This window comes from Chiloscyllium plagiosum, unplaced genomic scaffold (genome assembly GCF_037043375.1).
Source record: "Chiloscyllium plagiosum isolate Xiang-an unplaced genomic scaffold, Cpla_swu_hap1 HiC_scaffold_11, whole genome shotgun sequence".
Taxonomy (NCBI): domain Eukaryota; kingdom Metazoa; phylum Chordata; class Chondrichthyes; order Orectolobiformes; family Hemiscylliidae; genus Chiloscyllium; species Chiloscyllium plagiosum.
Window position 1 is genome coordinate 81,226,240 of NW_028270149.1, and position 110,838 is coordinate 81,337,077.

The 110,838-nt window shown below is 42.6% G+C and overlaps 2 protein-coding genes across 2 annotated transcripts in view; both read left to right on the forward strand.

The window, feature by feature from the left end:
* Nucleotides 1-9,395: 9,395 nt before the first annotated feature.
* LOC148148854 (sodium- and chloride-dependent neutral and basic amino acid transporter B(0+)-like) lies at nt 9,396-60,711 on the forward strand. Its single transcript, XM_087992241.1, has 14 exons — nt 9,396-9,568; nt 9,810-9,963; nt 20,901-21,032; nt 28,259-28,426; nt 32,015-32,153; nt 36,571-36,703; nt 37,600-37,740; nt 39,340-39,568; nt 46,674-46,799; nt 49,173-49,291; nt 54,105-54,204; nt 56,518-56,627; nt 56,734-56,904; nt 58,318-60,711. The coding sequence occupies exons 1-14, from the start codon at nt 9,497-9,499 to the stop codon at nt 58,453-58,455; spliced, it is 1,932 nt and encodes a 643-aa protein (XP_087848367.1). The 5' UTR covers nt 9,396-9,496; the 3' UTR covers nt 58,456-60,711.
* Nucleotides 60,712-70,581: 9,870 nt separating this feature from the next.
* Nucleotides 70,582-110,838, forward strand: part of LOC122557091 (sodium- and chloride-dependent neutral and basic amino acid transporter B(0+)-like) — a 93,174-nt gene continuing 52,917 nt past the window's right edge. The window contains 7 exon segments of the mRNA XM_087992230.1: nt 70,582-70,703; nt 70,962-71,141; nt 71,810-71,941; nt 85,720-85,873; nt 90,258-90,389; nt 107,386-107,534; nt 107,536-107,554. Coding sequence (XP_087848356.1) covers nt 71,046-71,141; nt 71,810-71,941; nt 85,720-85,873; nt 90,258-90,389; nt 107,386-107,534; nt 107,536-107,554 — 682 coding nt within the window. The 5' untranslated portion in view covers nt 70,582-70,703; nt 70,962-71,045.

Below are 110,838 nucleotides of genomic sequence, written 5' to 3' on the forward strand. Positions count from 1 at the left end.
AAAATGTGCAAACTCCTCAGAGACAGTCACCCGAGGCTGGAATCAAACCTGGGTTCCTGGTGAGTGAGGCAGCAGTGCTAACCACTGAACCACCGTGGTGCCCACATCTCCATATTTCATCACAATGGTTTGTGAGGTTTCCATGTGATTAATAGAATCTGGAATTGAATGATGCCATAAAACAACCATCAGTTATTGCAGACACCTACCTGCTTCACCAGAGTCATTGTCAAACAATATTTCTCATGATTGCCAGGTCTGGCCTACATGTGACTGCACAGCGTTGCGATTAACTGTTAACTATCTCCTGTTGGTTAACAGGTCCTCCTGGGTCAACAGGTCACTCATTATCAGCGTAATACAGAATGGGCAACAAATGCAGGGCACCAGACATGGGAACCCAGATTGTAGCTTCAGGGTGCAGGGCCTGGAGTGTAGGGAGGTTAGGAACATGGCATCAATTTCCAAGGAGGGTGCCTGTAAACAGGAAAGTGGCTTGAAGTGTGTATACTTCAATGCAAGAAGTATACGAAATAAGGTAGGTGAACTTGCAGCGTGCGTTGGTACCTGGGACTTCGATGTTGTGGCTATTACAGAGACATGGCTAGAACAGGGACAGGATTGGCTGTTGCAGGTTCCAGGATTTAAATGTTTTAGTAGGGTCAGAGGTGGGGGTAAAAGAGGGGGAGGTGTGGCATTGCTTGTCAAAGATAGTATTACAGTGGTGGAAAGGACGATGGATGAGGACTTGCCATCTGAGGTAGTTTGGGCTGAGGTTAGGAATAGGAAAGGTGAGGTCACCCTGTTAGGAGTCTTTTACAGGCCTCCTAATAGTCCTAGAATCATTGAAGAAAGGATAGGGAAGGTGATTCAGGAGATGAGTGACAGTCAGAGGGTGGTTGTTATGGGGGACTTTAACTTTCCTGATATTGATTGGGAAAGCTATAGCTCAAGTTCGTTAGATGGGTCAGTGTTTGTTCAATGTGTGCAGGAGAGTTTCCTGACACAATATGTAGACAGGCCAACAAGAGGTGAGGCCATACTGGATTTGGTTCTGGGTAACGAACCAGGCCAGGTGTTAGAATTAGAGGTAGGTGAGCACTTTGGGGATAGTGACCATAATTCGGTGAGTTTTACTCTCGTGATGGAGAGGGATAAGTGTGTACTACAGGGCAAGAGTTATAGCTGGGGGCAGGGAAATTATGATGCGGTGAGGCATGACTTAGGATGTGTGGCTTGGAAAAGTAGACTCCAAGGCAAGAGTGTAAATGATATGTGGAGCTTATTCAAGGAGCAACTATTGAGTGTCCTTGATAATTATGTACCTGTCAGGCAGGGAGGAAAGGGTCGTGCGAGGGAGCCGTGGTTTAATAAGGAATTGGAATCCCTTGTTAAATGGAAGAGGGCGGCCTATCTCAAGATGAGACGTGAAGGTTCAATTGGGGCGATTGAGAGTTATAGGGTAGCCAGGAAGGACCTGAAGAGAGAGCTAAGAGCAGCAAGGAGGGGACATGAAAGGTCCTTAGTCGGTAGGATTAGGGAAAACCCTAAGGCTTTCTATAGGTATGTCAGGAATAAAAGAATGACTAGGGTAGGAATAGGTCCAGTCAAGGATAGTAGTGGGAAGTTGCGTGTGGAGGCGGAAGAGATTGGGGAGACACTGAATGAATACTTTTCTTCAGTATTTACTCAGGAACAGGGCATTGTCGTCGATGTGAATACTGAGACACAAATAAGTAGAATGGATGGCTTTGAGGTATGTAGAGAAGAGGTTTTGGAAATCCTGGAAAAGGTGAAAATAGATAAGTCCCCTGGGCCTGATGGCATTTATCCTAGGATTCTCTGGGAAGCAAGGGAGGAGATTGCAGAGCCATTGGCCTTGATTTTTATGTCCTCTTTGTCTACAGGAGTAGTGCCAGAAGACTGGAGGATAGCAAATGTGGTTCCCTTGTTCAAGAAGGGGAGTAGGGATAACCCTAGTAACTATAGGCCAGTGAGTCTCACTTCTGTTGTGGGCAAAGTCTTAGAGAGAATTGTAAGGGATAGGATTTATGCACATCCGGATAGGAATAATGTGATCAAGGATAGTCAGCATGGATTTGTGAAGGGCAGGTCATGCCTCACAAACCTTATTGAATTCTTTGAAAAGGTGACGAAGGAGGTTGATGAGGGGAAAGCGGTAGATGTGGTATATATGGATTTTAGTAAGGCGTTTGATAAGGTTCCCCATGGTAGGCTACTGCAGAAAATACGGAGATATGGCATTGAGGGTGAGCTGGAGGTTTGGATTAGGAATTGGCTGGATGGAAGAAGACAGAGGGTAGTAGTTGATGGCAAAGTTTCTTCATGGAGTGCCGTCACTAGCGGTGTTCCGCAAGGATCTGTTTTGGGACCATTGGTAGTGTGTAGTGGGATACTTGGTAGTGTGGATGAGCAGAGGGATCTTGGTGTCCATGTACACAGATCTCTGAAAGTTGCCACCCAGGTAAATAGTGCGTTGAGGAAGGCATATGGCGTACTGGCTTTTATTGGCAGAGGAATTGAGTTGAGGAGTCCTGAGGTCATGATGCTTTTATTGGCAGAGGAATTGAGTTCCGGAGTCCTGAGGTCATGATGCAATTGTATAAGACTCTGGTGCGGCCGCATCTGGAATATTGTGTGCAGTTTTGGTCGCCATACTATAGGAAGGATGTGGAGGCACTGGAACGGGTGCAGAGGAGGTTTACCAGGATGTTGCCTGGTATGGAAGGAAGATCGTATGAGGAAAGGCTGAGGCACTTGGGGCTGTTTTCATTAGAGAAAAGAAGATTTAGGGGTGACTTGATTGAGGTGTACAAGATGATTAGGGGGTTAGATAGGGTTGACAGTGTGAACCTTTTCCCGCGTATGGAGTCGGGTATTACAAGGGGGCATAGCTTTAAATTAAGGGGGGGTAGATATAGGACAGAAGTTAGGGGTAGGTTCTTCACTCAGCGAGTCGTAAGTTCATGGAATGCCCTGTCAGTAGCAGTGGTGGACTCTCCCTCTTTATGGGCATTTAAGCGGGCATTGGATAGGTATATGGAGGATAGTGGGTTAGTATAGGTTAGGTGGGCTTGGATCGGCGCAACATCGAGGGCCAAAGGGCCTGTACTGCGCTGTATTCTTCTATGTTCTATGTTCTATGTTCTAATGTGAAGATGCTAACATCTTGTGAAATGATTTTAAAATCGAGAGTAACCTCACTGAGCTTGGAGCGGATGCATCTAGATACAGGTTGTTTTGCTGTAATGCAGCCGTTGCATTCCTCTGCAACCCCGCACTACAGAAAATCGTGCTATTGAAATTGTTACAGAGAATTCTGTTGTAGATTGCTGTAGAGAATCTGCTCAAGAGAAACTTCGCATTATCCAAACATCACCCATAATTAATTAATCACATTGTAGCCAAACCGCATTGACAAAATGCACATTATAGCAGAAACACCGAGAGTCATTGAGTCATAGAGATGTACATCATGGAAACAGAACCTGCAGTCCAAACCATCCATGCCAACCAGATGTCCCAACCCAATCTAGTCCCACCTGCTAGCGCCCGATCCTCCAAACCCTTCCTATTCATACACCCATCCAAATGCCTTTTAAATGTTGTACCAGCCTCCATCACTTCCTCTGGCAGCTCATTCCATACATGTACCACTCTCTGTGTGAAAAAGTTGCCCCTTAGGTCTCTTTTATATCTTTCCCCTCTCACCCTAAACCCTCTAGTTCTGGACTCCCATACCCCAGGGAAAAGACTTTGTCTATTTATCTTATCCATGCCCCTCATAATTTTGTAAATCTCTAAAAGGTCACCCCTCAGCCTCTGACACTCCAGGGAAAATACCCCCAGCCTGTTCAGCCTCTCCCTATCGCTCAAATCCTCCAAACCTGGCAACATCCTTGTAAATCTTTTCTGAACCCTTTCAATTTCACAACATCTTTCCGATAGGAAGGAGACCAGAATTGCATGCAATATTCCATCAGTGGCCTAACCAATGTCCTGAACAGCCGCAACATGACCTCCTAACTCCTGTACTCAATACTCTGACCAATAAAGGAAAGCATACCAAACGCCTTCTTCACTATCCTATCTACCTGTACCTCCACTTTCAAGGAGCTATGAACCTGCACTCCAAGATCCCTTTCTTCAGCAACACTCCCTAGGACCTTACCATTAAGTGTATAAATCCTGCGAAGATTTACTTTCCCAAAATGTAGCACCTTGCATTTATCTGAATTAAATTCCAACTGCCACTTCTCAGCCCATTGGCTCATCTGGTCAAGATCCTGTTGTAATCTGAGGTAACCTTCTTCTTTGTCCACTACACCTCCAATTTTGGTGTTATCTGCAAACTTACTAACTAGACCTCTTATGCTCGCATCCAAATCATTTATGTAAATGACAATAAGTAGAGGATCCAGCACCGATCATTGTGGCACTCCACTGGTTACAGGCCTCCAGTCTGAAAAATAACCCTCCACCACCACCCTCTGTCTTCTACCTTTGATTCAGTTCCGTATCCAAATGGCTAGTTCTCCCTGTATTCCATGAGATCTAACCTTGCTAACCAGTCTCCCATGGGGAACCTTGTCAAATGCCTTACTGAAGTCCATATAGATCACATCTACCGCTCTTCCCTCATCAATCCTCTTTGTTACTTCTTCAAACAACTCAAATCAAGTTTGTGAGACATGATTTCCCATGCACAAAACCATGCTGACTATCCTTAATTAGTCCTTGCCTTTCTAAATACATGTACATCCTGTGCCTCAGGATTCCCTCCAACAACTTGCCCAACACTGACTTCAGGCTCACTGGCCGCCTTGCTGATCTTTAAGGGGCCCTATTCTCTCCCTAGTTACCCTTTTGTCCTTAATGTATTTGTAAAAACCCTTTGGATTCTCCTGAATTCTATTTGCCAAAGCTATTTCATGTCCCCTTTTTGCCCTTCTGCTTTCCCTGTTAAGTATACTCCTCCTGCCTTTATACTCTTCTTAGGATTCACTCGATCTATCCTGTCTATACCTTACATATGCTTCCTTCTTTTTCTTAACTAAACCCGCAATTTCGTTAGTCATCCAGCATTCCCTATACCACCAGCCTTTCCTTTCACTCTAACAGGAATATACTTTCTCTGGATTCTCATTATCTCATTTCTGAAGGCTTCCCATTTTCCAGCCATACCTTTACCTGCAAACATCTACCCCCAGTCAGCTTTTGAAAGCTCTTGCCTAATACCGTCAAAATTGGCCTTTCTCCAATTTAGAAATTCAACTTTTAGATCTGATCTATCCTTAGATCTGATTTATCCTTTTGCATCACTATTTTAAATCTAATAGAATTATGATCGCTGGCCCCAAAGTCTCCCCCACTGACACCTCAGTCACCTGCCCTGCCTTATTTCCCAAGAGTAGGTCAAGTTTTGCACTTTCTCTAGTCGGTACATCCACATACTGAATTAGAAAATTTTCTTGTATGCACTTAACAAATTCCTCTCCATCTAAACCCTTAACACTATGGCAGTCCCAGTCCACATTTGGAAAGTTAAGATCCACGACCATAGCCACCCTATTATTTTTGCAGATAACTGAGATCTCCTTGCAAGTTTGTTTCTCAATTTCTCCCTGACGATTAGGAGGTCTATAATACAATCCCAATAAGGTGATCATCCCTTTCTTATTTCTCAGTTCCACCCAAACAACTTCCCTGGTTGTATTTCCAGGAATATCCTCCCTTAGCACAGCTGTAATGCTATCCCTTATCAAAAATGCTGCTCCCCCTTCTCTCTTGCCTCCCTTTCTATCCTTCCTGTAGCATTTGTATCCTGGAGCATTAAGCTCCCAGTCCTGCTCATCCCTGAGCCATGTTTCTGTAATTGCTATGATGTTCCAGTCTCATGTTCCTAATCATGCCCTGAGTTCATCTGGCTTCCCTGTCAGGCCCCTTGCATTGAAATAAATGCTGTTTAATTTATTAGTCCTACCTTGTCCCTGCCTGCCCTGACTGTTTGACTCGCTTCTATTCTCAACTGTACCAGTCTCAGATTGATCTCTTTCCTCACTGTCTCCCTGGGTCTCACCACCCCCTAACCCCCACCTTGCTAGTTTAAATCCTCCCGAGCAGCTCTAGCAAATCTCTCTGCCAGTATATTAGTCCCCTTCCAATTTAGGTGCAATCCATCCTTCTTGTACAGGTCACTTCTACCCCAAAAGAGATTCCAATGATCCAAAAAATGTGAATCCTTCTCCCATACACTGGCTCCTCAACCATGCATTCATCTGCTCTATCCTCCTATTCCTGCTCTCACTACCTCATAGCACTGGGAGTAATCCAGACATTACTACTCTCGAGGACCTCCTTTTTAAATTCCTGCCTAACTCTCTGTAATCGCCCTTCAGAATCTCAACCTTTCCCCTTCCTATGTCATTGTTTCCAATGTGGACAATGACCTCTTGCTGGTCCCTCTCCACCTTGAGAACATTCTGCACCCTCTCTGAGACATCCTTGATCCTGGCACCAGGGAAGCAACACACCATTCTGATTTTTTGCTGCAGGCCACAGAAATGTCTGTCTATACCTCGGACTAGAGAATTCTCAAACACAATTGATCTCTTGGAACCTGACATACCCCTCATTGCATTAGAGCTGGTCTCAATACCAGAAACTTGGCTGTTCGTGCTACATTCCCCTGAGAATCCATCACCCCCTACATTTTCCAAAACAGCATACTTGTTCGAAATGGGTATAGCCACAAAAGACTCCTGCACTAGCTGCCTACCTCTCTTACCTTTCCTGGAGTTAACCCATCGATGTGACTGTGTCTGAGACTTTTCCCACTTCCTATAACTGCCATCCATCACATACTGTTGTTGTTGCAAATTCCTCATTGTTTCTAACTGTCTCTCCAACCGATCCATTCGATCTGATAAGATTCACAACCAACAGCATTTATGACAGATATAATCCGCAGTAACCCTTAAACTCTCTTTAAACTCCCACATCTGACAAGAAGCACATATCACTCTACTGAAGGCCATTTTTGCTCCTTCACAATCTACAGACCCAGAAACTAACATTGTCTTATTTCTCTACAAAACACTGCCCCAGGTTAAATTAATAGTTATGGCTTATATTTTAAGTTTTATCAAGAGAAATATCTCCAAAAACATATAACATATGTATTCCATTGATAGAGATTTGTCAGACCATGTCAAATTTCTGATGCTGGATTAGTGGTACTGGAAAAGCACAGCAGTTCAGACAGCATCTGAGGAGCAGTAAAATTGACGTATTGGGCAAAAGCCTGAAGGTGGAGAGATAATTGAGAGGAGGGTGGGGGTGGGGAGAAAGTAGCATAGAGTACAATAGGTGAGTGGGGGAGGTGTTGAAGGTGATAGGTCAGGGAGGAGGGTGGAGTGGATAGGTGGAAAGGAAGATAGGCTGGTAGGACAAGTCATGGGGACAGTGCTGAGCTGGAAGTTTGGAACTGGGGTGAGGTGGGGGAATGGGAAATGAGAAAACCGTTGAAGTCCACATTGATGCCCTGGGGTTGAAGTGTTCCGAGGCAGAAGATGAGGCATTCTTCCTCCAGGCGTCGGGTGGTGTGGGAACAGCGGTGAAGGAGGCCCAGGACCTCCATGTCCTTGGCAGAGTGGGAGGGGGAGGTGAACTGTTGGGCCACAGGGCGGTGTGGTTGATTGGTGCGGGTGTCCCGGAGATATTCCCTAAAGCGCTCTGCTAGGAGGTGTCCAGTCTCCCCAATATAGAGGAGATCGCATCGGGACTAACAGATACAATAAATGATATTGATGGATGTGCAGGTAAAACTTTGATGGATGTGGAAGGCTCCTTTAGGGCCTTGGATGGAGGTGAGGGAGGAGGTGTGGGCGCAGGTTTTGCAATTCCTGTGGTGGCAGGGGAAGGTGCCAGGATGGGAGGGTGGGTTGTAGGGGGGCGTGGACCTGACCAGGTAGTCACGGAGGGAATGGTCTTTGCGGAAGATGGAAAAGGGTGGGGAGAGAAATATATCCCTGGTGGTGGGGTCTGTTTGGAGGTGGCGGAAATGTCATTGGATGATTTGGTTTATGCAAAGGTTAGTAGGGTGGAAGGTGAACACCAGAGGGGTTCTGTCCTTGTTACAGTTGGAGGGGTGGGGTCTGAGGGCAGAGGTGCGGGATGTGGACGAGATGCGTTGGAGACATCTTTAACCACATGGGAAGGGAAATTGGAAGGAGGCCATCTGGTGTGTTCTATGGTGGAACTGGTCCTCCTGGGAGCAGATATGGCTGAGGTGGAGGAATTGGAAATACAGGATGGCATTTTTGCAGGAGGTAGGGTGGGAAGAGGTGTAATCCAGGTAGCTGTGGAAGTCGGTGGTTTGTAAAAAAATGTCGGTGTCAAGTCGGTCGTCATTAATGGAGATGGAGAGGTCCAGGAAGGGGAGGGAGGTGTCAGAGATGGTCCAGGTAAATTTAAGGTCAGGGTGGAATGTGTTGGTGAAGTTGATGAATTGCCCAACCTCCTCATGGGAGCACAAGGTGGTGCCAATGCAGCCATCACTGCAGCGGAGGAAGAGGTGGGGAGTGGTGCTGGTGTAATTACGGAAGATGGACTGTTCTACGTAGCCAACAAAGAGACAGGCATAGCTGGGGCCCATTCGGATGCCCATGGCTACCCCTTTGGCCTGGAGGAAGTGGGAGGATTCAAAGGAGAAATTGTTAAGGGTGAAGACCAGTTTGGCCAAACGAATAAGAGTGTCAATGACATGGTATTGTTGGGAACATCGGGAGAGGAAGAAACGGAGGGCTTGGAGGCCCTGGTCATGATGCCCCAGCTGACTGTGAGGGAACTGAATGGGATTTTTAATTTTACCAACAGCAAATCCCCTGCATCTGGTTCACTCTGACAAAGTCCTTTGAAATCTCAAGACTTCAAAATATTGGCACCGCATTCAGCTTCAATCTGAATGGTCACTCAATAGTCAATCTTTGAATCTTTCTGATAATTGTATGGCAGGCAGGGATAGTAGGAGAGATTCCTGGTCAATTGGAAACATTGAGGTAGTTGCAGAGTAACAGCCACCCCACGGTGAAAGCTGCAGAAGCTGATTCAAGCCGTGGCCTCTCCTCTATATTGTGTGACCTCCTCATTTCAAAGCATTGGTGAGAAATATGTGATGCAAAATAGATATATTCTGACATTGAGTATTTTGAAACAAACCTGAAATTCTATTATTTTTCGTGTGGAGATTGCATCAGAAATAGTCAGGAAATGTGGACATCACCCAGACCTGAGCAACTAGATCTTGCCCTTTTTGGACACATCTTGTCATTCTCACCAGTCATTTACCTGGTGAAAGGCTGAACAGTTCTTAATCACAGTCCTGGAATTTTGGAAAGATAGAACACCTTCGGGCAAGATTTACTCCTCAAGGTTTACATCCAGCTCCTGAGCAAGCGAAGATAGCTGTCTGAAGATGGACCAGAGGGAGTTGGCTTTATCTGAATTCTCACAGAATGAACAGGAAACACACTCTCCAATAGATACAGTGAGTATTTTAGCAAAACATGAAATTACACTCATGTAAAATCCTGAGAAGTGCTGATTCTTTGGGAATTTTAGCTTTTGTGAACTGCAGTCACCCATCTTGTTTCCAAACTACTAAGTGATTGCTGTTAACTGGGGAATAAAGAAATGTTTTTACAGTGGGGAAGAGTTGAACTAAGTGCTTAAGTTTAGATTGAGAAAATCTACTTTCTAATTTAGTCAATTCCTTTCTTTGCCCCAAGAGTGCTGCCAATCCACCAGTGAACAAAAATGATGAAAATGTAAAGAGAGGTAACTGGTCCTCGAAGAATGACTACTTGCTCTCTGTGATCGGCTGTGCTGTGGGTCTAGGCAATGTCTGGAGATTCCCTTACTTGGCTTACAAAAATGGAGGAGGTACTGTCTGGAATTTGAGTTAAGGGGGCAGAAATGCAGAGGGAGCATTTCATTGATCTTTAAGGACTGTTGACTTGGATATTGCTCTTGTCATCGTAACATCGTAACAATTGATGTGGAGGTGCCGGTGTTTGACTGGAGTAGGCAAAGTCAGAATGCAACAACTCCAGGTTATGATCCAACAGTTTTAACCTTCACCTGATGAAGCAGCAAAACCCCAAAAGCTTTTGATTTCAAATAAACCTGCTGGACTATAGCCTGGTCTTGTGTGTTTTCTGACATCCTAACAATAGTACAGAGGTTAGAAATGTTACAGTCTGGACATGGCACAGTTAAATACTAAAGTGGAAAGTTGTGGTTGAAATTAATTCAAGTGACTTTTAAGCAAATCAGATTGTCTCATTACACGTTGTAGTTTGAATTTGTGGCCCATTTCTCATCAGGAGAAAAAGGCGTTGTACTTTTAGACCTTTAAATACTTTATATTGCTAAATTCCTATAACTGAAATAATTCTAAAAACACAACAGAATGTCATTAAGACCAAGATTGTTCCCAGCATTCTCAATAAACAGTAGATTAATAAAACTCATGTAGCCCCTTTATCATTTGTCTAGTTCAAGTCAGAGTAGACCACATTTTCAGTTTAAATAGGCATAGGTTTGTTCATTACAAGTTTTATGGAAGATTCCTTTGGAGTTAAGATAATAAAATCCTTGTCAGCAATATCAACAGATGTTAAGATTAAAACAAGTATAGAAAATACAAAAGAATAAAGGTTCAATCAGTCTTTGTAGCATGCTAGTGGAATCAATTCCTTGAGTTCCTTATTGTTGAAATGAAGAAAGCATCACTTGAAGTTAGATCCAGCAGCTGTGATGGCTACTATATCGAATGATTGGTGTTTACCTGTCCAGATAAACATTATTTGACATCAGATATTGAGAGACAGAGAAGATTGCTGGTAGCTGACACTTACAGCTAAGATGTGCAGAGGTTTGATTTTCAGTCCTGACTTCTAAGTGGTTCAAATTGCTTCCAACCCCTGCTTCTAGCCACTGGACCTTTTATTTATTGGCATGTAATGAAAAGGCAGCAGATGGATGTTTCAGGGCAAAACAATCTCTGTTTATTGTTGCACAGAAGAAGTAACACAACAATACAGGAAACAGGTAAATCAACAACACACAAAAAGGTAACTTAATACAAGACAAGATAGCACAATAAATCACTATTATTTAAAATACAGTGTTATTTAAAATACACTATTATTTAATATCATAATACACTCATTCCATCCACCTCACACTACTGACTAAGTTACTACTCTGGGGTCTTGGGATTATGCTCACCACTTTGAATGCAGTTTTGAAATTGGCCTGGTACAGTTGCTCTGGCTTGCTGTACTCTGAATGTGGTAGGGGACTTCTAGATAGGCAACTGCTCAGTCTGCGTTGAGTCCACTGATGCCGGGTTAGGCACGTGAGTACTTGGATCTACCTGTTGAGTACTTGGGTTTTTTTTATTTCTGCTGGTTTATTGAGTTCAGTTTTCAGCTCAGTTGGGTCTGAGGACTTGCAGTGATGGTCGGGATAGTTGATGCTTCACATTTTGTCGGTCATAGTTCCTTTTAGCATGATCAGCCTTGATGGTCATTGAGGGCTGCTGTCGGTCTTACAAAACACATTCTCCATGTTCCTGTTTTCTGGTTCAGCTCCTCTGGTGATGTGAGATCAGGGCTGCAGTTATACCAGCTGTGGGGCTTCCAAATCGTCAGGCTAATCTCTCGGTGCATTGTCTTGTCGAGGTTTTCTTTTTGGCCTTGACTGGCTTGATTAGATTTCCAAATTTTACACAAGATTTTAACGGTTTTGATTGCTGTTGGATGTGGGGTGGTTGTTATGGTAACCCTCTTGGCTCCACACTATCTCCATGAATCGGTATCTTCTATGGGCTGGGTGGCCAGAGGTATGAAAGTTGTCTTGGGGCTGGATGTGTTTGGTTTTGGGTTAATTGTCTCAGGTGCAACGTTCCCCACGAGGTAGTCATTTCTTTGTACTTGGCTCCGGAATACTCAGTCTCTGTTCACAGTTCAATCCCAACACCTGCTTCTGGTTTTTACTCCTCTGCCAGCACAAAACTTGTTTTTGTCAGGTTTTAAAAGGTCTTGAGCTCTGTGCATATATTTCCAACACTAGGAATTTTTATGAAATTTATTGACGACCCTATTACCAGTTGATTTCTCCAGAAACTATATTGTGTAAGGCATCAGCATTCAGCAAAAGCCTTCCTCAAACATTGGTCTTTTCTGCTGATAAATAAAGCAAACATTTTTATTAACCAGCACCTCTTGGAACAGGAGTGTGCAATTGATCAAATATTCCAGATAATCAAGAGGTACACATAACCATAGTAAACACTGAACAAGAGAGACCTTAATATCCCTCAAAGCTTCCCTATAAAAAACCTCCTAAAACTAATGTAAAAACCCACAGTAAGTAAAAGAAAAGTAATGCAGAGAGTATTCACGTCACTGTTAGACTTTATTTACAGCAGAAATACACGGACATCATGATGGATCGCAATATTGAACACGTAATTTTGGTCGGTTTATCAGGAATACCCATTGATAAGGTGCTAGCTAAAACAAAGTTACTGTACCTACTTTACAATCTCACAGTGAGTCATCAATAAACTTCATTATCTCCTGGATTACAGTTATTACTTATCTTCATATCGATCTTAGTTTGCCTCCAGTAATGTATTTATGCAGCAATGCTTATATATTATCCACTATAATATAAGAGAAACCAGCAGACATTTATTATAATGATATAATGTCAGGGATTTTCCGCAGGCCAGTCATTATTCGGTGTCGACGATGAGTCACCATGAATATTCTGTGGAATCCCCATTCTAGCTCACTCTGAAGGTATTGCCCAGGAAACTAGATTTTCCACGAGGCAATTCTCCGATTCTTGAAACACTCCAAAAGTCTCCATTTACATCGGAAATTTCAGAAGGTAATGATGAATTTAAGTAAAATAATTAATCAGGAAAGTTAGATTATTAAATCGAACACCCCTGCCATGTCCAGACCCGCTCTAAACCCCCACATCCATTAGATCTGAGTTGACATCTCCCTAGCAACTCCTTGCATCAGCCAAATGCGACCCAACCCAACCCAACATTAACAAAGAGTCATAGAGGCCTATAGCTCGGAGACAAGCCCTTTGGTCCAAATTGGTCCATGCCCTACCAAAATGTCCATCCATGCTAACCCTATTTCCCTGCACTTGGCCATATCCTTCTAAACTTTTCCTATCTATGTGCTTGTCTAAATACCTTTTGATGTTGTTAATGTAATCAACCACTTCTGCTGGCAGCTCATTCCAGATGCATTCCACCCTCTGCGTCAAAACGTCCCCCCCCTCAGGGTCCCTTTTATTCTTTCCCCTCTAACCTTAAACTGATGCCCTCCTGTCCTCGATTCCCCAATTCTGGAAAAAAAACAGAGTGCATTCACCCTATCCATGCCTATCATGATATTATACATTTCTATAAGAACTCTCCTCAATCTCTTAAGCTCTAAAGAAAAAAGTCTTAGGTTGTTCAACCTCTCCCTATAACTCAGACCATTGCACCCTGGCACCATCCCTGAAAATTTCTTCAACTCTTCCCAGTTTAATAACATCCTTCCTATAGCAAGGAGACCAAAACTGAGCATAACACTCCAAATGTGGCCTCACCAACGACCTGTATAAGTGCAACATAACTTCCCAACTTCTATACTCAGTGCCTTGACTGATGAAAGCCAGTATGCCAAAAGCCTTCTTCCCTGTCCTGTCTGTCTGTGACTCCACACCCTCGACAGAACTGACCACTGGCCTCTACTGTCAATCTGACCTTCTGCCCAGCTGACATCCTGTCTAGCTAGTGAACAGTCAGGAGGGAGTTGCCGTGGGAGTCCTCAAAATTGATGCCAGACCCTTGAAGTCTCATGGCTTCAAGTTAAACAGGGGGCAAAAAGGTCCTGCTGATTATCACATACCATCCTCCGTCAGCTGATGAATCAGTATTCCTCTATGCTGAACAAACTTGGAGGGAGCATTGAGGGTGGCAAAGGCACAACATGTCCTCTAGGTGGGGGATTTCAACATTGACTATCAAGACTGGCTCGGCAGTAGCACTACTGATCAAGGTGGTTATGTCCTAAAGAACTTCGCTGCTACACTGGGTCTGTGGTAGGTGGTGAGGAAACCAACAGGAGGGAAAAACTTACTTGACTTCATCCTCGCCAATCGACTGAGGATTGAGTTGTAGAAATAGCCGAGGCACTGAATGTGATCTTTCAAACATCACTGGAGTCAGGGAAAGTTCCAGATGATTGGAAAATTGCTATTGTAACCCCCTTGTTCAAAAAAAGATCAAGACAGAAGATGGAAAATTATAGGCCGATGAGCCTACCCTTGGTTGTAGGTAAAATTCTAGAATCCATCGTTAAGGACGGAATTTCTAAATTCTTGGAAGTGCAGGGTCAGATTAGAACAAGTCAGCATGGATTTAGTAAGGGAAGGTCATGCCTGACAAACCTGTTAGAATTCTTTGAAGAGGTAACAAGTAGGTTAGACCAGGGAAACCCAGTGGATGTCATCTATGTACACTTCCAAAAGGCCTTTGATAAGGTGCCTCACAGGAGGCTGCTGAGTGAGGGCCCATGGTGTTCAAGGTGAGCTACTGGCATAAATTGGGGATTGGCTGTCTGACAGAAGGCAGAGAGTTGGGATAAAAGGTTCTTTTTCGGAATGGCAGCTGGTGACAAGTGGGGTCCTGCAGGGTTCAGTGTTGGGGCCACAGCTGTTCATTTTATATATTAATGATCTGGATGAAGGGACAGGGAGCATTCTGGCGAAGTTCGCCGATGATACGAAGTTAGGCGGACAGGCAGGTAGTACTAAGGAGGTGGGGAGGCTGCAGAAAGATTTAGATGGTTTGGGAGAGTGGTCCAGGGAATAGCTGATGAAATTCAACACTGCTACCCTGGGTCTATGGTAAGTGATGAGGGAACCAATAGGAGGGTAAAACTTACTTGACTTCATCCTCACCAATCTGCTGGCTGCAGATGCATCAGTCCATGGTTGTATTGGTATGAGTGACACTGCACAGTCCTTGTGGAGATGAAGTTCCACCCTCACATTCAGAATACCATCCATCCTGTTGTATTGCACTGTCACTGAGCTAAATGGGACAGACTTCAAGCAGATTTAGCAACTCAAGACTTCAGGCACTGTGGGCCATCATCAGTAACAGCAGCGTACTTCAGCACAATCTGCAAACTCATGGCCCAGCATCTCTCCCACTCAAGCATTACCATCAAGCTGGGGATCAGCCTGGTTCAATGGACAGTGAAGATGGGGAGTCAGGAACAGCACTAGACATACCTAAACATGAGGTGTCAAGCTAGTGAAGCTACTAAACAGGGCTACTTGCATGCCAAACACAATAAGCAGCATGTGATAGAGCTAAGCAACTAATCAGTCTGAACCAGACTCTGCTGTCCTGCCACATCCAATCATGAATGGTGGTAGACATTTAAACAACTCACTGGATGAGGAGGCTCCACAAATGTCCCCATTCTCAATGGTAGAAGAGCCCAACACATCAGTGCAAAAGGTAAGGCTGAAACATTTGCAGCAATTCTCAGCAAGAAGGGTTGAGTGGATGATCCATCCCAGTCCGCTCTAGTTGTCCCCAACATTACAGATGCCAGCCTTCAGCCAATTTGATTCACTCCATGAGATAACAAGATACAGTTCAATGCACTGGATATTGCAAAAACTATGGGCCCTGACATCATTCCGGCAATAGTACTGAAGGTCTGTGCTCCAGAACTTGCTGCACCCCGAGCCAAGCTCTTTGAGTTTAGTTACAACATCAGCATCCACTCATCATTGTGAAAATTGCTCAGATATGCCCTGCATACAAAAAAAAGCTGGACAAATCCAACCCGGCCCATTACACCCCATCCGTCTACTGTCGATGATCAGTGAAGTGATGGAAGGTGTCATCAACAATGCTATCCAGCAGCACATGCTCAGCAATAACCTGCTTGGTGATGCCCAGTTTGGATTCCGCCACGGCCACTCAGCTCCTGACCTCATTACAGCCTTGGTTCTAACATGGACAAAAGAGCTGAATTCCAGAGGGGAGGTGATAGTGACAGCCCTGGGTAAAAACAATGGCTGCAGATGCTGGAAACCAGATTCTGGAGTAGCGTGGTGCTGGAAAAGCACAGCAGTTCAGGCAGCATCTGAGAAGTAGTAAAATTGACGTTTTGGGCAAACGCCCTTCATCAGGAATACAGCTGTATTCCTGATGAAGGGCTTTTGCCCGAAACATCGATTTTACTGCTCCTCGGATGCTGCCTGAACTGCTGTGCTTTTCCAGCACCACTCTACTCCAGATAGTGACAGCCGTGGACATCAAGGCCACAGTTGACTGAGTGTGACATCCAGGAGCCCTAGCAAAACTGGAATCAATGGGTATCAAGGAACAAACACTTCTCTGGCCCCCAGGAAAGTGCATGGTTGCACAATCCTCAACACCATTCACAATTGCTCAGATACTGAAGCAGGAGAAAGTGAGGTCTGCAGATGCTGGAGATCAGAGATGGAAATGTGTTGCTGGAAAAGCGCAGCAGGTCAGGCAGCATCTAGGGAACAGGAGAATCGACGTTTCGGGCATTAGCCCTTCTTCAGATACTGAAGCAGCCCATGTTCAAATGCAGATTTGGGATAACAAGTGGCAAGCACATTCATGTCACACTTGGCAGAAATGACCCCCTCCAACAAGAAAGAATCCAGCCATTATTTTGTGAAATTCATTCTCATGACCATTACTAAATCTCCCATTGTCAACAGCCTGGGGTTACCATTGACCAGAAACTGAACTAGACTCATCATATTTATATATAATACTCTGGTTACAAGAGCAGGTCAGAGTTTAGGAATATTGCAGCATGTAACTCGCCCCTAACTCCACAAAGCCTGTATATCATCTACCAGGCACAAGTGCCAAACACTGATATTATAATGTAAAGGTTGAATTTATCGTCAATCAGTGATTCTTAAAGATTGTCTACTGCTATCTATGATTGATAAATAAATTAATAGATAAGGACATAATGTATTCCAACCCCAGATGAACAACTGGCAAATATCAACATATAACTTTACTGAAGCTCTATTCCCCTTCTAACTCCTCACGCACACAGTCATACACAGATAGAACATAGAACAGGATAGGCTCTTCAGCTCTCTATGTTGCGCGGACCTTTTATCATATTCTAAGATCAAACTAACCTACATATCCTACATTTTACTATCACCCAAATACCAAGTGATGTAAGACTGACTGGTCTGTAATTCCCAGGGTTATCCATATCCTCTTTTTTGAACAAGGGAATAACATTTGCCACCCTCCAATCATCTGGTACTACTCCAGTAGCCAGTGAGCATGCGAAGATCACTACTTCTGTTGTGAAGTTGAAGGCATGTCCTGTATCTTTAAGAAAGAGTGAATGCTGTTCTGCACTGAGAGCTTACAAGCACCTGTCATATGATTTGACGAGCAGTCTCAGAATGTACTGGAAAATTGAAAATATATAACATTTGGCTGTGAAATGGATACTTGAACTGTTTGCTGTTTTGGCAACAATTCCAATTTAAACTAACAGTTTAAATTATGCCCCAGGATACTAAAACCCAATCCAGTTTGAATTTATTGTTTTATCAACATCAAACTAATGATCCAATGTCGGGGGAATATAAAAAAGGCAGTCATTTTGAAAATCAGACAGAGCAACTGCCATCGAGAGAGAGAGAGAGACCCAAGACATTGAAATACTCTGTATCAAAGGTACCTTTTCATATGAAACATCTTAACAGTAACAAGAAAGAAGATGATCCAGTGAGATCTTCAGCCGGAAGAAGAAAGACACCAAAGGTTTTGAAATGGATTTGATGTAATTTTAATAAATGTTTTATTGGAACAGTATATTATAGCATTGGAGGCAGGTATTAAGCAGTTAAGGGAAACGGGGCCTTAGTGTTGTGAATATTTGTTGCTTGATGTTCCCTTTTAGAGTTAAAGAATGAATTGATGTTATTTTCTTGAAATAATGGAAATATGAGGTGAGGTGAGCTTCTCTGGGTGTTTGGTTTAATGAAGAGAGATGTTCACCGCTGTGTCATAACACTTTAGGCACAGCAATCTCTTCCGTCACTTCCTGCAGCAACCTTGGGTATATCCCATCTGGTCCAGGCGATCTATCTATCCTCATGTTTTTCAAAATTTGCAGCATATCTTCCTTCTTAACATCAACCTGTTTGAGCATATCAGTCTGTTTCACGCTGTCCTCACAAACAATAAGGTCCCTCTCCCTAGTGAATACTCAAACAACGTATTCATTGAAGACCTCCCCAAACGCCAACTGCAGGCACAAGTTCCCTTCACTATCCCTGATTGGCCCTACCCGCACTTGCTGCAAATTCTCCCTAAACAACCTCCACATTTCTGATGTACATTTCCCTGAGAATATCTACTCCCAATTTATGATCCACGGTTCCTGCCTAATAGCATTGTAATTTCCCCCTTCCCCAACTAAATACTTTCTCATACTATCTGCTCCTATCCCTCTCCATGACGATAGTAAAGGTCAGGGAGTTGTGATCACTATAACAGAAATGTTCTCCCACCACGAGATCTATCACTTGGCTTGGTTTGTTACCAAGCACCAAATCCAAATGGCCTCCCCTCTAGTTGGCCTCGCTAAATATTTAATCAGGAATCCTTCTTGGACACACCTGACAAAATCTGCTGCATCCAAACTATTTGCACTAAGGAGGTTCCAGTCAATATTAGGGAAGTTGAAGTCACCTGACACAAACTTGTTACTTCTGCACCCTGCCAAAATCTGCCTCACAATCTGCTCCTCCATGCCTTTGTTGCTATTGGGAATCTCTAGAAAACTCCCAATAAAGTGACTGCTCCTTTCCTGTTTCTGACTTCCACTTATAATGACTCAGTGGACAAACCATCCCCTACGATCTCCCTTTCTACAACTATTATACTGTCCCTTATTAGCAATGCCATCCACCCATCTATTTTACCTCCATCTCTGTTCCTACTGGAACATCTAAATCCCGGAACATTCAGCAACCATTCCTGCCCCTGTGATATCAAAGCCTCCGTAATAGTTACAACATTGTAGCTTCAAGAAACTCCATGCTCCATTGTAGCTCTATGCTCTAAGTTCATCACCCTTATTCTTGAGACTTCTTGCATTAAAATAGATCCATCACACTGACTGCAGCTTTGCTCTAATAACTGCCTATCCTTCCTCACAGTCTCTCTGCATGCTGTATCTGCCTGTTCACCAGCATCCGCATCCTTTGATCCATAGTTCCAGTTCCCATCCCCCTGCCAAACTAGTTTAAACCCCCCCGAAGATCTCTAGCAAACCTCCTGCCCAGGATATTGGTGCCCCTCAAGATCAGGTGCAACCCATCCTCCTTGTACAGGTCCCACCTTCCGCAGAAGGTCCACATACCTGAAGCCCTCCCTCCTATACCAGCTCTGCAGCTACATGTTTAGCTGCACTCACTCTCCGTTCCTAGCTCCACTAGACAATGGCACCAATAGCAATCCTGGGATTACTACTCTGCTCTTACTAATTAACCTTACTCTTAGTAATCTTTCAATGTTCCCTCAATACAGGAGTTGTCCCATTGGACTGAAGAATTGCAGACATTATTCCACTTTTGAACAAGGGCGAAAGAGGAAATTCAGGGATTTACAGACCAGTTAGCCTAACATCTGTGCTGGGGCGCTGGTTGGTGTCTCTAATTAAGGATAAAATAACTGAGCACTTCAAATTTTTTCAGTTAACCAGGGACAGTCAGAATTGATTAATGACAGTAGGTCATGCCTGACAAACCTCATTTAATTTTTTGAAGCCATAACTAAGATAGTGGACAGGGGAATGCTATGGTTGTTGTTTGTATGGACTTCAGAAGGCATGCGATAAATTGCACATAAGAGCTTATTAACTAAGGTAGAGGCTGATGGAATTGAGGGCAAATTACTTATATAGTTCAGAAATTGGTTGAGTGGCAGGTGACAGAAAGTAAGGATAATGAGTAGGTTCTCAAATTTGCAGGATGTGACCCGTGGTGTCCCCGTAAGGATCTGTGTTAGGGTCTCAATTATTCATATTATTTATTAACAACTAGGATAATAACATAGAAAGTCATATATCCAAATTTACTGATGACACACAGTTAGGGGGCGTTGTAGACAATGTAGTCAACAGCATAAAATTACAGAGGGCTCTTGATAGACTCAGTAATTGGGCAAAAATGTAGCAGATGAAGTTCAATGTAAGCAAGTGTGTGGTTATCCATTTTGACCGATATAGTATCGACCAGGATACTTCCTAGATGGCATAAAGTAAACACAATGGATGCCAAAAGAGACTTGGGGTTTCAGGTGCATTGACCTTTAAAGTACCACAAACAGGTGCCGTAAATAATGAAGAAAGCTAATGGAATCTGGCTTTTCCACCTCGAGGACATGAATACAAGGATGTAGACAGTATGCTGCAGATAAACAAAACCCTGGTTCGACCACAATTGAAGTACAGTGGGAAGATCTGGGCACTACATCTCAGGGAGGATATATTGGCCTTGGAGGGAGTACAACATGGTTTTACAAGAATGATAACTTGGACTTTAGGGGTTTGGTTATGAGGAGAGATTATAAAGATTAGGCCAATTTCTCTGTTAATACAAAGTTGTTGTAACCATCCACTTGAAACTGCAGAGTATGTTGAGAATTCACATCCACGGATCCTGTTTCACATTTTTATTCTATTTTCCAGGTGTATTTCTTATTCCCTACTCGATCATGCTGGGTCTTGTTGGGATACCAATGTTTTTCTTGGAATCTTCCTTTGGGCAGTTTGCCAGCCTCGGGCCTGTTGCAGTGTGGAAATCTGTACCAATGTTACAAGGTTAGAGATTATTGAATAATTAAAACTCAGGAACAATTTCAATGCATTTTGATGTTTAATTCATATTAATAAACTAGTTATAATTGAGTGATTAAATGGGAGTGTATATAAGTCTTGCTGTCAATCTCTTTGAAAACTTTCTTATGTTACACCAAGATATGTCAATGATTAACACTGATGTTAGTTTTGTTTCTTATTCATTAAATGCGAGTGATTGTGATTGTGTTCATTTCACCGGGATGGTTGACTCCAAATCTCGTTGTTTTTTCAGAATCAATCTTTCCTTGGATCATTTAAAGAATGATTAGATTAGATTCCCTACAGTGCAGAAAGAGGTCCTTGGGCCCACCAAGACCACACAGACCCTCTAAAGAGTAACCCACCCAGATCCATTTCCCTCTGACTAACACAACAGACAATTTAGCATGGCCAACCCATCTTTGTTTTATGGGAGGAAACCAGAGCACCTGGAGGAAACCCACACAGACACAGGGAGAATATGCAAACTCCACACAGACAGTCGCCCGAGGCTGGAATCAAACTCAGGTCCCTAGCGCTGTGAGGCTGCAGTGCGAGCCACTGAGCCAATGTGCTTCCCTTGTAAATTATATCAAGTTGCTATGGTGAGATTTGAACCCATGTCCCTTGAACATTAACCTGAGCTTCTTGACTACCAAGCCAGTGTCTCCTCCACTACACCACCATCTCCAGGAAACTTGACTAGTAACATGCCCATCTATTGTAAACTAATAGCATACTACTAGCTCAGAAATGTATATGCTTGAGCAATGCAATGAATGTCTGTTGGGTTGACCAATACCACAATATCATGCCCATTTTCTGACATTGTTGGAGATAACAAAAGCAGTGCCACATCTGGTAAAACACCCCGGTGGAGGCAAACTCACACCATAGCAACAGGAGTTACTATCAATTATAGACATCGTAGAGGTACAGATTTAGAAAACAAATTGATGACCAGCATGACTTTGGAAGCAGACAGTTTGGAATAGGGAGAAGTTCGTTATCCTTAAACAGCATCAGTTTTTCAGAGTACAGACAGTTGTACACATCTGTAGATGGAGCATTAAGCACGAGAACAATGGAACATATTTCTAATTTTCATTAGGATGCAAATTCTTTCAAGATAAAATACATTTCTAAGATTTCCTTGGTAATAAAAAAAATTAAATGGCTAAAGAATGCCCTTGAGCTGGGACAAAGGCCAGTGCATTACAGAAAACTTGAAACCTAGAAAGCTCTGTTGATGGCAGTTAATACATAATGACACTCTTTCATAACAACAATTACAAACGTCTTTGTTCTTAAGGAAAGAGCAGTATAATTTGGAGAGACAAAAATATCAGAGACACACAGCAAAAGCTGGTGCTTTTGTAAAGGCCAACTCATGGATAGCAACAAAACTGGCATGGATTTGGCATCCAGCAACACCTTCACTGAATTTACTGTTCCAAAACTTCATGCAGGTCTATTTTGCAGATCAAGGTCTAGGTGAGTCCACGAAAAGAACTCTTAAAAATCTTGTCAGAACTCAGGGAGGCACAGTGGCCTTACATTGCCAGGGATCCGGATTTATGTGGAGTTTACACATTCTGCCCGTTTGAGATGAGTCCCGTCAGGTGCTTGGGTTTCCTCTCACGGTCCAAAGATGTGCATGTTCGGTGGATTGGCTGTGCTAAATTGCTGATAGCATCCAGGGATGTGTAGGTTAGGTGGATTAGCGAGGGGAAATGGAGGGTTCCAGGGATAGGGTAGGAGAGTGGTTCTGGGTGGGATGCTGTTCAGAGAATCATGCAGACTCGATGAGCTGAATGGCCTGCTTCCACTCCGTAGGGATTTTATGACTTGACAAGGAGGAGCTTCACATTATTAACATGTCCAGTTTTTCTGGGGTCGATCAGGAAAGTCTGGAAATGATTTGGAAAGATCTTGAAGAGCAGATCAAGATAAGAATTCACTTCAGGATGAACAGACTCCACATCATTTCAAATAGACAAGAATCCTCAAAAGACTATTCACCAGTTTGTTGGAGGATGCTATAGCAAAGGGCACGAGTGTGACTTTACTGAAGAGGAACGGCCAGAGAATATTAATGAGTTAATTATCACATCCACATGAATTACAGTCAGTTGGAAGAAACATTTGTGCCATAAGAAGGGCCACAGTCTTGACATATTCCTTGAGGATAGACAGAAATATGAAGATGTAGTGGCAGGCCAGCAACAGTTACATGCTTTAGGTGCAACTAATATTATTGCAATGATCAGTAAAGCACAGAAACCCAATAAAAGCTCCAATAGCACTTGTTTGTTGGACTTCTCCAAAGTCCATGCTCTACTTTTTGATATCTGTAGCATCAAGGGACATGGCTATGTGCAGGAAATCTGTTTTCAAAAGCCAAGTCAGGCCCTTACAATAAACCACAAGCGACTAACATGACAGTATAGAGTAATAACAAATCATCAGCAACAAGGAAACTGTTACCAAGGTGCACCAAGGCAACCACATCGATGAGGCTCAGAGTCAACCAAATGAAAGGCAAATTTTAGAAAATAAGCAGGCTTTACATGATGTTAATCTCACACTCTGTGTTGGGAGTAGAAAGCAATCAGGAGCTCTTTAATATCATGTGTCCTGAGAAGGCAGTGTGATACAAGATAAAAGCTAAAATCAACACCGGAGTTAGTGTTACCATGTAACCACTATATGGCCTCAATGACATGCACCTGAGCAAGTAATGTTCCATGGTACAGGCTATGAGAGATCATCTCTCAGTGGAGACAGCAGATCAACAATTGTATGTATTGCCAATGAGTGCCAATGTGCAAACTCCCAGTGGTTTCCCGAAATATTTAGTCTAACAGATACATGGTTACCAGTATGTACAGATCTCAGTGCAGTCTCAAATCATGACATTCAAACCACACCCACCATGGCAGAACAAGTCACATATGGTACAATTGAATTAGTCAAGAATTGACAAAATTATAACTTTGAAGTAGGAATTAAGCCAGGTAGCCAAGATGATTGCATATGATTTATAGAACAGCTTATCCAAAATACAAAGATATTCATCCTGATCTGCACCATGATCACCTAAGCTATGAAATTAAATGTGCTCTCAAGGCTGACATGTTATACTTTGGACAATGTGAATTGTTGTCATTGGGCGCAGTTTCAAATCATGTCCATGTTACCACAGGACGCATGAGTATTGAAAGTTCAAAATGATTGGCATGACAATCTATGTACTGACCAGGGATGGATCGGGATATTCAATGACTCACGAATACAATATATAAACAGTGGGAGACTCTATACCCATATGATATTTCATCCAATCCTTCAGCAAAGTAGCAACAGACCTGTTCGTATTGCATGGGGAGATTACTTCCTTGTGACAGATTACTTCTCTAAATCACCTATTTTTTGGTGAATTAGCAGCAAAATGAGTACAAGTGTCACTGACACAATGGCGGTATTTTTAGGTTATTTGGTGTCCCAAGTACAGAATCTCCAAAATTGCTCACTGGGCAGAGATTGAGAGTTAGAAATACAAATTTTTGGATACCAGCAAAGGTTTCTAAAATATGCAACCAGCCCAGGTCACAGAAATGTATTGCAGCTCATGATATTACATGATAAAGGAACAGAAGCCAGCTCTGAACAATTTATGACAGACCAATCATGCATGAAGAGATTGAGAGTTGAACCCTCTGATGATGTTGTGTGGTAGGGTTAATTAATAGCAACCAGCAGCAACTAACCAAGTTGTCAAACAAGTGCAACAGGGATCAATGCGTACCTTTCCAGGTGGACATACATCCACCAAGTCAGGAAAAGTTGCCAAACTTTCAAAACATTTCATTGAATTTTGAAGCATTAATCTTTAAACTCTGTCTTACCTGTGTGCATAATTGTCAAATTAATTCCATGTGCCTCTGCACAATCATGTGTATCTGTTTTGGAAAAGTTATCCTTATTCTGTTGTAAAATATCAGCCCAAATGCGATTTTGCCTTAGGAGTGTAACACTTGTTTGTAATAGTTAATTGTAACAAATGTTAGACAGTCTCTTCAATCCTATGATATTCACACGCAGTTTCTTATGTTATGGGGGATCACATAAGCATTGCCACATCTGGTAAAACATCCCGCTGAAGATAAACTCACACCAGCAGTTGCTGTTCTCCTTTGAATTAAATAAAAGCTAAATCATAAGATATGGGTTAGCAATGCAGCCAGTTATGAGCTGCAGTGAGAACTCTGGAGCTGAACCTGTGCCCTCAGGTTAAGTTAGAAAACACAAACCAAGGATCCTGTCACTGATTCCCAATCCTTGGTAAAAAAAATACCAAGGTGCATACTACACATTGGGTCAAGTCTGGGCCCAGCGAGTTTATAGTTGATGGAGTTCAATGTTTCAGTGGTTAGGTTTTAGGTTGAAGAATGCTCACTTGGACATCAGGTGCGGGATTAAACCCTCAAATGAAATAGACATTGAAGAAACGAGGAAGGAGCTAAAACCAACTCTGGTACTTATCAATGGTGCCAAGTTATACAGTCATAGAGTCATAGAGATGTACAGCATGCAAACAGACCCTTCGGTCCAACCCTTCCATGCAGACCAGATATCCCAACCCAATCTAGCCCTACCTGCCAGCACTTGGCCTATATCCCTCCAAACTCTTCCTTTCGTATACCCATCCAAATGCCTTTAAAATGTTGCAATTGTACCAGCCTCCACTACTTCCTCTGGCAGCTCATTTCATACATGTACCACCCTCTGTATGAAAAAGTTGCCTGTTAGGTTTTATATCTTTCCCTGCTCACCCTAAACCTATGCCCTCTAGTTCTGGACTCCCACACCCCAGCCTGTTCAGCCTCTCCCTATAGCTCAAATCCTCCAAACCTGGCAACATCCTTGTAAACCTCTTCTGAACCCTTTCAAGTTTCACAACATCTTTCCGATAGGAGGGAAACCAGAATTGCACACAATATTCCAACAGTGGCCTAACAAATGTCCTGTACAGCCGCAACACGACCTCCCAACTCCTGTTCTCAATACTCTGACTGATAAAGGAAAGCATACCAAAAGCCTTCTTCACTATCCTATCTACCTGCGACTCCACTTTCAAGGATCTATAAACCTGCACTCCAAGGTCTCTTTGTGCAGCAACACTCCCCAAGACCTTACCATTAAATGTATAAGTCCTGCTAAGATTGTTCTTCAATGAGCTTTTTTCTTATTCGTTCAAGGAACTTGTTTTCTCTGGCTGGGCCAGCATTTATTGCCTATCGCTAGTTACTCGTGAGAAGTAGCGATGAGCTGCCTTCTAGAACCTCTGCAGTCTATGTGCTGTAGGTTTCCCTACAATGCCCTTTGGAAAGGAATTCCAGGATTTTGACCCAGTGACTGTGAAAGATCAATGGTATATTTCCAAGTCAGCATGGTGATCGTTTTAGAGGGGAATTTGCAGATAGTGGTATTCCCCTGTATTTGCTGCCCTTTGTCTTTCTAGATGGAAGTGGTCATGGGTTTGGAAGGCACTTTCAAAGGAGCCTTGGTAAATTTCTGCAGTGCATCTTGTAGGTAGCATACACTGTTGCAATTGTGTATCGGTGTGAAGGGAATGGATGCTTGTAGATGTTTTGCCAATCAAGTAAGCAGCTTTGTCCTGAAGGGAGTCAAACTTCTGGCATGCTCTTGGAGCAGGCAAGTGAGGAATATTCCATTAAACTCCTGACTTATGCCTTGTAGATGATAACAAGCTTGGGGAGACAGGAGGTGAGTTACTCCTACAGTATTCCTAGCCTCTGACCAGCTCTTGTCACCATTGTGTTTGTATAGTAAGTCCAGTTGAGTTTCTGGTTAATGGTGACAACAAGGATATTGATTGTGGGGGTATTCATTGATGGTAACACCATTGAATATCACGGAGCAGTGGTTAGATTGTCTCTTGTTGGAAATGGTCATTGCCTGGCATTTGGGTGGTATGAATGTTACTTGCCACTTGTCAGCCTAAGCCTGGATATTGTTCAGGACTGCATCAGTGTCTGAGGAGTTGCGAATATTGCCGAGCATTGTGCAATCATTGTGAACATTCCTACTTCTGACCTTATGGTGGAGGGAAGATCATTGATGAAACAGTTAGAAATGGTTGGGCCTCAGACACTAACCTGATGAACTCTTGCAGAGATGTCCTAGAGCTGAGATGACTGGCCTCCTGCATCCATATCCATCCTTCAATGTTCCAGGTATGACTCGAACAAGTGAAGAGTTTGTCCCTTGACACTCATTAATTTCGGTTTTGCTCAGGCTCCTTGATGCCACACATGGGCAAATGTGGCCTTGATGTCAAGGGCTGTCACTTCCACCATACCTCTGGAATCCAGCTCTTTTGTTTGAACCAAGGCTGTAACAAGGTCGGGCACTGAGTGACCCTGGAGGAACACAAGTTGGGTGTCACTGAGTATGTTGTTTCAGATGATTGAGAGAGTGGACTGTTAGGGCAGTAATTGGCTTTTGTGTCCAGAACATATCTGATCAATGTTTCATGTTGTTAGGTATATGCCAGTGATCTTACTGTACTGTAAGAGCTTGGCAATGGGACTGGTGAGATCTGGAGCACAACTCTTCAGTACTATTGCTGTAACGCTGTCAGGGCCCAAATCCCTTACACTATGCAGTGACTCTAACTGTTTCTTGACACCAAGTGGAGTGAATTAATTTGGCTGAAGACTGGCATCTGTGATGCTGGCGACCACTGGAGGAGGCCAAGGTGGATCATCCACTCAACAATTTTAGCTGAAGATTGTTGGAAATGCTGACCAAATTTAACACCCACTAAGACAATGGCAATACTAGAGGGATAGTTGTAACAACAGAATAATATTCTCTTGTCCAATTCCTGTTTAGATTCTGAACCTAATTGTCTGTAACTTTATCATAATTTCTGAACTCTGAGGATGACCTGTGCTTAAATTCAAGAGCAGGGAAAATAAAGTTGATGGCTTATTTTCAACTTTATAAGTTCAGACTGGAGAGAAACAACCATGGCTGCCTTATTTCAAAACACTATCTCCCTCTTTCTCTCTCAAATTACATTAAACATATTCTAGTTGGAAATACATGCAATTGAATTCAAGAGAACAATTTTATTTCAGTATTGTTTCTAAGATCTTTTTCCTTTGTTCAATTTTAAGGTGTTGGAGTCACCATGGTCCTTCTGATCATAATTGCCAACATTTCCTATGCCTGCATCATTGGTTACAGTGTGTACTACCTATTTGCATCCTTCCAATCACCCCTACCATGGGCAGACTGCTTCAGTTGGTGGGGAGCAGATGAAACATGCAGCAGGACTCCCAAAGGTACAGTGTTCACTTTGACTGGAGACATTCCATGACTGTTCATATTTTATTCTGTTGATCTGTCAGAAGAAAAGTAGCCAATGCTTTCAGTAACCAACTTCATTGTAATTGTACATCAGAGAGACTTGGACAGGATCCAGCTACAAGGATCATGTCATTGAGTCACTGAAGTGAAGGATTGTCAATAATAATTGCTTACAGGCAAGAGAGATGCTTCAAAGAAAATCATCTCTCCTTTAGTATTGCCCCTGTTGGTCATCCTCAGCTGCTTTACTCTCCCTGGACTGTGGATGTAGGGAAGCTAAGGTAGTTTCAACCTTTTATTATCATTACCTACATTACTACTGTCTGGTACAGAGTTCAGTTTTTCTCTTTGTCTTCATCTCAGGCTCAGCTCTCTCAAAATCTTCATTCAATGTCATCAGTCACACAACGAATGATTTACATTCACTCCTTGACCCTTAGGATTAGGGGTCATGAGATTGGATGCTGGATTTTGAGCCTGAAAGGAAATTCGAAGATCAGGACCAGGACGCAGATTTCAAACATCATTGGTTTTGCAAATGGGAGTGAGAGTAGCAACAAGTTTCAGAACAACGTGTGTGTTAAACAGAGATAGGTGGAGGGACAGATAATGTTGAGGAGGTAGGGAGGCTGCAGAAAGACTTGGTGAGTAGATGAAGAAGTGGCAGATGGAACACAGTGTGGCAAGTGTGAGATTATGCACTTTGGTTGGAAAAGTAGAGCGCAGAATATTTTCTAAATGGAGCAAGTCTTCAGATATCAGAAGCACAAAGGAATTTCAGAGTCCTAGTTCAGGATTTTCTTGATGTGAATATGCAGGTTCAGTTGGGTGTTGGGAAGGCAAATGCAATTTTAGAATTTATTTTAAAAGGCTTAAAATGCAAGAGCAGGAATATACTGTTGTGATTGTAAAGGATCTATTCAGATTGCATTTGGCAAATTGCAAGCAGTTTTGGGCTCTGTATCTAAGAAAGGATGTGCTGGCATTGGAGGAGGAGGAGGCTAACAAGATGGATCATGGGGATGAATGGCTTGTCATAGGAGGAGCAGTTAAGGACTTCGTGTTTCTACTTGATGGGATTCAGAAGGATTAGAGGGATCTTATTGAAACTTGCAAAATACTGAAAGGCCTATATAGAGTAGATGTGGAGAAGATGTTCCCCGAAGGACCCGAGACACAGCCTCAGAGTGATGGTACGAAGCTTTGGAGCTGAGATGAAGGGTAATTTCTTCAGCCACACAGTGGTGAATCTGTGGGACTCATTTCTGCAGAAGACTATGGAGGCTAAGTCATTGAATATATTTAAGACAGAAAGATAGGTTCTTGATTAGTCAGGGGATCATAGGTTACGGGGAGAAGGCAGGAGAATGGGGTTGAGAAACATATCAGCTATGATTGAATGGTGGAGCAGACTTGATGGGCTGAAAGGCATAACGATCTTCCTATCTCTTATAGCCTTATGATCTTATTTTATTTCAAAAAATGTTTAAGTTGTTTCCCTCTGAGTCAAGGAAACCAATGTATGGCCTGCAGCTGGTGTTAATTTTAAGTACCAATGGCCAATGACTTACGACAGTGTTTGTCCTTATTCAATACATTGGGAGGTGCTCTTCTCGTCAGACAACCATGTACATATTCTTGCTGCATTTTGCCTCTTAAAGGAATGTGTGAGTCCTGGAAAACAGGTAATTCATGTTCAGATTTAAACCACAAGACCTTTTAATTTCCATATATCTGCATTTTGGACTCATATTCCTGCATGGGTCCAGGAAGTTATTCTCAATCTTTTTTTTTATAAAACACACTTCACAAGTTTTGAAGCCTGGAAGGTGATCGTACTGGAGTTATGGAATCAGAAGTAATTAATTATCAGGATTAATATTCATTTTCTGATCCATTGATGAAAGCTTATCACATGGCATTTGACAGTGGTAATGCCCCAACCTCTGACCTAGAAGGTTCATTTCTAACCGCCCCCCCCCCCCTCCCCAGAGGTGTGTCATAACAAGTCTGAACAAATTGATCAAGGGACGTGGGCACCACTGTCTCCGCCAATATTCATTGTTTATCCCAAATGCCCTTAGTAATGTGGTGGTGAACCACCTTCTTAAACCACTGCAATCTATGATAAAGGTATATCATAGATATGTATGTTGCAAATATTGGGAGTTAGAACTTGTTCATGAGATGTGGACATGAAAATATAGTCATGAAAGTACCTAAAAATGTGTCAATATAATATCTGAGTTAATGTGTGAGGGATTGAGACCAGGGAGTTTGAGACTTGAGCATGTAGACCAGACTGAGTAAGGAGGCTGGGGTATCGTCTTTGAGGGGTGGGATGTCTGAAAGCTCAGTGATTGGCTGATCCTTCCTGAGTGAGTCTGAATACATTAACTATCACATGATTAGCACAGACCAAGTGAATCTGAAGGGATACAGTTGGCACCCATGTAGAAAGTTCTTTACTCATTTGGCTCTTCTGTTTGTGCTCCACAATGCTGACATTTCTGTCAGCTTCAAACATGGTGTATGAGACACTTTTCTTAAAATCCCTAAATGATGCTGTCATTAGTGTGAACTAATGATGTGGAATACAAGGAGGGAGTTCAGTACATGTACCCAGCGTGTACAGTCTGTATAGAATGAAGGGCCAATTAAAACCATTCACAACCAATGGTGACTCAATGGAAATGTTTATCCACACAGCAAGAGGTTAGGATTACATATGTATTGCCTGAGAGTGTGGTGAAGGTTACTTTTATTCAAGACATTCAAATGGGAGCTCGATCATTATTTGAAAAGGAAGGAGCTCAGAGTTACTGAGTGGAGGAACTAGGTGAAACTCTAATTTGGATTTTCACAACAGTTTGCATCGTCTCATTCTGTGCTATAATAATCTAGTGATTCTCTGTGCTGTTGCAGACTGGTGCTCAACAAAAAACATTGTGTCTCAGTCCCTGTGTGATTTCTTTCACATGCGGGATATGCTATTGAGTGTCATAGGATGCATCTTCATGAAGTGGGAACCTTTACTATTGATGTACCTATTTGTGTGTTAAGGGAGCTTTTGGGCCACTTGCATCTACCACTAGTAAGAAACACTTTATGGAAGCCAGTAATTGAACAATACAATTTTCTTCAATGTCATTGGATACCTCTACTGGGCACCCACCTGAAAATCAACCCTCCTAGGAAACAGCAGACCAGATAGAGTGACCCCACATATTGTGCCGCTTCCCCACCCCCACCCTTCAATACATACATGAGAATGCCAATGGCAGCCAGCATACCCATTTAGGAAATCACTTAGGGAGTCAATTTACGTCTGGTAAGAAAGGCAGTCCTCAAACCATCCCACCCTGGATTCAATGAGTGGACACTGGGAAGAAGAGAGGGTCTTCATTTTATAGATTCCTGCCTCAGTCTATGCCTCTGATTCCACCTCATGTCATGGATGAGGTTGGGTTGGGTTGCCCAGAGACCCTGATTGTACCACAAGAAATGGAAGCATTGTTCAACAAGGAACAGTAAAATTCTAAAACACATTCAACATTTTCTAGATCCATTTTGCAATCTTACTCTGGATGATGGATATTTTGAAGTCATTAATACAACATGGCTGCAGACGTATAATAACACCTGCCTAAATGGATCAGAAATCTCCATTCCTCACCAGGGTCCGAGTGAGCAATACTGGGAGTAAGTACGTTGTTGTTTAGTATGACAGACTTTGATTAATGCTGACAAAAGCAACATTAAGTCAAAACTTCCTGCCTTCCATTCATTCTGAAAATTTGTAAGAAATACTAAAGTGAAGGGAAAATAACAGGAACAAAAAACCAGAAATTTTTGGAGAAACTCAGCAGGTTTGGTAGCATCTGCAGAGAGAAAGCAGAGCTAATATTTTGGATCCAGCAATCTTTCTTCAGAACTGGACCTGAATCATTGACTTTGCTTTCTCCCCATAGATGCTGCCAGACCTGCTGAGTTTCTCCAGAAATTTTTGCTTTTGTTTCAGATTTCCAACATTTGTTTTATGTTAATGGAAAATAACAGATGCTGAATGAGAGGTGCATTCCGATTGGTTGACAAGTGAACTCTGATTGGTTGAGTTGTTACCATGAGGGATGTGCCCATTAGAGCGAATTGACATTTACCTGGCAGATTTTGTTTAAATTTAACCAGAAGGTTGATAGATTGGCCAGAGTATTGCCCGGGTTAATGGCTATCATCTATTCTGTTCATTTGAATCTGGGCAGAGCTCATACACAGTCTTTCTGTCTACAAAGACGATCCCTGTGTATTAATATACATAGTTTCCAGTGCATGCAAGTGTGCTACGCTGGAAAATCATAATTGTAGTTTTATCCTAAATTTAATGCAAGTGTAATTATATAGAACATAGGAAAGTACAGCATAGAATAGGCCCTTTGGCCCACCATGTTGTGCCAAGGTTTAATCCTAATGTAAAATAAAATAACCGAACCTACGCACCCCTCAACTCACTGCTATCCATGTATATGTCCAGCAGTTACTTAAATGTCCCTAACGACTCTGCTTCCACCACCACAACTGGCAACGCATTCCATGCTTAATGAACCTACCTCTGACGTCTCCTTTATACCTTCCTCCTAATATCTTAAAACTATGACCCCTTGTGCTAGTCAATCTTGCCCTGGGGAAATCTCTCTGGCTGTTGACTCTATCCATGCCTCTCATGAGGGATGTGGCCTCCTCTATATTGGGGAGACAGGCCACCTACTTGCGGAACGATTCAGAGAACACCTCTGGGACACCTGGACCAACCAACCCAACCATCCCGTGGCTCAACACTTCAACTCCCCCTCCCACTCCACCAAGGACATGCAGGTCCTTGGACTCCTGCATCGCCAGACCATAGCAACACGACGGCTGGAGGAGTGCGCCTCATCTTCCGCCTAGGAACCCTCCAACCACAAGGGATGAACTCAGATTTCTCCAGTTTCCTCATTTCCCCTCCCCCCACCTTGTCTCAGTCCCAACCCTCAAACTCAGCACCACCTTCCTAACCTGCAATCTTCTTCCTGACCTCTCCGCCCCCAACCCCACTCCGGCCTATCACCCTCACCTTATCACCCTCACCTTAACCTCCTTCCACCTATCGCATTTTCAATGCCCCTCCCCCAAGTCCCTCCTCCTTACCTTTTATCTTAGCCTGCTTGGCACACCTTCCTCATTCCTGAAATGTCGATTCTCCTGCTCCTTGGATGCTGCCTGACGTGCTGCGCTTTTCCAGCAACACATTTTCAGCTCTGATCTCCAGAATCTGCAGTCCTCACTTTCTCCATGCCTCTCATTACCTTGTATACCTCAATCAGGTCACCTCTCTTCCTCCTAATCTCCAGCGAGAAAAATCTGAGTTTAGTCAACCTCTCTTTGTAAGACAAGCCCTCCAGTCCAAGCAGCATCTTGGTAAACCTTCTTTGCACCCTTTCCAAATCCTCTGTATCTTTCCTATAATAGGGCAACCAGAACTGGACACAATATTCCAAGTGTGGTCTCACCAGGGACTTGGAGAACTGCAACAAAACCTTGCGACTCTTAAACTCGATCCCCCTGTTAATGAAAGCTAAAACACCTCATGCTTTCTTAACAACCTTATCCACTTGGGTGGCAACTTTGAGGGATCTATACACTTGAACACTAAGATCCCTCTGTTCCTCCACACTGCCAAGAATCCTGTCTTTAATCCTATATTCAGCATTCAAGTTTAATCTTCCAAAATGCATCACTTCGCATTTATCCAGATTGAACTCCATCTGCAATTTCTCAGCCCAGCTCTGCATCCTGTCTATGAGGTACTGCAACCTGCAGTAGCCCTCGATACTATCAACAGCACTTCCAACCTTTGTGTCATCTGCAAATTTACTAACCCACCCCTCAACCTCTTCATGCAAGTCATTTATAAAATTTACGAAGAGCAGAGGTCCAAGAACAGAGCCCTGTGGGATCCCACTCAACACTGACCTCCAGGTAGAATACTTTCCATCTACAATCACGCTCTGCTTTCTGTCAGCCAGCCAATTCTGAACCCAGATAACCAAATCTCCCTGTACCCCATACCTCCTAACTTTATGAATGACTCTACCATGGGGAACCTTATCAAATGCCTTGCTGAAGTCCTTATACACCATACCCATTTCTCGACCTTCATCGACCTTTTTCGTCACCTCCTCAAAGAACTCAATAAGATTTGTGAGGCATAACCTGCCCCTCACAAAGCCATGTTGGCTGCCTTTAATCACACTATGCTTTTCCAAATTGTCATAAATCCTACCCCTCAGAATTCTTTCCAAAACATTGCTGACCACAGACGTAAGACTGACTGGTCTGTAATTGCCAGGGATTTCCCTATTCAATCTGCCATGTTTTATCGCCCACTCTCTTACTCTGCCTGTATCCCTCCAATCTCTGTGTGTCATCCTCACCATTTGCCTTCCCATCTATTCTCATATCATCCATAAACTTGGCGATAGTCCATTCACTTTCCTCATCAAAGTCATTAATATATTGTAAATAATTGTGGCCCCAGCACTACAGCGCTCCATTAGTTATAGGCCATCCTGAAAATGCCCTCATTATCGCAAATCTGTCTTCTATTAGTTAGTCAATCCTCTGCCTGTGCTAATATGCTTCGTCCAACACCACAGGTTCTTATTAACGAGCCAAGTGCATAGTATTGAATGTGTTTTCAAACTCCTCCTCCACAAATGGTGGGATTGTCCTGGGAGAAAGTGAGGACTGCAGATGCTGGAGATCAGAGCCGAAAAATGTGTTGCTGGAAAAGCCCAGCAGGTCAGGCAGCATCCAAGGAGCAGGAGAATCGACGTTTCGGGCATAAGTCCTTCTTCAGGAATGTCCTGTGAGGAATTTTGTGTGTCTGAATGAGATAATCTTTCATTCTTCTAAACTCTAGATCCTAAAACTACCTCTCCGTTTTAGGAGCAACCTTTTTACACAGCTAGCATTTGCCAAGATTTCTGCAAATCTGCCTCAAACTGAAAATAAACATCATTTTTCCCCAAACCCAAAAGAATTCAGAATCTTCAATCTGAGAGACAAATGCACGGCTCTGTTTATTTTGTTCTCTTGTAATTATTTGAACACTCAGGATTATCCAGTAAACATAGTTCAGTTTTAGAATCTCTTCTAATATTAGACACTGTATTGTGAATTTGTATTTGCAGGCTGGCTTGGTACAGTTAGAATGTTTTTGTTGGGAACAGTTGAGTGAATTACTGATACGATCCATCAGTCTTTGGGATATATAACATTGAAACATGGCATCACACCAGCACTAAAATTAATATACCACATTATTTATTTGTTCTAAGCAAAACATCTTGTTGGTTTAATATCAGCATCATGTTCGTAACAAAAATAGTAACAATGTGAAATAGTTGACTTCAACTCTTGATCAAACATTGGAGATACCTTGCCCTTTCAGAGAAACCTGAGGAGGACTGGGCACTTCCAGGCCTGCCTTAGGGCCCCTCATGTCTGGTTGCAATATACATTGAGGGATTATCTGATCAGTGGCCATTACCTGCAGGGTGCTTGAGAAGTGCCCTACTTCAACATTACATTTACATGGCCAATAAATTTACAAGGTTGCTGATCATGCCCATTTTGCAGTATATGAAAACATAGGAATCTCAACATGTGTACTGACTGGTGAAGGTAGATCTTTGGTATACAGGAGTAGAGAACCCCTGGCTGATTTCCCAACTAGAACTCTAGCTAAGGAGATTAATTTGACTGTTCCATTTCAAGTGTAAATTTGAGCACAAGATGGAGCCCATTAAGGCATGCTATGAATTTTTTCATGCAGTTGCAGATTCAAATACAGCAAACACACCCACATTCTGTTTGAATAAGATGTAGAAAGAGAAAAACATAAAGGACATCAAACTTCAGTAACCATTCTCTTATTTAAAAGTAGGACTTATTCTGTAACAACTGAATATTTTTAAAAGCCCTGTATATTACACTAAATACTCAGATGCATTGAGTACATAGTATCTATGTGTAATAAAAAGTACCCTTATGAAAAATATTTTCTCTTTTTTTAACTCAGTAAAGCAGTTTTACACCGTACAAGTTCATTGGATGAGACTGGGGAGATAGTCTGGCATTTAGCCCTCTGTCTGCTTCTAGCCTGGCTGATGGTTGGGGCAGCATTTTTGAAAGGAATCAAATCTTCAGGAAAGGTAAATGACTGGTGTTGAAGACAGTTACAACTACTGACAAAATACAGAGTCCCTGTAAGAATAGAGAATTTATTGATTGTTGTGAAGTGAATAGTTTATATCCTAGGTGATGTTAACAGTTCCTGCAAGGTATAGAGAACAGAAAATGAACTAGTGTGCAGTAATCCTTTGTAGCTTCCACAGAGTATGGCTACCCTTTTAGGGGAGACAGCCTTGAAGAGGAGCAGATATGACACCTCATGCTGCTCAATCACCTGCCAAGTGTTCAGCCACAAACTGTGTGGGTCCTGCTCTGAACAACACAACAATCAGAGAAATGACGAGGCTGAAATATGTGTGAAAAACTGCTTACTTAATAAGAACCGTCACAAATTGTAATATCCACAACTGAAATTGAACATAACTAATTTCTAGCCCCAGCAATGCCCCCAAATTCCTAAAATGTGTCCCTCATTCTAAGGGTTTCAGTCACTGACACAGGGACTCTGGGGGAAATTCCAATTGCTGCAGAAGGCTGGGCAGGACTGGGGGAAGGGACTGAGCAGATTAGGGTCAGGGTTTTATTTACCATTTGTCTGGACTATTAGAATAGTAAAGAATCATGAAATATGAAGTGTTGAATATATTCATGAAGTTCTCATCAATTCTCCTGAATACATCTGTCATTTCTCTGAATGTGATTAATTATAAAACTAAAAATAATATTGTAGAATTTAAACTTGTTTCCAACATGTAGCTCAGTGTTAAATATCCCCATCATGTAGCTATTACTTCACCAACTGTCTTCTGATTCACTCTCTGTTTATATTCCTATCAGTTTACAATCAGTTGGATCCAATAAAGTAAATGTTGTACCACTAATACAGAAAAATCTCCCAATTTATTCTCATTCTCAGGTTGTTTATTTCACTGCAATTATCCCGTATGTGGTTCTGACCATACTCCTGATCCGAGGGGTTACCCTGGAGGGAGCCTCTAAAGGAATTGAATTCTACATCGGAAGCCAGTCAGACTTCTCCAAACTGGCTGATGCTCAGGTAAGCTCAACAACAGAATCAATTGAATTTCAAAAATCGCGTTTTTTTATTTAACTGTTTCTTCTTTTATTTTGTCTGATTGAGGTATTAAAATTTAGAATTGAAATGTTCCTTTCAGTCTTTTGTTTGTATTTGGGAAGATCATTTTGCACATGTTGCGAAAAGCTAGCTGAGACTTGGTGATGAATTCTAATGAGTTAGTTTATGGTTGTAATCATCTTGGTATGAGCAGGAGGGAATCAATGCTAAGGGCGAGGATGATGAGATTGGATACAACTGGATGAGATGGGCAGTGGGATGCAAAGGATTGTTTATTCTCAGTGCCTCTTTCTTTCTGAAATCTTGCATTGATTCAGTAGTCAGATTTTCAGTTACAATCACTTATGAGACTATGTCATTAATATTTGTTCAATATACATTGGTGGGAAATGGGCATTGCTGCCTGGCCAGCTTTCATTGCCCATCTCTACTTGTCCTTGAGAAGGGCAAAGCTGTGGTAGTCCATTTGACATCTCCTGACCTGTTTAATGTCAATGATATTTGGAGTTTATCAAGAAGTGGGAGATGGCATTGTCACAATATCATCTGTACCTGAGATGTGACTACAGAGAAAAAGCAAATGAGCATCTGCTGAACCAAGTAAATTGTTTGATTGCAAAATTAACAGCACATGAACTGCAAGAGTGAAGGAAATATAACTCTCAATGAGTGAACTCAGAATAGTTCAGAAATAAAATGCAGAATTTTATTCCCTTCCAAATGACATTACCCTTCATCTCATGAGAGAAGGCGAAATCAAAATCCTGTTGAATTCCTATCGGGCTTCCAGGAAGGGGGATTCATCTCAAGGCATCAACACTTATTTGAAGGACTCTACTTCGTGTAGGTGGGAGGACTGGGGGGAGCTGCTGAGAGCTAAGATCCTGCCTTTCAGTTGATCTTCTCCCCCTTCCACCTCCCCCACCAACCCTCCTTCCACATCAACAATAATAATGTGACTCTACACATGTAATAGGTAATTTCACACTGAGCCGAGTTTGTAAATGTCAGGATATACCATTTTTATAACAGCAGAGTGGTGCATATCAGAGATATTTCTCTGAACCTCTGAGTGCAGTCAGAAATTGCTGTGGAATTTACAGAGAAATAACAGGGAGCATCTGGAGCCTCACCATTTTAGTATAAATTGGTTCGTTACAAACGTGCACTCAGTTTGACATTCATACCTATTTTAAATCTGATTTAAATCATTTTTGTGATCCAAATTAACCCTAATGTATGCAGTTTACATTTTGCTTAACAGACTGCAGTGTAGAAAATAGCAATGTCTTTGCAGAAGATCAGATTTTTGATCTAGTGGGGTTTTATTTCTGCTATGAGTGAATTTTGGAGGGAAAATCTTGAAGTTGGCAGCAAGTAGTCAAAGGAAGATCAAATGATGGCCCTACTATTAAGTGGAGATGGTGTTGATCAGAGCTAGTTTAATTCAGTCAGATCACATTGAGCCGCTGGACTAACTCACTCTATGCTTCTTGTGGTCAATGTAGTTTTTCAGTTGAATGAGTTCCGCGCTGATGAATTCTCCCTTCTATTTACCAGGTCTGGAAAGATGCTGCAACACAAATTTTCTACTCGACATCAGTGGGTTGGGGCAGTTTAATCACATTGTCATCCTACAACAAATTCCACAACAACTGCTACCAAGATACCATCGTTGTCTGTGTTGTTAATTGTGCTACGAGTGTGTTTGCGGGATTTATCATCTTCTCCACTCTTGGACACATGGCTCATGTGCAAAACAAGCCCATTTCAGAGGTTGCACAGTCAGGTAAATACAGAGTTAACCATACTGTTCTGCTGCAGAATGGCACATATGTCTCATTTGTTAGACATCGATGGGGTACAATAGGACATCTGGGCCTGAGTGTAATTTGCCCAAAAGAGCATTGAGTCAATAGGATTAATGGAATGAGAAAGGAACAGAAAAATAATTGAGAATGATGGTAACAGGGCAATAGGCAAACATAAGATAGGTGCTCAGAGAATTCAGTAACAGAAAGATCAGCTTTTCCTGCATTATTGGAATTGGTGCATGATAAAGTTCTCATGGAATGATTGTGTTTATTAGTGGCTTGTATTTCCGGATTTGTTTATAAGGACACTTTGATGTTAAATAAAAGATGGGTTGATAGCTAAGGAGTGGTACAATAATTATTGCATGGCAGTGATTAGATTACAGGACAACCTGGGGACAACTCCCCCATACCAACCACCACCTTTCTCCTCCTCCTGCTCATTCTCTCAGGGTGACTCTGCCATCCTGGAAGCAGGTTTTGAGAGATTTAACAAACCTCTAGTGATTTTGAGATGTAATCCATTTGAACTTGATTTGACACCTTCAGGAAGCCAGTGATTTGATCCACCATGTTCCTGTTGGTAGCAAGTGTTCCATTGTACACCAACTTGAGTGGCAAGGAAGAACCACCAGCAAGAGCAGGTCTGGATATTCCAGCTGTTCTGAACTCCTTGTCACTGCCCCCTTGTTTGACTGAGGCTGGAGGAGTGCATTGTCTCCCTTTCATCCGCTACTCCATTGATAACAGCATGCATGTAAATGTTTTACCCAGTAACCACCATGGGCAATGATATAACTTAGCTAGAATGGGTTTAAACTCAGAAGATCCATCAACCAGGTTTCTTTGGGGATCCAAGATGGCGGCGACCCAGCATGTCTGAGTCTACAGTGCTCCTCCCAAGACTTGGGCAAAGTGGGTCGCCCACCCCCACCACACTCACCAAATCATTTCAAATAGTTTTTACTTTTTAGTATTGAATTTAAACAATTTAATCTCCAGTAAAAATGACTAAAGGGAAGGGAGCCCGAAGCTCTCAGCAAGCAGGAACCCCTCCCCCACCCTCTCCAGCTGCAGCAGAGGCGTTCGCAGCCTCCCCGGGGGACTTACCTACGGTGGCGAGCCTCATGGAAATAATCTCCAAACTCGATGCGAAGATTGACGCTTTTATTGAAGAATCCCGAAGCCGATGGGACTCACTTTCGGTTGCGCTGCAAAAGCACGACAAGACATCAAAGAAATCGAGTTCTGAGACGGAGGGGGGGAGCTAAAAGTCCGCGACCTCTGAAACTACAGCACAATCGGCCATGGATCGGGTCCGGACCCTCGAACAGTGAGTCCGAACCTTAGAGAATCACATTGACAACCTCGAGAATTGAGGTCGTCGAAAAAATATTCATTTGCTGGGCCTTCCCGAATAGGAAGGCCAGCTTATAACGTTCCTTGAACAGTGGCTTCCACAGCTTTTAAATCAGGAGGCTGGATCAGGGCAGGTAAGGGTGGAATGGGCCTACCGGGGTGCAATACGCGGGCCCGGCTCAAACCAGCGTCCCCGCCCGGTCCTGTTCTGGCTGCAGAGCTACAAGGAGAGGCAGATACTCTTAGAAGCCTCCAGAAATCTTGGAAAAGATCCCCTAGCCATGATCTATAAAGGATTCAAGATCATGTTATTCCAGGACTTTTCCCCAGCTCTGGTCCGAAAGAGGAAGGTGTTTGATGAGGCAAAGAAGTGTTTAAGGGACTTAAATATTCAGTACTCCTTGTGCTACCCAGCGACGCTACGCTTTAATCATGAAGGGTCCGTGTACAACTTCGGATCGCCAGAAAAGGCCAAGGAATTTTTGGACTCTCTTAGATAAATTGTAAGAGATAATTGATGTTGGTTTGCTTTCCCCCCACTCTGGTTTACATCCCCTCCTCCCTTTCTTTTAATATATTAATCCCTTTCTTTTACCTTACTGTTTAATATTATCTTGGGGGGTGGGGAGAGGGATTTATTTGTTTGTTCTCTACTTAACGGTCTTCTCCACCCCCTTGTTTTTTTTATTCTATATATATTTAGGCCAGGGGGTCTAGTTAATGTTGGTGGGGGGAGGTGGTTTATCTTATCCTATTTTACCTCTGTCTTTGAAGCGGGGTTGTTTTCCCTTGTTATTTTGTATTATTATATTTAATTATTACTTGTTGAGGTTGTAATTTTATAGTTATATATGTTTATACATGGCATTAACATTACCAAATATATCCGGGTGTTGGTGTGGGTGGGCGGGTGGGGGTGGGGTGGGGGTAGGGTGCTCACTGTTAACTCTAGCTCTGTAGTATATTTGAATTTTCTTCATCCTATTGAGGAGCGCCTGGGTCAAGGGTGGGGCACTGGTTGGGAGGGGATACAATGGACTTTTGGAAAGGAAGTGGTACCCCCTGGGAACAAGGGGGAAAATCTCCATTTAAATACTTTTTTTTTATTTAGAAATAGTTTTTTATTATACTGTTGTGAGTGTATTAGAGAGCCTTTATTTTTGTGAAATTTATATGCTGTATGCTCGGGATGTTCTGGATAGGGTTTCCCCTCCTGAGAGGTCTCGGATTTGCCTGGACGATTATGGTTGATCAGTCGGTTAAGTGGTGCACCTGGAATGTCAAGGGGAGTAATTCACCAGTCAAAAGGAAGAAAATATTATCAAACCTCAAGAAAGAAAGGGTTGATATAGCTCTCCTACAGGAGACACACTTATTGGATAAAGAACACTTGAAATTACGACAGGGTGGATTTGATCAGGCCTTTTTTTCTTCTTTTAGCTCAAAACGCAGGGAGTTGTTATTCTTATTCGAAGAATTTCCCTTTCAAAATCCTAAATCAGATAAAAGACGAATCTGGACGATATATTCTGATTAAAGCCCTTATAAATGGAGAGAAATATGGGATTTTAAATTTGTATTGCCCCCCGGCACATCCTTTTAAATTTATAACGGAAGCCTTCTCAAAATTGATGGCTCTCGGTGCTCGTCATACAATTATAGGGAGAGATTTTAATTGTATTATGGATCCGGAAATAGATAGGATTCCCAAGAGTACTGCAGGAGTATCTCTCAGATCTAGACAATTGGAGGATTTAAACAAAGAATTAGGACTAGTAAATGTACGGAGATGTCTTCATCCACAGGGCAGAGATTTTTCTTTTTACTCCAATCCACATAAATGCCAGACCAGAATCGATATGTTTTTGCCCCCTCAATTTTTTTACATTCCATATCATCCTATAAAATAGGCAGTATAGCACTTTCCGATCACGCTGCTGTATATATGGAAATCAAGGTGAGGAACAATGAGACATACCCCCGGCATTGGCGTATGGACCCCTTCCTGATGAAAGATAGTAAATTTGGAAAGTACTTCTCTCAAGAATTTAAAACTTTTTTAGAAATTAATTTAGGTACGGCTAACAACCCATCAATGATGTGGGAGACCATCAAAGTTTACGCGCGAGGATTGATCATCTCATACTCAGCGACCCAGAAAAAATTAAAGTGAGAACAACAGCATCTGCTTGAAGCTCGCTTAAAAGTGGCTGAAACAGCATACGTTGACAGACCTTCTATTATCAAATTGCAAAGGATTACGGCCCTTAGGACATCTCTAAACACCACGCTTACCCAAATGGCTAAGAGGGAAATATTATTTGCAAAACAAAGGTTATACGAATTTGGCGATAAACCTGGTAGATACTTAGCATTTCTTGCAAAGAAAAAGAAGGCCCCTCAAACTATCACGTCTATCAAGGAAAATACCGGTATTTTGACTCATGATCATTAAGGGATTAAAGCAATCTTTAAAAAATTTTATTCTGATTTATATAAATCACAGGATTGTGAAGACAGGACTAGGAGGATGCAATCATTTTTTAAAAACCTGACCTTTCCGGACCTAACTCAGGAAAAGGTATCGGTCTTGAATGTTCCCCTAACAATCCAAGAAATACTTGACACAATCAGGCAACTTCAGAGCGGTAAGGCACCTAGCCCAGGTGGCTTTCAAGCTGAATTCTATAAAGAATTTACAGGAATATTGGCTGGTCCACTTATGGACATGTATAACTACTCATGCAGTCAGGGCTGTCTCCCACCTTTGCTGAAAGAGGCAAATATTTCTCTTATCCTGAAAAAAGGAAAGGACCCAGAAGATTGCGCCTCATACAGACCAATATCCTTGCTAAATGTAGATTTTAAAATCCTTTCTAAAATGTTAGCATTGAGGCTAGAAAGGGTATTGCCACATATCATAAAGGAGGATCGGACGGGGTTTATTAAGGGCCGTAGATCATCCAATAATGTTAGAAGGGTTTTGAATGTGATTCAAGCCTGCCATCAGGGAAAGATACCAGGAGTAGTAGCCTCATTAGACGCGGAAAAGGCATTTGACAGAGTTGAATGGTCATATTTGTTTTACACATTGGAAAGGTTTGGTGTTGGAAAGGTGTTTACCAAATGGGTCTCAACACTGTATAGTGATCCCAAAGCAGTTGTGATTACCAATGGATTAGGCTCGGATAGCTTCAGTATGGATAGGGGCTGCCGTTAGGGATGCCCTTTCTCACCATTGCTATTTACGCTAATAATTGAGCCATTAGCAGAAACTATATGGGCTGACCCTAATATAACAGCTCCGAGGATTGGTACAGGTAAACATAAAATTACCCTTCTATTCCTCAGTAATCCTTTGATGTCCATGCCTCGCTTAATCCAAGTTATTAATACATTTAGTGTATTTTCAGGCTATAAAATTAATTTCTCAAAATCGGAGGCTATGCCAATGGGTGGTCTTGCTAGTATACCCCACTTATTGGACGGATCCCACTTTCCCTTTCGGTGGTCCCTGGAGGGTTTTTTATATTTAGGCATTTTTATAACCCCAGTATTTGGTCAGTTATACAAGGCTAACTTTGTGCATTTACTGGAAAGGATAAGGCAGGACCTCCAGCGATGGGGAGGCCTTCCAATTTCCTGGCTAGGTAGAATAGCATTAATTAAAATGAATGTCCTGCCCCGTCTCCTATACCCTATGAGAATGCTTCCGGTGATGCTGCCGAGGCTGGCACTACGTAAATTATATGGCTGGTTAGGTTCCTTTATCTGGAATCATAGACGGCCCCTCATTAAGCTGAAGAAGCTACAGCATCCACAGGCAAGAGGAGGATTGGATTTCCCAGATTTTAGGAAATATCAGTTAAGTTCCCGATTAAGTTACATTGCTGATTGGGTCTTGTCTGACCCGCAAACAATCTGGCTGGACATCGAGGCTTCTCAAGTAAAATGCCCACTTATTAACCTTTTATTTTCAGACAAGAGGAAAATCATTTTGGATCACTGTAAAATCCCTATAATACTAAACACAATTAAAGCTTGGAATATAATGCGGCAAAATGAGGGCAACTCACATAAAACATCCCCCTATGCTCCGATAGTGGGAGCATGGGGATTTCAACCAGGATTTACAGATGCCACTTTCAAACTCTGGAGATCCAGGGGTAGTTCTTGTTTAGGGGATCTATTTAAAGAAGGGGTCCTGATGTCTTTTGAACAGCTGCGTCAGAAATTCGGATTACCAAATGGAGACCTCTTTCGATACTTCCAAATTCGAGATTACATCCAGAAAAAGACTACGTTATTAGATAGTCTTTATAAATCAGATAGAGAATGTAGAGTGCTATGGCCAATGGGGGTATCTTCCGTCAGTACTATTTATCATTTACTACATGATGAAGTATCGGGAGATATGGACAATCTGCTTAAAACATGGGATCAGGATTTGGGACTAGAAATCTCTATAGAAACGTGGAATGACATTTGGGAAAACGCCAGAAGAATCACCATCTGCAACAGAACTCAAGCTATTCAATTGAAGATACTTCATAGGGCCCATACAGCACCGGATCGATTGGCAAAATTTAAGGTAGGAGCATCTCCAATGTGTCACAAATGTAAAATAGAGGTGGGCACTCTTGTACATTGCCTATGGACCTGTCATAAGATCCAAAGATATTGGACTAAAGTAGCAAGTGCTCTGACAGAAATCTTAGGAATGGAAATTAGAGTGGACCCTGTATCTCTCCTTTTGGGCTTTTCGAACTTGGATATGCACGGGAAGAGATTATTTTCTATTCTCTCTTTCTGTGCAAGGAAAAATATTTTGGTAAACTGGGTGGCTGAGGGCCCCCCTGGACTTTCAAATTGGCACAGATCAGTTATGGAATGTATTCCCCTTACAAATATGGTGCACCAAAAGACCGAATTATTCCATAAAATATGGCAGCCCTTCTTGAATTATATAAATACAGATATTTCGGCCATCCTAACAAGGGCTTTTATTTAATTGAGATGGCGAACCTGGCTGGTCCGGGGCCCCTTGGGAGAGGAATCCCGCACGAATACATATGATGTTTTGTTACATATGATGTTAATACATTCCGAGCATGTATCTCACTACCCAATTTCTGTGTTATCCGTCAGGTTTTTTTTTTCTCTTATTTGAATAATGTAATTATACATTCTGGTTAGTTGTAGGTTAGATTAGTAGTTAATTGAGTTTCGATTTTTTTTCTGTCGGTATTTTTCTTTTGTTAAAGTTTGGTTATTATTTATTTAAGGTTTAATTGTATATCAATGTTTATACTAGGGTTTTTTTTTATTTTGTAAACTTGTAAAAATGTTAAATTTTCAATAAAAATATCTATAAAAAAAAACAGGTTTCTTTATAATTATTGATTCCCAATGAAAGTAGGCATTATTCAACAAATGTATCGAACTGATTTAACTTAGTTTGAGATATGAAATTACTGGACTTCGACATATCCAGTTCACAATTAAGATGTCACAATCTCACCACTCTGATTTACTGATCTCATGCCCATACATTCATCCTTATATTCAGGGTGTGCCACATGGTATGAAGTAATTGGAATGTCTCAGCTGAGACTTTTTGAATTTGCCTCAACATCAGTGACTATACGGAATTAAATGTAGCAGTGTGTGTTGATTGTACGCAGGATTAATATTAATATTTGTTTTGTATCCATTGTTCAGGGTTTGGTTTGGCCTTTATTGCCTACCCAGAGGCCCTTGCACAGTTGCCATGGGCAACTTTATGGTCCATTTTATTTTTCTTCATGCTGTTCACTTTGGGACTTGACACACTTTTTGCAAGTTTTGGTAAGAATGACATCTTTTAAGTTCAACAACAATGTTACTTAATTTAACCAATCTCTTTCTACTTCTATAAAAGGAACTTATTTAAACTATTATATTTGGAATCTGGGGTTGGGAATTACGGCTGATGATTTTAATGCATGAGAAAATAATGTTATTCTATCGTCAAATTCTCCACAATGTCTTAATGAAACCTCAGCTTGGTTGAATGAAGTGTGTTCCAAGTTGTAGGAAAGAAATATTCAGATCATTGTTACCTAACATCTGGAAGATTTACAGTGGTTTTCATGTTTTTTTAAAATCTGCATTCACGTTCAGTCGCTGTTCACAATTTTGTTTTTCTTTATTCATTCATGGGATGAGGTCATTGCTGGCTAGGCAGCATTTATTGCCCATCTCTAATTGCCCAGATGGCAGTTAAGAGTCAACCACATTGCAATGGGTCTGGAGCCACATCTAGGCCAGACCAAGTAAGGATGGCAGCTTCCTTCTCTAAAAGACATTAGCAAATCAGATCAGCTTTTTCAACAATCAATTCATGGTCATCATTAGATTCTTAATTCCACCAACCGCCGTGGCAGGATTTGACCTGGGTCCCTTGGACATAATCTCTGGATTAACAGTCCAATGGTAATACCACTAGGCCATTGCTTCCCCTTTCCTTGTTCTTTCTGTTGTATCATACAACTCATATTTCTGTTTCTGCCCAGTTTCTGCTGCCAAGTTCTAGATGTCTCAATATAATAACTATCATTTTTGATGTACATCTAGATGCCTCTCATCAGGAACGGGATTTGTTAAAATGCATTGAGCCGCAATTATGTTGTGATTCAGTTATCAGACTAATGTGGAGGCCTAGATAAATGATCTGGAGACATGAGATCAACCCTCACCTCTGTGTCAAAAAAGAACTGCAGATGCTGGAAATCAGAAACAAACAGAAATTGCAGGAAGAACTCAGCAGGTTTGGCAGCATCTGTAGAGAGGAAGCAGAGTTAATGTTTTGTGTCCAGTGACCCTTCTTCATAAAACAGCATTCTGAAGGAGGGTCACTGGATCTGAAATGCTAATTCTGCTTTCTCTCCACAGATGCTGCCAAACCTGCAGAGTGTTTCCAATAGTTTCTGGTTGTGTTTCACCTCAGTGTCTGAGGAATTTGAATTCAATTAAATAAACCTGGATTAAATAACACTGCTGTCAGTAATTTTGACTGTAAAGCTATCATTGTGTCAGAAAAACCCATCTGACACCTAATGCCTTTTATAGAAGGAGATTGTGTGTGAGAGACCTTCTTGAAAACCTCAGAACCATAATCATATGCTAGACCCTGGAATCCTTGATATGCATTTTGCTTCAATGCTTTATGTTATTAAAGAATCCAACAGAATATTTATTGCAGCTCACTGTTATATGCAAACATTATATTCATGTACGCTTCTCGGTGAGTATGAAAGTACTCAATTACAACATGCAGCACAGTATGTCATGCTTGAAGTGGCCCAAGTCAAGATAGTTTCTGAGACCTTTCTGCTCTTAGGTCACATAATTATGCAGGGGTTATATAATGTCCTACAAGTTATTATATTAGATTAGATTCCCTTCAGTGTGGAAACAGGCCCTTCAACCCTCTGAAGAGTAACCCATTTTCCTACGTTTACTCCTTACTAATGCACCTAACACTACGGGCATTTTAGCATGGCCAATTCACCTAATTTGCACATCCTTGGACTGTGGGAGGAAACCAGAGACCCTGAGGAAACCCGTGTAGACATCACAACCCACACTCATTCCACACAGACAGGCACCCAAGGCTGGAATTGAACCTGGGTCCCCGGCACTGTGAGGCAGCAATGCTAACCACTGAGCCACCTTGCTGCCCCACAGTGACGTGGTGACATATTAATTGTGAGGCATGAAACAACAACTCTTTCTGAAATAAAGTGGCAAGCCACTCAGTTGTGGTTCATTGCTCCGATAGGAAAAATAAACCAGATGAACTGCCTGGCATCAGAAACAGCAAAGACACAACCTTCCCAATCAGTGCTGCAAACTCTTCTGCAATGCAATTTGGGAGAGCTCTCCCACACATTGTTGAACCAAATGTCTAATATTGTCGTTCCCACTGAATCACAGCTTATAGCCCACATCTCAGAATCTTCTATCACCCACCCTGAGGTGGTGAGTTACTGTCAGGAGACATTAGCAAGCCTCCATTTTCCAAACATTGCTCTTATATGAGCAATGACACCCATAGACAGAGAAATCTCTCCCCATTGGCTCCTTCAGTCCTCTTGGCTGCCATCTCTCTGGTGGTGGATTTATCTAAGACTTGGTATAAATCATTAATTAATCACTGATAACTTTTGTTTTCAATAGAAACAGTAATAACAAGCCTGCTGGACCAGTTTCCTGAGTTCCTTCGGCCAAAGCGTCTTTATCTGACAGCTGGTCTTTGTTTGTTATTTTATTTCCTTGGCCTTCTGTTTGTAACACAGGTAGGTTGTAGTTTAGTCATTTGCTATGTTTCCACATGAGCAATCAACCCTCTCTAGACAAGCATACTCAGTAAAATGAGACACTGTTTCATAAATCACAAAGAATTAAGTTCAGTCTAAATAGGCTCCCAGCATTTAGAACCCCACAGCTGGTTTGGTTTTGGACCAGGGATGATCATAAAAATGGATAATTGGCAGTCCGGAATAAGAAGAATTAACTGGAGGAGAGCTGACTTCAATGGGCAAGAATGGAGCGAAGCCAGAGAGACTGGAACAAAATTATGGGGGGAAAAACAGTCACTGAACAAAGGGCTATGTTTAAAATAGATATGATTCAGGTACAGTCAAGGTATGTTCCCTCAAAAAGCAAAAGGAGGACAAACAAATCCAGAGCTCCGAGGATGAACAAAGGAAATAGAATACAAAATGAAAAAGAAAGAGTGAGTTTATGACTAGTGTCAAGACAAAAACTTCAAGCAGAACACTGAGGTTCAAAGGGGAAGTGAAAAGCATATTGGAGAAGTGAAGGGGGTTTAATAAGAAGATTAAGGTCAGAGGTAAAGCCCCCATGGGCCTACTGTGCCACAGAGAGGTGACTAGTGATGGTTTAATGTGAGAATCACCACACCTCAGGGAAGGGGAGAGGTTGATTCTTCATGGTATCTTCAGCTGGTGCAGGAATTGAAACGCACCTCTGACATCTCTCAGCATTTCAAGACAGCTGTCCAGCCAAATGTACTAACTGATGAGAAAGCACGGTCAGCCAAACATAACAAGGAATTCCCAAGTCTTCTATAGGCACATTGATAGCAAAATGAGGATTGAGTCAATTAGGGTAAAAAAGGTGGTTTACACAGAGAATCATAGAATCCTATAGTACAGGAGAGGACCTTTGGCCCTCAAGTCTGTACAACCAAAATTATATTAATTCTACATTAATCTCACATTCCAGCATTTGGCCCACAAGTTGAAATATAGGACATATGGAGACAAGAGACATGATTAAGGTGTTAACTGAATACCTTGCATCTGTCTTTACCAAGGAGGTGGAAGCGACACCAGTTTTAGTGATGGAGGAGGAAGCTCTGTCACGATAAAGATCAATATTCATCAGGAAGAAGTTTTGAGTAGGCAATCAATACTTAAATTGACAAGGTCCAGAAGCAGGTATCATGCATCCAAGAACATTTAAGGAAGCAAGTGTAGAAATTAAAGCACCACTGACCATAATCTTTCAGCCTCCCCTAAACTCAGGGGAGGTGCTAACTGGTTAGACAATTGCAGACGTTACGCCTTTATTTGTAAAACAAAACCTGTGAAGGTAAGCCCAGCAATGACAGACAATTCAGCTTAACTTCAGTGGTGGATAAAAATCTGGAAACAAATATTAATGACAGAATCAGTTGAGGCATAGAAAAATATGTGGGTTAATTAGAAACAGTCAGCATGGATTTCTAAAAGGCAAATCATGGCTGACTATTCTTGAAGAGGTAATAGAAAGGATCGATGAGGGTAATGTCATTGATGCGGTGTACATGAACTTTCAAAATGCACTTTAAGCAATGTTACACAACAGATTTATGAAGAAAGTTATAGCTCACGGAACAAAGGAGATAATAGCAGCCTGGATACAAAATTGGCTGGGTGAAAGGAAATGGAGAATAATGATCACCAAATATTTTTTGGGCTGTAGGAAGGTTTGTAGTGGAGTTCGCCAGGGATTGGGATTGGAACAAAAACAGAAATTGCTGGTGAAACCCAAAAGGTCTGGCAGCATCTGTAGGGAGAAAGCAGAGTTAATATTTCAAGTCCAGTGACTCATCATCGAGAAATGGTAACTCCACTTTCTCACCAGAGATGTTCCGTACCTGCTAGGTTTCACCAGCAATTTCTGTTTGTGTTTTTGATTCAGATGTCCAGCATCTGTAGTTCCTTGTTTTACATCAGTCGTGGGAGCCCTGCTTTTCCTGCTTTATTTGTAGGGTATAGACCTTGTCTTGTAAGGGACATTTTCAAAGTTTGGAGATGACATGAATCTTGGAAGGATTGTAAACTCTAAGCAGGAGAGTTGAAAAGTTCACAAGTTCACAGACATGTTGGTGGAGTGAGCAGGTAGCTTCCAGGTGAAGCTCAATGCAAGAAGTTTGAGATGATCCATTTTGGGGGGAGAAAACATTTGACAGATTGTGTAACATCAGGGGTGCAGTACTTAAGAGGTGCAGGAGTGGTCTGGGCAGATTTTCACAGATCATTGAAGATAGCAGGACATGTAGAGAGAACAGTTAATAAAGCATATGGTATCCTGGGCTTTAATAATAGAGTTATTAGGGTATAATAGCAAGAAAGTTATGCTGAACTTGTATAAGAAATTTGTTAATCTTCACCAGGTGTGCTAAGCACTGTTGTGAATGCTACAATATTCAAAGGATGTGAACACTTTGGAAGAATGCAGAAGAGATCGACAAAAATGATTCCAAAATGAGAAAGTTAATTTATGAGAATACATTGGACAGATTGGGTCATTCTCCTTAGAGAGGAGAGGAGGGGTCAAGAGAAGATGTGACAGACATTGTCAAACTCATATGAGGTCTGAATAGAGTAGATAGGGAGAAACTGTTCTCCTTTGTGAAAGGATCGAGAATGAGATGGCTCAGATTTAAAGTGATTTGCAAATGTAATTAGGAAGATCTTTTTCACATTCAGGAATGGAGTGCACAGCTTTGAAATGTGATGGTGAGTCAATTGAGGTATTGGTGATTATTTAGTTGGAAAAAGGGTGTGAGGAAGGGGTGTGTGGCAGGAGTCATAATGCTTGCTGGGGAAGCAGTGTGGACATAATGGGCTGAATGACCTCCTTCTGTACTGTAACAATCTATGATTCTATGATGCTATGTGTAATTGGAGTGCCCCCAAGTTGCCCCCTGAAAACAACACCCTCCCTTCTTTCCTTCCCACCATTTTATGCACGTCTTTATAAACGAAATGTGGATTCCCACCGGCTTGCTTTGCAAAATCCATTTCCAACTCCCCACCCTCAGTACTCTTGTCCCTTGATGAAGATTTCCAATTCCTTCCTGAAAGATCATCATTGAGCTGAAATGTTAATCTTATTCATCTCCCTGTTGAATCTGTCTGCCCTGTTGAATAATTCTAGAATTTCCTGATTTCCATCTCAACCTTCCAGCACCTGAAATTCTTTGCTTTGTAAATCAACTTGCTTTTGTGCCTGGTGCCTGCTTTATCTTGGTTGTGGGGAATGCAGTTTTGGAAAGTGCTCTTGCAGGACACTTGCCGAAGTGGTGAATGTTGAACGTGTTCCATGGTGAGTCAATTAAACAGGCTGCTTTCTCTTGGGTTGTGTCACGCTTTCTGTGATCAGCAAAGTCCATAAGCCTCATCAATTGGATCACAAAACTGTAGAATAGAAATCAGAAGGAATGGCCATCAAACTTTACAGCACTGTGGTCAGACCTTACCTTAACTATTGCATTCAGTTCCTCCCAACAAGACAGACAGACACATGGACACTGGAGACTGTAATGCTAGGAGCCACAAGACCGACCCCTAGAATTGGGGTTTTGAGTTATGAGGAAAGATTCAAGAAATTGTACTTTTCAGGCTGCAGATCAGTCCATTTTGAGAGGTGATCTTATGCGGTTATAGAATGTGATTTTACTCAGAATATTAAATTTATGAGATTAGGGAGCTTGGTTTAAAATGAGGAAAAGCAATTTGAGAATTTATATCTGGAATTCTGCAACACATGAAGAATGATTGACACACAGCACTAATTTCTGCATTGAGCAGTGGAGGCTAAAATCTAGAAATCATTGAAGAAGCAATCAGATGTTGCAATATCAGGGTGTTCACCAATTATCAACGTCTGTATGAAGATGGAGTGATGACCTTCCTCATCCAGGATAAAGCTGTGGTCTCTATTATTATTGCTGCCCTTAATTCCCACGATCGCAGCAATACAAAGAAAATATTTCGACTAATGTTGCAGATTTAATTTAATAAAGACGATTGCAATTTGAGCAGAGGGAAGGTTGATGATGAATATGTGTCATCTGGGAATGTAGTAGAGGTCATGGGAAGGGGAGATATCTAGAGGAATTTTGTGAACATTTCATAAATATCATTAGTACAATGTTCCCAGGAAGTTAAAACAGTGAATAAAATGTTAAAAGGCATGGAAAGGATCATAATATATAAATCCAGAGAGGTGTTGCACCTGACCGAGATCACATCTGGACAGAATCATAGAATCTCTACAGTGTGGAAATACCATTTAGTCCATCAAGTCTGCACTGATCCTCTGAAGAGCTGCCAACCCAGAACCATCCCCTACCCTACAACCCTGCGTTCCCCATGGTTAATCTGCCTAACCTTTGCATCCCTGGACACTATGAACAATTTAGCATGGCCAATCCACCTAATCCACATATCTTTAGACTGTGGGAGGAAACCAGAGCACCTGGAGTAAACCCACACAGACATGGGGAGAACTTATAAACTCCACACAGACAGTCACCCAAGGGTGGAATCAGACTTGCAGTCCTGGCACTGTGAGACAGCAGTACTAACCACTGACCCACCATGCTGCTACATACACATTTGATTGTTTATTTCAGAAAAGCAAAATGGAATACAACTAATTCTAGCCCTTCAGGGAATAAGAGTAAATCGAGCAGACAGGGTATTTTGCGGTTGAGAAAAGATAAATTCTTCAAATCCTTTTAATGTCTGTTTTAAAAATTTGAATGTTATGGTTTTTCCATTTAATGCTTTCTAATTTTCCATTTTATTTTAGACTGGGATTTATTGGTTACATTTAATGGATTATTTCTGTACTGGATGGATTCTCATTACAGTTGCTCTGTTGGAACTCATTGGTCTCAGCTGGATCTATGGTAGGTATGACTGGAAAAAAATAATTACAATTGAAATGTATTTATGAGAATACTTTCACCTTTTCAGAGAACACTACAAAATCTACACTGGATATTGTGCAGATAACTATAGGGTTTGAACAGTTAGTGAGGGTTTAGACTTGAGTCAAATGAATAATGACAGGCAAAAGTTTAGGATTATAAAATTCATGAACGAATTTTATTGAACTATGTTTCAAAATCACAAGGCTATGATACCAGATATAACAGGTGAACAACATCATGCATGTCCCACAGTGAAAAGCAAAATTTAGAAACTAGTTGACTTGCTATTCAATCATGCCCTCACTTGATAACTACCCCACAGCAACTGAATCCTTCCAATCCAATTAACCTGTGGCACGCTTGCCTTCATTGGAAGTGGCATTGAGTATAAGGGTAGGCAAATTATGCTGCAGCTTTATGGAACTTTAGTTCGGTCACACTTGGAGTATTACGTACAGTTCTGGTCACCACAGTACCAGATGGATGTGGATGCTTAGGAGAGGTTTACCAGGATGTTGCAGGGTATGGGGATTTTAGCTATGAAGAACATTTAGGCAGACTGGGTTTGTTTTCATTGGAATATAAAAGGTTGAGGGGCAACTTGATAGAAGTTTAGAAGATTGGGATGGCATGGATTGAGTGGAAGGTATGAGGTTTTTTCCTAGGATGGAGGGATCAATTACTAGGGGACACACTTTCAAGGTGTGGGGGGATGTTTAGAAGTGATGTACAAGGCATGTTTTTCACACAAAGGGTGGTGAGTGCCTGGAACACGCCTGCTAGAGGAGATGGTGGAAGTAGACATAATAGCAGCATTCAAGAAGCACCTGGACAAATACATGAATAGGAAGGGAATAGAGGGATACAGATCCTGTTAGTGGGGACAGTTTTAGTATGGAGGAGCAAAATGTGTAAGCGCAGGCTTAGAGGGCCGAAAGGCCTATTCATATACTGTTGTGTTCTTTGTCCATTCTGACTGTTTCAAAACCCCCAAATATTCCCTTCCACCTTCATAACAGAAGCATTACATGGATAGATTCTTAACATTGTTTCAAGACTTCTCACTTCCCTGACCACAATGATGATCCTACAGAACCAGGACATTCCCTTAATGAGATTGTTCCTGTGAGTGTCTTGATCATCATAGGGATTAGGAACATTAATATGCTTCCTGATCCTTTATCTTGGGACACAGGAATAAGAGTAGGCCATTCAGTCCATTAAACCTGTTCCCCAATTTAATGCTATCATAGTTCAGTCAATACTCCAATGTCTTTTATCTGTGCTATCCATAACCATTCATTCCTTTGGACAAGTGTCTTGATCATTTTCTTGCTCTTATGGTGCCCTAAGAATACAGCCAAGGGAATACTATTTACTGATTACCTGTTTACAGGAATTAACATTAGCTATTGTTTCCACTCCCTTAACCATTGTTCACACAAAGATCAAGCTCATCAATTCTAAAGTGATGAATGTAATTTCTTAGCCGACATTTTACATTTCCAGATTTTGGGAGACCAGACATTGGCTGGAAGCTGTCCACCAGGATCAGGCAGATGTCCCAACACACTGGTTATATGGGAATTACCTGGGAATGTATGATACTGATGGAAATACCCAGTGTCAAAAACCCTCTGAATAAGTTCCAACTCTGAGTTAGAGACAGAGACTTCAGAAAGTTCTGACTGACTTATAATTACCAGGAAATGTTAGAGGGATTAAAATCTGCTCTCATTATAAAAATGACTCCCTCAATCATTCACATTGATCTGACAATGAATAACATTAACATTCTCCCACCAAGTCATTCACCTGTGACATCACTTCCCATGGGCATGTGACCACCCACCACTCACTATTCCAGGCAACACATTCCTCTCATCTCCACTATCAAACACTCCCAACTCCATACCTGACCAGATCCAAATCTTCCACAGCCCTGCTCCAGACTCAACCAACATGCCTTCACCACACCATCAATCCCCACTCACTTGGCAACTTAGGCCTCAACCTGCCACCTCACTTCATCTCCCATTCACCTTGAACACTTGTCTTCTCGAAACAGTGTGAGAGTTCCTTCAAAACCCTTAAATCTTGGAGTACAGATAATCGATTTGGTGACAGGGACCACTCTTTTCATCCTGTTTGAAATCTTCAGCGATCCTTTCTCTGTTTAACCTGTTCATCAGTGCCACCTGTACAAGATGAACTTCAACAGTAAACAAGCTGCCCTGAAGACAGGACAGAGTAAGTGATGGTGTCTCTCTGCTTCCTTGTTGTTCACAGGGACAAACAGATTCATCAAGGACATTGAGATGATGATTGGGGAAAGGAATTGGCTCTTCTGGCTCTGGTGGAGAGCCTGTTGGATTCTGATCTCTCCATGCATTTTAACCGTAAGGAGATGTTACATCTTTGAGTGATTTAAGCTGAATGTAAAAATGTACAGTTAGTCCCTTTCATCAGGTTACTGATTTTACTTTCTGTGTTTATTTCACTCAGGCAATCTTAGTCTGGTCCTTAACAACATTTGCCCCTCCAACATATGGACCAATTGAATACCCTGTCTGGTCAATAGCGCTGGGCTGGTGTATGATCATCTTCTGTATTATGTGGGTACCCATCATGGCCGTGGTGAGAGTTGTCCAAGCTGAGGGCGCCACCTTGTGGCAGGTGAGGAAATGTTTGAAAGATCAGGAAACAGTTTCTGTGACAGTCTCTCAGACTCCACTCTCTTTACAGCAATTTTTAGTAATACAGTGCCTCTACTGCTACATTATATCCCACTATACTCCCAAGAAGTGTCATAATGTAAAATCTCACATCAAACCTCATGACATATTATACAAGGAGAAGACTAGAAGCTTGGCTGAACCAGTCAGTGTGAAGATATGTTGAGAAGGAGAAAAGAGAAATAGAGAGGTGGAGATATATGGAGCAATTCCAAAGTTTAGAGCTTTGACTGCTAGAGACAGACTTGGAGGCATGTAGATATCTTAAAGCTTGCTGGATTTGAGGTGATTACAGAGGAAAAGTCCTGGATATTCATGGAAAAGGAGCCAGGTCTATGCCGAGTCCAATCCAATCCAGAGTCATTTAAAGATAGCAATGGGTTCTGATTCCAGACGTCAGCCCCCTTCCAGGTGTGGCCAGTTATCGCTGGTCTAGAGTAAGTGCACAGTTAACAATCCCACACCACTACATTCCCAAGCTGACTGGTTCCAAGAAGCAAGAACCTTCAAGCAACCCTCAACTTTTAGTGAAGATGGGGCAGCTTCACCATGGCCCTGGTTCACAGCCTCTCACAGGCTTTAGACATTAATCTGGATTTGGGAATTTTTGTGAAAGGTGAGAACAAAACCTCTTATCTATGTCTATTCTGTGTGCCCATGCCCACTGAATGTTAACCCATGCTCGTTCACCCAGTTGGTATTTAAAACAAGATTTGTGAATGGGTATTTGCTTTTGTCAGCAGCTGCATAGTTGCCACTGTGTTTCTAAAGGTCATTGGTTATATGGTTTAGTCAGTAAGTTTGGTTGTCTATTTCAGAACAGTCTTTTGGGGCTGCTCTTTAACCCACAGTAGCTCTTGTTGGAAATGTATTACCACAATGTCATCAGTGCACAATGTGTCTCGAGGATGTGTGATCAGGGTTTTGTTAAAAAAAACTGACTAATTAGTGTTGTGTTCTCAATAAAATGATAATCTTTTAGATGTAGTAGCTACTTCATAAGATGAGAATAAATTGATTACTTGTTAACGCTGTTTACATTGAAAAACTGTTCCTGCAATAGAGCATTTTTTAAAAATTTCGGTTCGACTTAATTTCAAGATTATTTGGATATAATATGTGTCTCCAGAGTATTTCATTGCAAATGAATATCACGATTCAGTCAATTTAGACATGGGAGTCTGATCTCTGTAATAAACACACAGATTGAACATGTTTCACTATAATATGACTTGCCAAGTATTAGAATAAACTGCAATATAATATGATTAGGAACAGCTTTCTTTTACAGTGGAATTAATTGGTGGATAAATATTGTGCAGGAATTGTTAAATATTTCACTTCTGTTTCATAGAAAATTTCTGCTGCATGTACATCAGCTCCTGAATGGGGCCCACACCTGGAACAACACAGAGGGGAAAGATACAGGAAGAAGCCTGACTCTACAGAAGCTCTGAATCATGTGCAACGTCTTGTCACTCCTGAGATTTGAGGAATTTTGAGAAAATGTTTTGTTCACTTGGCCAAAAAAGACCCTGATAATTGCTTTTTCTTGTTTAAACCCTCTGTAATTGCAATGGGAGTTTTTCAGAACTGTTTTCAGCTCCACCAAGAGCCAGGGATCACCTTGGTTAAAGTTTTCTTTGAGCCTTTTCGCCTCTTAAGCAGTTCCTTCAGGTTGAGGATGGTAAGGTTGATTGGTAAGTCCAATGCGTGATCTGTAGACTCAGCCTCATGCGGTTTAGGTGGGCTGTTTGAGGCTGAGTGCACTCCTTCTGATGCTTTAATTTCATTTCTGCACACTCGCATTGATTCTCTTCATCTGTTCGGTGTCCTCTCAGATAAGATTAGATTAGATTACTTACAGTGTGGAAACAGGCCCTTTGGCCCAACAAGTCCAAACCGACCCGCCGAAGCGAAACCCACCCATACCCCTACATTTACCCCTTACCTAACACTACAGGCAATTTAGCATGGCCAATTCACCTGACCCTGCACATCTTTGTGACTGTGGGAGGAAACCGGAGCACCCGGAGGAAACCCACGCAGACACGGGGAGAACGTGCAAACAGGCTTCACCATTTTGGATGTTCACAAACTAGATACTCCTATGAGACAGCAGAGGTCTTTTATCTCCTCAGGGAACACTTTGAGGACATGCTTCAGTGTTTCTGCTGTCCTCATGGGAGTCTCCTGCAGTGACTGAGACTGAGTAGAACAGTTATGGGGAAGTTTGGTATCAAGCATGTGAAAGCTATGGCCTGCTCAGTGCAACTGATATGAGGTAATTCTTGGCAGGTTTGCTTTGGCAAAGGCATTGTTGATGGACCTTTCTTGACATTGAATGTGGAGGAATTTGCAACATTACCGCTGCCAGTACTTTTGAGGTGGTTTCTGCCAGTTCTCCAACTCTCTGAAGCATATAGGAGCACAGAGTTGCTACTATCTAGCAGGACCTCAGGTTGCTAGTGTTTTAGATTAAGTAACATTTGATTTTTTGTGTCATGAAACTTCAATCATGCTCCTGCTTCAGTCCCTGGGTGCTAATTAATACCCAAGGATTCCAACCATTATATATTGTGGACAGGAGTTCCTGCTCTCAGAACAACCCCCACCTACAGTCTGCAATGGCTGGGTTTCCTTCTATAAACCACAGGATGTGTTAAGAATTTCACGGGGGGTCCTGCTCCACATAGATTTTTATCACTAGCACTGACTGAAAACACTGTCTGACCATGTGTGATGCTGATGGTAGTGTCCTGCTGGCACAGTTCAGTCATGACTTATTGATTGGTCCCATCTCTTCACAAGGACACATGTTTAAATCCTTCAATCTCAACTGATCAATCCAGAAACTGGGGAAGTCCTTTCTTTGCTGTTAGTGAATACTTGCGTCACTGTTGGCAAACCATCAAAAACTATTAACAATGTTTCACGGTGATAAAACCAGTTAACTCAATGCCCCCAGTTGGTCAAGTTTTTGGAAAATTAGTGAAGGTTGTCAAGAAGATACAGGGCTCGACCTGACCCCACTCTCGAGACAAGCCAGAGGCAAGTTAGGACATGGCAAAGATCAGAGCAACTCACCCTCTGACAAGACAAAGAGAGAGACAGAGAGAATCAACCCATGAAGAGAGAGGAAAATGCAGGAAAAGAATTAGATGAACCAGTGAAAGTTATGAGTATCCGGTAGGTATTTAAGTTTCTCTAAGAATTGGGTAGTTAGAAATGAAGTTAAAATTATAAAGTTTAGTTCTTAATCTGTGTTGTCTTCAAATAAAGTTGTGACAGTTACACTGACTGCTGGCTTGTGCTATGTCATCTTTTCCCTGTTTCAAGAAGAGTTATCTGGGTAAACTCATTTCACGTGTACTGGTTGACTGAGTCTGCAGGGTCCTAGACACATCGTGAATCAGACAACATTCACCATGTCAAACCAAAAATGAGAAAAATAAAAGAAAAATAATAATGGTCTCAATGACTGAACACAGAGCAGTGACAGCATTAAGAGAGTAACTGAAAGTGCAAACCTTTTATGCCAGAGTTTCACATATCATGAGTCATGTAACTCCAGAAAGGTATATTCTGGCCTGAATCTATCGCATAATGCAAGGGTGAAAATGTGTCTCAGGAAGAACTTTGTGTATGTCAGAATGGAGTTTTAATTCAGTTAAAAAACCTGGAAAGTATAAGTATGATATGTAATGATGATCTATTGATATTTCTAAATAATGGTTTATAATGATGACACCTTGATTCATTAATGTCTTTCTTGAACAGCAAAAACCCTTCCCCATCCCGGCTGTAATTTCTTCCAAAGTCTTCTGTTGGACAGAAGATACAAAGACTTAAACAAATGTATCAACAAACCCAAGAACAGCTTCTTCCCCGCCGTTATTAGACTTCTGAATAGACCTCTCAAATTTCCAATTTAATACTAACCTTGTTCTTTGTGCACCTTTTCTGCAGCTGTAAGATAATATTCCACGCTCTGTTCTAGTACCCTTGTGCATTTTGTATGGTATGGCCTGCCTGTATTGCACAGAAAATAAAACTCTTTATTTTCCATTGAAAGGAGGGTACAGCTGCAGTATCAAATTTGTTTGCACATTTGCCATTATAAATATAACGATAAGATGACATAACATTAAAAAGTGGTCAATTTGTAAGGATGCACAATAATATATGTATCTATAAAGATGGAAATAGAGTAAATGAAACCTCGTATGCACACACACACATACAAGTCTATGGGATGAATTTGCATTTGCAGAATTGTAATTGTATCTAAACAAACAAATATTACTCAGTGAAGAACCCTTTGGTCTCTGACACATAACATGGTTCATTCAAACATCATTCCAGAGTCATGAACATGTAATCCAGGATGACCCTTCAATGCGGTACAGAGGGCATCTTCAAAAATGGGACTGGTGAATTCAAGGGTCCATTTGTCAGGTGGATCTAAATGTTTCCCCTTTTTGAGGCAGTGCAGGAAAGCTGTTTCCAGTGACCCCCAGGGTAATGTTTATCCACAAATATCAATAGTATCTCTTCGCTAACTCATTGCTATTTATTGGAGCTTGTTGTTCTCAAATTGACTGCTACACTTCCCCACATCACAACATTTAATACATTTCAAAGCAACTGTATTCACATTGATATATTTGACAAGTTTCGGTTTAAACCTCTGACTCAAGAAGAAAATTAAATGAAATTACTTGTTTAAACTGTTACTAAGCATGAGTTATTCAACAAACACCAACCTTTAACATGTGCACAGCTTTTCACACTCAAACAGCTCCGAGGCTGGCAAACTGGCCAAAGGAACATTCCAGTAAAAACAATGGTATCCCAGCAAGAACCAGCATGAGTGTGTAGGGAATAAGGAATGCACCTGGAAAATATAGGAAAGGATTTTAATGGAGGATATAATCATCTGTTCAAGCTGAATCTCCTCCTTTCCACCAGGTAGGTTCCATTGAAATTCTGCCTCTTTGAAAGTCTGACCTGGGTTCAGATTTCTTGTGTAGACCAAGATCTAAGATTACCACAATATATCTCAGGACTTCACTGGCTCAGCTTCCAATACATCAGTCTGGAAAATCTCACATTTGGCATTGGAGTGGATTGTCACAGAAAATCATGGCCCTATTTTAGAGAAATACCTGTTGTATTTCAGTACTGAGGGAAGGTAAGTAAGTAAAGTAATGAGTGAGGGGATATTGGTAAGCGAGTCGGTAAGGGACTAGGGTGTTAGTTAGATGAGGGAGTTGGGATATAAGTGGGTAGTGAGCGGGTGGTTGTCAGCAGAGTAAGGGGGTAACACAGCAGGTTGTTGGTTGAGGGGAATGTGACAGATGGGAAAGGGGGTTTAGTGAGTCAGTGGATTGTGGGCACAGGTATTAGATGTCCACAGAGAGAGGATGGGTCAGCTATCCAGTGGGCACAGGTCAATTGTTGTATGTTGTTGACTATCCAGAGACTGGCAGCTCATGGTTATGCCAAATATCCATTGATGTATCTGCCAGTCTATCAATCCATTGATCCATGTGTCCTTTCATCTATGAATCTATCATTCCATCTCTCCCGATACAGCAATTCAAGGTGCTCATTCCCGATTCATTACCAATGATTGCTGTCTGATTTTGGGGTATAAATATATGTTAATATACGGGAGATGATGAGTCCTTGATGCAGCTGCTAAAGTTAGAGTTAATTACAAAAATATTCTCACGTTTTCTTTCTCCTGGAATTAGAATATTTTCCGCTTCCTTCCAAAATTGTGTTACGACATTTTTATGCATTTGTTCTTCATATGATCATCATTTTTCATGACATCCTGATCTCAAGGCCTCATGCTGTTAGAACACAGCTTTCATCGATCTAGGGTTCTGGGGTTTTGAAGAGCACTTGAAATAAGCAAGTTAGAATGTAATTCTGAGTTCCAGAGTCTGACTGAGAAAACCAGTAACTGAGGATTTCAGATACGGTGCTGTAAATATACCTGACGTAGATAATGCAAGCATTTCAAACAATATCACTTTAAAGAATATTCAAAATTCATAGATTAACAGTTCTACACAACTGGATTCTGGATCAGTGGTGCTGGAAGAGCACAGCAATTCAGGCAGCATCCGACGAGCAGCAAAATCGGCGTTTCGGGCAAAAGCCCTTCATCAGGAATAAAGGCAGAGAGCCTGAAGCGTGGAGAGATAAGCTAGAGGAGGGTGGGGGTGGGGAGAAAGTAGCATAGAGTACAATAGGTGAGTGGGGGAGGAGATGAAGGTGATAGGTCAGGGAGGAGAGGGTGGAGTGGATAGGTGGAAAAGGAGCTAGGCAGTCGGACAAGTCCGGACAAGTCAAGGGGACAGTGCGGAGCTAGAAGTTTGAAACTAGGATGAGGTGGGGGAAGGGGAAATGAGGAAGCTGTTGAAGTCCACATTGATGCCCTGGGGCTGAAGTGTTCCGAGGCGTTTTTCCTCCAGGCGTCTGGTGGTGAGGGAGCGGCTGCCAGGGTTCAGATGTTTCATTTTGAAAGCCATCTATTAGATGTATCTTGTTTTTTTTCCTGATTCAAACCCAAACTCCAAAACACTATACAGCTAAAAACCCACGGGACTGAATTCATCATAACCAAATTCTGAATGAAATGAAACATTTCCCTTTTCTTGTTGACTTGAATATTCTTTCTAAAGAAATGAAATAATTCACTAAATTTTACTTTTCTCCAGATGCATTTAGGATCCATTACAGTTCCTCCTCCATTTCTGTAAACCAGGTAAGGGAATCTCCAGACGTTGCTCAGACCCACAGCGTAACCAATCACTGAGAGCAGGTAATCAGTCTCTGAGGACCAGTTCCCTCCCTCCACATTCTCATCACCTTCAGCCACACTTTCATTAATAATAATCTGAGGGAAAGAAAAGAAATGATCAGTTCAGAAATAAGAATTTCACAGACTAAAACTCATGGTAAAAGTGCAATTCTCTATAAGAATATTAGATAAATGAGCAGAATTAGGCCATTCAGCCCATCAGGTCTGCTCTGCTATTCCATCATGGATGTTATGTTTCTCAATCCTATTCTTCTACTTTCACCTGGTAACCCATGATCCCTTTACTGATCAAGAACCCTATCTTTCCCCTACTGTACACTGGTGTTTTCTGTTTAGCAGCAGTTTGTTGGTAGATTGGAAACACACTCAGACTCTGAAGAGAGACTTTGCAGTTCACAACAATGAAAATCTCAAAACCCATAGTATTTCTCAGGGTTTTACATGGGCTGAATGTCATGTTTTGATAAAATACTCACCCTGTCCTTTGGAGGATGTGTTTGGTGGTCATTCTGTGGGATCCCAAGTACAATCCATTGACTTTGTTCCATTTTTGGACAAGGAAGAATGATTCTTCCACTTGCTCAGGTGTTGGATGGAAGCCTCAAGGAGGGCACTTTTGTCTGAAGCTCCCTAATAATTGTGACTGGAGTTAAAGCTGATACAGCTTCTCCGTTAGAGGTGACACCTCCACAATCGGAAGCCAGTCCCTTAGACTGTCTGAAAGGGGTGTGGCTCGAAAGCTCTCAGCCAGTTCTTGATGAAAATCCCCGAATATTTCTCCTGTTTATTGGTCAATTTCCATATTAAACATTTCTAATGCAGCATATCTTTCAGAACACTCCAGGTCAAAGTGCGGCTATTTTGCATGGACAGGTTTGAGTGCTGCAATCGTTCTGAAGGGAACAGGACAAAATGAATTTACTCCAAGTGGGAGCTCAGGCAAAGCAGAAAGCTGTTTGAACTTATTTGTTTAAAAATGGGACAGTCCATGCCAATACCAGAAAACTAAAGATGCTAATGTTCATTTCACATGTAACATGTATTTGCAATATTTGGATGTGCCCAGTGACATTGAGAGAGTGAGAGGGAGACTGATGTAGTGATATTGTCACTGGATTAGTAATCCAGAACATTAGGTTAACCATGTGGGTGAAGAGTTTAAATCTAAGCAGGGCATTTGGTAACATTTAAATTCAATAAAATGAGAAATTAAAAAGCTGGTCTAATAGTGAGTATGTAACCACTGGTGATTGTCATTAAAATGCATTTGGTTTACTAATGTCCTTCACGAAAGGACGTAATTGATTCTTACTTATTTTGAGAGCAAACAGAACATCCGACATCAACCTAAGCACCAGACAGGACAAACACAGCCCTGCCGACCCTGTGATGTCCTCCTTACTTACATCTGGGGACTTTTTGCTTAATCAGAATAAGCAAATTCTGATTAATCAGAATAGAATCATTATTGTTAACAAATAATGATTCCCACTTTTTGTTTGTGGTAGGGGACCTATGCAATCAATTAAGAGTCTGGTAAAAGGTTCCTCAAAATCTGGAATAGGTATTAAAGTTACAGGTTTTATTACCGTCTGTGGTTTTCCAATCACTTGACATGCATGACACGGCTGGCAAAATTCAACTACATTCTTGTGCAGTTCAGTAAAAATGTCTTTGTATTTTAGCTTGTGTTTTCCTCACTTCTAAATGACCTCCAAGTGGTGATTCATGTGCCACCTGTAACATTTCCTTTCTATACCCCACTGGCAATACAATTTGATGAATCTCTGCCCATTTCTCGTCTGCTTGAATCTGTGATGGTCTCTATTTCCTAATTAAGACATCATTTTTCAGGTAATAGCACACAGGGATAAATTCAGACTCCTTCTCTGTATATGCCTTTTGATACAATTGCTTTAAATTTTCATCTTTCTGCTGAAACTCAATGAGTTTTGCACAGGTAAAGATATTTGCATGATTATTTGTTTACTCCTATTTTATCTTAACTAACTGCTCAAATACAGTCTCTGCTAATGCCACTTCAGATTCCTTATCTGTACCCTTTGATCTCTCCTCCTTCAACTGGTGACTCTGTGACCTCATTACTATACAAACAGGGAAGATTCCCAAGTAAGATTCTTGCAGTGCTTTAGTTGACCAGGGTCCCTCCTTAGATTATTTAAACGTTGTCTATAGGCTTCTGGTACCAATTCATATGCACTTAAGATTGATTCTTTCCCCTCCTCATACTCCCCAGATACCTGCTCTGATAGTGATGTGAATTCCTCACTAGCTCAACCCACAAGTTTGGTTTGGATCAACAAAACCCACACGCTGACTGGCCATTACATTTGTTTAGATTCTTTTTCAAATGAAATGAAAAGGGCTTCCACATTCTTCTCATTAAATTTAGGCCTTGTTTGAACATACTTAAACAGTTTCTCACTAGGCTTCTGCCTACCAGGGGCTTGCTCATCCTCACTCTCTTCCTCACTAGACCTACCTTCAGCCTGCATCTCCATCCTTTTATGCTGACTTCCCTTTTTAAGTGTCAATTTCTAAAGTTCAATCTCTCTGCTTTTTCTTTCTCTTCTGCTAAAGCCCTTCATTTGCTTTTTCTCTCTCTTCTGATTTTAATTGTAACTCAAACTGTTTCATTTCTGCTGCCCTTTCCTTATCTCACCCCTCCATCTCAAACTGCTTCATTTGCAATCGAATTCTTGCCATCGCTACAGATCCTGATAGTGTTTCCAGCAAATTTGAATACTGAGCTACTGCTGAATTCATCTCATCTTTCCTCACATTAGGAGGTAAATTCAACCCTAGCTTGTCTATTAATTCCTGTAGTTTGGTCTTATCTGCCTTTTGTAAAACCCCCAAGGTCACTTCTTCCACCTCCAGGAACTCCTTGGTGATTGAAAGAGCCATTGCCATCCGAACACGGTTTAAACCAACCAAATCAACACCCAAAATAAAAGACACGACAACTACCACTCACTGTTTAAATCCTCAAAAAGCCCCCAGTCTGTCATGGACTAGGTCTGACTGTAACTTTACTATTTGTTTAATGAGGTGTACAGTGGATATTCCTGGAGAACATCAGCTTGGTCGACTGCTAGGTTTTAAACAAACAAAATTTATTTGCAAAATTATAAAATGAACAGAAAACAGAATACCCGATAACTTATCCTATCCAAACCCTACCTAATGATGCTGTTCTGAAAATTCTTGCAACAATCCCAGTACACAGATCCCTAAGCACAAACAGTAAACAATGGCACAGGCAGCATACAGTTCAAAATCAGAAGGGCAGAAGGGCAGAGAGAAGGCTTCCAGTTCCCCCCTCCCGAACTGACCTGAACAGCTAGAGGCTGGCCACGTCCTCTTGACAAGACCAAATTTTCAAAAGGTCTTTCAAGCTTTTGATCTGAAGCACTATTTGTTCGGGGAAACAACAAGGCCCCGGTGAACCATTCAAAGTTCAGACACGATGGAGTCTGGCCAATTATCCCCTCTCTGAAAAAAAACTCAAGGGCAAACTAACTTGTACCAAACCAGCATTGTGACAATTGTTGGGGGCTTATAATCCAACCCAATCAAAGTGATCACCCCTTTCTTATTTTTAGTTCATCCATATAGCTAGACAATCACCCAGGAATATTCTGTCTCAGTACAAGTTGAATTCCCTAATCAAAAACATCACTCCCTCACCTCTCTTGTGCCCCTTTCTATCCTTCCGATAGCATCAACACGCCAAGCATTAAGCTGCCAGTCCTCATTCTCCCTCAGCCAAATTTCTGCAAAGGGTATGATATCCCCGTCCCATTTTCCTACCCATACCCTATGTTCACCTGCCTTACCTGTCAGTCCTCTTGAAATAAATGTGTTTAATTCATTGTTTTTTCCTCATAGCCCACCATGCTCTTGCCTGCCTTGTTTATTGAACTTTCTCCCTTTATCTTCTGTATCAGCCTCAACCTTCTCTCTTTTCTCATTGTTGCTCCCACCCCTGACCCCCATCACGGTTTAAGAAAGTGCAGTCAGAGAGGAGAAGGGTATTATTAAGCAGGAGAGGGGTCAGAAGGGATTTACCAGGATGTGGCCAGGTATGGAAGGTTTGAGATATAAAGAAAGGCTGAAACGTTTTTTCACCAGAGAGTAGGAGGTTGAGAGGTGACCTGATAGAAGTTTATAAAATAATGACAGGTATACATAGAGTTGATGGTAGTTGTCTTTTCCCTAAGATGGGGAATTTCAAGACTAGGGGGACATTTTTAAGGTGAGCGGTGAGAAGAGAGAGATTTGAATAAGACATGAGGCAATTTTTTTACACCAAGAGTAGTTTGTGTGTGGACTATACTTCCTGAGGAAATGATGGATGTGGGTACAATTACAGCATTTAAAAGATATTTTGATGGATACGTGAATAGGAAAGGTTTGGAAGGATATGGGTCAAGAGCAGGCAGGTGAGACTAACTTAGTTTGGGATTATGTTCAGCAATGGACTGGTTAAACCAAAGTGTCTGTTTCCATGCTGTATGAGTCTATGACTCTATGACCAATCAGAAAGAGGCTGGCAAAAAGTCAGGAAAGCCCCAGAGTGCATTGCGATCCGGAACAGATTAGTGTTGGATCACATTTATTTCTGGAGAAGGTGGGACGTACACAAGTGTTCTGGTTTGCTGAGGGTATTGCTGATTGTGATGGTGGGATTTAAAACTAATTTTTGCAGGGGTCTGGGATACTAAGTGGAGGTTCAGTAAAGGTTGACGTACTGAAAAGTATTGAAGAACCACCATTGCAGTGCAGACATTCATGCAAATATATTCAAGTTAGTGCAGAATGGAGTGTGGCAAAGATGGATGGGATTTTTTAATGCAAGGAGTCTTGTGAGTAAGGCAGAAGAGTTGTGTGTGTTTATTAATGTATGAGGATCTAATATCATTGCTATCACAGAGATGGTTGTGGTTGAGGAAAGAACATGATTGTCAGCACAATATTCTGGGTTATAGAATCTTCAGATGAAATAGGGGAGATGGATGAGGGTGTAAAAGAGCTAGTGTCACAACATTGATCTGAGAGTCAGTTACTCCCGTAAGCAGGAATAATATCTGAGAAACAAACACAAATAATGCTGCAGAACACAGAAGGTCTGGCAGAATCAATAGAGAGATAAACAGAGTTAATTAGTTGAGTCCAGTACAAGGCTTCTTCAGAGCTGAAAGTTGTAGGAAAATGGGCCTTTATACTTTTGTCAGAGGCAGAGGAGGGTGTAGGGGCCAGAGGACCATTGCAAAAGACAGGGGGCAGCAGCAGCAAGAGAGGACCTCCTTCGGGTGATTGATGGCGGTGGCAGCTGCCATGGTGATCGGTCTTCCTGTGGTTTTTTTTATTTCTGCACGGGAGTCGGTTGGGGCAGGGCCCCATGCAGTCCCAGATCCTTGGCTGGCTCTGGCTCTAGCACTGAGGTCACAGATGAGGCCTGAGCCAGGATCCCGATGACTGGTGGCAGCTTCGTAGGGAAAGCAGTATGTAGGAGACCAGGCCCATGGCTCCAGCTCAGACACAGAGGCTTGTGGGAGACGTGGCAATGGTGGGTCCATAATTAAGAACCCAGAGCCCAATGACAAGACCCTGGAGCCCGTTACAAAGACCCTGGCTGATGTCAAGTAGTGAATGGAGGAGGAGCGGAGTGTAACAAGAAGAAGAGGGAAAGATGAACTCAAAAGCAGTAAAATCTGCATTAAACTCAGTTTTTCAAGATGGCGCTGAATGTGGTGACACTGCATTTTGCACAAGAAAAGACACTTTTTGTTGTATTTTTATATGCAATCATCACACTTCCACTGGTGTTTGTGATTCAGCCAAAAGATCATGCACCTAGCAAAGCTTCTAATGAGCCAGCCAGATGGCTGAGCTGATCAGTAAATAACATTTGAAAGCAATGTAAGTTTTTCAGTAATTAGCTCTGGATCTCACACTGAGAGAGCCCTATATAATCATACAATTCAGAATATTGCCTTACCCTATCAATAACCTACTCCAATACAGATGAAGACTTTTTGAATATTAATGTGCTGCTCTTTCAATTTGTGACTTGACGATAGTCAGAGGCAACAGTGTAGGAACCATATTATTTAATAGTTACTTAACTTTTCCAACTATGGAACTATTACACGTCACTTTAGTAAGCACACTTTAGGCAATAACATTTCATGATGGAATGCTAAGAAAGCAACACAGATTTACTTCTCTCTTATAATCTTCCAACTTTAAACATTTGGTGAGAGGTGAGACTGCCAGATCAATGGACACACAATCATGTTTTTCCCAAATCCATGTACATTTCACCTTGTATAAGGATTACAAAACTACAGCCACACATTCAAAACTAATTCAAATTTCATTATGTAAAATTAACTCGGGCAGCAGGGGATGACAATAATATTTCTAATATGGGAGAAGACCCGTTCATTTTTAGAAGAAATCTTAGATAGCTTTTCTTTGACTGAAGTTCAACTTGGTTTGGATTCACTTGGGAGCTATTCCTTTTAAAACCAGCACTTTGCCCAAACTCTGAGGACAGGGAACGAATGCACTTTGATCGTAACTGTTCTGAAAACAAATCATTTAACTCAATAGAAATGTTTAATGTGGAAATTGAATGATTAGCTAAGCAGAGTTACACCTGTTATGAAACACAGTAAGAGGCTGACTTCTGACTCAACAAGAATAATCCATTCATGAGAAGTTGGAGGACTTTTGGCCAAAAGGAGTGTCCTCATTTTACTTCCAATTCTTGTGCAAGTGGAAGAATAGTTCATTGATGTCCGAAACTGGACCGAAGGCATTTATTTCGGTTCTTACTGAATGACAATCGGCCAAACCTTCCACAGGACACGGTGAGTATTTCAACAAAACAAAACAGTAAAAACCCATGTAAGACAATGAGAGATACTGTTGATTTGTAGATTTTGGTCGTTGTGAATTGTAGACTCTCTGTGGACCTCTGGCTGTTTCTAACCTGACAGACATTGCTGCTAAATAGAGAACTGCGCAATTTTCCGATAGTCGTGGGGAGTGGTGACTATACATTTCACTTGAGATCTAGTCTGAGAAAGATTAATGTCTGAGCTTGCCATTTCAATTCTTTCTCCCAGGATACCGCCAATGAACATGGTGCTGTGGGTGATGAGAATGTGGAACGGGGTAACTGGTCTTCGAAGACTGATTACCTGCTCTCAATGATTGGTAATGCAGTGGGTTTTGGGAATGTTTGGAGATTTCCTTACCTGGCTTACAAAAACAGAGGAGGTATGGTAGACAAATTAAAAGTATCGGTGAGTGAGAAAGGCAGAACTAAATGGATCGATTTGTTGACTTATCCTGAAAATTGTAGTTCAGTAAATAACAAATGTTTATTGCACTAAAAATAATGCAGTAAATAATGCAGGGTTAAACAATTCCAATGTGAAATGGTAAATTCAATCCCACAGCTAACAAGTTTGTATACTATTTTCTTATGAAGAGGGAGATATGTCAAGGTAATAGTTTAAAATTAGCAATGTGATGCATCAAATATAGGCTATTTATAAACCAAAGTAAATGGTTCATTTATTAATTTGGAATATATTTTCAAGTGATATTGTTTAGAATGCATGAGCCATCCACATCAGATATATTTACTGCACAGTGTGTGAAATCCTCAGAATAGCAGGCTCCTTAGTCAGGCCCTGTGTTCAGGCTTGTACATCAAACCTGCTCAAATCAGGGCTCTTCACAACCCACACCATTGGATTGATGGAAACCAAGGATAAATGTATAAGAAATGTCACAACATAACTGCGTAAAGTGACCTGAAAAGATATCTGATTGTGTTAGAGAGTGAAATTCACAAAATGGGAATTTGGGCATTCGTAGAGATTTCAGGGTAAATTTTAATCCAACCCACACAGTGTAAGCATGGAGTTTCAGCTTGAAAATTGAAATCCTTTCTGCTATTTTCCAGGTGCATTCCTTATTCCTTACTCTGTCATGCTGGCTCTTGTTGGGATACCATTGTTTTTCTTGGAGTGTTCCTTTGGTCAGTTTGCCAGCCTCGGGCCTGTTGCAGTGTGGAGGGCTGTGCCTATGTTACAAGGTGAATATTTATTTTATCAATACAGTCACAGCAAATTCAAAAAAGTAATAGTGATGATTTAATAAATAATAATAAACCTCCCTTATCTGACAAAGGTTAAAGCCAAACTTATAAAGTAATGTTGCACTCTGATCTGCCATACACGTTATTAGATGTGGTACATGCTGTCTATTGACTTTTTGGCTCATAGTTTGTAAGGTTTTTTATAAAAATGATGAATTGAAATGCAGGATTGGGGGCCTAACACAGCAGAGTGACATCACTGGTAAGGCATAAGTTCATTGGTTGATAATAGCTACTAACTTGACTTTATTGGCTACTTTCAGGTTGAAGGTAAATAAGGGAAATAAGGTTACAAATTAAAAGATCAGTTGGAATTTTTTGAAAAAAATCAAATTAAGAACTTTTTAAATAAAATCGAGAAGCAGGGCTAGGCAATATCTTGTAACTGCATGAAATTGGAGTTGGTGGACCCTACTGAAGTTCAATGTGACCACATCTGTGACAAGTATTGGTTTCTCTTGTGTATGACCTTTGTGAAGAATTTCAAAACATTTTTCATCACAAGTCAATTAGGAAGAGGTCAGTATGTAGTATCCTCAAGACCCTGTGGGAAAAGGACAGATTAGTCAGCAGACTGTCAAAGTCATTTCGCAAAATGCCTCATCGCCAGAATTTTCCAACAAGCGCCATGACATCACTTGGCTCATGGTGAGAAGGGCAGTACCTGAGAGATTCTTCACGTATGCCTTGATTCTCTGCACCACCGTATGCTGCCTACAAAGTGGCTTCAGGAGGGGGAGTTTGTGACTGTCTCACATCTCCTGCTAGAATATACCTTTGCAAAGGGAGACTGGAGAGAGATGCCACACCTGTGTCACTCGCCCATCTCCACCACCTTGCAGCTGTCTGCACTGAACCCACTGTTATAGGAGTCACCATTCCTCAGGCGCCATCTCATCACTGCTGGGCCCATCTCACTGCTGCCTCCAATATTGGGTAGAGTGTTGGGCCCCGCAACCAGGAGTTCCCACTCCGGTCCTCCCGTGATTCCAGCCAGGAGTCTCCTGCTCCGCTGCTGCCTTGGTGACACCAGGTGTCCCCGCTCTGGGCCTACTGCGAGCTGGAGTGCCTCATTCCACTGACAGGCCAGTCTGCTGCCATGCCAAGATTCCCGCTCCTGCCACTGTCCTCCAATATGCCAGCACTGGCACCTTGAAGAGTCCATCACCTCAGTCTCCAATTGCTGGAGGAGCAGGAGAACGTCCTTGCTGCCATCACTGCCACCTCCAATTACCGGAAGGCTGCTACCACTCCGTGTAAAGCCTGCTGTTGTTGCCTCCGACCAACCCACCAAAGAAATGAAAAGAAAAAAAATCAAGAAAGAGCATAAATTAAAAGATTTTTAAAAAGTAGATGGAAGTGGATGAGCTCTAGATAAGAGTCTGCATGCAGCCCTGCCACACTGTCGCCATCTTGGAAAATTGAGGGTTTGCAGAGCAAAAATGATCCTGATGAGAGTTATGTCCAGGCCTCACAGCAGCAGTCAGGATATGGGTCAGAAAATAAATCAGGAGATAGAAAAGGCATGTAAAAAATGATGCACAATTACAATAATCATGGGAGTCTTCAAGATACAACTGGACGAGGAAAATCAGGTTGGTAGGGGATCCAATAAAAAAGGGATTTGTAGAATGTCTACGAGGTGATTTGTTCGAGCAACTTGTGACAGAGCCCTCCAGGGGACAGGCAATTCTGGATTTGGTGCTGTGTAATAAACTATAAGCCGATTCGTCTGATCTTGATCATTTGTAAGATTTTACAGTCCATTATTAAGGATGAGATTGTGGAGGGTTTGGAAGTGCATGGTAAAGTAGGGCTGAGTTAGCACAGCTTCATCGAGGGTAGGTCATGTCTGACAAATTTGTTAGAATTCTTTAAGGTGGTAATGAGCAGGTTAGACGAAAGAGAACCAATGGATGTGATCTATTTGAATTCCCAGAAGGCCTTAAATCAGGAGCTATGTATGAAGCTACTAAATAGGATAAGAGCCGGTGGTGTTAGGGGAAAGATCCTGACATGGTTAGATTAGTGTGGAAACAGGCCCTTCGGCCCAACAAGTCTACACTGACCCTTCAAAGAGTAACCCATCCAGACATGGATAGAGGATTGGCTGACTGGCAGAGGGCAGAGATAAGGGATAAATCCACCAGTTCCACAAGGACTGTTGGGAACACAACATTATACATTAACAATCTGGACAAACGGACTGGGGTCTTCGTTGCTACGTTTGCAGTTATCGCAAAGATTGGTAGAGGGACAGGAAGAGCTGAGGAAGTGGGGAGGCTGCAGAAGTACTTACAGTAGTGAGGAGAGTGGGCAAAGAAGTGGCAGATGGAATACAGGGTGGGAAATTGAGAGAGTTATGCAATTTGGTAAGAAGAATAGAAAAAAAGACTATTTTCAAACTGGGGAAAGGCTTTGGAAAACCAAATCAAAGGGTAGGAGTTTAGGATTCCCTTAAGGTTAACATGCAGGTTCAGTTGGCAGTTAGGAAGGCAAATACAGCGTTAACATTCATTTCAAGAGGGCTAGGATATAAGAGCAGAGATATGCTACTGAGGTTGTATAAGGCTCTGGTCAGACAGCATTTGAAATATATGAAAATGTTTGGACCCCATGTCTCAAAGGATGTTCTGGCCTTGGAGGGGTCCAGAGGAGGTTTACAAGAGTGATCCCAGGGATGAAGGGATTGTCAAATAAGGAACAGTTAAGGACTCAATGGAGCCTAGAAGGATTTACAGAATAATGAAATTTACAGAATAATGAATGGTCTGAATAGAGTAGACCTGGAGAAGATGTTTCCACTAGTAGGAGAGACTGGGACATGAGGGAACAGCCTCAAGTTGAAGGGACAACTCATCAGAACTGAGATAAAGAGGAATGTCCACAGCGAGAGGGTGGTGATTCTGTGGAACTCATTGATGCAGCAGGTTGTGGAGGCCAAGTCATTGAGTATACTCAAGACAGAGATAGATAGGTTCTTGGTAAGGGGTTCAAGAGTTATGGGGAGAACTCAAGAGAATGAAGTTCAAAAACATATCAGCCATGACTGAATGGCAGAGCAGACTCAGTGGGATGAATGGCCTAATTCTGCTCCTATATCTTATGACCTTATGGCCTAAGACTGGGCATGTGTGATTATCACCACTCACAATGATAATGGTGTCCTAAAGAATTAGTGAGAGGGCGTATAAATGTGTAGACAAGGAACATCATTCTTGTAATCTTGACATAGAACTATAACATAATTAACATTTCCTGTTTGAAATCTTTACTGTTGGACACTGAATGTTGAAGCAGCCAACATAATCGATTAAACAAAACCGATATTTCCCCAAAGGTGTGGTCAGCCAGGGCAGTCTCCTTGTTCTGTCCTGTGCTCACTGAAAGAAAATCCAATTTGGTTGAATGACCAGCCAAATGCATGTCAAATACATTATTTTAAATCAATAATTCACAAACCAGACTCCCGTGTTCTTTCTTCTGTTTTCAGGTGTGGGGATTGCTATGATGCTTCTGATTACAATGTCCAACATTTCGTACAACTGCATCATTGGCGACAGTCTGTACTACCTGTTTGCTTCCTTCCAATCACTCCTGTCATGGGCAGACTGCTTCAGTTGGTGGGGAGCAGGTGAAACATACAGCAGGACCCCCAAAGGTACAGTGTTAGCTTCTACTGGGGAAAGTGTACACACCGACTGTTCATTGTTCATTCTGTCAGTCTGAGTGAGGGAGAGAGATGGACAATAGTTTCAGTGACCATCCTCATTGTGACCATACAGCAGAAAGACTCGGATAGAAAGCAGCAGCAGGAATCATGGCTCTGAGTCACTGGAATAGCAGGACAGTCAGTCAGAAATAAATAGTGAAACATCAGAATTTAACAGTCTTTCACATGTCTCACTTTTACTTTCACCTTGTCAATAAGTGTGTCTTGTGTTCTTTCTGACTGCGTTCATTGTTTGTATCTCTCTCCATCCCTGTATTGTGTCTCACACCGACTTCCTTTTCTGTTTTTGCAGCAATCATTTTCTTAACTTCTCATTTTCTGAGTTTTTCCAAATATCTATCATCTCACATATATTTCTTACACAGTCTGACTCTAAGACACACAGTTTTTGTTGCATTTATTTAAATGTCTCGTCTCTTTCAATTTCATCTCATGTTCCACAATAACACTATTTAACTCAGGATGTCTCATGTCACTATCAAAGGTTACCTCTGTGTGAATTGACAAGACTTAATGTGAAATCTTGACGTGAGTCAAGTTGAAATTTCTGAAACAGAGGACAAAATACTTCAGCCTTGAAAGAAAATCTACTTTTAAATAAACTGGGATTGTGGGTAATCCCTGACCATACTGTACAGACTGGGGCTGTGGGTGATCCTGGACACCAACTACAGTCTGCACAATACAGTAATAAATCACCCACAGTCCCAGCCTGTACAATACAGTCAGGGATCACCCACAGTCCCAGCCTGTACAATACAGTCAGGGATCACCCACAGTCCCAGTCTGTACAATACAGTGATGGATTACCCATAGTCCCAGTCTTCTATTTTCTATCTTCTATTTTCATGCTGTTTTTGGCCACTCTGTATGCCTTTGCATTCAATTTGATAGCCTCCCTTATTTTCCATGGCAGATTACCCCTTTTCTTACAGTCCTTCCTTTTCACTGGAATACACTGTTGCTGAGCACTTTGAGATATCTCCTCGAACCCCGAGTTCCTCTTCTCTCTGTACCTTGCCAATTTGGTTTGACTGGAGTCTCCCACCGACTCAGTGGAAAGACTTACCCTCATGCCCATATAGGGACACCAAAATATTTTGGAGTCTGGCAATCGCAGGCTCCCGTTATATTGGCTTGTATGGAGGTCACAAATCAATTCTCTTGTAACTCACGAGTCACTTTATTACTGTCTGAGACAATACATGTGTGTAGCTTATATATTTGTTGTCACAAAGCAAAAGCTAGAACCTATTTGTACACCCTCATGGCTCCTCTGGCACTGCTGAGGACGGACGCTGTCCAGGCGCTCTGTTCCCCCTCTCACTCTCGATGTCATCATCACGTTCATGATATTGGGTTCACTTCTGCAATGGTCGAACTCTGGAGTTCTCCCTGGCTCCACGGCTGAGCGTCATCTTTTTATTCTTTTCCTTATCTCTTTCAAAATGTCTGTCTCTTCCCCACTGGCTCAGGCTCGGACACATATCGCATCTCTTTACCTTAACAGCCCTGGCCCAGGGGACCGAGGTAGCATTATCTCATTACTCCTTGTCAAATAGGTTTTTGCATTACTTCATTTGCCTTGCTTTGCACAGAATTTGGTTAGTACAAACTGGTTTCAACTGGCTCAGACCACTACTTGGACTCCGGCAAATGTAGTTCACAGTATTTTTCTGCAGTGTCGACAGCTTGTGTCCCCCTCTCTCTTTTCCTGCAGACGGTGTCTAACGTGCTATTTCCTCAGTGAGTGACCTCCTTTCAAAAATCTTCGTAGAGCAGAGCACCAACTCCTGCGGCAGGCTGGAATGGTATCCAGGAGATGATGCAAGAATTAGGAGAAGTAGCAAAGATTCCGAGACATCATATTTCAATGACTTTTGAAAGTAACTCAATGCGAGTGAGTACTGATTGCCACTGACTGGTGCTGTGGTGCAAAGTGCAAAACGTGTGTGCAATTTAGCACTTTACTTAAAGTTACCATTTTTAAGTCTGAAATCTCTTTGATAAGGCCATTACATCATAAGATATATTAGCAGAATCAGGCCATTCAGCCCATTGAATCTGCTCTTCCATTCAATCATGGCAGGGCAAGTCAACCAAATTAAGGCCACTGCTGCGCAACAAGTGAGATTAGCCAATTAAGTAATAGACTGGTTGGGATTAAAAGGTTTGTTTCCACGCTGTATGACTGACTTAAGCAGTTATGCAAACCAGTTAATAAGAGACTGATCTGAACCCCAATAGAATAAATAAGGCAAGTTAATGGAATGGAATGCTCTTATGCAGCATAGAAAGAGTTGAGAGAGGCGAAGGAGATGCTTTTATTTTACCCCCCACCCTACCCTTTTTATTTCTCTATCTTCAACCTCAAGCTGACAAGGGATTGAAAAACTGCATGAAATGGGTGAGTTTTTAAAGCATTCAAGGCTGAAAACCATAGGAGAAAGAGGACTGCAGATGCTGGAGATCAGAGCTGAAAAAATGTGTTGCTGGAAAAGTGCCAGTCAGGCAGCATCCAAGGAGCAGGAGAATCGATGTTTCGGGCATAAGCCCTTCTTGGATGCTGCCTGACCTGCTGCGCTTTTCCTGAACACCATAGGGAAAGCATTAATTCAGGAAATGGGAAATGGAGCAAGTATGAGATGAGCAGGGGCCTTGGTAAGTAAAATCAGGTGAGTAATTATACTATTCATTGTATAAAGCAAAATCTGGTCTTCAGTTTAAGACTGTAGAATGTTTAAGGAATTGGTAAGGTCCCTGGTATACACTAATGTTCTTTATACTGGAGGAAGTAAATAAAAAAGTGTAATTTAAGGGGAGGTAGTGGTAATGGCATTAGACTAGTAATACAGAACTGTGTCTGTCCAATATATGACTCCAGATTTACAATGTGCCTGACTAGTTCATAATCAACCTGTATAACTTTCGAGCCAGGAATCCACTTCAAGGGCAATGAGGGATGAACAACAATTGTTGGCTTTATCACTTATGCACACATTCCATGAAAGAAGCTTTAACACATCATGAAACCACACTGCTGCATTGCTATACTGAGCCCTACCCTCTCCCGAGATACCCTCTTCCTGGTAATTTATTTGCAGAATCTCTGGATTTTCCTTAACCTTTATCTGCCAATGCTGTCTCATATCCTGTCTTTGCCTTCCCTGATTTCTCTCAAGAATGTCCCTACACTTTATATTCATTTAAGAGATTCAATTGAATAAAAGTTGCCCATATCTGAGAAGATTTTATTCTTAAGAATATCTATTTTTATTCATCCATTGTTTCTAATCTTACCAGCCTTACCCTTCACTCTAACAGGAACAAAATATCTCTGGTCATCACATTCTTGAACACCTCCCACTTGTCAGACATCTTTTTACCTGCGAGCAGTCTACACCAATTGATTTTTTAAAAGTTTTTGTATCACCACATTAAAATTTGCCTTACTCCAATTAAAAACTTGAACTTTTTCCAAAGGTTTATCCTTTTCCATAACCATTTTGAAACTAACAGAATTATGATTGCTAGACTCAAAGTGCTCCTCAGTCACCAGCCCTGACTTATTGCCCAAAGGTCTGGTTTTGCTCCTTCTCTAGTAGGTGCATTCATATATTGATAAAGAAAATACTCCTGAACACTTGACAAATTCTTCACCATCCAAATCTTTAACACTATGGTAGTCTCACTGGCTGGAAAATTAAGATCCCCATTATAACCTTATTATGCTTACTCATATCTGAGATCTCCTGGCACATTTGTTTCTCAATTTCTCTTACTATTGGGGAACCTATATTACAATCACACCATAAGGATCATCAAGGGAATTGACTTTATCTGGGCTCTCACTGACCTACCATCAAACACATGCTCCAAAGGACATGGTGAGTTAACAGAACAATAAACAGTAACCTCAAGTAAAACAGAGGTGTGGATGATTTGGGAATTTTAGTTGTGAATTGCAAAGCTTCTTTGAGGATTCAGTTTACAAACTGATTGCTGGCAAATGGGAAACAAATACACCAACTCCATTGGGTAGAAACTGTATATTTTGCTTGGGTTCCAGGTGGAAAAAGCTAAATTAGCCATCATCCACTACAAATCCAATGGCTCACAATTACCTGGACTAGAACCCTCACAGGGAGGCAGTGAGGACCACAGATGCTGGAGATTAGAGTCAAAAAGTGTGGTGCTGAAAAAGCACAGCTGGTCAGGCAGCAACTGAGGAGCAGGAGGGAAGGTTTTGAGCATATGCTCTTCATCAGGAATGTGGGTGGGGTTGGGGGCAGGGGATGGATTGGGTGTAGGTAGCTGGGAATGCGACAGGTTGATGAAGATGGTGATAGGTTGGGGCAGATAGGTGGGAAGGAAGATCAACAGGTAGGTCAATTCAAGGTGGTGATGTCAAGTTGGAGGGTTGGATCTGGGATTGGGGTGGCGTGGGATCAGGAACCTGTTGAAATCCACATTGATCCTGTGTGGTTGGAGGGTCCCAAGTTGGAAGTGGTGGTGCTCTTCCTCCAGGCATTGGGTGGCTAGAATCTGGTGTTGGAGGCGGCCCAGGACTTGCATGCCCTTGCTGGAGTGGGAGGGAGAGTTGAAGTCTTCATCACAGGGCAGTGGGGTTGTTTAGTGCATGTGTCCCAGAGATGTTCAATGAAACAATCTGAAAGTTGATGTCCTGTCTCCCCAGTGGAGAGGAGACCACAATAGACCCAGTAGATGACGTGTGAGGAGGTGCAGGAAAATCTCTACTGGATGTGGAAGGATCATTTGGGGCCATGGATAGAGTGAGGGGGGAGGTGTGGGTGCAGGTTTTATATCTCTTGCAGTGGCAAGTAAAGGTGCTAGGAGTGGAGGTGGGTTGGTGGGAGGCAAAAACCTAACAAGGCAGTAGAGGGGGGGGAATGGTCAGGGGATGTGCTGGGGACTAATCAGGAGATGTTAGGGGTTCAGTAGGTATCCTGGAATAAAATTGCTATTCCTCATACCAATCAATATCAACCCTTCCTCAAATAGGGTCAGTGTGCCAGACATAGGCTTGCAATACCAAGTAGAATGCAAGTTCTTTTTTACAACATTGTTGCTTTAATCCTTTAAATACTCAACCTTAATGGCCTTACGCTGTTTGTTTTTCATCTTCCCATTCACACTCAACTATGAACATCTCCCAGCCTTTGGGAGTTCCATCTGCTGTGCATACCTCTATCCTCTGAACACATGCATAATTCCTTCAACTGAATTCCTTCGGTAAGGTATCTTTTCATCTGATATCAGCTTTATCCTTCCATTCTTAAATCAATGAATTAATGCAGCCATGCTCCAAAGTAACTGAGGCAATGAGACAGGTCACTGACTGTTTAAACATATAAAACCAGTCGATCCTGCCAATTAATTCTGACTGTGATATTCAGGGCTAATAAAATTGGTTTTTAAAAGTAACTAATAATTACCCATAATTGAGGGTGCAAACATTTTAAGACATGTTAAAAATCAATATAAACTAGAAATTCATTTCTTAAATCCAAATTTTAAAATGTAAATTGTATAGCTTCCAACTCAAATCCATTTATAATTCCCTGGTTCTAGTCCCTTAATTTAAATCCCAGACAGGTTCCTTAAGCAGTCCTGACCAATCATTGCTCATTTACAATGTTATAGACTGTGAAATAACTGCAGTTGTGTTAAAAGGTCTTGTCTACTCACATGGTAACAAAATACTTCTAATCACAAATAATGGCTGAATCCAAAGACACATTAACAGTAGGATATCTGTTCCATGATTTTTCAAAACAATGTTGAACTGAATCTTCAATTGTCTGAGGGAGGGAAATTGATACAGAATAAAGTAATGACTGGCACTCCATAATCACCAATGAAATGAGATAAAACAGTTTTAAAATTAAGTGGAAACAAACCAGTCTGAAACAAAAATTAAATCTGCAAGTATCATTTTCTGAAAATAATACTGTTGGTTTGGAATATTTTGGATCTACCTTTATGCTTCCAATTTTACAATAGTTAACTAAATTATCTAAAGTTCATGCAATTCCTCCAATCAATGAGTCTGAGGTGATTTTCCTTAATGTTTGGTTTAGATTATTATTAAAATTAAGCAGACACCTGTTCTCATCCTGGAACAAAATGATTCTGCACCTGAGGCCAGAATTTATAATGCTACTGCTTATACTTCCTTTAGTCAATTCTTTCATTAGTCCAACATGTAGGGGTAAAATTGATCTTTGGCAGGAGTATGAAACTATTGGGAATTCGAGAGCAGGTTTATGCTGATGTCAAATTGTAATGTTGTCTTTTCCCATATTGAATTGATTCAAATTTAAATAAGATTGGCTTTAATGTGAGCATAAAATGTGGCTAGTTAGAAATTGACAGTAGGGTCTATAAGGGTGGGTTAATATTTAATTTCATAAATCAGATGGTTCCTTAACTTTGAGAAAATCAAATTCCCAAAATGCAAATCAAATTCAAAACAGTCCTGGATCTCGAGCTCTAGGGAACAAAACAAACATTCCATCACCAACAAGCAAATGTGCATCCAAACCAGACCACAAAGGGTTAACCTTTCTGCAAGCTGCAGAGAATCAGCGTTGAGTCATGAACATTTTCCAATTTTGTTCCTATCTCAGTTTTTAGCTTTTGTTTATTCCTTGCTTGTAAGGGTATCGAGGCATTCACATTCCAGAACAGTCAAAGTTAGGATATCGACCGGCGACGGCAGGATGATGATATCCCCTACCTTACTCTTGATTTGAACATATTTACCACAGTGCTTCTGTGTTTTCCTCGAGATCGCAACCAGACACAGGCCACCCTGCTCAGCGAGACTAAGATTTACTTGTCCCCGGGAGCAGCCCTTCTTTTGCATTTAGAGTTCAGCGATCCCATTATTCTGAAAGCAAATAAACAAGCAAAGAACAAACAATAAAGCAAACAACAAAACCATAGACAAACCAGGACAAACTGAGACAGGCAACAAATATTGGGATCCCTGTAAGTCTCTCAAGGCAGACGCCGCCGAATTAGTCACAAAGTCCGGCGCGGTCTCCTTCAACACAACCTTGCCTCAGCGTCTCCCAGCCTCCGTAACCACAAGGGAACCCAGCTCCCTTCTCGCGCTTGTTGGCTCAGCATTTTCTGCTTACATTTCAGATTTCCAGCCTCTGCAGTATTTTGCCTTTTAAATTTCATCGACGGGTTGATGTTTTTGACTATATTTTTCAGAGCGTACAAAGCAAGAATACATTTTGGCTCAGAGGAAGAACGGCAGGTCAGGCAGCATCCAAGGAGTAGGAGAATCGACGTTTCGGGCCTTCCTGAAGAAGAGCTCATGCCCGAAACGACGATTCTCCTGCTCCTTGGATGCTGCCTGACTTGCTGCGCATTTTCAGCTCTGATCTGTAGTCCTCACTTTCTCCCTCAGGGGAAGAACGGCCACATAAGAGTGATTATATAGGCCATAATTGATTGCTCCCACGAGGAGGTTGAACAGTTCATCCACTACACTAACACCTTCCACCCCAACCTCAAATTCACCTGGACAGTCTCGGACTCCTCCCTCCCCTTCCTAGACCTTTCTGTTTCTATCTCAGGCGACCGAATCAACACGGACATCTACTACAAACCAACCGACTCCCACAGCTACCTGGACTACACCTCCTCCCATCCTGCCCCCTGTAAAAACGCCAACCCATTCTCCCAATTCCTTCGTCTCCGCCGCATCTGCTCCCAGGAGGACCAGTTCAAAATACGTACAACACAGATGGCCTCCTTCTTCAAGGACCGCAATTTCCCCCCCGACGTGGTCGACGGTGCCCTCCACCGCATCTCCTCCACTTCCCGCTCCTCCGCCCTTGAGCCCCGCCCCTCCAACCGCCACCAGGACAGAACCCCACTGGTCCTCACCTACCACCCCACCAATCTCCATGTACAGCGCATCATCCGCCGTCACTTCCGCCACCTCCAAACAGACCCCAGCACCAAGGATATATTTCCCTCCCCTCCCCTATCAGCTTTCCGTAGAGACCACTCCCTCCGCGACTCCCTTGTCAGATCCACACCCCCCACCGACCCAACCTCCACTCCCGGCACCTTCCCTTGCAACCGCAGGAGGTGCAACACTTGCGCCCACACCTCCCCCCTCACTTCTCTCCAAGGCCCCAAAGGAAACTTCCATATCCGCCACAGATTCACCTGCACCTCCACCCACATCATCTACTGCATCCGCTGCAGCCGGTGTGGCCTCCTCTATATTGGGGAGACAGGCCGCCTACTTGCGAAGCGATTCAGAGAGCACCTCTGGACCACCCGGACGAACCAACCCAACCAACCTGTAGCACAGCATTTCAACTCCCCCTCCCACTCCACCGAGGATATGCAGGTCATTGGACTCATCCACCGCCAAACCACAACAACCCGACGGTCGGAGGAGGAGCGTCTTATCTTCCGACTGGGAACCCTCCAACCGCAGGGGATGAACTTGGACTTCACCAGTTTCTTCATTCCCCCCTCCCCCCACCTTGTCTCAGCCTGATCCCTCCAGCCCGGCACCGCCTTCCTGACCTGCAGTCTTCTTCTTGACCTCTCCGCCTCCATCCTACTCCGACCTATGACCCTCACCTTGACCTCTTTCCACCTATCACATTTCCAACGCCCCTCCTCCAAGTCCCTCCTCCCTACCTTTTATCTTCTCCTGCTGAACACTCTCTGCTCATTCCTGAAGAAGGGCCTGTGCCCGAAACGTCGAATCTCCTGTTCCCTGGATGCTGCCTGACCTGCTGTGCTGTTCCAGCAATAAAGTTTCAACTTTGATCTCCAGCATCTGCAGACCTCACTTTCTCCTCCATAATTGATTGATTAACAAATAGCAAACTGTTAATTGCAGGATAATTAGCAAGCTAGGCACCTTGCCCAGTCATTAGCTTCAGTCACGTAATGTCTGGACAGCGTCGGTTAGTAGCTGATAAGCAGGCGTTAGTAGACAAATAGGTCCTTGCAAAGAGAAGAATAGCTCCATCCAAAGAGAATAATTTATCAGGTATCAGTACAGTTGCAAGGCCAAGTGTCTTAGCCGGGCATAGGAAAACACAGGCTTTTAGCAAGCAGGCACGAAGATGAGATGCAAAATGGTTTCCAGGCTTTTAATATGTGACAAAATGGCTGCCACAAATCTAACAATTTCCCACACTCAGTGCACAAATTGAATTAATGCTGTGGCCATCTATTTGCATTGCAAACCATCCAGCCAGCCAGCTGAGCTAACAATATCCTTCAGCGTGGTGCTGGAAAAGCGCAGCAGGTCGGGCAGCATCTGAGAAGCTGGAGAATCGCCGTTTTGGGTAAAAGCCCTTCATCAGGAATCTGCCCAAAACTTCAATTCAGGTTTGGGCTTTTGCCCAAAATGTTGATTCTCCTGCTCCTCAGATGCTGCCTGACTTGCTGTGCTTTTCCAGCACCACACTGTTGACTGTAATCTCCAGCATCTGCAGTCCTCACTTTCGACTAACAACGTCCTTTACCTATTGTAGGTCCAATTATGACCTCGCTGCTTTGAACTGAGTCAATCAAATTTCATTTACTCATTGTCCCTATCATTTTCCCCCCTTCCCTGCCATTAACCATTCCTTTGTCTAACTTTCCTTCTCTCCCTTTGGTCTTGGTCGGCTCATTTCTCGTCGTTTTATTCCTGATGAAGGGCTTTTGCCCGAAACGTCGATTTCGAAGCTCCTTGGATGCTGCCTGAACTGCTGTGCTCTTCCAGCACCACAAATCCAGAATCTGGTTTCCAACATCTGCAGTCATTGTTTTTACCTCATTTCTCGTCATCAGCTTTTATACAGTTTCTTCCGAGGTACTATCAGTTCTGAAGAAAGGTCACTGGACTCAAAACATTAACTCTGCTTTCTCTCCATGCATGCTGCTAAGACCTGCTGAGTTTTTCTAACATTTCCTCTTTTTCCAGGCTGCCACCAGTGAATGTGTGCACGAAGGTGACGAGAACGTCGAGCGAGGTAACTGGTCCTCGAAGACTGACTACTTGCTCTCAGTGATCGGTTCTGCTGTGGGTTTGGGCAATGTATGGAGATTCCCGTATCTGGCTTACAGAAATGGAGGAGGTATTGTCATGAAATCCAAAATACAGGAGAGAAAAGCACAAAGAGAACAAATAAATGGCGTAAAAAATCGCATTCAAAGAACCAGAGAGCATTTTAACCTGCAGTCACCAACAGTTATACCAGCCGCCCTTATTGCACATTTGCACAGTGTTCAAGTTTCAATTATAAAAACAATATGTCTGCAATTTAACAAAAACATACAATCACAAACGGGCCCCACAAAAATAACTGACCCATTTGACAAGGTGGAGGTTGCTGCTGACTTCAAGGCATGCAAATAGTGACTGGTAGATTACTTTAGTGTCTCAGGTGGTGTCAGTTGTGATTACTTTTGGAGACTGTGGAGAGCACACAGGAAGAGAACTGAGGACAGCATCTCAGAAAGGGCTTCAATTTCAAACTTGTTGCTCCAGTGACCTTCTTGGGAACTTTATTTGAACTCCTTTGTGTTTAACAGCAGTTCAATAAATTTGAGAGGATAGCTGAGATCCTACATTGTGGATGAAAGTGTTGTTTCCTATCGAAATTATAATGTTTATGCACTTAACACTGCTATTCAACTAATGATCTTCCATATGACTGATGTTCATGTCAAATTATGGATCTCACAAAGAATCAGAGAATCCCGACAGTGCAGATAGAGGCTATTCGGCCCATCATCTCTGCACTGTTTATTCCTGTATCCCTGCGTTTCCCATGGCCTATCCACTTGGTCTGCACATCCCTGAAGACTAGGGGCAATTCAGCATGGCCAGTCGACCTAAACTGCAGACCTTCAGACTGAGAGGAAACCAGAGCACCCAGCGGGAACTCATGCAGACGTGGGGAGAAGCTGTAACCTCCCCACAGTGTGAACAGCCCGGATGGTGCCGCTCTCTAAACTGGGAATCCCGGTGTGAATAGTTGATAGGCAGAAGGATTTCAGCCGCTATCTCTGTAACTTTCCAATGGGGGTAGGGCAGTCACGGCCAGATTTGACTATGGGAGAGCCATCACTGGGAGTAGTTGATGGACAGGATCGGGGTAGTTTATATAATGAGGAGGATGTTGATTGAGGGAGTGTATAAACCATCGCCCCCTTCCCACCGGTATTTACAGATGCACTCCAACAACACAAGCCGCACCACGTGACTGTCGCTCGTGGGCTCTCGCGCGCTCCAATTCGAACTCCTGACCGTTGGACACCAGCTGCTGCGGAGCGCGAACGCACGTCAGAACTACAACTCCCATGAGGCATCGCAGACAACCAAGCTGCTGGACAGTTCTGCGCAAGCGCGGGGTGTCCAACGTCAGCATGGGTAATGTAGTCTAAACACGGTGGGATGCGAGGAGTCAAAGTGTTAAGGTGCAGAGTCAGACTTAACTGTTGTTGAGGACTGAAAGGCGCAGGAAAATGGTGTTTTTGACGTTATGTACAGGAGGGAATAAGAATGAGGGGAGCAGATAGTGAGAGTGTCTAGAGGCGGAGGTTGCTAACCGTTGTGAAGTAGCGATTGTACCCATTGCTCAGAGCAAAATAAACAAGATACAGGCTTGTGGGCAAATGGAAGAAAGCTGGAGAGGGCAAACTGGGCAGCACTTATATAGTTCATGGTAGGGCCCTGCAGAGTGCTGCCGAGCAGAGACAGAGGGATGCAGGTTCACAGTTCCTTCAAAGTAGAGTCGCAGGTAGACAGGATTGTGAAAGGGGCGTTTGGTACACTTACCCTCGTTGGTCAGCACATTGAATATAGGAGTTAGGATGTACTTTAATGGCTCTCCAAGACATTGGTCAAGCCATTTGGGTCATCTAGTTGTCATTTGGATAAACTCATCTGGACATTGGTGAGACCTCTTATGTAATACTGTACTGAATTCAATTCTGGTCCGCTTTCTATTGGAAAGATATTGTTAAACTTGAGAGGGTGCAGAAATGTTGTGGGGATTGGAGAGTTTGAGCTATTGGGAGAGACTGAATAGGCTGGATAAAGTTTAAAAATTGCACAACACCCAGGTTATAGTCCAATAGGTTTATTTGGAAGCACTAGCTTTCAAAGTGCTGCTTCTTCATCAGGATGGGTATATGAATAGGAAGGGTTTGGAGGGATATGGGCTGGGTGCTGTCAGGTGGAATTAGATTGGGTTGGGATATCTGGTCAGTATGGATGAGTTGGGCAGGAGGGTCTGTTTCTGTGCTGTACATCTCTATGACTATAACTCTGTGTGAAGCAGGACCATAAGACACAGAATTTATAGCAAAAGATTACAGTAATACAATGATACATTGCACAAACCTAGATTGTTATATCTTTCTTCTTTTAGAATGGATTTGCTGTTTTTGGTTTTTTAATATGTAAATCCCAGAACTTTTAAGTCACATTTTCCAGATAACTTAAAGTTTTGTAACAAAAGTTGACATTTCAGCTCAGACAATGCCTTAAAGGTATGAGGTTAGAGTATGTATGTATCCCAGTCTTGAGTCGGACTGGTTCTATTTCCAAAGTGGAATTTTAAAAAAAAACATGGATTGACTGCCTGCATTGACAGCCAGAGGGTTGACACGATACCTCCATTACACGTGGGGACACCACCCACCATGAACGTGGCAGGTACTCATGAAATTCACCTTTTGTGATAAAATCTTAGGTTATCTGGAGAATGTGATTTAAAAGAAGTTCTGGGACTTACATATTAAAGAACTGAAAACAGCAAACCCAATCTAAAAGATGAAAGACTTAACGATCTAGGTTTGTTCAATAGATCATTGTAATCTTCTGCTTTAGATTGTGTCTCTTCTGGTCCTGCTTCACAACCACATGATGAAGCAGCAGCGCTTCGAAAGCTAATGCTTCCTAATAAACCTGTTAGACTATAACCTGGTGTTGTGTGACTTTTAACTTTGTCTGCCCCTGTCCAGCACTGGCTCCTCCAAACCATGAATAGGTTGGGGCATTTTTCCCTAGATTATTGGAGCAGAGGGGCATGGAAAGGGTGAATAGACAAGGTCATTTTCCAAAGATGGGCATGTTCAAAACCAGAGAGTATAGGTTTAAGGGGTGTGGGGAAAGATTTAACAGGGAATCAAAGGGCATTGTTTTCAAACGGAGGATGGTGCTTGTATAGAATGAGCTGCCAGAGGAAGTGGTGGAGACTGGTACAATTACAACATTTGAAAGGCAACTTTTATATCAGATACATGAAGAGGAAGGGTTTAGAGGGATTTGGGCCAAATTCTGGTTAATGGAGTAGATCAGATTGGGATGTCTGATCAGCACAGAAGAGTTGGACTGCAGTGTCTGTTTCTGTGCTGTATGACTCTGTGTTCACCACCGACCCATTGTATTGCCCCAGTCTGAAGGCAGACCCTCAAATAATGTAGGTGTTTGAAGACACTCTCTGCATGGCCATCTGTAGTTTCCTGCTGTGAGAGTCAGCAGTTTGCACCAGTCAAGCTTCAGTCACTAGTGCAGGAATGCAACATTAGGCTGAGTGGTAATATCTGAAAGGAAGGCAGTAAAGGCTTGTGCACGAGGGTGAAGAGTTCACTGGTGTAAAGCATGCTTGTGAAGATTTTTGGTTGGTGGGTTTTATTAATTGATTTTGGTCAGGAACTTCCTGGTAGGAGAGTTTGAAATGAATGTGATGCTGGTGAATGATTGGTGTGTGTTAGGGTGGGGAAGTCTGTGTTCATTGAGGGATGGCCTCATAATTTCACTGTACCCATGTAGATGGGGTCAATATCTCCTCGTCCCTATCTCCTCTTTCCAGTTTCTGTCCCTTCCTGTTTCCAAGACAGGAAACAGTGCACAGAGGTAATGTTGCGGCTCTCCAAACACCAGGACAAAATGGAGAATGTGCATCACCCCAAACTTGGACAATCTCTCTGACACTCTGGTAAAGACTGCCCTTTTTATGGTGTCACACTGTTTTGTTACATTCACGATTCTTCTCCCTGGTCCATAAGCATGACAGAAACAGCTCTCCTGAGGGAAATGGAATCAATGTAAGAAGTATCATTGGGCAGCACTGGTTGTACTTTCACTCCAAGCTCCAACCCTATAATGAGGCCCTTTCCAATCTCCTGGCCATTGCATTTTCCTTCTGACAGTCACATTAAGGCTGCCAAGTACAATTAACGAAGCTAAATAAAAGCAAAATACAGTGCATGCTGGGTGTGTGAAACAAGTGGAGAATGCTGGAGAAGTCAGCAGGTTTTAGAAGCAACACTGTTGTATAGGTTCCTGAATGTTGATTGTATTCAGATCCTGTGTACAATCAGCAGCCACACTCTTCTGTCAACAACATTTCATTCCTGTGTTAATTTGAAATGAACTATTAGTTGTGAAACCTGGTGACATTAACATTCAAGCAATCTATTTTACTTTCCCTTTTCTATATTTTGCAGGTGCTTTCCTTATTCCCTACATTCTGATGCTGGCAGTTGCTGGAATGCCAATGTTTTTCCTAGAAACTTCCTTTGGGCAGTTTGCCAGCCTCGGACCGGTTGCAGTATGGAAAGCCGTGCCCATGTTACAGGGTTAGTGTTCACTGAACAATCTTGATTTGGCAATAGTTTAAATGAGCAATTGTGTTTTATACCCATGAATATAGTCACTATATTTCCTTCACCAGATGTTGGTGTCAGGTCACCTTGCAGCGATGTTTTAATTGTGAACAACAGAGTGGAATATCCCCTTTCACTGTTTCAAATTCACTTTCTGAAACAGTGGTAGAGGCAGGAACTGCTACAACATTTAAAAACTATCTAGATGATCACTTGAAACACTGAAAGATATGCTGGGAAATGGGATTAGAGTAGATCAGTTCTTGATAACTGGTACAGATACAATAGGTTGAAGAGTATCTTTCTATGCTGTAGCACTGTATGTCTTTAATTGAGGTAGAGGGAGTGGAACTGCTGGAGAGATCAGTTTGTTGACTCCTGAATTTGACAGAACCTATTTGTAAACATGATATTGTAGGTGATTCTGCTGGGATCTGCAAGAACCTCTGAAACTTGAGTGAGTGAATTAGTGTAGACGTTTTCCAGTGTAATTATCTTAAGGAGATTTTAATGGAACAGAGGAACCTCCTTGTTATCCAAACTGGTGAAAGACCTTTGTTTGCTGCTCCACGTTCATAATGTAACCATGTTTGTGTACTATTTTCAAACAGAGAGCCTTGCAATGAGATTTAAGTACAACAAAAGTTTCCTGCAACAATCCTATGTCCCTTGATACATAGATATCTATCAGTTTCTGTCTTGGGCATGCTCAACTATTGCGTTTCCACTGTCATTTGGCGCAAAGATTTCTAAATAGTCACTGCCCCTATTTTCGATTGATAAAAATTCCAAGAAATCATAGTCCAAAATGACCTACTCTTTATTCTAATATAGGAAAACTTCCTCCTGCATTGACCATGTCAGTCCCTACAAGAATTTTGTATGATGGCATTAGATCACATCTCATGCTTCTAAACTCCATCTGCAAATTTCGAAGTATGATGTTTAACCCTGACTGAAGAAAAGTCATAATGAACTTAAAATGTTAACTCTGTTTCTTTCAGCAAGGATGCTGTCAGGTCTGCTGAGTTTCTAGAGTGTTCTGTCTGTTTGTTTCAGATTCCCAGCATCTGCAGTATTTTGTTTTTCTTCAAATCATTCCTATCGATTATGAATAGCTGCGGTCTAAACACTGACCCCTGTGGAACCACACTAGTTGAAACTTACCAAACTAAAATTGAATCAGTTGTTCTGATGCTCTTTTATGTTCATTAATCAATTCTCAATTGATGCTAATTTATTTTCCCCGGCCCTCAACTCCCATGTGCTGTAATTTTTTTCACTACCCTCCAATGTGGAACCTTTTTGAAAACATTCTGAAAATCTAAACCAACAACATCTATCGGTTCTTACTTAATATATTATTTAGGTCCTTAAACTCTCCCAGGTTTGTCAAAAATGATTTTCTTTTCCTAAATCCAGGTAGACTCATCCAAATCCAATCATTATTTTTGAAGTGGGCTGGAATTGTGTCTGCTTCTAATGGATTCACATTTGCTTTTGGTATTCTTTTCCTTTTTACACATATATGAGCTTTTACATTTCTCACTCATTTAGTGTCATAGTCTATTTTCTCAATGTCTTGCTTGGTCCTTATTTGTTAAAATGCTCTGAATCCTTAATTTACTTTCTTTTTGAAATTTAATAGGTATCTTCCTTAGATCCAATATGATCTTAGATTTGTTTTGTTACCCCTGGTTGGAACACTTTCCTTGGGGTGCTTCTGTGCTTTAAAAGAAGGTATTTTTATTGCTAATTACAGAGAGTGAAGTTAGCTAGTACGCCTCCGCCCTCATCCAGAAGCAAAATTAGCAGTGAGCTTAGAGCCAAAGTGAGCCTGAAAGCGCTATAGGGGTGGGCAAATATGAAACACAGTGAAGAACATCCCACCCAGTGGTGAGACCAGACAATCTGATTGTTATAAGAATGGAATCACACTCCTGCCTGCACCAACTGTTTGATGGTGTGCACAGTGTAATATTATTGTCACCTGAATCTTTAACAAGTCATTTGACTATTAATTACTTGCTTATGGTGAGAGAGCTACTGACTTTAGCACCCACCAATGCTTCATGCTTTGGGAATGAGCTCAGGAGTGTACAGGAATGTTGCGGATTAGCCTACAATTGTTTATAATATTTATCCCCACCAAAACCATATGCTGCAGTGACCTGTGGTATCCCATCATCTTTATTTGTCTTTCGATGTTAACCATTGCCTCTCTACTGTCATACTTTTCATTTTGGGTCGTAATCCATCATAGCCAATTTTTCTCTTCACAGTTTCATAAGCCCCTTTGTTTATATTTAATATCATTATTTCTGATTGAACAACATCGCTTTCAAACTCAACGTAAGCTGCTACCATATACTCTGTTATAAATAAACCGGTTTATTGCACTTAAAAGAAACAGTAACTGTAGTCAGTTATACAAGAACTAATTTAAATAGTCTTATTACAAGTGTAAAACAAAAAGTCAACCTTTTTATAAATCATAATTAAACTCAGCATTCCAGATCTGTATTGAATTCAACTTTTGCCATCTGTTATGACAGGAATCTTCGGGGGGGTTTAAACTAATTTGGCAGGGGGATGGGATCCGGACTTGTAGTCCAGCAAGTAAGCTAGCTGTGTGTCAGGATGCCCAAGACTGTAGGGAGGCTGTGGAGAAGGTAGCACTGACAGGGACTACTTGCGGACACAGAGATGGGCTCAAGTGCGTATACTTCAACGCAAGGAGTATCAGAAATAAGGTGGGTGAACTTAAGGCGTGGATCGGTACCTGGGACTACGATGTTGTGGCCATCACGGAAACGTGGATAGATGAGGGACAGGAATGGCTGTTGGAGGTTCCTGGTTACAGGTGTTTCAGTAAGATTAGGGAGGGTGGGAAAAAAGGAGGGGGGGTGGCATTGCTAATTAGAAATGGTATAACGGCTGCAGAAAGGAAGTTTGAGGGGGATCTGGTTCTGGAGGTAGTATGGGCTGAAGTCAGAAATAGGAAAGGTGCAGTCACCTTGTTGGGTGTTTACTATAGGCCCCCCAATAGCAGCAGAAATGTGGAGAAACAGATTGGGAAACAGATTTTGGAAAGGTGCAGAAGCCACAGGGTCGTAGTCATGGGCGACTTCAACTTCCCAAATATTGATTGGAAGCTCTTTAGATCAAGTCGATTGGATGGGGCGGTGTTTGTGCAGTGTGTCCAGGAAGCTTTTCTAACGCAGTATGTAGATTGTCCAACCAGAGGGGAGGCTATATTGGATTTGGTACTCGGTAATGAACCGGGACAAGTGGTGGGCTTGTTAGTGGGTGAACATTTTGGTGATGGTGACCACAATTCTGTGACTTTCACCTTGGTTATGGAGAGAGATAGGTGCGCACAACAAGGTAGATTTTATAATTGGGGGAAGGGAAATTACGATGCTGTAAGGCAGGATTTGAGGAGCATACGTTGGGAGCATAGGCTGTCAGGGAAGGATGTGGTGGAAATGTGGAACTTTTTCAAAGAGCAGATACGACGTGTCCATGATATGTATGTACCTATCAGGCAGGAAAGAAATGGTCGTGTGAGGGAGCCTTGGTTGACGAGAGAGGTTGAATGTCTGGTAAAGAGGAAGAAGGAGGCTTACATAAGGTTGAGGAAACAGGATTCAGACAGAGCAGTGGAGGGATACAGGATAGCCAGAAGGGACCTGAAGAAAGGGATTAGGAGAGCTAAGAGAGGGCATGAAAAATCGTTGGCGGATAGGATCAAGGATAACCCCAAGGCATTTTATGCGTATGTGAGAAACCTGAGAATGACGAGAACGAGGGTAGGTCCGATCAAGGACAGTAGTGGGAGACTGTGTATTGAGTCGGAAGAGATAGGAGAGGTCTTGAACAAGTACTTCTCTTCAGTATTTACGAACGATAGGGACCGTATTGTAGAAGAGGAGAGTGTGAAATGGACTGGTAAGCTAGAAGAGATACCTGTTAGGAAGGAAGATGTGTTGGACATTTTGAACAACTTGAGGATAGACAAGTCCCCCGGGCCTGACGGGATATATCCTAGGATTATGTGGGAAGCAAGAGAGGAAATTGCAGTACCGTTGGCAATGATCTTCTCGTCTTCACTGGCAACGGGGGTGGTACCAGGGGACTGGAGAGTAGCGAATGTTGTGCCCCTGTTCAAAAAAGGGAATAGGGATAACCCCGGGAATTACAGGCCTGTTAGTCTTACTTCTGTGGTAGGCAAAGTAATGGAAAGGGTACTGAGGGATAGGATTTATGAGTATCTGGAAAGACACTGCTTGATTAGGGACAGCCAGCACGGATTTGTGAAGGGTAGGTCTTGCCTTACAAGTCTTATTGAATTCTTCGAGGAGGTGACCAAGCATGTGGATGAGGGTAGAGCAGTGGATGTAGTGTACATGGATTTTAGTAAGGCATTTGATAAGGTTCCCCATGGTAGGCTTATGCGGAAAGTCAGGAGGCATGGGATAGAGGGAAATTTGGCCAATTGGATAGGAAACTGGCTAACCGGTCGAAGGCAGAGAGTGGTGGTAGATGGTAAATATTCAGCCTGGAGCCCAGTTACAAATGGAGTTCTGCAGGGATCAGTTCTGGGTCCTCTGCTGTTTGTAATTTTTATTAATGACTTAGATGAGGGAGTCGAAGGGTGGGTCAGTAAATTTGCAGATGATACGAAGATAGGTGGAGTTGTGGACAGTGAGGAGGGCTTATGTCAGCTGCAGAGGGACTTAGATATGATGCAGAGCTGGGCTGAGGAGTGGCAGATGGAGTTCAACCCTGCCAAGTGTGAGGTTGTCCATTTTGGAAGAACAAATAAGAATGCGGAATACAGGGTTAATGGTAGGGTTCTTAGTCAGGTGGAGGAGCAGAGGGATCTTGGGGTCTATGTACATAGATCTTTGAAGGTTGCAACTCAGGTGGATAGAGTTTGTAAGAAGGCCTATGGAGTATTATCGTTCATTAGCAGAGGGATTGAATTCAAGAGTCGTGAAGTGATGTTGCAGCTGTACAGGACTTTGGTTAGGCCACAGTTGGAGTACTGTGTGCAGTTCTGGTCGCCTCACTTTAGGAAAGATGTGGAAGCTTTGGAGAGGGTGCAGAGAAGATTTACCAGGATGTTGCCTGGAATGGAGAGGAAGTCGTACGAGGATAGGTTGAGAGTTCTCGGCCTTTTCTCGTTGGAACGGCGAAGGATGAGGGGTGACTTGATAGAGGTTTATAAGATGATCAGAGGAATAGATAGAGTAGACAGTCAGAAACTTTTTCCCCGGGTACAACAGAGTGTTACAAGGGGACATAAATTTAAGGTGAAGGGTGGAAGGTATAGGGGAGATGTCAGGGGTGGGTTCTTTACCCAGAGAGTGGTGGGGGCATGGAATGCGCTGCCCGTGGGAGTGGTAGAGTCGGAATCATTGGCGACCTTTAAGCGGCATTTGGATAGGTACATGGATGGGTACTTAATCTAGGTTAGAAGTTCGGCACAACATCGTGGGCCGAAGGGCCTGTTCTGTGCTGTATTGTTCTATGTTCTATGAATCGAACTCTGGTTCCTAGAACATTATCTTGGTCTCTGGATTAACAGTTCAGCAATAATATCACCTGGCCATTGCCTCCCCCTATAAATTATCTGTAAGGTGCTTAGAAATGTCTTAAGTTTACGCAAAAGACTATATAAATGGATACCTTTCTTAACTTTATTCATAGTGAAAGGTAATGTCCTCAGTGTTCTAGCCTTGCTGTTAAGACATGCTGTTTCATTGAGTAGATGATTCTTTGTTGTTTTCATAGGATTCAGAACAGCCCCTCTGCCCTTGGTATGACATTAGGACAGGCCAGTACAATCTCAGACTATTGGCTTTATTTTTAAATTATTTCTCAGATCAACATCCATTTCAGTCTCTTCATGTTGGTCCCCACCCCCTTCTAAAATACGTAACTGATGACAGCATATCTGGAACACTGAAAATCTCAGCCAATATTGTTCAGGATTTTGTTGCAAATGCAATGAAAATGTGACATTTGAAGTTGAATGGACTCAAGAATTTTATATTTCAATAATTAGAAACATATCTATCCAAATTAAGGTGATTGGAATTAAAGTACAGCTTATACTCATCCATCAGATAATTCGAGAATTATGGACACACAAACTGAAGTAGATAAGATTGACTTGTCCACCAACTAAATCTATGTGAAGGAATATTGTACCCTTATTCAGGAAGGGCTGCAAAGAAAAGCCTGGAACTATAGACCAGTAAGCCTAACATGTGTGGTGGGTAAGTTGCTTGAGAAGATTCTGAGACATAAGATGTACATGCATTTGGAAAGACAGGGTTTATTTAGGAGTAGTCAGCATGGCTTTGTGAGTGGGAGATCATGCCTTGCAAATTTGTTAGCGTTCGTCGATGAAGTGACCAGGAAAGGTTGACGAGGGCAGGGCGATAGATGTAGTCAATATGGATTTCAGTAAGGCACTTGATAAGATTCCACATGGTAGGCTTCTCTGGAAGGTTAGATCACATGTAATCCAGTGGGAGCTGGTAAACTGGATACACATTTGGCTTGATGGTAGGAAGCAGAGGGTAATAGTGGAAGGATGCTTGTCGGTTTGGATGCCTGTGATTAGTGGAGTGCTTCAGAGGTTGGTGCTAGGCCCATTACTGTTTGTTATCTATATCAGTGATTTGGATGAGAATGTACAAAGCATGATTAGTAACTTTGCTGATGACACTAAAATAGGTGGTAGCATGGACAGTGAGGAAGGTTATCATAAATTGCAGCAGGACCTTGATCAGCTGGGGAAGTGGGCCGAGCAATGGCAAGTGGAGCTTAGTATCGATAAGTGTGAGGTCTTGCATTTTGGAAAGTCAAATCAAGGTAGGAGTTTCGTGGTGAATGCTAAGTCCGTAAGGAGTGTAGTGGAACAGAGGAATCTTGGAGTTCAGGGGTTCACAGTTCTCTGAAGGTGGAGTCACAGGTAGACAGGGCAGTGAAGAAGGCTTTTGGCACACTGGCCTTCATCAGTCAGGTACTGAGTATAGAAATTGGGAAGTTGTGTTGTAGATATGCAGGGCATTGGTGAGGCAGTGCTTGGAGTATTGTGTTCAGTTTTGGTCACTGTGTTATTGGAAAGATGTTATTAAACTGAAAAGAGTGCAGTAGACATTTACAAGGATGTTGCTTGGACTCAATGGTCTGAGTTATAGGGAGAGCTTGGACAAGCTAGGACTTTTATCTTTAGAGTGTAGGAGACTGAAGGAGGACCTTATCGAGGTGTATCAGATTATGAGAGGCATAGATAGGATGAATGCACTCAGTCTTTTCCTGTGGGTTGGGGAATTGAGGACCAGAGAGCATGAGTTTAAGGTTAGAGGGTAAAGAATAAAAGAGAACGTGAGGGGCAACTGTTTTATATGGAGGGTGGTATGCATATGGAATGAGCTGCCAATGGAAGTGGGTATATTAACAACATTTAAAAGACATTTGAACAAATACATGGATAGGAATGGATTAGAAGGATAAGGGCCAAGTGCAGGGAAATGGGATCAGCATAAATGGATACTTGTGATTTTTGAGAAGATTTGTTGTTCAGGTTGTAAGTTTGCTCGCTGAGCTGGTAGATTTGTTCTCAGACGTTCCATCACCATGCTGGGTAACATCATCAGTGAATCTCCGTTGAAGTGCTGGTGTTCTGTCCCGCAGACATGGGACTGCTGGGTAAGTGAGGCCTTTCAATACCCTTTAATCTCTGTACCAAACTAGTCGAATCGGAACCGGGGAACTGTTTATGACTCCTCTGAGAAAAACTAAGGGCACAGAAAGAAAAGAAACAGCTTTTAGATAAAAAGGACCAGCTCTGTGACACCTCCCCCCATTTTAAAAAAAACATCAATATCAAAAGATGGCTTCATGTTTAAAACTCTTCAAAAACAAACTGGTTATTCGTCTAAAACACACATATACACTGTACTAACTATAAACATGCAGACCCACATGCAAAATAAGGCCGTGGCACACCCGCCACCAAACACCTCCCATATCTCAATCGAGCCTCGGTAACGCATTGGCAATCACATTTTTGCGACCTGGCATTTTTGTTTTTAAATGTTTCCACAAATGTCAATGGGTTATGATCAGTGTGTATGATTGTCTCAAATGCATTGCTGGTAATATAAACACTGAAATGTTGTAATGCCAATACAAAGTCTCTTTCTCCACTGTTGAATATTTCTGTTGATGAACGTTCAATTCCCTGGAAAAGATGGGTCTTTCGGTTCCCTCATCATCCTTCTGCAGGAACACCGCACCGCAGCGGCACCCACATCACTGGCATTGATAGCCACCTTGAAAGGCTTCATGTAATCCGGTGTGGCTAATACTGTGACAATGGTTAACACTGCTTTTAGGCTGTCAAATGCCTTTTGACAGTCCACTGTCCACTGAAACTTCTTGCCCTGTTTAACAGTTTGGTGAGTGGAACAACCACACTGTTAAAGTTTGGAACAAACGTTAGGTAAAATTCACTCAATCCCAGGAACTGTCGTACTGCTCTTTTCGTCATTCCCCAATGACTTTTGTTTTTGCATCCCATGGGGCCATTTATCCATGTCCAATAACACGGCCCAGGAAGGTGACTTGGGCTTTGGCAAACTCACTTTTAGCTAGGATTACCACCAAGTCTGCCTTCCGAAGTCGATCGAACAATTCCGATAAACACAGTATATGTCCCTTCCATGAGTGAGTAAAAATCATCAGGTCATCAATGTACACCACACAGTTGGATAATCTGGCAATGATCTTCTTCGTCAGTCTCTGAGATGTGGCTGGAGCGTTTTTCATACGAATGGCCTGACTTTGAACTGATATAGTCCATTTGGCATTACGAAAGCCGAAATTGCCTTTTCTCTCTCTGACAGAGGTACTTTCCGGTAGCCTCTGAGTAAGTCCAACTTAGAACTGTAAGTTGATTGTTCCACTTATTTGACAGTCCTCCAACCGTGTAATTGGATATGCATCAGTCTTTGTAACAACATTGACTTTGCGATAGTCCACACATAACCGTTGGGTACCATCTGGCTTTGACACCATGACTTTGGGTGAGCTCCAGTCACTGTAACTCACTTCGATTGTGCCACCTTGGAGCATGCACTCTATCTCCTTCTGAAACTGTGCCAACTTTAGCGGGTTATGCCTATAAGGATGTGGCTTAATCGGAACAGTGTCTCCTATCTCTAGATCATGCACAATTAGGTTAGTGCTTCCCTGTTTATTTCTCCATATCTCCCCACGTGATAGTAATAACTCTTTCAGGTCGTTTCAAATTTCTTGTGGAAGGTAACTCAATAATTTATCCCAATTTTTGACAACTTCCTCATTGTCCAATTTGATTTGAGGAATGTCCAATTCAGAATCCACTAAACTTGTTTTTCCCTTCTGTGCTGTAATCATGAACACCTTCTCCTCTTGCATTCTTTCCTGATCGAAATACCTTTGGAAAATATTCACATGACACACTCTGTGCGAGATTACTTCCTGTCTGGAGTCCATATCAAGTAGTTCACCTCACTCAATTTCCTCTCGATTTGATAAAGTCATAGAGATGTACAGCATGGAAACAGACCCTTCGGTAGGGGACCTGTGCAATCAATCAAGACTCTTGTGAAAGGTTCCTCAAATGCTAGAATAGGTATTAAAGGTGCAGGTTTTATTACTGCCTGTAGTTTTCCGATTAGCTGACATGTATGACACATTTGGCAAAATTTAACTGCATCATTGTGTAGTCCAAGTCAGTAAAAATGTCTTTGTATTTTAGCCAGTGTTTTCCTCACCTCTAAAAGACCTCCATGTGGTAGCTCATGCGCCACTTGCAGCACCTCCTTTCTATACTCTTCTGGCAAAACAATTTGTAGAGTCATAGAGATGTACAGCATGGAAACAAACCCTTCAGTCCAACTCGTCCATGCCAACCAGATATCCCAATCTAGTCCTACCTGCCAGCACCTGGCCCATATCCCTCCAAACCCTTCCTATTCACATACCCATCCAGATGTCTTTTAAATATCGCAACTGTACTAGCTTCCACCATTACTTCTGGCATCTCATTCCATGCACGTACCACCCTCTGCGTGAAAAGGTTGCCTCTTCGGTCTCTTTTATATCTTTCCCTTCTCAACCTATGCCTGAAACTCTGTCCATTCCTCATCTGCTTGAATATGTGATGGTCTCCGTTTCCTCATTAAGACATCATTTGTTAAGTAATAACTCACAGGGATGCATTTGCGCTCTCTGAATGCCTTTTTCTTATCTGATCAAAAGAAGTCTTGGATAAAGCTAACTCAGCTTCCTTATCTCTGCATTTTGATCTGTCCTGCTTCAACTTGTGCCTCTGTGATCCTATGATCCCACAGTCTGGGAAAATTCCTGGATAATTATTCTTCTTTTCTTCAGTTGCCTGTGTCCCCACTGACTTTTCAACAAGAGTAAGCAGCATGCCTACCGGTGAATCAACTATATCATTTGCAAGGACAAATTGTATTTCTGGAGTTGTAAGTTTGTCCAGTACTCTTACCACAAATTCTCCTGTCTTCTCTGGACTCTCTTGCCTCACTTTACATGACTGAGCACTTTTTGTCTCACCATGAATTCCTGTTACCAGTACTTTTTCTGGCAATAGTCCCTCAGGAGTACACACCCCCTCATCCTTCAGCATTACAGACCGAGAGGATCCTGTGTCCCTTAATATTGTCACCTCTTTACCTGCTACTCCTGGCCTATGTGAATAAACGTAACCCTTGCATGTGTATTTTTTAAGCAGATCTGGCACTTCCTCCTTAAATCAACCTCTGATCATCTTTGAGGCAGTTGTCTAACTTCCCTTGTGATTTTTGTTAATAGTCCAAAAAAACCTCCCAGACTTGTCTGGTTTTCCTACCTCTGGCTTTCTGCTAGCCCACCAACACTGATTTTACGTGGCCCACTTTATGACAATGAAAGCACCTGAGCTTTTTAACTCCTTTGTCTCCCTCAAGGGTTTCTTTTTTACCCTGTGGTAAGTTGTCTTTATGATCTTCACTGAGATTTACCTTGCCCCTTCTACATGAGGATATCTCTCTGCCCCAGTTTCTATTCCTCATGGACTGAACTTGATCCTGGAAGCCAAACCAAGTTTTATGGACCAGCTCATAATCATCAGCCCCTTCAGCTGCCAACCTTGCCATTTTAACTGTCTGCTCTTCCACATGAGTTTGCACTACTTCCTGGCAAAGTTTACCTTCAGCCTTTGTTTCCAGCCTTTTAAGCTGATTTTGCTTTTAATTGTCAGTTTTAGAAGTTCTCTTTCTTTTTCTTTGTCTTCTGCTGCTCTCTCCATTCCCCCTCTTTTGCTGTCCGTTCGTTTTCCCTCTCTTCTGCTGCTCTCTTTTTCCCTCTCTTCTGCTTTTATTCATAACTCAAACCGTTTCATTTCTGCTGCCCTTTCCTTTTCTCTCACCTCCAACTTGAGCTGCTTCATTTGCAATTGAATTCTTGCCATCTCTATAGATTCTGATGGTTTCTCTAGCAAGTTTTACTTTTGTCGGCGGCAGTTGGAGCGGGAGGTATGACAGTGAGGACCAGAGGCCTGACTGGAAGGTAAATTTTAAAAGATATAAAGGTTTACCTTGTGTATAGACAGAGCAGACATGGGACTGCTGGGTAAGTGAGGCTTTATATTCAGGTAAAGCAGTGTTGCTTTACCTGAAACACTACTCTATAGTGTCTCTCACGTGTTGTCCTCCTCTAACCAAAACAAAATTCTTTGCACCAAGTGGTAGGTGACTGAATTCTTGTTCTTTTAGTTTTTCAGTAGTCTTGTCGGGAATTTAGAATAGTAGGAATGGAGGTTAGGGTTGTTTAATGTTCCTCCTGCAGAATGTGGGAGGTAAGGGTCACCAGTAGTGTCCCTGCTGACTGCATCTGTGGGAGGTGCACCCAACTCCAGCTCCTTGAAAACCGCTTTAGGGAACTGGAGCTGGCGCTGGATGAATTTCAGATCATTCAAGGGGTGGGGTGTGTGTGTGTTATTGAGAGGAGTTACAGAGACGTAGTTGCACCTCAGGTAAAAGAAGGTAGATGGGTTACCATCGGGGGTTGGAAAGGGAAATGGCAGGCAGTGCAGGGATCTCCTATGGCCATTCCTCTCAACAACAAGTGTACAGTTTAGATACTGTTTGCGGGATCGACTTACCAGGGGTAAGCAATGGGGCACAGGTCTCTGGCACAGAATCTGTCCCTGTTGCGCAGAAGGGAAGTAGGAAGGGGAGCAGAGCATTAGTCATTAGGGATTCCATGGTTCGGGGACAGATGGGAGGTTTTGTGGGAATGAGAGAGACTCATTCTTTGGTGTATTGCCTCCCAGGTGCCAGGATTCGTGATGTCTCTGATCGTCTTTTTGGGATCCTTGCAGGGGAGGGGGTACAGCCCCATGCCGTGGTCCACTTAGGCACCAATGACATAGGTAGGAAGAGAGATGGGCATTTAAAGCAGAAATTCAGGGAGCTAGGGTGGAAGCTTAGAGCTAGAATAAACAGAGTTGTTATCTCTGGTTTGTTCCCCATGCCACGTGTTAGCAAAGCAAGGAGTAGGGAGAGAGAGAGGAGTTGTACACGCGGCTACAGGGATGGTGCAGAATGGAGGGCTTGAGTTTCCTGGATAATTGGGGCACTTTCTGGGGTAGGTGGGACATCTACAAATAGGATGGTCTTCACCTGAACCAGAGGGGTACCAGTATCCTGGGGGGGGTGGGGTTGGAATTTGCTAATACTGTTCAGGATGGTTTAAACTAATTTAGCAGGGGGATGGGAACCAAAGTTGTAGTTCGAGTATACGGAGGATGAGAGTAGTGATGTCAGAACTAAGATTTGAAGGTCGCAAGAAGGCCCCAGCAGGCAAGAAGTTGGTTTGAAATGTCTCTACTTCAACAGCAGAAACATCCAGAATAAAGTAGGTGAACTTGCAGCATGGATTGGTACATGGGATTTTGATGTTGTGGTCATTTCAGAGACATGGGTAGTTTCAGTAAGAACAGAGAAAATGACAAAAGAAGGGGTGGTGTGGCACTGTTAGTCAAGGACAATATTACGGTTGCAGAAAGGACATTTGAGGACCACTTTACTGAGGTAGTATGGGCTGAGATTAGAAACAGGAAAGGAGAGGTCAACCTGTTGGGAGTTTTCTATAGGCCACCAAATAGTTCAGAGATGTAGAGGATAGCATAGCAAAGATGATCCTCAATAGGAGCGAGAGTGACAGGGTAGTTATTATGGGGGTCTTTAGCTTTCCAAATATTGACTGGGACATGCTATAGTTCAAGTACTTTAGATGGGTCAGTTTTTGTCCAATGTGTGCAGGAGGGTTTCCTAACACACTATGTAGACAGGTGAACAAGGGATGAGGCCACATTAGATTTGGTACTGGGTTATGAACCCAGCCAGGCATTCGATTTTGGAGGCAGGTGAGCACTTTGGTGAAAGTGACCACAATTCGGTTATGTTTACTTTAGTGATCGAAATAGGTATATACACAGGGCAAGAGTTATAGCTGGGGGGAAAGCAATTATGATGTAATTGGTCAAGATTCAGGATGCATAGGATGGGGAAGGAAACTGCAAGGGACGGGCACAATTGAAATGTGCAGCTTATTCAAAGACCAGCTACTGCAGGTCCTTCATAAGTATGTACTGGTCAAGCAGGGAGGAAGTTGTCACGTGTGAGCCATGGTTTACTCAGGAAGTTGAATATCTTTGTCAAGGGGAAGAAGAAGCTTATATTAGGATGTGGTGTGATGGCTCAGTTAGGGTGCTTGAGAGTTACAAGTTAGCCAGGAAAGACCTAAAGAGAGAGCTAAGAGGAGCCAGGAGAACCCGAAGGCTTTCTATAGCTATATCAGGAATGAATAAAATGACAAGAGTAAGATTAGGGCCAATCAAGCATAGTAGTGGGAAGTTGTGCATTGGTCAGCGGAGATAGGGAAGTGCTAAATGAATACTTTTTGTCAGTATTGACATTAGAAAAAGACAATGTTGAGGAGAATCCTGAGTACTAGACTAGACTGGATTGAGGGCATAAGGAGGAGGAGTTAGCTGTTTTTACACTTTTCAGAATTGCTAAGTCCCCTGGGCTGGATGGGATTTATCCTAGGATTCTCTGGAAAGCCAGGGAGACGATTGTCGAGCCTTTGGCTTTATTTTTATGTCGTCATTGTCTACAGGAATAGCGCCAGAAGACTGGAGGATCGCAAATGTTGTTCCCTTGTTCAAGAAGGGAAGTAGAGACAACCCTGGTAATTGTAGACCTGTGGGTAAACTGTTGGAAAGGGTTATAGGAGATATTATTTATAATCTAAAGATGAATAGAGATTAGGGATAGTCAACAAGATTTTGTGAAGGATGGGTCGTATCTCACAAACATTATTCAGTTCTTTGAGAAGATGACCGAACAGGGGGGTGAGGGTAAAGTGGTTGATGTGGTGAGTACGGATTTCAGTAAGGCATTTGATAAGGTAGGCTTGGAGAAAATATGGAGGCACGGGAATGAGGGTGATTTAGTGATTTAGATCAGAAATTGGCTTGCTAAAAGAAGACAGAGGGTGATGCTTCATGGGAAATATTAATCCTGGAGTTCAGTTACTAGTGGGGTACTGCAAGGATCTGTTTTGGGTCCACTGTTGTTTTTCATTTATATAAATGACCTGGATGAGGGCACAGAAGGATGGGTTAGTAAATTTGTGGATGACACTAAGATTGGTAGAGTTGTGGATCTTGACAAAGGTTGTTGTAGATTACAGAGAGACATAGATAAGCTGCAGAGCTGGGCTGAGAGGTGGAAAATTGAGTTTAATGCAGATAAGTGTGAGGTGATTCACTTTGGAAGGAGTAACAGGAATGCAGAATACTGGATGGTAAGGGTAAGATTTTTGGTAGTGTCGATGAACAACCAGACCTCGGCCTCTCAATACCTCGATTCTTGAAAGTTGCCGCCCAGGCCCAGGTTGATAAGGTTGTTAAGAAGGCACATGGTGTGTTGGCTTTTATTGGTAGAGGGATTGATTTTCGGAACCACGAGGTCGTGCTGCAGCTGTACAAAACTCTGGTGCAGCCACATTTGGAATATTGCGTACAGTTCTGGTCACTACATTATAGGAAGGATGTGGAAGCTTTGGAAAGGGTTCAGAGGAGATTTACTAGAACGTTGCCTAGTATGGTGAGAAGTTCTTACAAGGAAAGGCTGGGGGATTTGATGCTGTTTTCGTTAGAGAGAAGAATATTGAGAGGTGACTTAATTGAGACATATAAAATCGTCATAGGGTTCAATAGGGTGGATAGTGAGAGCCTTTTTCCTCAGATGGTAATGGCTAGCACGAGTGGACATAGCTTTAAATTAAGAGGTGATCGATATAGGACAGATGTCAGAAGTAGTTTCTTTACTCAGAGTAGTAGGGGTGTGGAACGCATTGCCTGTAACAGTTGTAGACTCACCAGCATTGAGGACATTTAAATGGTCATTGGATAGGCATATGGACAAGACTAGAATAGTGTAGGTTAGATGGGCTTCAGATGTCGGTGCAACATTAAGGGCCAAAGGGTCTGGCCTGCACTGTAATGTTCTATGTTCTATTAATTTTAAATGCTGACCTACTGCTGTAATTATCTCTCCTTTCCTCACAGAAGCAGGCAGGTCCATTCCCAGCTGGTCTGCTAATTCCTGCAGCTTGGTCTTATTCACCTTTTGCAAAACTTCCAAAGTTACCGCATCCACCTCCAGAAAACTTGTGGCAACTGAAAGAGCCATTACTATCCCAAACTTTGTCTCCCCAACAAAAACAACCCCCAAGCTAAAGACACTAACACCTTTCACTTGCTATTAAACATCCCAATCTGTTATGAACTTGGCCAGACCACTCAAAACATTCTTAAGCAGGCAGCCCAGACCATAACTTTGCAATTTGTTTCGGTAAGTGTACAGTGAAAATTACCCGGAGTAAGTTAGCTCGGTTGACTACCAGGTTTTAAAACAGATGAAAATTTATTCACATAATTACACAATGAAACACAAAGAACAGAATAAAGAGCCTTGACAAAACTCAGTCTATCCAAACTAGACTTAATTATGCTATTCTAAATATACACAACCCCCTTAAACAACAGTGAAAATGGAACAAATGCTCACAGGTTGAAGTTAGAAGGGCAGAGAGAGAGAGAGCCTGTTTCCATGCAGCTGAAATCCTAACTAGTTCTGGACTGAACCGCTCAGCTAGAGAGCATCCAAGGAGCAGGAGAATTGACATTCCTGAAGAAGGGCTTATGCCCAAAACGTCGATTTTCCTGCTCCTTGGATGCTGCCAGATCTGCTGCGCTTTTCCAGCAACACATTTTTCAGTTCTGATCTCCAGCATCTGCAGTCCTCTCTTTCTCCCCACTCAGCTAGAGAGCTGACCACTCCCCCTTTCGTGATACAGGTCACTTCTAAAACATGACCACTTTGGCCTGAATTCTTAATTGTTTACATATAAACAAAAAAGGCCTCTCAATACCCTTTAATCTCTGTACCAAACTAGTCTAATCGGAACTGGGAGCTGTTTACAACCCTTCTGAGTAAAAAACCAAGCACACAGTGTCCTTCAGAAAAGGAACAGCTTTTAGAAAAATGGGGCCAGCGCTTTGACAGATACTTGTGATAGTTGATAATGTCTTTTAGTGGCTACTTGGTACTCGTGTATCCTGGTGGCTAGTTTCCTGCCCATCTATCCAATGTAATGTTTGTTGCAGTCCTTGCAGGGTATTTTGTAGATGGACATTTTGATCGGTATGGAGCAATTTGGGCCAAAGGGCCTGTCTCCGTTCTGTAGGCCTCTATGGCTCAATGACTCTAATTTATTTCAAAGCAGTTTCAAATCTAATCTCATGCTTCTTGTTCAATTTAAGGTGTGGGCATAAATGCTGTTATATTTGCAGTATTTGGCATCATTTCATATACCTGCATCCTCGCCTACAGTCTGTACTACCTGTTTGTGTCCTTCCAATCACCCCTACCATGGGCAGATTGCTTCAGTTGGTGGGGAGAGGATGAAAACATGCAGCAGGACTCCCAAAGGTACGGTGCTCAATTCTGTTGGGACTGATTACCCATTCTGTCAATCTGAATGAGTGAGAGAAATGGACAATCATTTTGTGACCATACAGTAGAACATCTTGCATAGATGTCAGTAGCAAGAATGTTATTGAGTCACTGGACTTCCAAGGATAATCAATGATACCTTTTTGTGACTATAGTGTAAGCTTTAATGAAAATCGTAATTTCTGTTGCAGGGAATTTAGTACACTTTGGGCTATAATTGTAAATTGTCTGAATTCTGACCTGAATTTCAACTTTTTCATGTTCTTAATGTTTTTAATGTTCTGACTGTCGTCTTCAGGCAGGGAATTACACTGTACAATCTGTCTGTGCCCAGTTGAGGTGGGATGCAAGCTTCTTGCTGCCTGCTCATCAACATGGTTGCCAGGATCACATTGGGTTTATGACACAGGAACAGACCATGTGGCAATTGAAATTCTGTAATTCAACAGGGGGGAGTGAGGGCTGCAGCAGAGATGTGTAAGTGTTGGGTGGTCTGGTATTTGTTCCCCTCATACAAAGATGACATTTTTTTGCTCTTGAATACAAAGCACTCTGTTGGCCTGCTCCTTCTGACGGACACTGCTCTGGAATGGCACTGGACAGCTATGATGGTCATGGGCAACACACAATTGGCTGGCTATGCCTATTGGAGTCAAAATCTATGGTGTAGGGAAAGCACAGCAGGTCAGGCAGCATCCAAGGGGCAGGAGAGCCAATGTTTCGGGCAGAAGCCCTTCATTTGGAATGGGGTTTATGTCCGAAACATCGACTCTTGTACTCCATGGAGGCTGTCTGACCTGCTGTGCTTTTCCAGTACCACATGTTTTGACTCTGACTCTCCACCATCTGCAGTCCGCACTTACTTCAATGCCCTGTTGGTTAGTTAAAGAAGGGTCAGTGGAAGGACAAAGATTCTGCATACGCCATTTAATAATTAATTCCAGAGGCATTTTCTAATCCAGGTAGCAAAACCGCAGAATACCAGCAGAGTTAAATCTTACCAGAATTGGCTGCTAACACAAAATGTTATTTCTTGCCCTCTCTCCGTCTCTCCCGCCGTCGCGCTCTCCCGGCCGCTCGCCCTCTCTCTTCCCGTCACTCTCTCTCTCTCCCCGTCACTCTCTCTCTCTCTCTCCCCGTCTCTCTCTCTCTCTCTCCCCGTCACTCTCTCTCTCTCTCCCCGTCACTCTCTCTCTCTCTCCCCGTCACTCTCTCTCTCTCTCTCCCCATCACTCTCTCTCTCTCTCTCACTCCCCGTCACTCTCTCTCTCTCTCTCTCCCCGTCACTCTCTCTCTCTCCCCCCGTCACTCTCTCTCTCTCCCCCCGTCACTCTCTCTCTCTCCCCCCGTCACTCTCTCTCTCTCTCTCCCCCCGTCACTCTCTCTCTCTCTCTTCCCCCGTCACTCTCTCTCTCTCTCTCTCCCCCCGTCACTCTCTCTCTCTCTCTCTCTCTCTCTCTCCCCCGTCACTCTCTCCTCTCTCTCTCTCTCCCCCGTCACTCTCTCTCTCTCTCTCCCCCCGTCACTCTCTCTCTCTCTCTCTCCCCCGTCACTCTCTCTCTCTCTCTCCCCCGTCACTCTCTCTCTCTCTCCCCCCGTCACTCTCTCTCTCTCTCCCCCCGTCACTCTCTCTCTCTCTCTCCCCCGTCACTCTCTCTCTCTCTCCCCCTGTCACTCTCTCTCTCTCTCCCCCCGTCATTCTCTCTCTCTCTCTCTCTCTCCCCCCGGCACTCTCTCTCTCTCTCTCTCTCTCTCCCCGAGTCATTCTCTCTCTCTCTCTCTCTCTCTCTCTCTCTCTCTCCCCGTCACTCTCTCCTCTCTCTCTCCCCGTCACTCTCTCTCTCTCTCTCTCCCCGTCACTCTCTCTCTCTCTCTCTCTCCCCGTCACTCTCTCTCTCTCTCTCTCCCTCCCCGTCACTCTCTCTCTCTCTCTCTCCCCGTCACTCTCTCTCTCTCCCCGTAACTCTCTCTCTCTCTCCCCGTCACTCTCTCTCTCCCCGTCACTCTCTCTCTCTCTCCCCGTCACTCTCTCTCTCTCCCCGTCACTCTCTCTCTCTCTCCCCGTCTCTCTCTCTCTCTCTCTCCCCGTCACTCTCTCTCTCTCTCCCCGTCACTCTCTCTCTCTCTCTCCCCGTCACTCTCTCTCTCTCTCCCCGTCACTCTCTCTCTCTCTCCCCGTCACTCTCTCTCTCTCTCCCCGTCACTCTCTCTCTCTCTCCCCGTCACTCTCTCTCTCTCTCCCCGTCACTCTCTCTCTCTCTCTCCCGTCACTCTCTCTCTCTCTCTCTCTCTCTCTCTCTCTCTCTCTCTCTCTCTCTCTCTCTCCTCTCCTCTCTCTCTCTCCCCGTCTCTCTCTTCTCTCTCTCCCCGTCACTCTCTCTCTCTCTCCCCGTCACTCTCTCTCTCTCTCCCCGTCACTCTCTCTCTCTCTCCCCGTCACTCTCTCTCTCTCTCCCCGTCACTCTCTCTCTCTCTCCCCGTCACTCTCTCTCTCTCTCCCCGTCACTCTCTCTCTCTCTCCCCGTCACTCTCTCTCTCTCCCCGTCACTCTCTCTCTCTCTCCCCGTCACTCTCTCTCTCTCTCCCCGTCACTCTCTCTCTCTCCCCGTCACTCTCTCTCTCCCCGTCACTCTCTCTCTCTCCCCGTCTCTCTCTCTCTCTCCCCGTCTCTCTCTCTCTCTCCCCGTCACTCTCTCTCTCTCTCCCCGTCACTCTCTCTCTCTCTCCCCGTCACTCTCTCTCTCTCCCCGTCACTCTCTCTCTCTCCCCGTCACTCTCTCTCTCTCCCCGTCACTCTCTCTCTCTCTCCCCGTCACTCTCTCTCTCTCTCTCTCCCGTCACTCTCTCTCTCTCTCTCCCTGTCACTCTCTCTCTCTCTCTCTCCCTGTCACTCTCTCTCTCTCTCTCCTCTCTCTCTCTCTCTCTCTCTCTCCCCGTCACTCTCTCTCTCTCTCCCCGTCACTCTCTCTCTCTCTCTCCCCGTCATCTCTCTCTCCCCGTCTCTCTCTCTCCCCGTCACTCTCTCTCTCTCTCCCCGTCACTCTCTCTCTCTCTCTCCCTCCTCTCTCTCTCTCTCCCGTCACTCTCTCTCTCTCTCCCCGTCTCTCTCTCTCTCTCCCCCGTCTCTCTCTCTCTCTCCCCGTCACTCTCTCTCTCCCCGTCACTCTCTCTCTCTCCCCGTCACTCTCTCTCTCTCCCCGTCACTCTCTCTCTCTCCCCGTCACTCTCTCTCTCTCCCCGTCTTCTCTCTCTCTCTCTCT

What these genes read in the sequence shown, in the direction of transcription:
- LOC148148854 (XM_087992241.1), top strand. Translation starts at nt 9,497, where the DNA reads ATGGACCAGAGGGAGTTGGCTTTATCTGAATTCTCACAGAATGAACAG. An exon ending in CCAAACTGGCTGATGCTCAG is followed by an intron (nt 37,741 to 39,339) that starts GTAAGCTCAACA and finishes TCTATTTACCAG; the next exon opens with GTCTGGAAAGATGCTGCAAC. An exon ending in GCCTTCTGTTTGTAACACAG is followed by an intron (nt 49,292 to 54,104) that starts GTAGGTTGTAGT and finishes ATTTTATTTTAG; the next exon opens with ACTGGGATTTATTGGTTACA.